At 35.9% G+C, this 144179-nt stretch overlaps 7 protein-coding genes, 1 non-coding gene and 4 pseudogenes across 8 annotated transcripts in view; 4 read left to right on the forward strand and 8 right to left on the reverse strand.

Moving 5' to 3' along the window:
- Nucleotides 1–704, forward strand: part of LOC109558753 (olfactory receptor 6C3-like) — a 936-nt gene extending 232 nt beyond the window's left edge. Inside the window, exon 1 of the mRNA XM_019960085.2 lies at nucleotides 1–704. This exon is cut by the window's left edge and continues 232 nt beyond it. Coding sequence (XP_019815644.2) covers nucleotides 1–704 — 704 coding nt within the window.
- A 22166-nt stretch (nucleotides 705–22870) lies between these two features.
- LOC109558446 (olfactory receptor 6C3-like) lies at nucleotides 22871–23815 on the forward strand. Its single transcript, XM_070788761.1, has one exon. It carries the CDS (start codon nucleotides 22871–22873, stop codon nucleotides 23813–23815), a length of 945 nt encoding a protein of 314 aa, XP_070644862.1.
- A 5498-nt stretch (nucleotides 23816–29313) lies between these two features.
- LOC109558754 (olfactory receptor 6C1-like) lies at nucleotides 29314–30252 on the reverse strand. The gene has a single exon (XM_070788720.1). The coding sequence runs from the start codon at nucleotides 30250–30252 to the stop codon at nucleotides 29314–29316; it is 939 nt and encodes a 312-aa protein (XP_070644821.1).
- Nucleotides 30253–53194: 22942 nt separating this feature from the next.
- Nucleotides 53195–54139, forward strand: LOC109558447 (olfactory receptor 6C3-like). The gene has a single exon (XM_019959857.2). The coding sequence runs from the start codon at nucleotides 53195–53197 to the stop codon at nucleotides 54137–54139; it is 945 nt and encodes a 314-aa protein (XP_019815416.1).
- Nucleotides 54140–71241: 17102 nt separating this feature from the next.
- Nucleotides 71242–71314, reverse strand: TRNAS-GGA (transfer RNA serine (anticodon GGA)). Its single transcript has one exon. It is a non-coding gene; the product is annotated as a tRNA-Ser (tRNA).
- A 2285-nt stretch (nucleotides 71315–73599) lies between these two features.
- LOC109558755 (olfactory receptor 6C3-like) lies at nucleotides 73600–74475 on the forward strand. Its single transcript, XM_019960086.2, has one exon. The coding sequence runs from the start codon at nucleotides 73600–73602 to the stop codon at nucleotides 74473–74475; it is 876 nt and encodes a 291-aa protein (XP_019815645.2).
- Nucleotides 74476–77774: 3299 nt separating this feature from the next.
- On the reverse strand, nucleotides 77775–78737 carry LOC109558448 (olfactory receptor 6C1-like; annotated as a pseudogene).
- Nucleotides 78738–85211: 6474 nt separating this feature from the next.
- On the reverse strand, nucleotides 85212–85321 carry LOC139183378 (U2 spliceosomal RNA; annotated as a pseudogene).
- Nucleotides 85322–89709: 4388 nt separating this feature from the next.
- LOC109558764 (olfactory receptor 6C3) lies at nucleotides 89710–90646 on the reverse strand. The gene is given in 2 exon segments (XM_019960092.2): nucleotides 89710–90534; nucleotides 90536–90646. Coding segments are annotated over 2 exon segments (936 nt in total).
- Nucleotides 90647–97379: 6733 nt separating this feature from the next.
- LOC139182996 (olfactory receptor 6C1-like) lies at nucleotides 97380–98461 on the reverse strand. The gene has a single exon (XM_070788722.1). The coding sequence runs from the start codon at nucleotides 98459–98461 to the stop codon at nucleotides 97523–97525; it is 939 nt and encodes a 312-aa protein (XP_070644823.1). The 3' UTR covers nucleotides 97380–97522.
- Nucleotides 98462–121573: 23112 nt separating this feature from the next.
- Nucleotides 121574–122518, reverse strand: LOC109558758 (olfactory receptor 6C1-like; annotated as a pseudogene).
- A 9730-nt stretch (nucleotides 122519–132248) lies between these two features.
- Nucleotides 132249–133187, reverse strand: LOC109558759 (olfactory receptor 6C3-like; annotated as a pseudogene).
- Between the last annotated feature and the right edge of the window lie 10992 nt (nucleotides 133188–144179).

A 144179-nucleotide genomic window follows, 5' to 3' on the forward strand; every position in this document is an offset into this window, starting at 1 on the left:
TTCTGGGGGCAATTATCACCAGGGACAAGACTATTTCTTACAACAATTGTGCAGCCCAACTATTTTTCTCTATTTTCATGGGGGTGACTGAATTTTACATTCTAACTGCCATGTCCTATGACCGCTATGTTGCCATCTGCAAGCCCCTGCATTACACAACCATCATGAGCAGGAAACTCTGCAGCCTGCTTGTGCTCTGCGCATGGCTCAGTGGGTTTCTGACCATTTTCCCACCCCTTATGCTTCTCCTCCAGCTGGATTACTGTGCTTCCAATGTCATTGATCACTTTTTGTGTGACTATTTTCCCCTTTTACAATTGTCTTGTTCAGATACATGGCTCCTAGAAGTAATGGGTTTTTACTTTGCTTTGGTTAGTTTGCTGTTCACTTTGGCATTGGTGATTTTGTCTTATATGTACATTGTCAAGACTATTTTGAGAATCCCATCTGCCAGTCAGAGAAAAAAGGCCTTCTCCACTTGTTCCTCTCACATGATTGTCATCTTCATCTCCTATGGAAGCTGTATATTCATGTATGCTAATCCCTCGGCCAAAGAAAAGGCATCATTGACAAAAGGGGTAGCTATTCTCAATACCTCTGTGGCCCCCATGCTGAACCCCTTCATCTACACCTTGAGAAACCAGCAAGTAAAACAAGCTTTCAAAGACATGGTCTATAAAGCAGTGTTTTGTGCTAATAAATGATTTTTTGGGGGGTCAAAAACACTTTAAAGAACAATTAGGTTAAATTTTTAAATTTCTAAATATCTGTATAACTCTGCTTGCAGTTTATATCCTTTTACCAGGCCACATGACTGCTAATATATACTTTTTCAGTCTATTTCTTCCATTTCTCCAGCCATTGTTTATTGACATTTAAAGTATAGTAAAAGTTAAATATCCTATAGCATATTCTAGAATAGAATTGTATTTCTTTAAGACATACTTTAGAGCATGAAGTTAAAAACAGTTTTAATCCTGTAAATATTAGTCCCTAAAATGATCATATGATATCACATTGTACTTTAAATGCAAAGTTTCAAAATTAGTGTGTAATATCTTATTTATTTTCACAATGAACACTGATAATTTCTTAACATTAAAGAATCTACCTGTTATATATTATAATACAGTAAATTCATTCCAAAAATATCATATGTAGTAGTGCATTGCACTTTAAATGTAGTTCTTTATACTTTGTGAAATTAAGTGCATATTTTCAAGATAAATATTTATCAAGATATTACGTATTAATTATAGAATTTCTTTGTTCTGTATCATTTTAAAAAATGCTGATATTTAAAAATTCAAAAAATCAAGTAAAACTAAAATACTTCCACTTTATTGAGATCATTGATTGCATTTATGACAGTTATTCTAAATTTTTTGTCAGATATTTACTTACCTCCATTTTTTTAGGGTCTATGTTTTGAGATTTATTTTGTCTGGTTGATTGGGGTACTTTTCTGTTTGTTTTATGTTCCTTTTAATTGTGTTGTTATCTACACATTTGACAAAACCTGCCAGGGTCCAGCCCCGGCTGATCCAGGGTATTTGAAGCGGGGACGGCTTCGGTGAGGATCAGGATACAATACCTTTAATTAGATATTAATTAAAGATGTAAAGAGTAATAGAATGAGGATAGCTCAGTAGGAAAATTCAGTGGAGAAAAGAGGCTGAATAGCTTGGTTTATGCGGGATGCCAATAAAACTTCAAGACAAGAAGTTTGCACCACTTACATAGGCCGCAGGCGTCCTTCCGTTCTCCCGAAGGAGAGGAGACACTGAGGCCTCCCCGGTCGGATCTTAGAAGCCCAGGCATAATTAGTAAGCATGGCGGGTTCCGCGCTCAGATGGAGACTCAGCCAGAGTGAGAGAGAGAGTGACATGGGGAGACCAGTATTTCGAGAAACTGATCCCAATTCTTTATTTTCCATGGTCTACTTTTATACACTGAGATGTTATGCAAAAGTCACGTGGGGTCAGCAGTCCTGACTTTTATCAAAGTCAGGTGCTTCATACAAATGTATACAGAGGTCTTAGGGGTGTTACATCATCTTCTGGCCAGGGGGCCTGCTGACAATTTATGACCCTCTCCTGTGACAGCGGTCAGTCAACCAGGACACTTATTTCTCCACGGGTGATTATTCTTAAAACAGACGCCACCCAAATAAAGTTACATTCCTATAGGGTGAGGGTGTAGTGGGTTTTAGTTAAGGAAAGAATTTACTTAGCCTAAGGTCTAACGTGATTAATATCAAAGGTTAATACTTATTTCTTCTATATATTCATCAATGTGTGTAAGGGTGGGGATATGGAGACTTAGCAACAAACATTGGCTCAACAAATGAAAAACCCTTCACCAATACAATTTCTAATCAGTCCACTATACTTAATACTCATAGTTTTCTAACTTTTCTAAGGAACCTGTTTTTAGAAGGTTTAAAGCATCTCGTGCCTCTCATGGTTGGGAGGCTGTGAGCAATCACATGTGGCTGGACGAGCCTGTCAGGCAGGCCAGAGAACCTTCAGAGGAGTTTGTAGGTTAAAACACTCTTGTCATGCCCAGGAGTTTTTATTAACTGGAGCTCTAAGTTAACTCCTTCTCTGAAAGAGGTGGCAGGGGACAGCCCCCCGTAAAGTCAGAGGTGTAGGTGAGAGCACAAAGTAGTAAAGTAGGCAGACTCTGGTTATGGGGGAAGATGCTCGAGGATTTCCAGGGGGACTCCTAAGGCTCGATCCCACCTTTGTGTATGTTGAGCCTCCTTCCTCATGACCTTTGCCATGGGTGGAGTACCTCACTCTGGCCCCCAACAAAAACCACCACCTTTACAGGGGAATCCATCACCATTCAGTCCACCTAGAGATTCTGAGGGGTCTTTTAAATATTTTCTGAGGCTGTGTCTTTTCAGATTTGTGTGTGAAGATTCCTAACTAGAAGATTTTATCTATTTTTTTTTTTTTTTTTTTGCATGCAGCCGATAGTCTCTTGCTCCCTCTGTTTCTGTTTGCTGTAACTCAGCTCCTTGAAGCGACAGCACATCACCCAGCCCTTTTTTGACTTCAGTAGCCCTTAGGCATTTATAGTATGTCAGGTCCCATAGAGGCCCCAATAAAAACTACACAGACACTAGTGCTTCCCTAGTCCCCGAAAAGCCGAGATGCCGGATATATGCTCCACACTATTCTTTTTCCCCTCAGTGAGGGAGAGTCATTGAGTTGCACTGGCCTCAGTCTGATACAGGTGGGTCTTCTGGACATAAAATTTTCCAAAGAATCCACTTATATTGTCATAAAACATGTTTTAATTAAGTTACATCCTTCTAAATTATTTGAATCTCAATTTATAGCCTAGTATGTGATCAGAGTTTTTGTAAGCATTTCTCATACACCTGAGAATTATACGTAATGGTAGTTGAATGCATTGTTCTATTTGAGTCAGCTAGTATATACAAGTTCATTAATCACATGATTTAAATCTGTACTCTTACTCTTTCCACCATTACTGAGTTACTTAAAATTTCCAAAACAACTGTGGAGCAGTTTCTTTCTGTTCATAGTCATGCCATGTTTTAATTTATTTTTTTAATTTTTAATATAAATTTATTTAATTAATTAATTTATTTATTTTATTTTTAAACTTTACAATATTGTATTAGTTTTGCCAAATATCGAAATGAATCCACCACAGGTATACATGAGTTCCCCATTCTTAACCCTCCTCCCTCTTCCGTCCCCATACCAGCCCTCTGGGTCATCCCAGTGCACCAGCCCCAAGCATCCAGTATCGTGCATCAAACCTGGACTGGCAACTCGTTTCATACATGATACTATACACGTTTCAATGCCATTCTCCCAAATAATCCTACCCTCTTCCTCTCCCACAGAGTCCATAAGACTGTTCTGTACATCAGTGTCTCTTTTGCTGTCTCCTACACAGGGTTATTGTTACCATCTTTCTAAATTCCATATATATGCGTTAGTATACTGTATTTATGTTTTTCCTTCTGGCTTACTTCACTCTGTATAATAGGCTCCAGTTTCATACACCTCATTAGAACTGATTCAAATGTATTCTTTTTAATGGCTGAGTAATACTCCATTGTGTATATGTACCACAGCTTTCTTATCCATTCATCTGCTGATGGACATCCAGGTTGCTTCCATGTCCTGGCTATTATAAAGTGCTGCAATGAACATTGGGGTACACAATGTTCTCTTTCAATTCTGGTTTCCTTAGTCTGTATGCCCAGCAGTGGGATTGCTGGATCATAAGGCAGTTCTATTTCCAGTTTTTTAAGGAATCTCCACACTGTTCTCTATAGTGGCTGTACTAGTTTGCATTCCCACCAACAGTGCAAGAGGGTTCCCTTTTCTCCACACCCTCTCCAGCATTTATTGTTTGTAGACTTTTGGATCACAGCCATTCTGACTGGCATGAAATGGTACCTCAGAGTGGTTTGGATTTGCATTTCTCTGATAATGAGTGATGTTGAACATCTTTTCATATGTTTGTTAGCCATCTATATGTCTTCTTTGGAGAAATATCTATTTAGTTCTTTGGCCCATTTTTTTATTGGGTCATTTATTTTTCTGGAATTGAGTTGTAGGAGTTGCTTGTATATTTTTGAGATTAGTTGTTTGTCAGTTGCTTCATTTGCTATTATTTTCTCCCATTCTGAAGGCTGCCTTTTCACCCTGCTAATAATTTCCTTTGTTGTGCAGAAGGTTTTAAGTTTAATTAGGTCCCATTTGTTTATTTTTGCTTTTATTTCCAATGTTCTGGGAGGTGGGTCATAGAGGATCCTGCTGTGATGTATGTTGGAGAGTGTTTTGCCTATGTTCTCCTCTAGGAGTTTTATAGTTTCTGGTCTTATGTTTAGATCTTTAATCCATTTTGAGTTTATTTTTGTGTATGGTGTTAGAAAGTGTTCTAGTTTCATTCTTTTACAAGTGGTTGACCAGATTTCCCAGCACCACTTGTTAAAGAGACTGTCTTTAATCCATTGTATATTCTTGCCTCATTTGTCAAAGATAAGGTGTCCATATGTGTGTGGATTTATCTCTGGGCTTCCTATTTTGTTCCATTGATCTATATTTCTGTCTTTGTGCCAGTACCATACTGTCTTGATAACTGTGGCTTTCTAGTAGAGCCTGAAGTCAGGCAGGTTGATTCCTCCAGTTCCATTCTTCTTTCTCAAGATAGCTTTGGCTATCCAAGATTTTTTGTATTTCCACAAATTGTGAAATTATTTGTTCTAGCTCTGTGAAGAATACCGTTGGTAGTTTGATAGGGATTGCATTGAATCTATAAATTGCTTTGGGTAGTATACTCATTTTCACTATATTGATTCTTCAAATCCATGAACATGGTATATTTCTCCAACTATTAGTGTCCTCTTTGATTTCTTTCACCAGTGTTTTATAGTTTTCTATATATAGATCTTTAGGTAGATATATTCCTAAGTATTTTATTCTTTTCGTTGCAATGGTGAATGGAATTATTTCCTTAATTTCTCTTTCTCTTTTCTCATTATTTGTGTATAGGAATGCAAGGGATTTCTGTGTGTTGATTTTATATCCTGCAACTTTACTATAATCACTGATTAGTTCTAGTAGTTTTCTGGTGGAGTCTTTAGGGTTTTCTATGTAGAGGATCATGTCATCTGCAAATAGTGAGAGTTTTACTTCTTCTTTTCCAACTTGGATTCATTTTATTTCTTTTTCTGCTCTGATTTCTGTGGCCCAAACTTCCAAAACTATGTTGAATAGTAATGGTGAAAGTGGGCACCCTTGTCTTGTTCCTGACTTTACATCACAAGCATGGAAATTGAAACTGTAATCAAAAATCTTCCAGCAAACAAAAGCCCAGGTCCAGATGGCTTCACAGCTGAATTCTTCCAAAACTTTAGAGAAGAGCTAACACCTATCCTGCTCAAACTCTTCCAGAAAATTGTAGAGGAAGGTAAACTTCCAAACTCATTCTATGAGGCCACCATCACCTTAATACCAAAACCTGACAAAGATCCCACAAAAAAAGAAAACTACAGGTCAATACCACTGATGAACATAGAAGCAAAAATCCTTAACAGAATTCTAGCAATCAGAATCCAAAAACACATTAAAAAGATCATACACCATGACCAAGTGGGCTTTATCCCAGGGATGCAATGATTCTTCAATATCCGCAAATCAATCAATGAAATTTATTTATTTTAATTGGAGGCTAATTACTTTACAATATTTTATTGGTTTTGCCATACATCAACATGCTTTTATTTTTTAAAATATTAACACTGTATATTTATGAAGACCCAAATTTGGGATCGTTATATATTCTGGGACATAATTGTTTATCATTATGAAAAACCACCAATTCCTCTCTATCTGAAGCACACTTTTCTTCTTTAATGTCAGCATTATCAGCATTTAAAAAATATATATATGTATACTAATTAAATAATTTTCTATTAAAAAAAACAAAAACAAAAAACAAACAAACAAAAAAAAATATATATATATTAAATATTACTTTTATGGCATATTTTGTGCCTATCAATCATTTACTTTTGAGAGTATATTAGCATATTGTGTAGAACATCCAAAACCAGGTACATATTTTTATGTATTTGTCAGCTAGTTATTAGGTTTTCCCAATAAGGGCATAAATATGGATAGCGGAAGAGGATGTAATCCACCAGAAATTTATTTTAAAGAAGTCTAAGTCATCTCTTCGTAAATTTTACTTTTGCCTTCTGGACCTGTTCAAGTGTGATCTCCCAAGTACTCTTTCCCTTTAATGATAGACTGTTGTAAATGACCTAGTTTATCAATCAGAAGGTCCAGTAATACTCAGTTCATTATGGAAAGCTCAAATCTAATGGTGAATTGAGGTCCTGTGTTTGGGCCTTAGTCTCTACTAGGACCCAGTAGAAAGCCAGGGAGTATTGTCCCAAAGGAGCATGTTTATCTGTAAACATGTTTATCTGCATGTTTCATAATCACAGTTTGTGTTATGAATGTTTACTTGTGACGAAGACTTAAAGAATTCCATTTGTCATTGATTGTTCAAGTAACATTGGAATTTCTTGATCATTTGGCCCATGCAAAAAGGGCATAATACTAAATTTCACATGGAAAAGCAAACATGATAATTAGGAAATCTTGAGAAACAAGAGTGATAGGAGAGGACTAACCACACAAATATTAAGATATGACCTCAAGCTTCTATAACAAAAACATGTACTCAGGTAAGAAAATAGAGATAAATGGAGAAAAAAAATGACAGACACATTTCTGAGTATACCTAATTGCATAAACTTTTGAAATATTCGTATTGTTCACATAATCCAAAGATAAAATTAAGCAGGGAAAACACTAAAATTAAACACACATCACTGAGCATAATGTTAAAACACATTGCTAACCATGTAGGGTTTTTAAATTTTACCTTTCAAATTCAAAGATAATTTTTTCAAATATTTTGACAATTCACAACCAGTAGGATGGGAACTGCAGAGATAAATTGAACTTTATTTAGTATATTTGTTTTTATAATAGTGTAACAATTCAGAAACTATTCCGTTTTAAACTGAATAATTGATAGGCTAACAGATTTACATTGGAGCCTAGTTTCTCATGGCAGAGAAAGATCCAATGTTGTATAAGAGAAGTTGAAAAATCCTGTTATTGGATTAGAATAAAATTGTCAGTGTAATGCTATTATTTTTTATGTATTTCCTTTCTCCATTTCATGAAAGTTCCAAGGAGTCATGATAGCTCAATAGCAAAACCCCACAAAGCATCCAGATGCATGGTTCTAAGCATCATTTCTTGCTAAAAATAGTTTCTGAGAACTGGAGAAATGGTTGATTACAGGACTAAATATTTGAAGGATATGATGAGCTAGAGTATCTTATTGTTACAGAAAGGGTAGAAGCATGTCAACAAAGGACTCACTTAGAAGGAGTACTCTATATCAGGACATTTGATCCCTGCAATAAATAATTATATAAATAGATAATAACACATTAAGTAGAAAACACTTCAAAATAAATTAATAAATTGTTAATAGGATTAGAGAAAAGAGTGTTGTTCTTTATGGTAAAATCCCAACTAATAGATGTAAAAGAACTGATAGATTTAGAAAAATAAATATTGTGTTAATATTAATGGTACTCTATTATATATTTCCACTATCTAGATTAGAGAACAACTAATACTGAATTATTATAATAGATAAGAGTTTGTTAAGGAATATGATATTTATACAATCTCAAAGTATTCCTGCATTGCACAGAATATCACTGTGCAATGAGGGGAAAGTACCTTTACAGTGGAGAACTTTATAGTAGAGAAACTAGCTAACCAGTAAGAAATACTAACATTGATAATATAAGCTAAGTCGCTTCAGTCGTGTCCAACTCTGTGCGACTCCATAGACGGCAGCCCACCAGGCTTCTCTTTCCCTGGGATTCTCCAGGCAAGAATACTGGAGTGGGTTGCCATTTCCTTATCAAGCTGACATCAAATATCTCTTAACATGATGTATTGAGATGTTTCAGTCCTACTGACTATTTGCCTATCCCTGTACAACTGATTGGAGAAGGCAATGGCACCCTACTCCAGTACTCTTGCCTGGAAAATCCCATGAATGGAGGAGCCTAGTGGGCTGCAGTCCATGGAGTCGCGAAGAGTCGGACACGACTGAATGACTTCACTTTCACTTTTCACTTTCATGCATTGGAGAAGGAAATGGCAACCCACTCCAGTGTTCTTGCCTGGAGAATCCCAGGGACAGGGGAGCCAGGTGGGTTGCCGTCTCTGGGGTCGCACAGAGTGAACACGACTGAAGCGACTTAGCAGCAGCAACAGTACAACTGATACAGTCTTAGTTATGGTGGCTTTATCTGGTAGAATAATTATCCTGGTTTCCTCGCCTTCTTTTTAGGATTGCCTCAGCAGTATTGTCTTTCAGTTTTTATTGAATTTGTGTGCCATGAAGAAAGGTACACATAAAATACATGTGTAACACACCTAATTATGAAAAAAAAATGTGCACACATGTAACCAACAGGAAGAGTGAAAATTCTTATCAGACACCCAGAAACTCTAATCAGCCTACCTGTACTCATTTGGAATATTTTCTTTGAAAGCCTTATCATTTGGGACCGATACTGGTTTTTAAATAAACACTTCTGTGGTCAGAATGTTTTCAATTCTTTGACATTTTTTTTTAATTGAAGCATAATTACTTTACAATGTTGTGGTGGTTTCTGTCATACAGCAATGTGGATCAGTCAGAATTATATATATATCTCCTTCCTCTTGAGCGTCTTTTTCCCTGCTCCATCCCACCCCGTTAGGTTGTCACAGAGTCCCAGGCTGGGCTCCCTGTGTTATATAGCAACTCCCCACTAGTTATCTAATATATATATTATATATATATTAGATATATAGATATAGATATAGATATATGTATATATATATATATACACATACATACTACTTTCTCAATTTTTCCTAGCCTCTACTTCCCTTGCTTTGTCACAATTCCATTCTCTATGTCTTCATCTCCATTTCTTCTCTGTAAAAAGATTAATCAGTCCTGTTTTTCTAGATTTCATATGTATGCATTAATATAGGATATTTGGTTTTCTCTTTCTGACTTACTTCACTCTGTATTATAGACTCTAGATTCATCCACCTCACAACTGACTGGAACTTGTTCCTTTTTATGAATTCTTGGCTTGTTATGAACCAGTTTATAATCCAGCATATGGCTGTGCGTGTGTGCTCAGATGTGGCTGACTCTTTGTGACCCTGTGGACTATAGCCTGACGGGCTCCTCTGTCCATGTGCTTAGTCACTTCAGTCATGTCCTACTGTTTTTGAATCCATGGACTGTAGCCCATCATGGGGATTCTCCAGGCAAGAATACTGGAGTGCGTTGCCATGCTCTACTCTAGAGTCCCCTGTCCATGGGAGTGTCCAAACAAAAAATTTTAAAGTATTTTTAGCCTAGTTCCTATAAGTAAAATGGAGATTTTAAAAGAATTCTATGGAAAACACACACAGTGGCATATAGTAAGAAATTCTTTTATTTTTAAAATACATTTATTTATTTTAATTGGAGGTAAATTACTTTACAATATTGTATTGGGATGGTTGTACCCCCAGAGGGATGGTACGGGGAGGGAGGTGGGGGGGTTCAGGAATGGGAACACGTGTATACCCGTTGCAAATTCATGTTGATGTAAGAAATTCTTTTAAAAAGAGTTATCTATTTTATTGTTGTTTCAAAGATCTCCCAAGTTAGATCAGAATGGCATAACACTCTCAGAAATAAATTCCAGTGTAATCCATGAATAATTCTCTTTTCTTTCAGCTCTTTTGTTTCTGTTTTCTCCAGAAAGTTACTCAGAAGAAGAAAAAAGTGAGTAACTACATGGAAATAAGAGAGTTTATCCTCCTGGGACTGTCCTCCTGGGACTGACCCACAAGTTCACGTTGTGATCATTGTCTTTCTGCTCATCACCTACATGCTCAGCATCACTGGGAACCTGACCTAAATTATCATCCTGACCCTGCTGGATGCCCACCTCTAAACCCCCATGTGTTTCTTCCTCAGAATTTCTCCATATTAGAAGTGTCATTCACAGCTGTCACTATATCCACCATTATTATAGGGGATAAAACCATTTCTCTTAATGACTGTATGGCTCAGTTATTTTTCTTTTTTCATTCTCTTGGGAGTCACTGAGTTTTATCTTCTGACTACCATGTCCTATTACCATTACATTGCCATCTGAAAACTGCTGCATTACATGACCATCATGAATCATAGAGTCTGCACACTGCTTGTCTTGACTTCTTGGCTAGCTTCATTCTTTATCACATTTCCATTACTCATGTTCTCCCTACAGCTTGATTATTGCAAGTCCAATGCTATTGAACATTATGCATGTAATTTTTCCCCCCTTTTAAACTTTCTTGTCCAGACATCAAATTCCTATAGATAATGGTGTTTTCTTATGTTGTGTTTACTCTGATATTCACTTTGGCATTATAATTCTGTCCTACACATATATCATCAGAACAATTTTGAGGATCCCGTCTACCACTCAGAGGACAAAGGCCTTTTCAACGTGTTCGTCCCACATGATCGCCGTCTCCATCTCTTTTGGCAGCTGCATTTTCATGTACATGAATCCATCAGCAAAGGACAGGGTCTCTTCGAGCAACGGATAGCTGTGCTAAATACCTCTGTAGCCCCCATGCTAAATCCATTTATCTATACTTTAAGGAATTAGCAAGTTAAGCAAGCCTTCATGGATATGGCAAGGAAGAATGTACTTTTCTCAAGGAAAAAATAAAAGTCTTATTTATTAGAAGCATAAATTAGAGGCGTAATGAAATGCAATTAAATAAAACTCAGAGCTTTTCAAATCTATTAATATTCATATTGTCTCCATGGAGTTATTTTTCATTACTCATACTCTCATTGACAGCAGCTTTGCAAGCATACTGTATACATTTTTTGTTTCTATTCATATTCCCATCCTTCTCTCATGCACTTCCCTACTTTTGGGCTCAGCTTTTCATTCTGTGCTTCCCAGTTGTCACCAGGGGTAAAGAATCCACCTTCAATGCAGAAGACACAAGAGACACATGTTCGATCCTCGGGTGGGAAGGATCCTATGGAGTAAGAAATGGCAGAACACTCCAGTATTCTTGCCTGGAAAATTCTGTGAACAGGGGATCCTGATGGGCTATGCTCCATGATGTCACAAAGATCTGGCATGATTGTGCAACTGCATGCATGTGTTATACCCTGTAACTATGAAACTGCCATTCCCTTCTTTGAAACTTTTAAAATTCCATTTCTTCCACAATATTTTCTGGGAAATTAAATTCAGACAGAAAGAGGCAGAGCAAGAATGCACAAGAGAGATTTCTTTCTAGAAATTCAGGAAACAGTAAATCATGCTAAACACTATTTTTAGTTTACTATACAAGACCATGAGCATAATCTGACCATCTTATTAGAGTATTACATATATTATTCTCTCCATACTATGGTCTACTTAGTAATTGCATAAAAAACAGCACAACTAAAAAATTAATGGAATTATAGTTTCTTAAGAAACCAAAAAACTTTTCTCATAAACCATCTTAAAATCTTCTCTGCCATATAATTTATCAATTTGAGAACAATTATGAGTATATACTTTCAAGAAAACTGTGAAGTTATCCCTCTTTTGGGGAACTCTTTAACACATATGACATAACAATTTCTAATAAAACTCTGAAGAATTAGATACTATTGGAAACTATATATGACTAGATTTGTTATAGTCAGTTGTATATTTAAATTAATGCTTGATGTCAAGCTGTTTTTTTTAATAATCAATAGCTGACACTTTTTACACCTTTCTCATATTAATGGTTATTTTGAGTTAATACTGTACACATATAATTCATTCAATTACCTAATTAAATGACAATTAATAGGGATAAAGATGCTAACATAGGCAAAATTTTACAGTATATAAATTTTAGCTTTTATTTTGTTAAAAATTTGTATATTTACTCTGTTTTAAGCATTATAATGCAGCATTGCATTTGAAAATGTATTGATTAGAATTTAGAAGATGATTATAGAAGATCTTGGTCTCTGGTACTAAAGAAATGTTTTTTTGTTTTTTTTTTTTTTGCTTTTCCATGAAGCCAAAATTTCAAACAATATGAATGTTACACAAACTCATCTTATATTTTATAATGATTTTTCTAGAAAGACTGTAATTGTAATTCATTGAGCCAAATTCTTCCTGATATGCAGATACTGTACTCAGTTAAGAGATTCAGAGCCATACTTTGCTGAAAAAGAAAACAACTTTTTTTTTTTTAATTTTATTTTATTTTTAAACTTTACATAATTGTATTAGTTTTGCCAAATATCAAAATGAATCCGCCACAGGCATACATGTGTTCCCCATCCTGAACCCTCCTCCCTCCTCCCTCCCCACACCATCCCTCTGGGTCGTCCCAGTGCACCAGCCCCAAGCATCCAGTATCGCGCATCGAACCTGGACTGGCAACTCGTTTCTTACATGATATTCTACATGTTTCAATGTCACTCTCCCAAATCTTCCCACCCTCTCCCTCTCCCAGAGAGTCCATAAGACTGTTCTATACATCAGTGTCTCTTTTGCTGTCTCGTACACCAGGTTATTGTTACCATCTTTCTAAATTCCATATATATGCGTTAGTATACTGTATTTATGTTTTTCCTTCTGGCTTACTTCACTCTGTATAATAGGCTCCAGTTTCATACACCTCATTAGAACTGATTCAAATGTATTCTTTTTAATGGCTGAGTAATACTCCATTGTGTATATGTACCATGGCTTTCTTATCCATTCATCTGCTGATGGGCATCTAGGTTGCTTCCATGTCCTGGCTATTATAAACAGTGCTGTGATGAATATTGGGGTACACGTGTCTCTTTCCCTTCTGGGTTCCTCAGTGTATATTCCCAGCAGTGGGATTGCTGGATCATAAGGCAGTTCTATTTCCAGTTTTTTAAGGAATCTCCACACTGTTCTCCATAGTGGCTGTACTATTTTGCATTCCCACCAACAGTGTAAGAGGGTTCCCTTTTCTCCACACCCTCTCCAGCATTTATTATTTGTAGACTAGATTATTGTACCCAGCAAGGATTTCATTCAAGTATGAAGGAGAAATCAAAAGCTTTTCAGACAAGCAAAAGCTGAGAGAATTCTGCACCACCAAACCAGCTCTTCAACAAATACTAAAAGATATTCTCTAGACAGGAAACACAAAAACGGTGTATAAATTCAAACCCAAAACAATAAAGTAAATGGCAACGGGATCATACTTATCAGTAATTACCTTAAACTTAAATGGGTTGAATGCCCCAACCAAAAGACAAAGACTGGCTGAATGGATACAAAAACAAGACCCCTACATATGTTGTCTACAAGAGACCCACCTCAAAACAAGGGACACATACAGACTGAAAGTGAAGGGCTGGAAAAAGGTTTTCCATGCACACAGAGACGAAAAGAAAGCAGGAGTAGCAATACTCATATCAGATAAAGTAGACTTTAAAACAAAGGCTGTGAAAAGAGACAAAGAAGGTCACTACATAATGATCAAAGGATCAATCCAAGAAGAAGATATAACAATTATAAATACATATGCACCCAACACGGGAGCACCACAGTACGTAAGACAAATGCTAACAAGTATGAAAGGAGAAATTAACAATAACACAATAATAGTGGGAGACTTTAATACCCCACTTACACCTATGGATAGATCAACTAAACAGAAAATTAACAAGGAAACACAAACTTTAAACGATACAATAGACCAGTTAGACCTAATTGATATCTAGAGGACATTTCATCCCAAAACAATGAATTTCACCTTTTTCTCAAGTGCACATGGAACCTTCTCCAGGATAGATCACATCCTGGGCCATAAAGCTAGCCTTGGTAAATTCAAAAAAATAGAAATCATCCCAAGCATTTTTTCTGACCACAATGCAGTAAGATTAGATCTCAATTACAGGAGAAAAACTATTAAAAATTCCAACATATGGAGGCTGAACAACACACTGCTGAATAACCAACAAATCACAGAAGAAATCAAAAAAGAAACCAAAATTTGCATAGAAACGAATGAAAATGAAAACACAACAACCCAAAACCTGTGGGACACTGTAAAAGCAGTCCTAAGGGGAAAGTTCATAGCAATACAGGCACACCTTAAGTAACAAGAAAAAAGAAATAAAAAACCTAACTCTACACCTAAAGCAACTAGAAAAGGAAGAAATGAAGAACCCCAGGGTTAGTAGAAGGAAAGAAATCTTAAAAATTATAGCAAAAATAAATGCAAAAGAAACAAAAGAGACCATAGCAAAAATCAACAAAACCAAAAGCTGGTTCTTTGAAAGGATAAATAAAATTGACAAACCATTAGCCAGACTCATCAAGAAACAAAGGGAGAAAAATCAAATCAACAAAATTAGAAACGAAAATGGAGAGATCACAACAGACAACACAGAAATACAAAGGATCATAAGAGACTACCATCAGCAATTATATGCCAATAAAATGGACAACGTGGAAGAAATGGACAAATTCTTAGAAAAGTACAACTTTCCAAAACTCGACCAGGAAGAAATAGAAAATCTTAACAGACCCATCACAAGCATGGAAATTGAAACTGTAATCAAAAGTCTTCCAGCAAACAAAAGCCCTGGTCCAGACGGCTTCACAGCTGAATTCTACCAAAAATTTAGAGAAGAGCTGACACCTATCCTGCTCAAACTCTTCCAAAAAATTGCAGAGGAAGGTAAACTTCCAAACTCATTCTATGAGGCCACCATCACCCTAATACCAAAACCTGACAAAGATGCCACAAAAAAAGAAAACTACAGGCCAATATCACTGATGAACATAGATGCAAGAATCCTTAACAAAATTCTAGCAATCAGAATCCAACAACACATTAAAAAGATCATACACCATGATCAAGTGGGCTTTATCCCAGGGATGCAAGGATTCTTCAATATCCGCAAATCAATCAATGTAATACACCACATTAACAAATTGAAAAATAAAAACCATATGATTATCTCAATAGATGCAGAGAAAGCCTTTGACAAAATCCCACATCCGTTTATGATAAAAACTCTCCAGAAAGCAGGAATAGAAGGAACATACCTCAACATAATAAAAGCTATATATGACAAACCTACAGCAAACATTATCCTCAATGGTGAAAAATTGAAAGCATTTCCTCTAAAGTCAGGAAGAAAACAACTTTAAACAATACTAAAGAGTTTTCCAGTTTGGAAAGAGTCATGGAGCTACTATTTCCTACCTTCTTGTTGAAACAATAATTTCTACTGTTAATTGGAAATATTTGAAAATACTGAAGCTTAGAATTGATTGATGATATGGGTTCTTGATATCTGAATAAAAATATACCATAAATTAGCTAGTTGTATTTCTAAGAATTAAAAGAACTGTAAAATTATTACAAAAGATATGAAGGAGTTTATGCTGATATCAGATAATGTGACTGTTTATATAATTCTACACAAACTCTTTAGTGGTTACTATAAAGATTTCAGTCAGTACAAGCGTTTTAATTATCAGTATCAGAAGTCAACAGAATTTGTGTATAAAGGGCACTATATTAATAATTTGGAATTTGCAGACCATAATGTCCTTGATGAAATTACTCAACTCTTCCCCCTCTGTAATACAAGTGAAGCTATAAACAATGTGTGAATGAAAGTGCTCAGGTGTGTCCAATTAAACTTTTAGCACAAAGAGGGGGTGGACCAACTGTTGCCCATGGACCACAGTTTGCACACCTCTGTTTTAGACTTTTCCATAAACGTTGGCTAGTATAGTATTTCTTATTTAATATAAGGTAATTTGACTACAATTTGAAAATTCAATAAAGATATAAGTATTTTAAATTTAATAGCAAAATTATTTATTTTTTAATTTATTGTTAAGAAGGTAAATAAGCACAATCTTAAAAAGTATTTTCAGAAAAAAGATGAGGAAAACATTTCATATTCATTTTTGGACATTTATAATGTTCATAATATCAAAAGGTTAAGTGAGAAATAAAGTCACGAGCAATTTGACTCATAAATTAAGGAGATAATGCACCCAAATAAATTATCAAATTAGCATTTCATTTTATATGTGGTCTTATCTCAAAGAAAATTTATCTTTAGAAAATTTATTTGTGAAATTTGCCTCATTAAAAGAGTAAAAATGAAAACAAAAATTGAAAAAGAAAATCACATATCCTCTGATAAAATTCAATGTCCATTTATGATTTTTTAAAGTCTCTTAGTAAAATAGAATAGAACATTATTTCTGTAGCATAAGTAACCTGACTAGATCATCACAACTAGATACACTACAAGCTCCTTGTCTGGCTCCAGTTTAAACAAGTCAACAAAAAATGATGTTTTGAGACAACTGGGTATCTAGGAGTATGTTCCCAGTGGCTCAGTGGTAAAGAATCCTCCTGCCAATGCATAAGACTCAGGAGACATGGATTCAGTCTCTGGGTTAGGAAGATCCCCTCAAAGAGGAAACAGCAACCTCCTCCAGTGTTCTTGCCTGGGAAATCCCCTGAACAGAGGAGCCTGGTGGGCTAGAGTCCATGGGGTCTCAAAGAGTCAAATACAACTGAGCAAGTGAGCATGAACAAGCACAAGTGTGTGTAAGGTGATAAATGATACCAAAGACATTTTGCTAAGTTCTGGTTTAAAATACAACAAAATATTTAAAAGTTTTTCAAAACACAAGTAAAGCAATATAAAATAGCCTTCATATTTATTGAATCTGCTTGATCTGTACTTGAAACTATTTCTCTAGTTCTCTATCCTAGTGTGTACTTGAAAGTATTCAAAATTTAAAGTTTACAGCAAACATCATTTTTAATGTTTTAGATAGTAGCTGTAGTCTTGGTAAAATCAGTTATAAGATGTGAAGGACCACTATAACTGTTTTTATTCAATACTCTCCTGGAAATTCTATCCAGGAAACTATTTCAACAAAAATTGAAAAATATCAGAAATGAGAAAACAAAACAAACAACCCAAATCATTATTTTCAAGTAACGTGATTTTCCTTCTAGGACCTTATTGTATTTACACTACATGCTTCTTAAAATGGAAAGTCTCCTCTCCCAGATAATCACATGGTTACCACCCATCCCTCCTTCAGATCTCTGTCCAAATATCACCTCAATAAAATCTACCCCTTTGACACTATTTAAAATTATACTAGCCCCCCCACTTCCAAGGCATTTCAGTTTTCTATTTCAAAATAATTATTAGCATATGAAATACTATATAGTTTACTAATTAATTCCATTCATGCTTACTGTCTACATTCTCTCACATTCCTCACCCCATGAAAGCAGTGATCTTTGTCCACTTTGTAGATGAACTGGTTCACTCCCAACAGTGGTGTACTGGAGCCTGTCTGGACCACATCACAGGACCCAGCTGTGCACTGGTAGCTTGAAATCTGCCACAGTGAGAGATTTGCCTTTATATTTGAAGGGCCTGGCAACCCACTCCAGGATTCTTGCCTGGAGAATTCAATGGACAGAAGAGTCGGGTGGGCCACAGTCCGTGGGATTGCAAAGAGTAGGACACAACTGAGTGACTAATATTTTTTTACCCAAATTTTTTTACCCAAAGTGATTCTTTTCATATTTTGTTTCTCAAATTATTTAACAACCAGTTTTTAAGATTTTATTGAGTACCAGAGATTGATTATACACCAAAATGATTTCAATGTATTTATTCATTCAGAAATATTCATTGAGTATCCACCACATGACTGACAGATGTTCTAAATGAGAGAATAGTAAATGTTTAACAACTGTCTCTCAGGTGAGGGACTGTTTTGTCATGTTTGCCAATTTCTATGATGCAAAGTCAAAATTCAATGGAAATAATCACAGTAATTCTCCTGAGGAAAAGTCCAGAATTTCTGAGGAAAAAGTGTGGACTCTTTAAATACAATAATAAAGAGTCAAAACTAAATCAGAATTTTGCAGACTCAATATCATGTGTTGTTTATGAAGTTGCCTCATTTACCTCAGTCATTTTGGTGAAAGAAATCAAAGAGGACACTAATAGATGGAGAAATATACCATGTTCATGGATTGGAAGAATCAATATAGTGAAAATGAGTATACTACCCAAAGCAATTTATAGATTCAACGCAATCCCTATCAAGCTACCAACAGTATTCTTCACAGAGCTGGAACAAATAATTTCACAATTTGTATGGAAAAACAAAAAACCTCGAATAGCCAAAGCGATCTTGAGAAAGAAGAATGGAACTGGAGGAATCAACCTACCTGACTTCAGGCTCTACTACAAAGCCACAGTTATCAAGACAGTATGGTACTGGCACAAAGACAGATATATAGATCAATGGAATAAAATAGAAAGCCCAGAGATAAATCCACGCACATATGGACACCTTATCTTTGACAAAGGAGGCAAGAATATACAATGGATTAAAGACAATCTCTTTAACAAGTGGTGCTGGGAAATCTGGTCAACCACGTGTAAAAGAATGAAACTAGACCACTTTCTAACACCATACACAAAAATAAACTCAAAATGGATTAAAGATCTAAACGTAAGACCAGAAACTATAAAACTCCTAGAGGAGAACATAGGCAAAACACTCTCTGACATACATCACAGCAGGATCCTCTATGACCCACCTCCCAGAATATTGGAAATAAAAGCAAAAATAAACAAATGGGACCTAATTAACCTTAAAAGCTTCTGCACATCAAAGGAAACTATTAGCAAGGTGAAAAGACAGCCTTCAGAATGGGAGAAAATAGTAGCAAATGAAGCAACTGACAAACAACTCATCTCAATTTCTTTTTTAAAATAATTTTACTTATTCATTTATTTTTGGCTGCACCAGCTTTCTCTAGTTGAGACAGGTGGGGGCTACTTCCACTCACATTGTGTGAGATCCTCATTGCTGTGGCTTCTCTCCATGTGGAGCAAAGGCTGTAGGTAGCAGGAGTTTCAGTAGTTGCAGCATATGTACTCAGTAATTGTGGTTTCTAGGCTCTAGAGCACAGGCTCAATATTTGTGGCACACTGTCTTAGTTGCTCCATGGCATGTGGGACCTTCCCACATCAGGGATCGAACCCACGTCTCCAGCATTGGCAAGTGGATTCTTTACCACTGAACCACCAGGGAAGCCCAAACATTTTCTTATTCATACTTACAAAACCGATTCACCTGTGTCTTTTAATAATGCATCATTAGCCCTCTGTTTACTTAACACAATCCTCTGAGAAAACAGGAAAGACAAGATAAATCCAATTCCGTATGTATGACTTACATGGAGAAGAAATTTCTAAATCTCTTTTTCTCAAAGCAGCATTTGTAGGAAAATATAATAGTCTCTGAAGCCTAAGAAAAATACTACTCAAATTGCATGGATATATAATCACAGAATTAGAAAATAATCATTTAAAATCTGTGCATTAATACAAAGAAATGTTTTAATAAGTAGTGTTTTAATTATATGAAAAGGGGCAAATACAAGAAGTGTTTTATTAACCCACCCAGTGCAACCGAGTGTTTTACACAGAGATTGTATAAGAGACAAATAGCAATTATGTGTTGTGGTGAAATGTGCCCCAAATTTTGCAGTATCAGGAATGAAGGCTGTTGTGGTCAAATAGTACCAGTTGAACCACAATGAGAATATAATCCTTGAGAGCCATTGCAGAGTTAAGTCACCATATTTGTTTACAGAGTACTATAGAAATCAAATAACTTGCTAACTCACTTCATCAACTCTGAAATTATACAATCATTGAAGTGACAGACCATACAATTTGAGACTAAATCATCAAGAAAAACCAGGAGGTAAGTAAAATTTGTTATTATTTAGGTTAATGCATATTACTACATCTCAATTATGTGTTTTATTTGTATATGGGTTTGTGAATTTAGGAAATTTTTGTTATTAAAGATTAAATGGTGGTTACTAACAAGAAAACTATTCATGGAGTCCTAAAGAAGCAGCATAGCAGTAAGTCTTTAGTTGTTCATTAATTTTTCTTAAGTTGAATGGTTTTCTCTTATAGGAATAAAACTATAAAAATGACATCCCCTATTTAAAGGAATAGCTGCTTCCCAGTAAAGGTTTTGACCATCTACTTATTCTTTTGATAAAGTAAAATTGTAAAACAAAAGAAAACAAGTGTGCATTGTATGAACTAAACTGTGTCTAGGCAATTATTTCTTTTGGTAGCAGAAGTTACCCTTTCTTGTGCTTTTAGTCTTTTATAAGGAAAGGAAGAAGGGATTGCATCAACCAAAGCCTTAAAAAGGTAATTTGGGAGAGAGTGCCAACAAAATATTCCCATGGGTAAACACCCGTATTCTAATGTGAGATATTACTATGTTGTGTGGTTGTTGCTCAGGTGGTTAGTCGTGTCTGACTCTTTGTGACCCATGAACTGCAGCATGCCAGTGTTCGCTATTCTTCACTGTCTCCCGGAGTTTGCTCAAACTCATGTCTACTGAGTCAATGATGCTATGAAGGTATCTCATCTTCTGTTTTCGCCTTCTCCTCAGCCCTCAATCTTTCCCTGCATCAGGGTCTTTTAAAGTGAGTCAGCTCTTCCCATCAGGTGGCCAAATTATTAGAGCTTCAGTCTTTCCAGTGAATATTCAGGGTTAATTTCCTTTAGGATTGACTGATTTCATCTCCTTGCTATCCGGGACTAAAGAGTCTTCTCTAGCACCACAGTTCAACGAAATCGATTCTTTGGCTCTAAGCCTTCTTTATGGTCCAACTCTCACATCCGTACATGACTACTGGAAAACCACAGCTTTGACTGCTTAGACCTTTGCCCACAAAGTGATGTTTCTGCTTTTTAATACACTGTCTAGGTTCATAATAGCTTTTCTTCCAAGGAGCAAGCACCTTTTAATCTCATGGCTGCAGTTACCATCTGCAGTGCTTTTAGAACCCAAGAAAAGAAAATCTGCCAGTTTCCATTTTTTTCCCCTTCTACTTGCCATGAAGTGATGGGACCAGATGTCATGGTCTTAGTTTTTTGGATGTTGAGTTTTAAGCCAGGTTTTTCACTGACCTCTTTCACCTTCATCAAGAGACTATTTATTCCTCTTCACTTTCTGCCATTAATGTGGTATTATCTGCATAATGGAGGAAATTGATATTTCTCCCAGCAATCTTTATTCCAGCCTGTGATTCATCCAGCCTGGCATTTTGCATGATGCATTCTGCATGTAAGTTAAATAAGCAGGGTGATAATCTTCCCTGCTGGCTTAGATGATAAAGTTTGTCTGCAATGCTGGAGATGCAGGTTTGATCCCTGGGTTGGGAAGATCCTCTAGATTCTCTGGAGAAGAAAATGGCAACCCACTCCAGTATTCTTGCCTAGAAAATCCCGTGGACAGATGAGTCTGGTGGGTTACAATCCACGTGGTTGCAAAGAGTCAGACACGACTGAGCAACTAAAATACACACACACTAACCAGCATGTGATAATATACAGCCTTGAAATACTCCTTTCCCAGTTTTGAAACAGTCCATTGTTCCATGTCCAGTCCTTACTGTTGCTTCTTGTCCTGCATATACATTTCTCAGGAGGCAGGTTAGATTGTCTGGTATTCCCCATCTCTTGAAGTATTTTCCACTGTTTTACTATGTTGACTAGTCCTTTAAACTAGTGAAAGTCACTTAAACAAAGTAGGCCTTAGTTATGCAAAAAATAAAATGTGGAAGTAGGCATACATAAACTGTGTATGCTTTTAAACTCTCTATTTAGATTAAAATGCAAACTATACTTGTTTTTATAATACTGAGGAAAGCAGAAAAATCATTAAAATATTTCTGTCTGTTTTACAAAGGAAGCTAAATATTTAAAAGAATAACTTGAAACAACTAAAAATTATTAGAGAAAAAAGCCTTATATAAGTGTTATCATATGAGTTTTATTTTATCCATAGTCTATATTAATGTATTTTTGAAGAAAAAATAATATTGAGCTTCAGTTAATATTCCTTACTAGAATTAAAAGTTGAATGGAAATTGGAGAGAGTTCTGTAGGTGAACATGTTTTTAAATTTCATTAAAAAAAATAAATTTCATTCATTATCATCATGAAGGGTACTTTTAAAAGCTTTGTATTCTATCCTCAAATGTATTTTGATTTTTTATTTCTTATAGGAGACACATCCATTTTCTTTTTGAATGGGGGGAAAGGATCAACAATGAAAAACCACACAAGACCCACAGAATTCATTCTTCTGGGGCTATCAGATGACCCAGAGCTTCAGATTGTGATTTTTCTCTTTTTAATAATCACATATATATTAAGTGTCACTGGGAATTTGACCATCATCATTCTCACCTTGGTGGACTCCCATCTACAGACACCTATGTATTTTTTCCTCAGGAACTTCTCTATATTAGAAATCTCCTTTACAACTGTCTGTATTCCTAGATTTCTGGGCACAATTATCACCAGGAACAAAACGATTTCATATAATGATTGTACAGCTCAGCTGTTTTTCTTCATTTTCTTGGGTATCACTGAGTTTTATCTTCTAACTGCCATGTCCTATGATCGCTATGTAGCTATCTGCAAACCCCTGCATTACACAACCATCATGAACAACAGAGTCTGTGTACTGCTTGTCTTTTGTGCTTGGCTGGCAGGGTTCTTAAACATCTTCCCACCTGTTATTCTTTTTCTCCAGTTAGATTACTGTGGTTCTAATATCATTGATCATTTTACTTGTGACTATTTCCCTCTCTTGCAACTATCCTGCTCAGACACATGGCTCCTTGAAGTGATTGGTTTTTACTCTGCAATAGTGATTCTGCTTTTTACTTTGGCATTAATAATTCTATCCTACATGTTCATCATCAAGACAATTCTGAGACTGCCTTCTGCCAGTCAGAGAAAAAAGGCATTTTCTACATGCTCCTCTCACATCATTGTCATTTCCATCTCTTATGGAAGCTGTATATTCATGTATGCCAACCCATCAGCAAAAGAAAAGGCATCCTTTAACAAAGGAGTTGCTATTATAAATACTTCTATTCCTCCTATGATGAATCCATATATATATTCATTGAGGAACCAGCAAGTGAAGCAAGCCTTCAAGGAGACCATCCAAAAGGTTATCTTTTTCTCCAGTAAATGCAAGTGATTGTATCATTAGAAGAATAAAGTTCTCATTAATACTTTCTATTACTCATAATCTGTCAAAAACTCTTTCATTACAGTTGTATGATTCCTTTTCATTTATTTCCACATTCAAATTTCCCCACACCCAAACCAATAAACTGGTTAAAGCTGACTATTGTTTCAGAATATTCTGTAATTTTTTTTATTCAAATATACTTGAATGAAGTAAAAAAAAAAAAAAAAAAAACACAGGTAAATGTTAAAATTTTGAGTAGAAACTTTATTTTTGAAGATGCACAGGCATTTAGTTTGATTAAAAGAGTGTGAGGGTTGATGTGGACTTCTGAAATTTTCATTTTACCAGGTAATAGAAATGACATTATTAGGAAATTTTATTCTATTTGGAATTTTCAGGAAATCAAACAATGGCAATCAACAGAGTGCTGGAAATACAATATAAATATCTATTCAAATATTTTTAAAAGATTAGAAATTCAAGTATATTGAAATCTTTTTACTATTAATAATACTTTTATGATAATAAGGAGAAAGAGAAGAGGAAAGTTGAGATTAATTTTTGTCAGCAATTACTATATTACAGACCTATTCTAATTATTCTCTTTATATTGGCTCATTGAATCTTTCCAACAACTTTATGTCATTGTTCAGTCACTCATTCATGTCTGACTCTGTATTCCCATGGACTGCAGAACACTAGGCTTCCCTGTCCTTCACTATCTTCCTGAGTTTGCTCAAACTGATGTCAATGATCTGGCGATGCCATCCAACCATCTCATCCTCTGTTGCCCCCTTCTCCTCCTGCCCTCAATTTTTCCCAGCACTATGGTCTTTTCCAGTGAGTTGGCTCTCTGAATCAGGTGGCCAAAGTTTTGGAGCTTGAACTTCAGCATCAGTCCTTCCAATGAATATTCAGAGTTGATTTCCTGTAGGATTGACTGGTTTGATCTTGTAGTCCAAAGGACACTCCAGAGTCTTCTCTAGCAGCACAGTCTAAAAGCATCAATTCTTGGGTGCTCAACCTTCTTTATGGTCCAACTCTCACACTCATACATAACTACTAGAAAAAAATAGCTTTCACTATATGGATCTTTGTTTGCAAAGTTATATCTCTGCTTTTTAATATACTATCTAGGTTCATCATAGCTTTTCTTAAACAACTTTCTGAAGTAACTGTAAATGTTTTTCTCTTGAAGAAATATTTACCTTGTTTTTCATTTGGAAATGTTTTATATGATTATTCTTATTTCACAGCCATGATGAAAAGGTAAAATCTGAAATTAAATTTAATTGGCAATAGAGAAGGATAAGAAAGAAAAGGGATCCAGATTGGAAAAGAAGAAGTAAAACTTTCATTGGAGACAGCATGATATTGTACAAAGAAAACCCTAAAAATACTATCAGAAAATGACTAGAGTTAATCAATGAGTTTATTAAGGTTGCAGAATACAAAATCAATACACAGAAATCCCTTGAATTCCTATACACTAGCAATAAAAATCCAAAAGAGAAATTAAGGAATCAACCACATTCACCAAGGCAACAAAAAGAACAAAATATCTAGAAATAAATGCACAAAAGAGCTGTATAGAGGAAACAATAAGACACTGATGAAAGAAATCAAAGATGACGTAAACACATGGAGAGATATACCAATTCTTGAATTGGAAGAATCAATGTATCAAAATCACAGTTCTAAAAAACACATGTATCCTAATGTTCATTGCAGCACAATTCACAATAACCAGGACATGGAAGCAACCTTGATGTCCCCTGACAGACGAATGGATAAAGAAGTTGTGTTAAGCACATGCACAGAGAAGGTTGTCAAAGGGTCACAAAGACTTGGCCTCTACAGAGCACACATGCACAACCATATGCTGGGTTATAAACTGGTTCATAAACCAAGCATCCACATAAAGGAACAAATTCAAGTCAGTTGTAGTGAGGTACATGAATCTAGAGCCTGTTATACAGAGTGAAGTAAGTCAGAAACAGAACAACAAATGTTGTATATTAATGCATACATATACGTTCAGTTCAAACACTCAGTCATATCTAACACTTTGAGACCCCATGGACTGCACTACACCAGGCCTCCCTGCCCATCACCATCTCAATGAACATTAAGTCGGTGATGCCATCCAACCATCGCATTCTCAGTCATCTGCTTCTCCTCCTGCCTTCAATCTTTCCCAGCATGAGGGTCTTTTCATATGAGTCAGTTCTTTGTATCAGATGATCAAAGTATTGCAGTTTCAGCCTCAGCATCAGTTCTTCCAATGAATATTCAAGATTGATTTCCTTTAGGATGGACTGGTTGGGTCTCCTTGTAGTCCAAGGGACTCTCAAGAGTCTTCTTCAACACCACAGTTCAAAGGCATCAATTTTTTGGCACTCAGTTTTCTTTATACTCCAACTCTCACATCCATACATGACTACTGGAAAAACCATAGATTTGACTAAATAGACATTTGTTGACAAAGTAATGTCTCTGCTTTTTAATATGCTGTGTAGTTTGGTCATAACTTTTCTTCCAAGGAATTAGTGTCTTTTAATTTCATGGTTGTGGTCACCATCTGCAGTAATTTTGGAGCCCCCCAAAATGATATCCATCACTGTTTCCATTGTTTCCCCATCTATTTGCCATGAAGTGATGGGACCAGATGCCATGATCTTATTTTTCTAAATGTGGAGATTTAAGCCAACATTTTCACTCTCCTCTTTCACTTTCATCAAGAGTCCTCTTTGTTTTCTGCCATACGGGTGGTGTCATCTGCATATCTGAGGTTATTGATATATCTCCTGGCAATCTTGATTCCAGCTTGTGCTTTATCCAGCCCAGAGTTTCTCATGATGTACTCTACATATAAGTTAAATAAGCAGGGTGACAATATACATCCTTGACATACTCCTTTCCCTATTTAGAATCAGTCTGCTGCTCCATGTCTGGTTCTAACTGTTGCTTCCTGACCTGCATACAAATTTCTCAAGAGGCAGATCAGGTGGTCTTGTATTCCCATTTCTTTAAGAATTTTCCACAGTTTGTTGTGATCTACACAGTCAAAAGCTTTGGCATAGTCAATAAAGCAGAAGTAGATGCTTTTCTGGGACTATCTTACTTTTTCCGTGATCCAGTGGATGTTGGCAATTTGATCTCTGGTTCCTCTGCCTTCTCTAAATCCACCGTGAACATCTGGAAGTTCATGGTTCATGTACCGTTGAAGCTTGGCTAGGAGGATTTTGAGCATGTGAGATGAGCACAGCTGTGTGGTAGTTTGAGCATTCTTTGGCATTGCCCTTCTTTGGGATTGGAATGAAAACTGACCATTTCCATTCCTGTGGCCACTGCTGAGTTTTCCAAATTTGCTGGCATATTGAGTGGAGCACTTTCACAGTATCATCTTTTAGGATTTGGAAGAGCTCAACTGGAATTCCATCACCTCCACTAGTTTTGTTCATAGTGATGCTTCCTAGGGCCCACTTGATTTTGCATTCCAGGATGTCTGGCTCCAGGTGAGTGATCACACCATCGTGATTATCTGGGTCATAAAGATCTTTTGTATACAGTTCTTTTGTGTATTCTTGCCACCTCTTCTTATTATCTTCTGTTTCTTTTAGATCCATACCATTTCTGTATTTTATTGTCCCCATCTTTGCAGGAAATGTTCCCTTGGTATCTTTAATTTTCTTGAAGAGATTTTCAGTCTTTCCCATTCTAGTGTTTTCCTCTACCTCTTTGCATTGATCACTGAGGGAGGTTTTCTTTTTGTTCTTTACTATTCTTTGTAACTCTGCATTCAAATGGGTATATCTTTCCTTTTTTCCTTCGCATTTTGTGTCTGTACTTTTCTCAGTTGTTTGTAAGGCCTCCTCAGACAACCATTTTGCCTTTTTGCATTTCTTTTTCTTGGAGATTGTCTTGATCACTGCCTGCTGTAGAATGTCATAAGTCTCTGTCCATAGTTCTTCAGTCATTCTGTCTATTAGATCTAATCCTTTGAATCTATTTGTCACTTTCACTGTATAATTGCAAGGGATTTGATTTAGGTCATATCTGAATGGTCTAGTGATTTTCCCTAATTTCTTTAATTTAAGTCTGAATTTGTCAATAAGGAGTTCATGATCTGAGTTACAGTCAGCTCCTGATCTTGTTTTTGCTGACTGTATAGAACTTCTTCATTTTTGGCTGCATAGAATATAATCAATCTGATTTCGGTATTGACCATCTGCTAACATCTATGTGTAGAGTCTTCTGTTGTGTTGTTGGAATAGGGTGTTTCTTATGACCACTGTGTTTTCTTTGCAACTCTATTAGCCTTTGTCCTGCACTATTCTGTACTCTAAGGCCAAATTTGCCTATTACTCCAGGTATTTCGTGGAGTCCTCTATGATGAAAAGGACATCTTTTTGGATGTTAGTTCTAGAAGTTATGGAACTGTTCAACTTCAGCTTTTTCAGCATTACTGGTCAGGGCATAGATGTGAATTACTCTGATATTGAATGGCTTGCCTTGGAAATGAACAGAGATCATTCTGTCATTTTTGAGATTGCATCCAAGTACTGAATTTTGGACTCTTTTGCTGACTATCAGGGCTACTTCATTTCTTTTAAGGGATTCTTGTCCACAGTAGTAGATACAATGGTCATCTGAGTTAAATTCACCCATTCCAGTCCATTTTAGTTTGCTGATGCTAAAATGTTGATGTTCAATATGGAATCTAGAAAAATGGTACTGGTGAACCTATTTCCAGGGCAGCAATAGGGACATGACATAGAAAACAGACTTGTGAGCATAGTGGCAGTGTGGGTTGGGAGAAGGCAGGATGAATTGAGAGAATAGCATTGAAACTTATACATTACATATGTAAAATAGGTAGCAATGAGAGGTTGCTGTATAACACAGGGAACTTAACCCAGGGCTCTGTGACAATGTAGAGGGGCAGGCTGGGGTAGGAGGCAGAAGTGAAGTCAAGAAGGAGGAGACATATGGATACTTATGACTGAATCATGTTAATGCATGCAAGAAACCAAGACAACATTGTTAAACAATTATCCTCCAATTAAAAAAAATTGAAAAAATAGTGCGTAAAATAATTTAATATTCCCTAAATTTCTAGAAAGAATATTTCTTGGTGAAATCAAAACACAGTTCTCTCTCATGTGCTGCTTCTCTGCCTCTTTCTGTCTGCTCTTAATTTTATAAGAAATATTGTGAAAACAAGGACTTAAAAAATGTTTCAAAAAGGGAAATTAAGCCAGTCCAAGGCTACAAAGTGGAATGATAAGCCCAAGGGAAGGGAAATACATGAGAGAATGATGGGAATTAGAATGGGAATAATGTATATACTATCTTTGGTAAGATGCTGGCAATAAAAGTATGAGCAGTGAAAAACACTTCTAGGGAAATTATGTGAAAATTAATAGATTTTGAAAAGCCCTGATTTTTATTTGATTGCTCTTTGTTATGCCTCTAATTTATAAAGCAGGACTTTTATTTTTTCATTTCCTTGAGAAAAGTAGAATCTTCCTGGCAATGTCCATGAAGGCTTGCTTGACTTGTAGATTCCTTAGGGTATAAATAAAAGGGTTCAGCATGGGGGCTACTGAGGTGTTTAGCACAGCCACTCCCTTGCTCAAAGACACCCTGTCCTTTGCTGATGGATTCATATACATGAAAATGCAGCTGCCATAAGAGATGGAGATGACAATCATGTGGGAAGAACACGTGGAAAAGGCCTTTGTCCTCTGAGTGGTAGAAGGGATCCTCAAAATTGTTCTGATGATATACGTATAGGAAAGAATTATTAATGTCAAAGTGAACATTAGGGTAAACACAGCAGAGGAAAAGCCCATCATCTCTAGTAATTTAGTGTTTGAACATGAAAGGTGTAATAAGGGGAAATAATCACAAGTAAAATGATCGATAGCATTGGACTTACAGTAATCAAGCTGTATGAACAGCATGAGTGATGGGAATATAATTAAGAATGAAGCCAACCAAGAAGCCAAGACAAGCAGGGCGCAGACTTTATGATTCATGATGGTCATGTAATGCAGCGGTTTGCAGATGGCAATGTAGCGGTCATACGACATGGCAGCCAGAAGGTAAAACTCAGTGACTCCCAAGAGAATGAAAAAAAATAACTGAGCCATACAATCATTAAAAGGGATAGTTTTATCTCCTGTAATGATGGTGGTCAGGAACTTTGGTATAGTGACAGTTGTGAATGACACCTCTAATATAGAGAAACTCCTGAGGAAGAAATACATGGGGGTCTGGAGGTGGGCATCCAGCAGGGTCAGGATGATAATGGTCAGGTTCCCAGTGATGCTGAGCATGTAGGTGATGAGCAGAAAGACAAAGATCACAACCTGAACTTGTGGGTCATCTGACAGTCCCAGGAGGATAAACTCTCTTATTTCTGTGTAATTTCTCATTATCTTCTTTTCAATAACCTTCAGAGTAAAACACAAAGAAGCTCAAAGAAAAGGGAAGTATCCATGGATAGGACTGGAATTTATTTCTGGAAGGGCTATGCCATATTAATTTAACTTGGGAGAATTTATTTTTTAAGACTTTTTTTTTGTACCATATGCTAGTGTGTGTATTTATCATAGAATATTTCTTTTGAAATCCCTATTTTATTTATCTGTATGAGGTTAAAAATATATAGTTTTCATTTTATCCTATTCACATACTCTAAGTAAGAGGAGTAGGAATTTTAACCTAGGCTTTTCTAAGTGTTTGAAATACTGGAATAGAAATGCTACTTGTTGACTCTATTAAATCCTTCCCTAAATGACTTCTTTCCCGTTGGGAAGCTCCTCATCTTTTCTTCAAACTCAGTAAAACTCTATTATTTCCTAATCTTTTATCTGATTTCTTGTATTAGTATTTGCTAGTTAATATAGAAAATCCAAAAATGTCAGGAGAAAGATTGCTCGAATGGGACTGTCTCCCAAATGAACATCACTGGAGTTAAATCTTCAACAATATGAAAGACTTCTAAGTTCTCACTCTGACTCACATTCACTTTCCTAACTTCCAAGTCCTTATCTGAATCACATCTAATGGACTCATTGTTGTGACCTCCTCAAGCATTGGAGCAGGGGTTTCTGAACTCTGCAATCTAATGCCTGATGATCTGATATGACGAGGATGAAATAATAATAGATATACAGTGCAAAATACACATAATGAGCTTGAGCCATCCTGTAACTACCCCCCACCCAGGTCCATGGAAAAATTGTCATCTACTAAATTGATCCCCTGGTCACAAAAAGTTAGGGAACTTCTGTAGAGTCCAGAGTACAGAGGAGGCAGAGTGGATTTTTCATAGACTGGATCTGTGTCATTGGCTAAGGAGACCAAATTGTATGAATATCTAATACCAAACATAAAGCAATACCTTCCAGAGAACATTTTTTCTTCAAAATTTCTCCCTTCTAAATGTTATTATTATTCTCTATATGTGTGTGTATTCTGCTTTCTAGTCTATGTTGTATTTTTATATTTTCCTTTTTTATACATTCATGTTCACTTAGTTAAAGCTATACTCTGTCAGTATATTGGTATAATTCATTAAATAGCAATGAAAGCCTTCTATTTTGTCTTCCTGTTTAGCAATAATAATAATAACAATCCATTTACTTAAAACAAACAAACAAACAAAGAATTCCCTCAATAAATTGATCCAGTTCTTTTCAATATCACTCATGCTGTGAATTCAAATTGAGTGGTAAAGTTAATTCCAGTATCAGGAGAGATCTTTATGCAATAGAATATTTAATTTAAAGATATAAGTTTATTGATTTGTTGTATGTGCATGCTTAGTCACTCAGTTGTCCAGCTCTTTGCAAACCTATGGACTATATCCCATAGGTCAGGCTCTTATATTCATAGGATTCTCCAGGCAAGAATACTGGAGTTGGTAGCCATTCCCTTCTCCAGGGGATTTTTTGACTAAGGGATCGAACTAGGGTCTCCTGCATTGCATTTGAGCCACCAGGGAAGCCCTTTTTAGTATGTATGGCATCATTACTCAGTTTCATCTCTCAGTCTTGTCTATTTGTGACCCCATGGACTGCAGCAGTCCAGGCCTCCCTGTCCATCACCAACTCCCAGAGTCCATCCAAACCTACATCTATCAAGTCAGTGATGCCATCCAACCATATCATCCTTTGTTGTCCCCTTCTCCTCCTGCCTTCAATCTTTCCCAGCACCAGGGTCTTTTCCAATTTGCCAGTTCTTTGCATCAGGTGTCCAAATTATTGGAGCTTCAGCTTCAGCATCAGTCTTTCCAATTAATATTCAGGACTGATTTCATTTGCAATTGATTGATTTGATCTCCTTGCAGTCCAAGGGACTCTCAGGAGTCTTTTCCAACACCACAGTTCAAAAGCATTAATTCTTCAGGGCTCAACTTTCTTTATGGTCCAACTCTTATATCCACACCTGACTACTGGAAAGACTGTAACTTTGACTAGACTGACCTTTGTCAGCTAAGCAATGTCTCTCTCTTTTTTTTTTTTTAATATACTGTCTAGTCTGCATCATAATATTGTGAAAGTTCTCAGTGTTTATCTCTCTTATAAGCCTGAGCCCTCTTTTCACTCACTTTCCTGTATAGGAAAAATATAGCTACTGTCGATTCAGGGAAAATTCCAACTGAGATGAACAGTGGCCAATTCTACTGGGAAATCATGTGATGTTTAGGAGAAAATGAATATATTCTTTTGCTAATCCTCAAGGACCAGAAGAAAACAATGTTAAGAGCACTTACAAAAACAACAGGCTTTACGTTTTTTGTAGACAAATTCATGGCAACTCAAGTATTTTATAGATACTTTCTAAGGCAAATGTAAAAGTCCTTGTTCTCAATTAACAACAATTGTCTGGAATTAACAGCTGTGTATAATTCAGATCAGTAAACCATTTCTGGAATGTGAAGTGTCAGCCATTCCTGGGATGTTTTTGGTAAAGCAATGAAGAATATATCCAAGTCTATAAGACATCATTTTAAACTTTCCTTCCTTAGGACTTTCCCACATTTTCCCTGCTATTCCCTTAGAATTTAGGATAACAAGCTTCATATTCTTTTCTGTCCCTTTCTTTTTAAATTCTAATGTCTTAGATATTTCATTGTTGAATCAGGCTTGTGGTTCATTTAAAGTGAAAATTAACATATTCAATAAACTATTGCTTGCTGGAGGAAGCAGGGATAATTGAGATTGGCCCATATACACTATTGATCATTGCTCACTATTGCTCATCTCAGTTGCATCCAACTCTTTGTGGTCCTTTGGACTGTAGCCTGCCAGGCTCCTCTGTCCATGAAATTTTTCAGGAAAGAAATACAGGAGTGGGTTGCCATTTCCTCCTCCAGGCAATCTTCCTGACCCAGGGATTGAATCTGTGTCTCCTGCATTGCAGGCAGATTCTTTACCCACTGAGCCATTGAGAAAACCGCGTGCTATTGTTGCGTAGAGTTCTTTGTGCTATATAGTATGCTTCATTAGTTATCTAGTTTATGCATAATTGATACTACTTATAACATAATATTGTAAAACAACTATATCCAATAAAAAGGAAAACAAAAAAGGAAAAAGCTTGACATTGCTTCAAGCAAGATAACGGAAATGGTTTTCAGGAGACCTCTGTCATTCTTTAGTAGATTGTAAGGATGACTTCTTGCAAAAAGAGCACTAGAATTCCTCAAATTCTCCAATTTAAAAGAAGCAACAGTATTGATGTATCTATTAAAAACAGATTATTTTCCTTATTTTATGCAAATTGTGAGAAGTGGGTGGGACACTCCCTAAATTCCACAATATAATTGGAAACATAAATTAGCTTCCAGCATTCTCTATGTGTATTGTATTTTCTCTTCTTAACATTAAGATTTCTAGGAAATCACAAGTAATGCTGTGAATACATATATCCTCAAGGCAACTTACAGCTTCAGATTTACTGTGCAGTTTTCCAATTATCTCTCTTGTCCTTTCACTTGTTAATCATTTTTTTTTTGGTGTTAGATTTATAAACTAGGCTATTGTGTCATAGAAGAGAATAGATCCTGGTGGCTCAGATGGTAAGAAATCTGCCCGCAATGCGGGAGATCTGGGATCAGCCTTGGGTCTAGAAGATCCCCTGGGGAAGGAAATGGCAATCCACGCCAATATTCTTGCTTGGAGAATTCCATGGACAGAGGAGCCTGGTGGGCTACAATCCATGGGGTCGCAAAGAGTTGGACAGGACTGAGGGACTTTCACTTCACTTCACTTCACTTGATATGTTGGAAAATAGTTTGGTTTTATAACAGCTCTAATTTTTTTTAAATGATTAATTCCTCTCCTGACTGTGTTTACCATGACATCAAATATTGTGGAAGACCTTCATCACAATTGCATGAAGGAAAAAAAAAAAAAAAAAAAAAAACACCAGAAACTGAGAAGAATAAATTAAGATTATTTTCAGATTATTAATCAGAGCTGTTTTTATTTCTCTCCTGATTGTTTCAGTTTGAAAACTATATATACACTTGAAGATAAAATTTAGCTTAAAAAGCAGTATAAATACTTATAATAAAATGGCATCAGGAATTATCCTTACCCTTATCTGTCAGAGAGCAGACCGAATGATAACCACAATCACAGAAAATTAATCAAAGTGATCACATGGACCACAGCCTTGTGTAACTCAAAGAAACTATGAACCATGCTGAGCAGGGCCACCCAAGATGGACTGGTCACGTTGGAGAATCCTGACAAAATGTTGTCCACTGGAGAAGGGAATGGTAAACCACTTCAGAACTCTTGCCTTGAGAACCCCATGAACAGTATGAAAAGGCAAAAAGATAGGCCACTGAAAGGAACTCACCAGGTCGGTAGGGGCCCAATATGCTACTGGAGATCAGTGGAGAAATAACTCCAGAAAGAATGAGAGGAGCCAAAGCGAAAACAACACCCAATTGTGGATGTGACTGGTGATGGAAGTAAAGTCTGATGCTGTAAAGAACAATATTGCATAGGAACCTGGAATATTAGGTCCTTGAATCAAGGTAAATTAGAAGTGTTCAAACAGGAGATGGCAAGAGTGAATATCATTTTAGGAATCAGTGAACTAAAATGTATTGGAACGGTCAAATTTAATTCAGATGACCATTGTATCTACTATAGTGGGAAAGAATCCCTTAGAAAAAATGAAGTAGCCCTTATAGTCAACACAGGATTCTAAAATGGAGTACTTGGATGAAATCTCAAAAACAACAGAATGATCTCTGTTCTTTTCCAGAGAAACTATTCAATATCACAGTAATCCAAGCCTATGCCCCAATCACTAAAGCAGAAGAATCTAAAGTTGAACAGTTCTGTGAAGACCTACAAGACCTTCTAGAACGAAAACCCCCAAAAGATGTCCTTTTCATCATAGGGGATTGGAATGGAAAAGTAGGAAGTCAAGAGATACCTAAACTAACAGGCGAGTTTAGACTTGGAGTACAAAATGAAGCAGGAAAAGGATAACAGAGTTTTGCCAAAAGAACGCAAGGGTCATAGCAAACATCCTCTTTCAACAAGACAAGAGAACTTTCTACACATGGACATCACCAGATGGTCACTACTAAAATCAGATTGATTATATTCTTTGCAGCCAAACATGGAGAAGCTCTATACAGTCCACAAAAATAAGACTGGGAGCTGACTGTGGCTCAGGTCATGAACTCCTTATTGCCAAATTCAGACTTAAATTGAAGAAAGTGGGGGATATCACTAGATCGTTCAGTTATGACCTAAATCAACTTCCTTACAATTATACAACAGAAGTGACATATAGATTCGAAGGATTAGATCTGATAGACAAAATGACTGAAGAACTATGGATGGAGGTTCATGATATTCTACAGGAGGCAGTGATCAAGACCATCTCCAAGAAAAAGAAATGCAAAAGGCAAAATGGTTGTCTGAGGAGGCATACAAATAGCTGAGAAAAGAAGAGAAGCAAAAGGCAAAGGAGATAAGGAAAGATATACCCATTTGAAAGCAGAGTTTCAAAGAATGGCAGGGAGAGATAAGAAAGCCTTCCTCAGTGATAAATCCAATAAGTTGAGGAAAACAATAGAATGGGAAAGACTAGAGCTATCTTCAAGAAAATTAGAGATACCAAGGAACATTTCATGCAAAGATGGTCACAATAAAGGACAGAAATGGTATGGATCTAACAGAAGCAGAAGATATTAAGAAGAGCTGGCAAGAATACACAAAAGAACTATACAAAAAAAAGATCTTAATGACCCAGATAACCACGATGGTGTGGTCACTCACCTAAAGCCAGATATCCTGGAGTCTGAAGTCAGGTTAGCCTCAGGAAGCATCACTATGAACAAAGCTAGAGGAGGTGATGGAATTCCAGTTGAACTCTTTCAAATCCTAAAAGATGACACTGTGAAAGTGCTGCACTCAGTATGCCAGCAAATTTGGAAAACTCAGCAGTGGCCACAGGACTGGAAATGGTCAGTTTTCATTAAATCCCAAAGAAAGGCAATGCCAAAGAATGCTCAAACTACCACACAATTGCCCTCATCTCACATGCTAGCAAAGTAACACACAAAATCCTCCAAGTTAGGCTTCAACAGTACATGAACCATGAATTTCCAGATGTTCAAGGTGGATTTAGAGAAGGCAGACGAACCAGAGATCAAATTGCCAACATCCGCTGGATCATTGAAAAAGCAAGAGAGTCCCAGAAAAACATCTACTTCTGCTTTATTGACTATGCCAAAGCTTTTGACTGTGTAGATCACAATAAAGTGTGGAAAATTCTTCAAGAGATGGGAATACCAGACCACCTTACCTGCCCCTTGAGAAATGCATGCAGTTCAAGTAGCAACAGTTAGAACCAGACATGGAACAACAGACTGGTTCCAAACAGGAAAAGGAGTACATCAAGGCTGTACACTATCACTGCTTATTTAATTTATATGCAGATTGCATCATCCAAAATACTGGGCTGGATGAAGCACAAACTGGAATCAGGATTGCCAGGAGAAATATCAATAACCTCAGATATGCAGATGACACCACCCTTATGGCAGAAAACAAAGAAGAACTAACAAGCTTCTTTATGAAAGTGAAAGAGGAGAGTGAAAAAGCTGGCTTAAAACTCAACACTCAAAAGAGCAAAGATCAAGGCATCCAGTCCTATCACTTCATGGCAAATAGATGGGGAAACAATGGAAACAGTGACAGACTTTATTTTGGGGGGCTCAGAAATCACTGCAGATGGTGACTGCCACCATGAAATTAAAAGATGCTTACTCCTTGGAAGAAAAGCTATGACCATCCTAGATGGCATATTAAAAAGCAGAGACATTATTTTCCCAACAATGTCTGTCTAGTCAAAGCTATGGTTTTTCATAGTTATGTACAAATGTGAGAATTGGACTATAAAGAAAGCTGAGCACTGAAGAATCGATGCTTTTGAACCGTGATGTGGGGAAGACTGTTGAGTATCTTGGACTGCAAGGAGATCCAACCAGTCCATCCTAAATGAAATCAGTCCTGAATATTCATTGGAAGGACTGATACTGAAGCTGAAGCTCCAGTACTTTGGCCACCTCATATGAATAACTGACTCATTGGGAAGGATCCTGATGCTTTGAAAGATTGAAGATAGGAAGAGAAGGGGAAAACAGCATGAAATCGTTGGATGACATCACCAACTCAATGGACATTAGGTTGAGCAAGCTCCGTGAGTTGGTGATGGACAGGAAGCGTAGCATGCTGTAGTCCATGGGGTCCCAGAGAATCAGACATGATTGAGTAACTGAACTGATCAGGAGTTAATTTATAATGTGTGAGATTATTGGGGCTTTGCATTCCAAGGAAAATTTGTTAAAAATATAACCCTTCCTGAATTTTTGGTTTGGATTCTGTGCTTACCCCCTTCCCCCACTGTGAAAATTTGGACAATGCTTCATTGAGTTATTGTGAGGGCTTATTTAATTTACAAGTAAAATTAAATTATATACAATTTTAAAGCTTTTACTCACATAAATATTGTTCTCTTCATTATTCCTAAAAATAAAATCAGTTATCACATTTGAGAAAGATGGTGTCACTATAAAAAAATAGTAACTATTTATGAAGAACCTCATTTAAGGGACAATGCTGCAGTTGATGTACTTACCTCATTTACTTATTATAATAACACTATGTTAAGTTTGGAGAAACTGACACTAAGAGGTTAAATAATATGAACAAAATCATACAGCTAGTTAATGGTCAAATTAGAATTCTAAACTCTTTTTGTCTGAAACAGAAGCTTGTGTTACTTTGCAAACCTTTATTCAGTAAGGAAGACCAAACTCAGAGAATAATTTTCTGAAAACTAATGAAAAAATATATTCCAATGACAATCAGGAAATGTAAACATGTTCATTTTTCATAATCCTTGACATACATCAGAAAGAAATGCAACTCCAATTATTCATCTGAACCTGATAAAAAGCTGAGCTAAAAACTAATAAATCAGTGCTTAGAAAAGATTCATTGCCTTTTACTCCACAATCTTACCTCTCCTTGTCATACAATGCATCACATCAGCCAGTTGAAATTACAAATAATATATTGGAAACTGTTTCAGTTTTCCTTTAAGCAATGCAGCACTTCTAGAGAGTTATTTTTTCTCAATACATTTGAAATTATTTTATTTCTATAGTTACTATAGAAAATATTTGGATGCATTTTCCATTTAACCATGAGAGCAAAAATAGTGAAGGAAAGCATATATGGAGTTAATGTGGTCCTTTATGGACATGATTTCCATGTGGAATTTAACCTGCATGAGACAAGTGTTGCTTTATCCACTACATATGCCCAAGGCTCATTGGAAATACTCCAGTGAATCAAATGTACCAACCAAGGCGAAGAGGAAAATACACTGAGGATTATAAACATGTTATCAACATTTGTACCACTACTGAAACAGAAAACTTGCCAGACAATGTCCATAGGGATAAAAAAACATAAGAAATAGGCCAGAGGCATATGCAATATTTTGCATAGTATCTATGTGAAGATATCTAAATGTGCAAAAGTTATGGAAGTGGTTTCCTGAATTTCCTAAATCAGTATTTCTCTGAAAAGCATTTTTTTGCTAGCTGGCTAAAATACTAAGATGAATGAATCTCATATGTAAACATTACAACTTCCTTTCTTTTTTTTTTTTTTTTTCAACTTCCTTTCTTATATAATAAAATGTCTCCATAAAGTAGCTCCCAAATCTATTAAGTATAAAATGAATTATTCAAAACATGAAATTGAGAACAATAAAATAAGAATGATCTAGAAGATGGTGCTAAGTGAATTCCCATAAAGTGACATGAAAAACTTTGAAAAAATGTTCATTAAAATTGTCAGTCTTTTCCAAGAATCTTCTTAGATTATTTATTTTATTTTATTTTATTGTTTAACTTTACAATGTTGTATTAGTTTTGCCATATATCAACACGAATCCGCCACAGGTATACACGTGTTCTGGGACAGGTTGTTGAGAAAGATCTATTATCCAAGTGTTCCTTTTTATCCAATTGTTAAACTGGGTCCCAGGAATTAAAGAAAGCATAAAATCTAGGAATTTTACAAGATTTTATAATTCAGATTCCTTTTAATCTAATATTAGAAGTGACAAAAATAATCTATTGACTGAATCACTGTTATTCATTCCACAAATATTTTTTGCAGACCTGCTATCTTTAGATACTATACAAAAACAGGGACACAATGGAATCAAAGTAGAAATGTTTCCCACCTTCACTCAGTTTACCAAGGAATCTCCAAACACAAATCTGAGGAGACACATCCTTAGAAAAGATCTGAGAGGCTCCCAGAAACTCTAGATGGACCGAATGATTACGGTTTCCCCTAAACAAATCCATCCTCAGGGAGAGGTGACTGTTTTGCCAAATGTGTAGATAACAACCAATTTACAAGGGACATGAAGAAAGAGAAAATAACCCAATCAAATAAAATTAATTTAGAAAAGTAGACCCTAAAAATTGGAGGTTTGTGAACACTTCACCAGGAATGAAAAATAATTGTCATAAATATGATCACTAAGTTCAGGAAAGTGGTAGTGATTTAGTTTTATTGCATTTACTCTGAATTATTTGAATATAAACATTTTTCAAAAGTGATAGAGAATATATGAATTCTATGACTAGCACATAATATGGTAAACATTTACCTTGAAAATAGCTACTGAACTTTACAAAATAAAAAGCTCTACATTTAAAGTACATTTTATCTCTTTGGACTTTTATCTCTTTAGTGCCTTATCATTGTTAATATATAAATTCTTAAACCATAGGAAATTTTCAATGTTCAGCCTGAAAATACACTGGAAATTACACACTCATTTTGAAACTCTACATTTGAAGTACGATGCAGCATTATAGGATCCTTTCAGGAACTGATTAACAGAATTAAAACTATTCACATCGTGCTATGTCTTAAAGAAATAAGTTTCATTTCCAGAAAATTCTGCATAAGAAATAACATTTTCTATAATTTTAAATGCCAATAACAATGCACTGGAGAAACTTGGGCATTGAAGTGAAAGAAACCTTGGGAAATTATTATATTAACTATTATGTGGCCTGTTAAGAGACTATAAACAGCAAGCATAGCTATACAGATATTTAGGAATTTCAGGACTTAATCTAATTTCTATTTAAAGTGGCCTTCATTTTTTACCAAAATCTCACTTATTGGCAGGAAACATTGCTTTATAGACCATGTCTTTGAAGGCTTGTTTCACTTGCTGGTTTCTCAGGGTGTAGATGAAGGGGTTCAGCATGGGGGCCACAGAGGTATTGAGAATAGCTACTCCTTTTGTCAATGATGCCTTTTCTTTGGCTGAGGGATTAGCATACATGAATATACAGCTTCCATAGGAGATGGAAATGACAATCACGTGAAAGGAACAAGTAGAGAAGGCCTTTTTTCTCTGACTAGCAGATGAAATTCTCTAAAGTCCTAATAATGTGGTAGCATTTATACTTCTACAAGTATCAGAGCTTCAACTTGCACACAGACTTCAGGAGGATATCTTGTGTCTTTATAGACCTGGCGCCTCTTTTTAAAATAGTCCTTTGCCTGGGTGGGCTGTTTATCTGCTTGAGCACCGAAGTTTCTTTTTTCTAGATTTGGTAAAGGAATTATGAACAACAGCATTAATTCTCCTGTAATAAATTGAAAGGAATTGGACCCTAATAGTACTCTTGCCTGGAAAATCCCATGGACGGAGGAGCCTCAGAGGCTGCAGTCCATGGGGTCGCTACAAGTTGGACACAACTGAACAACTTCACTTTTACTTTTCACTTTCATGCATTGGAGAAGGAAATGGCAACCTACTCCAGTGTTCTTGTCTGGAGAATCCCAGGGACGGGGGAGACTGGTGGGCTGCCGTCTCTGGGGTCACACAGAGTTGGACACGACTGAAGTGATGCAGCAGCAGCAGCAGCAGCAGCAGGACAAAATCACTAATGCCAAGGTGAATAGCAAACTAACAAAAACAAAGTAAAAATCCCATTACCTCTAGAAGTCATGTATCTGAACAAGACAATTGCAGAAGGGGGAAACAGTCACACACAAAATGATCAATGTGAACAAGACAATTGTAAAAGGGGAAAACAGTCACACAAAAAGTGATCAAAAAGTTATTACTATGCTTCTATTGGAAGCACAGTAATCCAGATGGAGGAAAAGCATAAGGCATTGGAAGATGGTCAGAAACCTGCCCAGCCAAGCACAGAGCACAAGCCCGCTGCAGAATTTCCTGCTCACAGTGGTTGTGTAATGCATGGACTTGCAGATGGCAACGTAGTGGTCATAGGCATGGAGGTTAGAATGTGAAATTCAGTCACCCCCATGAAAATAGAGAAAAATAGTTAGGCTGCACAATTGTAAGAAATAGTCTTGTCCCTAGTAATGATTGCCCCCATAAATCTGGGGATACACACAGTAGTAAAGGAGATTTCTAAGAAAGAGAAGTTTAGGAGGAAGAAATACACTGGTCTCTGGAGATGGGAGTCCACTCAGGTTAGGGTGATAATAGGTTTCCAGTAACAATACATATGTGATAAATAAAAAAAGGAAAATCACAATCTGAAGGTCAGGATCATCAGAAAGGCATAGGAGGACAAACTCGGTTATCACTGTGTGGTTCATTTATCTGTCTCTTTTTCTCCTTTTTCCTTCTTATAAATATATTTAGGTGCAAAGTGTATTAAAGGGAAAAGATGAAAAATTTAATTCATTGCAATCAATATCATTAACATGAATACAATTCTAAAACATTCTCTATATTCATGCCAATGTTATTTTCTTTTGATTATTTTCTTTGCATTGTACCTTAAAACATTTGAGTCCTGCTTTATTTTCTAGCACTCATTCTAAATCGAGCAGGAGATGTTAGGAAATTTTCACACAATAAGTGGTATTATTCAGTGACTATACATTAAACCAATTCTTGGCTTTGTCCAATTTATTCAAATAATTGCATTTTTTAAGAAATAATCATATAAATACATTTTTCTGTGATGTATTTGTTAGAGGATATCATAACTTGAAAGTGTTTCCTAGATGGCTCAGTGGTAAAGAATCCATCTGCCAAGCAGGACACATGGGTTCAATTTCTAGGTCGAGAAGATCCTCTGGAAAAAGAAATGGAAAACCACTCCAGTATTTTTGCCTGGAAAATCATGGACAGAGGAACCTGGCGGGCAACAGTCCATGGTTGCAAAGAGTGGACATAACTGAAGTGACTTAGAACACATAGTGCTTTGTCTCATTTTAATTTGCATTTCACTGATGACTTTATGGGGACTGGAATGCAAAAGTAGGAAGTCAAGAAACACCTGGAGTAACAGGCAAATTTGGCCTTGGAATATGGAATAGGCAGGGCAAAGACTAATAGAGTTTTGCCAAGAAAATTCACTGGTCATAACAAACACCCTCTTCCAACAGCACAAGAGAAGATGCTACACATGGACATCACCAGATGGTCAACACCGAAATCAGATTGATTATATTCTTTGCAGCCAAAGATGGAGAAGCTCTATACAGTCAGCAAAAACAAGACCAGAAGCTGACTGTGGCTCAGGCCATGAACTCCTTATTGCCAAATTCAGACTGAAACTGAAGAAAGTAGGGAAAACCACAAGACCATTCAGGTATGACCTAAACCAAATCCCTTATGATTATACAGTGGAAGTGAGAAATAGATTTAAGGGCCTAGATCTGATAGATAGAGTGCCTGATGAACTATGGAATGAGGTTCGTGACACTTCGTACAGGAGACAGGGATCAAGACCATCCCCATGGAAAATAAATGCAAAAAAGCAAAATGGCTGTCTGGAGAGGCCTTACAAATAGCTGTGAAAAGAAGAGAAGCGAAAAGCAAAGGAGAAAAGGAAAAATATAAACATCTGAATGCAGAGTTCCAAAGAAAAGCAAGAAGAGATAAGAAAGCCTTCTTCAGCGATCAGTGCAATAAATAAAGGAAAACAACAGAATGGGAAAGACTAGGGATCTCTTCAGGAAAATCAGAGATACCAAAGGAACATTTCATGCAAAGATGGGCTCGATAAAGGATAGAAATGGTATGGATGTAACAGAAACAGAAGATATTAAGAAGAGATGGCAAGAATACACAGAAGAACTGTACAAAAAAGATCTTCACGACCCAGATAATCATGATGGTGTGATCACTGACCTAGAGCCAGACATCCTGGAATGTGAAGTCAAGTGGGCCTTAGAAAGCATCACTACGAATAAAGCTAGTGGAGGTGATGGAATTCCAGTTGAGCTATTCCAAATCCTGAAAGATGATGCTGTGAAAGTGCTACACTCAGTATGCCAGCAAATTTGGAAAACTCAGCAGTGGCCACAGGACTGGAAAAGGTCAGTTTTCATTCCAATCCCAAAGAAAGGCAATGTCAAAGAATGTTCAAACTACAACACAATTGCACTCATCTCACACGCTAGTAAAGTAATGCTCAAAATTCTCCAAGCCAGGCTTCAGCAATATGTGAACCGTGAACTTCCTGATGTTCAAGCTGGTTTTGAAAAGGCAGAGGAACCAGAGATCAAATTGCCAACATCTGCTGGATCATCAAAAAAGCAAGACAGTTCCAGAAAAACATCTATTTCTGCTTGATTGACTATGCCAAAGCCTTTGACTGTGTGGATCACAATAAACTGTGGAAAATTCTGAAAGAGATGGGAATACCAGACCACCTGATCTGCCTCTTGAGAAATTTGTATACAGGTCAGGAAGCAACAGTTAGAACTGGACATGGAACAACAGACTGCTTCCAAATAGGAAAAGGAGTTCGTCAAGGCTGTATATTGTCACCCTGTTTATTTAACTTATATGCAGAGTACATCATGAGAAACGCTGGACTGGAAGAAACACAAGCTGGAATCAAGATTGCCGGTAGAAATATCAATATCCTCAGATATGCAGAGGACATCACCCTTATAGCAGAAAGTGAAGAAGAGTTAATGATCCTCTTGATGAAAGTGAAAGAGGAGAGTGAAAAAGTTGGATTACAGCTCAACACTCAGAAAAGTAACATCATGACATCTGGTCCCATCAGTTCATGGCAAATAGATGGGGAAACAGTGGAAACACTGGCTGACTTTATTTTTCTTGATTCCACTGCAGATGGTGCAGAAAATCACTGCAGATGGTGACTGCAGCCATGACTCCAAAATCACTGCAGTTGGTGATTGCAGCCATGATTCCAAAATCACTGCAAATGGTGAGTGCAGCCATGAAATTAAAATCCATCAGTAAGTTTCCTTCCAGAAAATTACTCCTTGGAAGGAAAGTTATGACCAATCTAGACAGCATATTATAAAGCAGAGACATTACTTTGCCAACAAAGGACTGTCTAGTCAAGGCTATGATTTTTCCAGTGGTCATGTATGGATGTGAGAGTTGGACTATAAAGAAAGCTGAGCACAGAAGAATTGATGCTTTTCAACTGGTGTTGCAAAAGACTCTTGAGAGTCCCTTGGACTGCAAGGAGATTCAACCAGTCCATCCTAAAGGAGATCAGTCCTAGGTATTCATTGAAAGGACTGATGCTGAGGCTGAAACTCCAATACTTTGGTGACCTGATATGAAGAGCTCACTCATTTGAACAGACCCTGATGCTGGGAAAGATTGAGGGCAGGAGGAAAAGGGGACAACAGAGGATGAGATGGTTGGATGGCATCACCGACTTGATGGACATGGGTTTGGGTGAACTCCGGGAGTTGGTGATGGACAGGGAGGCCTGGAGCGGTTCATGAGGTCGCAAAGAGCCAGACACGACTGAGCAACTGAACTGAACTGAACTGATACATATGTCATTAGAACAATTTTCACGATCCCTTCTACCACTGATAGGTCAAAGGCCTCTCCACATGTTCTTCCCACATGATTGTCATCTCTATCTCTTATGCCAGCTGCATTTTCATGTACATGAATCCATCAGCGAAGGACAGTGGTCTTTGAGCATGGGAGTAGCTACGCAAAATATCTCAATTGCCCCCATGCTAAACCCATTCATCTATATCCTAGGAATCAGCAAGTCAAGAGAGCCTTCATGGACATGGCAAGGAAGAATGTACTTTTCTCAAAGAAATGAAAAAATAAAAGTTATATTTCATAAATTAGAGGCATAATGAAATGCAATTAAATAAAACTCAGAACTTTTCAAAATCTATAATTTTCATATTGTCTCCAGAGTTATTTTTCATTACTCATAATTTCATTGACAGCAGCTTTGCAAGCATATTGTATACATTTTTTTTTCTATTCGAATTCCCATCCTTCTCTCATTCACTTACCTTCCTTTGGACTCAGCTTTTCATTCTGTGCTTCCTGGTTGGTGCCAGGGGTTAAGAGTCCACCTGCCAATGCAGGAGACTCAAGAGAAACAGGTTTGATCCCTGGGTGGGGAAGACACTTTGGAGTAGGAGATGGAAGCACACTCCAGTATTCTTGCCTGGAACATTCTATGAACAGAGGATCCTGATGGGCGACAGCCAATGTTGTCACAAAGACCTGGCATGACTGTGCAGCTGCACACATGTGTTCCACTCTGTAACTATGAAACTGCCATTTCCTTCTTTGAAACTTTTAAAATTCCATTTCTTCCACAATATTTTTTTGGGAAATTGAATTCAGACATAAAGAGGCAGAGCAAGAATGCACAAGAGAGATTTCTTTCTAGAAATTCAGGAAACAGTAAATCATGCTAAACACTATTTTTAATTTACTATACAAGACCATGAGCATAATCTGAACATCTTATTAGAGTATTACATATATTATTCTCTCCCTACAATGGCCTACTTTGGAATTACGTGAAAAACAGCAAAATTAATGGAATTATAGTTTCTCGAGAAATCAAAAATCTTTTATTACCCAACTTAAAATCTTCTCTGCCATGTAATTTACCAATTTGAGAACAATTATGAATATATACTTTCAAGAAAACTGTGAAATTGTCCCTCTTTTGGGGAACACTTTAAGTAACACATAACAATTTCTAATAAAAACCTGAAGAATTAAATATTATTGGAAACCATATATGACTACATTTGCTATAATCAGTTTTATATTAATTTAATGCTTGAAATTAAGCTGTTTTTTTAATTAATCAATAGTTGACAGTTTTTACAACTTTCTTATATTAGTGGTTCTTTTGAGTTAATATCATACAAATATAAAGCATTCAATTACCTAATTAAATGACAGTCTTAATGAATAGGGATAAAGATGCTGACATTGGCAAAATTTTACTGTATATAAATTTGAAATTTTCTTTTGTTAAAAATTTGTATGTTCACTCTGCTTTAAGCATTATAAGGATTAGAATTTAGAAGATGATTATCCAAGATCATGCAACTCTGGCACTGTTTTTTTTTTTTTTTTGCTTTTCCATGAAGACAAAATTTTAAATAATACTGAATGTTACCCAAACTCATCTTACATTTTCCAACCTTTTTTCTAGAAAGACTGTAATTGTAATTCATTGAGCCAAATTATTCATGATATCATACACTGTACTCAGTTGAAAGTTTAGATCCATAATTGCTGAAAAACAAAGAAAACAACTTTAAACATTACTAAAGAGTTTTCCAGTTTGGAAAGGGTCATGAAGCTACTATCTCCTACCTTCTTGTTGAATTAATAATTTCTACAGTTAATTGGAAATATTTGAAAATACTGAAGTTTAGAGTTGATTGATGATGTGGGTTCTTGATACCTGAATAAAAATATACCATAAACTGACAAGTTATAGTTCCAGGAATTAAAAGAACTCTAAATTTTATTATAAAAGATATAAAGGAGTTTATGCTGATATCAAATAATGTGGCTCTCTAACTCTACACAAACTCTTTAGTGGTTATTATAAAGTTTTCAATCAGTGAAAACACTTTAATTATCAGTATCAGAAGTCAACACCATTTGTGCCTAAATGGCACTATATTAATAATGTAATATATTATTGTCCCTCTTTTGGGGAACTGATGAAATTACTCAGTTCTCCCCCTCTGTCATACAAATACAGCTATAAACCATATGTGAATGAAAGGGCTCAGGTGTGCCCAATTAAACTTTTAACACAAATAAGTGGTGGGCCAACTGTGACACATGAACAACAGTTTTTCCATAAACATTGGCTAGTATATTATTTCTTATTTAATATAAGTTAATTTGGCTAAAATTTGAAAATTCAATAAAAGATATAAGATTTTCAAATTTAACAGCAAATGTCTTTTATTTATTTATTTATTGTTAAGGTGAATGAGTATATCTTATAAAATATTTATAGAAGAAAAGATGAGACAAACATTTCTAACTCATTTTTGGACATTTATATTGTTTTTGATATAAAAAGATTAAGTGAGAAAGTCACCAGCATTTGACTCATAAATAAGGAGATAATGTACTAAAAGAAATGATCAAAACTAGTATTTCATGTTACATTTGGCCTTATCCCAAAGATAATTATCTTTAGAGAATTTACTTGTGGAATTTGCCTCATCAAAAGAATAAAAATGAAAAACAAAAGTTGAAATTAAAATCATATATGTGATGATAAAATGAAGTGAGCATTCATGATTTTTTAAAGTCTCTTAGTAAAATAGAATAGAACATTATTTCAATAGCATAAGTAACCTGACTAGATCATCACAACTAGATATGCTACATGCTCCTTGTTTGGCTCCAATTTGAACAAGTCAACAAAAAATGATGTTTTGAGACAATTGGGTATCTAGGAGAATGTTCTCAGTGGCTCAGTGGCAAAGAATCCTCCTGCCAATGCAGAAGACTCAGGAGATATGGGTTTAGTCCCTGGGTCAAGAAGATCTCCTAGAGGAGGAAATAGCAACCTCCTCCTGTGTTTTTGCCTGGGACATCCCATAAACAGAGGAGCCTGGTGGGCTAGAGTCCGTGGGGTCACAAAGAATCAGACACAACTGAGCAAGTGAGCATGAACATGTGCAAGTGTGTGCAAGGTGATAAATGATACCAAAGACATTTTGCTAATTTAGCTAGCTTGGAAACTGCATCAGGATTAAGATACACATATTAGGAATTCATACTGAAAATATACAGGTAAGAAAAGTTTGCTATATAAGTTCTAGTTTAAAATACAACAAACTATTTCAAAGCTTTTCAAAAAACAGATAAAGCAATATAAAATAGCCTTCATATTTATTGAATCTGCTTGATCTGTACTTGAAACTATTTCTCCAGTTCTCTATCCTAGTGTATACTTGAAAATATTCATAATTTAAAGTTTATAGCAAATGTCATTTTTAATGTTTTAAATAGTAGCTGTAGTCTTGGTAAACTCGGTTAAAAGATGTGAAGGACCACTGTAACTGATTCATTCAATACTCTGCTGGAGATTCTATCCAGGAAATTAGTTCAACGAAAATTGAAAAATATCAGAAATGAGAAAACAAAATAAACAACCCAAATCATTTTTTGCAATTAACATGATTTTCCTTCTAGGACCTTATAGTATTTACCCTAAATGTTTCTTAAACTGGAAAGTCTCACTCTCTCAGATAATCACATGGTTAGCACCCATCCCTCCTTCAGATCTCTGACCAAATATCACCTCAATAAAATCTACCCCACTGACACTATTTAAATTATACTAGCTCCCCACTTTCAAGGCATTTCAGTTTTCTCTTCCTTTTCAAAACACTTACTATTATTACATTCATGCATATTGTCTCCATTCTCTCCCATCCCTCACCCCATGAAAGTAGGGATCTTTGTCCACTTTGTAGATGAACTGGTTCACTCCCAGCAGTGGTGTGCTGGAGCCTGTCTGGACCACATCATGGGACCCAATTGTGCACAGGTTCTTGAAATCTGCCCCGGTAAGAGACTTTGCCTTTGTATCTGAAGGGACTGGCAACCCACTCCAGGATTCTTGCCTGGAGAATTCCATGGACAGAGGAGCCTGGTGGGTTAGAGTCCATGGGGTTTCAAAGAGTCAGACACGACTGAGCAACTAACATTTTTTTTATCGAATAGTGATTCTTTTCATATTTTGTTTCTTAAATTCTTTAACAGTTTTTAAGATTTTATTGAGTACTGGAGATTGATTGTACACTAAAATTATTTCAAATATTTATTCACTCATAAATATTTATTGAGTATCCACCACATGACAGACAGATGTTCTGAATCAGAGAATAGTAAATGTTTAACAACTGCCTCTCAGAGGTGAAGTTGAGGGGCTGATTTGTTGAGTTTGTCAGTTTCTAAATCTAAATCAAATTTTTGCACACTCAATATGATATGTTGTTTATGAAGTTACCTCATTTAGCTCAGTCATTTTGGTTTTTGACACTTTCTTTTTTAAAATAATTTTACTTATTTATTTTTGGCTGCACTGGCTTTCTCTAGTTGAGACAGTTGGGGGCTACTCTCTACTTATGGTGTATGAGCTTCTCATTGCGGTGGCTTCTCTTCATGTGGAGCACAGGCTGTAGGTGGTAAGGGCTTCAATAGTTGCAGCATGTTGACTCGGTAATTGTGGTTCCTGAGCTCTAGGGCATAGGCTCAGATTTTGTGGCAAACTGTCTTAGTTGCTCCGTGGCTTGAGGAATCTTCCCACTTCAGGGATCACAGCCGCGTCTCTAGCATTGGCAAGTGGATGCTTTACCACTGAGCTACTAGGAAGCATAAGCACTTTCTTAATAATCCTCATAAAACTGATTCACCTGTGTCTTTTAATAATGCCTCATCAGCCCTCTGTTTACTTAACAAATTACCCTGAGAAAACAGGAAAGACAAGGTAAATCCAATTCCCTGTGTATGACATACATGGAGAAGAAATTTCTAAATCTCTTTTTCTAAAAGCAGCATTTATAGGAAAATATAACAATCTCTGAAGCCTAAGGAAAATATTACTTAAATTGCATGGATAAATAATCAGAGAATTACAAAATAGTCATTTAAAGTCTGTGCATTAATATAAAGAAAATGTTTTAATAAGTAGTGCTTTTATTATGTGAAAAGGTGTAAGAAATATTTAACTAGTCCACCCAAGTGCAACTTAGTTTGTACACAGAGCTTGGATAAGAGACAAGAATCAATTATGAGTCACAGTATAATGAAATGCGCCCCAATTTTGCAATATCAGGAATGAAGGATACTGTGGGTCAAATATTACCAGTAAAACCACTGTGAGAATATAATCCTTGAGAGCAATAACACAGTGAAGTCACCATTTTTGTTTTGAGAGTACAATTGAAACCAAATAAATTGCTAACTCAGCTCACCAACTCTGAAATTATATAATTATTGAAGTGATCAGACCATAAAATTTGAGACTAAATCATCAAGAAAAACCAGGAAGCAAGTACAATTTGTTATTATTCAGGTTAATGCATATTATTACATCTCATTCATGTGTTTTAGAGTAGTATTTGCATATGAGTTTGTGAATTTAGGAAATTTTTTTTTATTGAAGAGTAAATGGTGGTTTACTAACAAGAATGCTATTCATGGAGTCCTAAAGAAGCAGCATAGTGAGTTGTTCATTAATTTATCCTAAGTTAAATAGTTTTTGTTTATAGAAATAAAACTATAAAAATGACATTCCTTATTTAAAGGAATATCTGCTTCCCAGTAAAGGTTTTGTCTATCTACTTATTCATTTGCTAATGCAAACTTGTAAAACAAAAGAAAATAAGTGTGCATTGTATGAACTAAACTGAGTATGAGCAATTATTTAATTTGGTAACAGAAGTTACACTTTCTTGTGCTTTGGATTTTTATCAGAAAAGGAAAAAAATAAGGCATTGCATCAACCAAACCTTTATGAAAGTAAATTAGGAGAGAGTGCCACCAAAATACTCCCATGGGTAAATACCTATATTCTAAAGTGAGATATTACTATGCTGTGTTATTGTTGCTCAGATGGTTAGTTGTGTCTGACTCTTTCCAACCCCATGAACTGCAGCATGCAGTCTTCCCTGTCCCTCACTATTTCCTGGAGTTTGCTCAAACTCACGTCCACTGAATCTATGATGCCGTGAAGGTGTCTCATCTTCTTTTGTCCCCTTCACCTCAGCCCTCAATCTTTCCCAGCATCAGGGTTTTTTTTCCAGTGAGTCAGCTCTTCCAATGAATATTCAGAACTGATTTCATTTAGGATTGACTGGTTTGATCTTCTTGTAGCCCAAGGGGCTCTCAGGAGTATTCTTCAACACCACAGTTCAAAAGCATTAATTTTTCGGCACTCAGCTTTCTTTATAGTCCAACTCTCACATCCACACATGATTACTAGAAAAACCAAAGCTTTGACTAGATGGACTTTTGTTGGCAAAATAATGTCTCTGCTTTTTAAAATGCTCTCGAGATTGGTCATAGCTTTTCTTCCAAGAAGCAAGCGTCTTTTAATTTCATGACTACAGTCACCATCTGCAGTGATTTTAGAGCCCCCCCCCCCAAATACAGTCTGTCACTTTCCACTGTTTCCCCATCTATTTGCCATGGAGTGAAGGGACTGGTAGCCATGATCTTAGTTTTCTGAATCGTGTGCTTTCAGCCAACTTTTTCACTCTCCTCCTCTTTCACTTTCGTCAAGAAGCTCTTTAGTTCTTCTTCGCTTTCTGCCATAAGCGTGGTGTCATCTGCATATCTGAGGTTATTGGTATTTCTACCCACAATCTTGATTCCAGCTTTTGCTTCATCCAGCCCAGCATTTTGCATGATGTACTCTGCATATAAGTTAAATAAGCAGGGTGACAATAGGCAGCCTTGTGGTACTCCTTCCCCGATTTAGAACCATTCTTTTGTTCCATGTACAGTTCTAATTGTTGCTTCTTGACCTGCATACAGATTTCTCAGGAAGCAGGTCAGGTGGTCTGGTATTCCCATCTCTTTAAGAATTTTCCATAGTTCGTTGTGATCCAAATGGACTGTGGGTACAGTCCATGGGGTTGTAAAAAGTCAGAAACGACTGAGCAACTAACACACACACGCAAACATGCAAGGTGATAATATACAGCCTTGAAGTACTCCTTTCCGAGTTTTGAAACAGTCCATTGTTCTGTTTGACCAGTCCTAACTGCTGTTTCTTGACCTGCATATAGGTTTCTCAGGAGGCAGGTTAGATTGTCTGGTATTCACATCTCTAATAATAATAATAAAGAAATGATAAATGGTCAAAAAAATAAAATGAATTATAAAAAATAAATAAATGAATAAAAATTTTAAAAAAAAGGAATTTCCTATAGTTTCCTACGTTCACTAGTCATTTAAACTAGTGAAACTCACCTAAACAAAGTGGGCCTCAGTTATACAAAATATAAAATGTGGAAGTAGGCATACATAAAGTCTGTATGCATTCAAACTCTATTTAGCTTATCTGCAAACTATACTGGTTTATATAATAATGAGGAAAGGAGGAGAATCAATTTAAATATTTCTGTTGTTTTTACAAAGGAAGCTAAATATTTTTAAAAATACCTTGAACAAATTAAAAATTATTAGAAAAAATAACCCTATTTGTGTTATCATAAGAATTTTATTTTATCCATAGTATATGATAATGTATTTTTGAAGAAGAAATAATGATTTTGAACTTCAGATAATATTCCTCACTAGAATGAAAAGTTGAATAGAAATTGGAGAGAGTGCTGTAGGTGAATTTTGAATTTCATTCATTATCGTCATGAAGGATACTTTAAAAGCTTTGTATTCTATCCTCAAATGTATTTTGATTTTTTATTTCTTATAGGAAACACATCCATTTTCATTTTGAATGGGAGGAAAGGATCAACAATGAAAAACCACACAAGACCCACAGAATTCATTCTTCTGGGGCTATCAGATGACCCAGAGCTTCAGATTGTGATTTTTCTCTTTTTAATCATCACATATATATTAAGTGTCACTGGAAATTTGACCATCATCATTCTCACCTTGGTGGACTCCCATCTACAGACACCTATGTATTTTTTCCTCAGGAACTTCTCTATATTAGAAATCTCCTTTACAACTGTCTGTATTCCTAGATTTCTGGGCACAATTATCACCAGGAACAAAACGATTTCATACAATGATTGTACAGCTCAGCTGTTTTTCTTCATTTTCTTGGGTATCACTGAATTTTATCTTCTAACTGCCATGTCCTATGATCGCTATGTAGCTATCTGCAAACCCCTGCATTACACAACCATCATGAACAACAGAGTCTGTGTATTGCTTGTCTTTTGTGCTTGGCTGGCAGGGTTCTTAAACATCTTCCCACCAGTTATTCTTTTTCTCCAGTTAGATTACTGTAGTTCTAATATCATTGATCACTTTGCTTGTGACTATTTCCCCCTATTGAAACTATCCTGCTCAGACACATGGCTCCTTGAAGTGATTGGTTTTTACTCTGCAATAGAGATTCTGCTTTTTACTTTGGCATTAATAATTCTATCCTACATGTTCATCATCAAGACAATTCTGAGACTGCCTTCTGCCAGTCAGAGAAAAAAGGCATTTTCTACATGCTCCTCTCACATCATTGTCATTTCCATCTCTTATGGAAGCTGTATATTCATGTATACCAACCCATCAGCAAAGGAAAAGGCATCCTTGAACAAAGGAGCATCTATTCTGAATGCTTCTGTTCCTCCTATGATGAATCCATTTATATATTCACTGAGGAATCAGCAAGTGAAACAAGCCTTCAAGGAGACCATCCAAAAGGTTATCTTTTTCTCCAGTAAATGCAAGTGATTACATCATTAAAAGAGTAAAGTTCTTGTCAATGTTTTCTATTATTCATAATCTGCCCAAACTCTTTCAGTACAGTTGTATGAGTCCTTTTCATCTGTTCCAATGTTAAAAAATTCCCCACACTGAACCTAATTAACTGATAAAGTTGAATATTGCTTCAGAATTTTCTATAAATTTTCTATTCAAATATATTTGGATGAAGTAAAGAACACAGGTTGTTGTTACAATTTTATAGGCCATTTACTTTGATGAAAAGAATGTCAGAATTGATGTGGATTTCTGAAATTTTCATTTTACCATGTAATAGAAATGATATCATTCAGTTCAGTTCAGTTGAGTCGCTTAGTTGTGACCAACTCTTTGTGACCCCATGAATCGCAGCACGCCAGGCCTCCCTGTCCATCACCAACTCCCAGAGTTCACTCAGACTCACATCCATTGAGTCAGTGAAGCCATCCAGCCATCTCATCCTGTGTGGTTCCCTTCTCCTCTTGCCCCCAATCCCTCACCGCATCAGAGTCTTTTCCAATGAGTCAACTCTTCTCATGAGGTGGCCAAAGCACTGGAGTTTCAGTTTAACATCATTCCTTTCAAAGAAATCCCAGGGCTGATCTCCTTCAGAATGGAATGGTTGGATCTCCTTGCAGTCCAAGGGACTCTCAAGAGTCTTCTCCAACATCACAGTTCAAAAGCATCAATTCTTTGGTGCTCAGCCTTCTTCACAGTCCAACTCTCACATCCATACATGACCAGAGGAAAAACCATAGCCTTGACTAGACGGACCTTTTTTGGCAAAGTAATGTCTCTGCTTTTGAATATGCTATCTAGGTTGGTCATAACTTTCCTTCCAAGGAGTGTCACCATCTGCACTGATTTTGGAGCCCCCCAAAAAAGAGTCTGACAGTGTTTCCACTGTTTCCCCATCTATTTCCCATGAAGTGATGGGACCAGATGCCATGATCTTCGTTTTCTGAATGTTGAGCTTTAAGCCAACTTTTTCATTCTCCACTTTCACTTTCATCAAGAGGCTTTTTAGCTCCTCTTTACTTTCTGCCCTAAGGGTGGTGTCATCTGCATATCTGAGGTTTTTTATATTTCTCCCGGCAATCTTGATTCCAGCTTGTGTTTCCTCCAGTCCAACGTTTCTCATGATGTACTCTGCATATAAGTTAAATAAGCAAGGTGGCAATATACAGCCTTGACATACTCCTTTAATGATATCATTAGGAAATTTTTATTCTATTTGAAATTTTCATGAAATCAAAATGACACTCACTAGAGGGTTGGAATAAAGTATAACTATCTACTTAAATATTTTTAAAGTTTAGAAACTGAAGTATATTTTAACTCTTTATACTATTATAATACTTTTATAATAATGAGGAGAAAGAAGGAAGAGAAGGGTAGAGTTAATATTTTTTCAGCAATTACTATATTCCAGGCCTATTCTAATTATTTTCTTCATATTGGCTCATTGAATCTTGTGAACAACTTTATTTCATTTTCAGCCACTCATTCATATCCAACTCTTTGTTCTCTCATGGACTGCAGTACACGAGGCTCCCCTATCCTTCACTAGCTCCCTGAGTTTGCTCAAACTCATGTTCATGATCTAGTAATGCCATCCAACCATCTCATCCTCTGTTGTGCCCTTCCCATCCTGGCCTCAATTTTTCCCAGCATCAGGGTCTTTTCCAGTGAATGTGCTCTTCACATAAGCTGGCCAAAATATTGGCTCTTCAGCTTCAGCATCAGTCCTTCCAATGAATATTCAGAGTTGATTTCCTGTAGGACTGACTGGTTTGATCTTGCAGTCCAAAGGACTCTCCAGAATATTCTCTAGCAGCATAGTCTAAAAGCATCAATTCTTGTGTGCTCAGCCTTCTTTATTGTCCAACTCTCACATCCCTACATGATTACTGAAAACCCATAGCTTTGACTATATGGATCATTGTTGGCAAAGTGATGTTTCTGCTTTTTAATACACTGTCTAGGTTCATCAAAGTTTTTCTTAAACAACTTTCTGAGGTAACTGTTATTGATTTTCTCTTGAAGACATTTTTACATTATCTTTTCTTCTGGAAATGTTTCATGTGACTGTTCTTATTTCACAGACATGATGAAAAGGTAAAATTGGAGTTAACTTTAATTGGCAATAGAGAAGAACAAGAAAGAAAAGAGATACAGATTGGAAAAGAAGAAGTAAAAGTTTCATTGGAGACAGCATGATACTCTACAAAGAAAACCCTAAAAATACTACTAGAAAATGACTAGATTAATCAGTTAATTTAGTAAGGTTCCAGGATACAAAACCAATACACAGAAATTCATTGAATTCCAATACACTAGCAGCAAAAATCTGAAAGAGAAAATAAAGAATCAACTCCATTCACCAAGGCAACATTAACAATAAAATATCTAGGAATAAATGCACAAAAAGCTGTATAAAGAAAACTATAAGACATTGATGAAAGAAGTCAAAGATGACATAAACAGATGGAGAGACATACCAATTCTTGAATTGCAAGAATCCGTGGCGGATTCATGTTGATGCATGGCAAAACCAATACAATATTGTAAAGTTAAAAAAATATATTTTTAAATTTAATTTTATTTTTTTACTTTACAATATTGTATTGGTTTTGCCATATATCAACATGAATCTGCCACAGACATACATGTGTTCCCCATCCTGAACACTCCTCCCTCCTCCCTCCCCATATAAATATTTTGCTTGAAAAAAAAATTCAAAAAAAATTAAATAAATAAAATTAAAAAAAATAATCAATGTAAAAAAATATAAAGCCCAGAGATAAACCCAAGCACTTTTGAGCACCTTATCTTCAAAAAAGGAGGCAAGAATATGCAACAGAGGAAAGACAGCCTCTTCAATAAGTGGTGCAGGGAAAACTGGACAGCTATGTGAAAAGAATAAAATTAGAACACTTCCTAACACCATTCACAAAGATAAACTCAAAACTGATTAAAGACCTCCACCTCCTTATGTTGGAAATAAAAACATGTAGGACCTAATTAAACTTAAAAGCCTTTGCGCAGCAAGGAAATCATAAACAAGATGACAAGACAACCTTCAGAATGGGAGAAAATATTTGCAAATGAAGCAACTGACAAAGGATTAATCTCTAAAATATACCAGCAACTCAAGTTGTTCAATAACAAAAGAACAAGTCATTAATACAATAGGCAGAAGACCTAAATAGATGGCTATTTTTCCAAAGAGATAAAGATGGCTAATAAACACATGAAAAAATACTCAACTTCACTTGTCAAAATTACAATGAGGTAAAACCTCACATCGGTCAAGATGACCATCATCAAAGAAATGCTGGAGAAGATGTGAAGAAATGGGAATCCTCTTGCACAGTTGGTGGGAATGTGAATTTATAGAGCCACTATGAAGGATAATATGGTGATTTCTTTAAAAAATAGGAATAAAACTTCCATATGACCCAGCAATCTCACTACCGGGCATATATTCAGAAAATCACAATTCTAAGGCACAGGTACCCCAGTGTTCACTGCAGCACTATTCACAATAGCCAGGACATGGGAACAACCTTGATGTCCATTGACAGGTGAATGGATAAAGAAGTTATGGCAAGCACATGGACAGAGGAGGCTGTCAGGCTATAGTCCATAGTGTCGCAAAGATTTGGCTGTGACTGAGCACACATGCACAACCATAAGCTGGGTTATAAACTGGTTCATAACAAGCCAAGCATCCACATAAAGGAACAAACTGGAATCAAATATAGTGAGGTAGATAAACCTAGAGCCTGTTATAGAGTGAAATAAATAAGAAAGAGAAAAACAAATATTGTATATTAACACATATATATGGAATCTAGAAAAACGGTACCGATGAACCTACTTTCAGGGCAACAGTTAGAGACACAGATGTAGAGAACAGACCTGTGTACATAGCAGGGTGGGGTTTGGGAGAGGGTGGGGCAATTGAGAGACTAGCATTGAAACTCCTTAAAATATGTAAAACAGATAGCCAATGAGAAGTTGCGGTACAGCACAGTGACCTTAACTGCAGCCTCTATGACAACCTAGAGATGTGGGCTGGGATAGGAGGTGGGAGTGAAGCCAAAAAGGAGGGAACATATGTATACTTATAACAGACTCATGTTAACATATGGCAGAAACCAACACAACATTGCAAAGCAATTATCCAACAATTAAAAAAATTCAAAAATATTATTCAGCATGATTTAATATTTCCTGAATTTTTAGAAAGAGTGTTTCCTCTTTAAATCAAAACACAGGTCTCTCTCAGGTGCTGCTGCTCTGCCTTTTACTGTCTGTCCTTAATTTTCTAAGAAATATCACGAAAACATGGAATTAAAAAACATTTCAAAGAGGGAAATGAGGTTAGTTCCAAGGTTGAGTGGAATGATGAGCCTGAAGGAAAGGCAGTGCATGAGAGAATGATGGGAATTTTAATGGCAAAAAATGTATATACTGTTTGGTGGTTCAGTTCAGTCATTCACTCATGTTCAACTCTGCGACCCCATGGACTGCAACATGCCAGGCTTCCCGATCTATCAGCAACCCCTGGAGCTTGCTAAAACTCATGTGCATTGAGTCAGTGATGCCATCCAACCATCTCATCCTCTGTCGTTCCCTTCTCCTCCTGCCTTCACTCTTTTCCAGCATCAGGGTCTTTTCCAGTTAGTCAGTTCTTTGCATCAGGTGGCCAAAATATTGGAGCTTCAGCGTCAGAATTAGCCCTTCCAATGAATATTCAGGATTGATTTTCTTTGGGATTGACTGGTTTGATCTCATTGCAGCCCAGGAGACTCTCAAGAGTCTTCTCCAACACCACAGTTCAAGAGTATCAATTCTTTGGTGCTCAGTATTCTTTATGGACCAACTCTCACATCCATACATGACTACTGAACAAAACTGTAGCTTTAATTAGATGCATCTGTGTTGACAAAGTAATGTCTGCTTTTTAATATACTGTCTAGTTTGGTCTTTTCTTCCACATTGCAAGTGTCTTTTAGTTTCATGCCTGCAGTCACCATCTGCAATGATTTTGGAGCCCAAGAAATTAGTTTGTCACTGTTTCCACTGTTTCCCCATCTATTTGCCATGAAGTGGTGGAACCAGATGCCATGATCTTTGTTTTTTAAATGCTGAGTTTCAAGCCAGCTTTTTCACTCTCTTCTTTCACTTTCATCAGGAAGCTCTTTAGTTCCTCTTCACTTTCTGCCCAAAGGATTGTGTCATCTGCTTATCTAAGTTATTGATATTTCTCTCAGCAATCTTGATTCCAGCTTGTCCTTCATCTAGCCTGGAATTTCGAATGATATATGCTACATAGAAGTTAAATGAGCAGGGTGACAATATACAGGCTTAGTGTACTCCTTTCCCAATTTGGTACCAGTCCATTGTTCCATGTCCGGTTCTAACTGCTGCTTCTGGAACGGTATACAGATTTCTCAGGATGTAGGTAAGGTGATCTGGTATTTACTTCTCTTTAAGAATTTTCAACAGTCTGTTGTGATCTACACAGTCAAAGGCTTTGACATAGTCAATAAAGCAGAAGTAGATGTTTTTTCTGGAACTTTCTTAAATTTTCCATGGTCCAACAGATGTTGGCAATTTGATCTCTTGTTCCTCAACTTTTTCTAAATCCAGTTCTAACATCTGGAAGTTCTCGGTTAACGTACTGTTGAAGCCTTGGAGAATTTTTTTTTTTAATTTTATTATTATTATCATTATTATTATTTTTACTTTACAATATTGTATTGGTTTTGCCATACATCAACATGCATCCACCAAGGATGTACACGTGTTCCCCATCCTGAACTCCCCTCCCACCTCCCTCCCCATACCATCCCTCTGGGTCATCCCTGTGCACCAGCCCCAAGCTTCCTGTATCCTGCATCGAACCTGAACTGGTGATTCATTTCTTATATGATATTATACATGTTTAAATGCCATTCTCCCAAATCATCCCCCCCACTCCCACAGAGCCCAAAGGACTGTTCTATACACCTGTGTCTCTTTTGCTGTCTCGCATACAGTGTTGTCATTAATTTGACCATTACTTTGCTAGAGTGTGAGATAAGTGCAATTGTGCGGTAGTTTGAACATTCTTCATGGTGGAGGGTTCTGACAAAGCATGGTTCACTGGAGAAGGGAATGGAAACCACCTCAGTACTCTTGTCTTGAGAATCGCAGGAACACTATGAAAATGCAAAAAGATATGACACTGAAAGATGAACTGCCCTGGTCGGTAGGTGCCCAGTATGCTACTGGACAAGAGTGGAGAAATAACTACAGAAAGAATGAAGAAATGGAGCCAAAGTGAAAACAATGCCCAGTTTGGATGTGACTGGTAATGTAACTAAAGTCTGATGCTGTAAAGAACAATATTGCATAGGAACCTGGAATGTTAGGTCCATGAATTAAGGTAAATCAGTTCAGTTCAGTTCAGTTCAGTCGCTCAGTCATGTCCGACTCTTTGCGACCCTATGAAAAGGTAAATCAAAAGTGGTCAAATAGGAGATGGCAAGAGTGAACATCAACATTTTAGAATCAGGGGACTAAAATGGACTGGAATGGGTAAATTTAACTCAGAGGACTTTTATATCTACTACTGTGGGTAAGAAGTAGAAGAAATGGAGTAGCCCTCATAGTCAACAAAAGAGTCTGAAATGCAGTACTTGGGTGCAATCTCAAAAGCGACAGAATGAACTCTGTTTGTTTCCAAGGCAAACCATTCAATATCACAGTAATCCAAGTCTATGCCCTGACCAGTAATGCTGAAGAAGCTGGAGTTGAACGGCTCTATAAAGCCTACAAGACCTTCTAGAACTAACACCCAAAAAAGATGCCATTTTCATCATTGGGGACTGGAACACAAAAGTAGGAAGTCAAGAAATACCTGGAATAATAGGCAAATTTGGAATACAGAATGACGTAGGGTAAAGACTAATATAGTTTTGCCAAGAGAACACACTGGTCATAGCAAACAGCCTCTTCCAACAACACAAGAGAAGACTCTACACATGGACATCTCCAGATGGTCAATACTGAAATCAGGTTGATTATATTCTTTGCAGCTGAAGATGGGGAAGCTCTATGGAGTCAGCAAAAACAAGACTGGGAGCTGACTATGGCTCAAATCATGAGCTCCTTACTGCCAAATTCAGATTTAAATGAAGAAAGTAAGGGAAATCACTAGACCATTCAGGTATGACCTAAATCAAATCCTTTATGATTAGGCAGTGGGAGTGACAAATAGATTTAAGGGAATAGATCTGATAGAGTGCCTGAAGAACTATGGATGGAGGTTTGTGACATTCTGCAGGAGGCAGTGACCAAGATCATCCTCAAGGAAAAGAAACGCAAAAAGGCAAAAATGGCTGTCTGAGGAGGTCTTAAAAATAGCTGAGAAAAGTAGAGAAGTGAAAGGCAAAGGAGAAAAGGAAAGATATATCCATTGGAATGTAGAGTTCCCAAGAATAGCAAGCAGAGGTAAGAAAGCCTTCCTCAGTGAACAATGCTAGGAAATTGAGCAAAACAATAGAATGGGAAAGACTAGATATCTCTTCAAGAAAGTTAGAGACGCCAAGAGAACATTTCATGCAAAGATGGGAACAATAAAGTACAGAAATGGTATGGACCTAATAGAAGCAGAAGATATTAAGAAGAGCTGTCAAGAATACACAAAAGAACTATATTAAAAAGATCTTAATGACTTAGATAACCCTGACGGTGTGATCATTCACCTAGAGCCAGACATCTTGGAGTCTGGAGTCAGGTTAGCCTTAGGAAGCATCACTATGAACAAAACTAGTGGAGGTGATGGAAATCCAGTTGAATTCTTTCAATTCCAAAAAGATGATGCTGTTAAAATGCTGAACTCAATATGTCAGTTTTCATTCCAATCCCAAAGAAAGGCAATGCCAAAGAATGTTCAAACTATTGCAAAACTGTACTCATATTTGGTAAGATGCAGGAAATAAAAGTATGAGCACTGAAAAATACTTGCAGGGAGACTATGTGAAAATTAATAGACTTTGAAACCTTGGTTTTTATTTGATTGCTCATTGTTACACCTCTAATTTATAAAACAAGATGTTTATTTTTTCATTTCCTTGAGAAGAGAACAGTCTTCCTGGCCATGTCCATGAAGGCTCACTTGACTTTCAGATTCCCTAGGGTATATATAAAGGGGCTCAGCATGGGGATTACTGAGGTGTTTAGCATAGCCACTCCCTTGCCAAAGACTCCCTGTCCTTTGCTGATGGATTCATGTACATGAAAATGTAGCTGCCATAAGAGATGGAGATGACAATTTGTGGGAATAACACGTGGAAAAGGCCCTTGTCCTCTGAGTGGTGGAAGAGATCCTCAAAATTGTTCTGATGATATATGGATAGGACAGAATTATTAATACCAAAGTGAACATTAGGTTAAACACAGCAATGGGAAAGCCCATCATCTCTAGCAATTTGGTGTCTGAACAAGAAATGTGTGAAAGGGGAAATAATCACAAGTAAAATGATCAATAGCATAATCAAGTTGTCTGAACAGCATGAGTGATGAGAAAATGATTAAGGATGAAGTCAACCAAGAAGCCAAGACAAGTCGTGTGAAGAGTCTATTATTCATGATGGTCATGTGCTGCAGCTATTTGCAGATGGCAATGTAATGGTCAGAAGACTTGGCAGCCAGTAGGCAAAACTCAATGACTCGTAAGAGAATGGAAAAAAAAAAAAAGAGTCATACAATCAGTAAAAGAAAAGGTTTTCTCTCCTGTAGTAATGGTGATAAGGAATTTGGGTACAGTGACAGTTGTGGATGACACCTCTAATATGGAGAAATTTCTGAGGAAGAAATACATCAGGGTCTGTAGATGAGCATCCATCAGGGTTAGGGTGATTAATGGTCAGGTTTCCAGTGATACTGAGCATGTAGGTGGTGAGTAGAAAGATACAGCTCACAGCGTGAAATTGTGGGTGATCTGACAGTTCCAGAAGGATAAACTCTCTTATTTCTATGTAGTTTCTCCTTTTCATCTTCCTTTGAGTATCCTTCAGGGTAAAACGCAAAGAGACTAAAAGAAAAGCAAACTATTCACAGATAGCACTGGAATTTATTTCTGAAAGGGCTATGCTATACTAATTTAACTTGGGAGATCTTTGAAACAACTTATCTTTAAAGTTTTTTTTTAACATATGCCAGTGTGTGTTTTTCATAGAATATTTCTTTTATTCTTTTTTCATTTTTTTCTTATTTTATTTTATTTTTATTTTTATTTTACTCTACAATATTGTATTGGTTTTGCCATACATCAACATGCATCCGCCATGGGTGTACACGTATTCCCCATCCTGAACCCCCCTCCCACCTCCCTCCCCATACCATTCCTCTGGGTCACCCAGTGCACCAGCCCCAAGCTTCCTGTATCCTGCATCGAACCTAGACTGGCCATATGACCCAGCAATCCCACTGCTGGGCATACACACCGAGGAAACCAGAATTGAAAGAGACAAGTGTACCCCAATGTTCATCACAGCACTCTTTATAATATTCAGGACATGGAAGCAACCTAGATGTCCATCAGCAGATAAATGGATAAGAATGCTGTGGTACATATACATAATGGAGTATTACTCAGCTATTAAAAAGAGTACATTTGAATCAGTTCTAATGAGGTGGATGAAACTGGAGCCTATTATACAGAATGAAGTAAGCCAGAAAGAAAAACACCAATACAGTATACTAATGTATATATATGGTATTTATAAAGATGATAATGACAACCTTGTATGTGAGACAGCAAAAGAGACACAGAATATTTCTTTTAAAATAACTATTTCACTGATTGAAATGAGGTTAAAAATATGCTTAAAATTTTTATTCAAATCACATACTTTAAATGTGAAGAGCAGGAATTTTAACCTAGGCTTTTCTATGTATATGAAATACTGGAATAGAAATGCTATCTATTGATCTTTTAAATCCTTTCCTAAAATATGTCTTTCCCAATGGGAAACGCCTCATCTTTTCTTCAAATTCAGTTAGATTGCATTATTTCCTAATCTATTACCTGATTTCTTATATTATTATTTTGCTAGTTAATTTAGAAAATCCAAATACGTCAGGGAAAAGGTCACTCAAATGGGTCCATCTCCCAAATGAAAGTCCTTGGAATTAAATCTTCAACAATATGAAAGACTTCTAAGTTCTCACTCTGACTCACACCCACCTTCCTAACTTCTGACTCCTTATCTGAATCACACCTGATGGATTCACTATTGTGACCATCTCAAGTATTGGAGCCAGGGTTTATGAACTCTGAAATCTAATGCCTGATGATTTGATGTGACAAAGATGTAATAATAATAGAAATAAAGTGCACAATATGCAAAATGAGTTTGAACCATCCTGTAACTAGCCTCCACCCAGGTCCTTGGAAAAGTTGTCATCTGCTAAACTGATCCCTGGTACAAAAAGTTGGGGAACTTGTGTACAGACTCCAGAGTACAGAGGAGGCAGAGTGGATTTTTCATAGACTGCATCTGTGTCATTGGCTAAGGAAACTAAGTTGTATGAATATATAAAATCAAACAAACATTATCTTTCAGAGAATATTTTTTTCTTCAAAATCTCTGCCATCTAAATATTACTCTCTCTATATGTGTGTATATACTTTTTTTTTCTTTTTTAAATTAAATTCATTTATTTTAATTAGAGGCTAATTACTTTACAATATTGTACTGGTTTTGCCATACATCAACATGCATCCACCACAGCTGTACATGTGTTCCCAATCCTGAACCCCCCTCCCACCTCCCTCCTGATACCATCCCTCTGGATCATCCCAGTGCACCAGCCCCAAGCTTCCCGTATCCTGTATTGAACCAGGACTGGTGATTTGTTTCTTATATGATATTATACATGTTTCAATGCCATTCTCCCAAATCATCCCCACCCTCCAACAGAGTCCAAGAGACTGTTCTATACATCTGTGTCTCTTTTGCTGTCTCCCATACAGGGTTATCGTTACCATCTTTCTAAATTCCATATATATGCGTTAGTATACTATATTGGTGTTTTTCTTTCTGGCTTACTTCACTCTGTATAATCGGCTCCAGTTTCATGTATATTCTGCTTTCTATCCTATGTTGTATTTTTATATTTTCCTTTTTTCTACATTGATATTCACTTAGTAAAATCTCTATTTTGTCAGTATATTGGTATAATTCTTAAGTAGCAATGAAAGACTTTTACTTTGTCTTGCTGTTTAACAGTAACAAAAATAACAATGCATTTATTTTAAAAGGTCAATAAATTGACCCAGTTATTTTCAAGATCACTCATTCTGTGAATTCTCTTTGAATGGTAAAATTTACATTTCGATATCAGGAGAGAACTTTCTGCAATAGAATATTTAATTTCAAGATATAGGTTTATTGATTTGTTGTATGTGCATGCTTAGTTGCTCAGTTCTGTCCAGCTCTTTGCAAACCTATGGACTATATCCCATCAGGCTCCTCTATTCATGAGATTCTCCAGGCAAGAATACTGGAGTGAGTAGCCATTCCCTTCTCCAGGGGATCTTCCTGACCAAGGGATCTAACTGGGTCTCCTCCATTGCCAGCAGATTCTTTACCATTTGAGCCACCAGGGAAGCCTTTTTTTTTTTTTAGTATGTAATGCATCATAATATTGTGAAAATTCTCAGTGTTTTTTTTTTCTTCTACAAGCCTGAGCCTTTTCATTCACTTTACTGTATAAGAAAACTATAGCTACCCTCGATTTAGGGAAAATTCCAACTGAGATGAATGGTGGCCAATTCTACTGGGAAATCATGTGATGTTTAGGAGAAAATGAGTATATCCTTTTGCTAATCCTCAAAGATAAGAGGAAAACAATATCTTGAAACTTACAAAAACAGCAGGCTTTACATTGTCTGTAGACAAATTCATGGCAAATCAATATTTGATAAATATTCATTAATGCAAGTGTAAAAGTCATTGTTCTCAATTAACAACAATCTTCTCTAATTAACTGCTGTACATAACTCTGATCATAAACCATTTCAGAATGTGAAGTGTCAACCATTCTTGGGATGTTTTTGATAAAGCAATGAAGAATATACCCAAGTCTTTAAGACCTCATTTCAGACTTAACCTTCCTTAGGACTTATCCACACTTTTCCTGCTATTCCCATGAAATTTAGAATAACAAGCTTCATATTCCTTTCTCTCCCTTAAGATTTCTAATGTCTTATATATCTCATGTTGAATCAGGCTTGTGGTTCATTTAGGGTGAAAATTAACCTATCCAATAAACTACTGCTTGCCAGAGGAAGCGGGGGATGGGGGTGGTGTGTGATTGGGACTGGCATATATACATTGTTGATCATTATTCTTTATTGTTCATTTCAGTCGCATCCAATTCTTTGTGTTCCTTTGGACTGTAGCCTGCTAAACTCTGTCCATGAGATTTTTCAGGTAAGAAATACCGGATTGGGTTGCCATTTTCTCCTCCAGGCAATCTTCCTGACCCATGGATTGAATCTGTGTCTCCTGTGTCTCCTGCACTGCAGGCAGATTCTTTATCTACTGGGCCATTGGGGAAGCCATACACTATTGTTGACTAATTATTATAAATTGCTAACAAATCTAATTATTTTCACATAGTATCTCTAGAGTTGTTTTTCATTTCTCATACTTTTATTGCTAGCTCTTGCCAAGGATATTAGATACATTTTTTTCCACATTCCCATCCTTCTCTCATACACTTCCCTTCCTTCAGGCTAGTCCTTCCACTCTATAACCATGAACTGACGTCATAATTCTTCTTTGAAATGTTTTTTTAATTCCACGTTTTTGGACAATGTTTCTTAAAAAATTAAAGACAGAAGAGGCAGAGCGAGAGCACTCAAGAGAGACCTGTGTTTTATGATTTCACCAGAAAACATTCTTTCTAGAATTTCAGGAAATATTAAATCATGTAAAGCACTATTTTTAATTTACTCTACAATGGCCATATGCATAATCTGTTCATCTCATTAGACTATTACATATACTCTCCTCTGCATATTGTGGCCTACCTAGTAGTTACGTGAAAACAATACAACTAAGAACATAATGTAATTATATTTTCTGAGAACTCAAAAACTTTCCTCTTTACTCAGCTTAAATCTTCTGTGCCATATAATTTATCAATATGAATATATACATTTAGCAAAACTGTGAAATAACCCCCTTTTTGGAAATATTTAACTAACATATATGCTGTAACAATTCTTAAAGAAAGGTTGAAGAATGAATATTACCAGATACCATATATGACTACATTTTTTTGTGGCCAGTTGTATATTTAAATAAATGATTGATGTTATGCTGATCTTTTCAATAATTAATAGCTAAGAGTTTCTGTAACTTCCTCATATTTGTGGCTATTTTGAGGCAATATCTTACAGATACAATTCATTCAATAATCTGCTTAAATGACAAACCTAATTAGTAGGGATAATGAAGCTCACATTGGCAAAGTTAATTGAGGCTAAATAAAAATTGTAAGTTCACTGTATTTTAGGCACTAAAATTGCATTACTTTGGAAAATGTATTGATTAAAATTTATAAAATGTTCATACAAGATTATGCTATTCTGACATTGCTATTTTATTTTATTTTTTAATTTTTTCCATGAAGTCAAAACTTGGAATAATAATGAGGGATACTCAACCTCATCTACATTTTTAAAACATTTATCCAGAAAGAGTGTAATTGTAATTCACGGAGCCAAATTCTTCCTGATATTCATGTACTATCATCAATTGAGAGACAGAAGTCCAAAATTTACTGAAAAACAAATAAAAAACTTATTAAAAATACTGAGGTGATTTTGACTTTGTAGGAAAGTTGTGGAATTACTGTTTCCTCCCCTCATGCTGAAACATTTATGATTTCCTAGCTTAATTGGAAATATTTGAATATACTGAAGTTTAGACTTGATTGATGATTGTGAGTTCTTGATACCATAAACTGTAGTCTGGGAATTAAAAGAACTGTAAATGAATTACAAAAGAGGAGTTTATGCTGATATTATCAGATAATGGAGCTCTCCACATAACTCTTACAAACTCCTAGTGGTCAATATAAATGTTTGCAATCTGCATGTAAACATTGATTATCAATATCAGAGGTAAACACAAGTTTTCTGTAAAAGGGCAATATATCAATAATTTAGAATTTGCAGACCATAGTGTCCCCGTTGAAACTATTCAACTCTCCATCTTTGTAATACGAATGCTGCTATAAGCATTGTGTGAATGGAAGGGCTCAGCCATGTCCAATAAAACTTTTTGTTTTTTCTTTGTAATGCTATGTTACATTATCTTTTTTTTTTTTATTTTACAATATTTTATTGGTTTTGCCATACACTGACATGGATCCACCATGGGTGTACATGTGTTCCCCATCCTAAACCCCCCTCCCACCTCCCTCCCCACACCATCTCTCTGGGTCACCCCAGTGCAACAGCCCCGAGCACCCTGTATCATGCATTGAATCTGGACTGGTGATTCGTTTCACATATGATAATATACATGTTTCAATGCCATTCTCCCAAACAATCCCACCCTCGCCCTCTCCCTCAGAGTCCAAAAGACTGTTCTATACATCTGTGTTTCTTTTGCTGTCTCGCATACAGGGTTATCATTACCATCTTTCTAAATTCCATATATATGAGTTAGTATACTGTATTGGTGTTTTTCTTTCTGGCTTACTTCACTCTGTATAATAGGCTCCAGTTTCATTCACCTCATTAGAACTGATTCAAATGCATTCTTCTTAATGCCTGAGTAATATTCCATTGTGTATATGTACCACAGCTTTCTTTAACAAAAATAGGAACTGGGCCAAATTTGGCCCATAAACCTTAGTTCACTCACCCCTGTTTTAGACTTTTCCATAAACATTAACCCATATGCTATTTTCTTTGTTTAATATGGGCTAACTTGATTGAAATGTGAAAATTCAATAATAGATGTAAGTTTTAATTTTAACTCCAGCTCTTTTTATTATGAAGGTAAATTAGCATAATCTTATAAATTATTTCCAGAGGAAAAGATGAGACAAGCATTTCTAACTCAGTTTTGGAGATTTTTATTCTTGATATCAAAACATAATGTAAGAAATTAAATATCATCAACAATTTCAACCCTAAAGTAAAAGATAAAGTACTAAAATTATCAAAACTAGCATTTCATGTTACATATGATTTTATCCCAAAGGTAATTTATCTGTAGAAAGCTTATTTGTGGAATCCATTACATTAAAGGATTAAAGATGAAAATCAAAGGTTGAAAAAAGAAAATCACAAAATCACATATCCTTGAACAAAATGCAATGACCAGTCATGATTCTTAACAGTCTCTTAGTAAAATACAACAGAATATTTTTTTCTCGGTAGCATAAATAACCTGATGAGATCATCACAACTAGATATGCTATATGTTCCTTGTTTAACTCAATTTGAACAAGTTAAGGCAAAATGATATTTTGGGACAACTGGGTACCTCTGAGTATTGCAAGATGATAATAATACCAAAGACCTTTGGTTAATTTTACTAGCTTGAAAATTGCATCATGGTTAAGCAAAAATCAAACATGTATTTTAGGAATTCATACTGAAAATATACAGGGATGAAAAAGTACTCTCTTTCAGTTCTTGTTTAATACATATTAATAAAATTCTTTAAAGTTTTAAAAAGATAGTTAATGCAAATATTTTAAAAGCCCTCATATTTATTCAGTCTGCTTGATCTGTAGATGAAACTTATTTCTCCAGTTCTCTATCTTAGTGTATATTTGATAATATTCATAAGTTAAGAATGATAGCTAACAATTTTAATGTTTTAAACAGTAGCCAAGTCTTGATAAAATCGGTTATTAAATGAGAACTATCACCATAACTCCTTTCATTTAGTACTCTGTTGGAAGGTCTATCCAGGGAACTATCATAAGAAAACTAAATATATGTAAAAGTATTGGAAAGGAAGAAACAAATGTGTCATTCATTGCAAATAACACAATTTTCCTCCTAGTGCCTTAGTGTCTTACACTAAATATTTCTTTTACTGGAAAGTCTCCTTTCCCAGATGTTTGCATGGTTAGCACCCTCCACTCCTTTAGGTCTCTGTTCAAATGTCACCTCAATGACAAACATCCACCCCAATGACATTTTTAATATTACAGTATCTCCCTACTTCCAAGATTTTTCAATTTTCTCTTCTTTTACAAACTACTCATTAACATATGATATACCATATATATAGTTTACTAGTCAATTATGTTCAGGTTTATTGTCTGTATTCCCTTACATCCTTCACTCCATGAAAGCGGGGACCTTTATCTACTTTGTAGATGAACTGATGCACTCCCAGCAGTGGTGTGCTGGAGCTTGCCTGGACCACATCCTGGGAGCCAATGGTTGCCAGTCTGTTCTCACCTCTGAGCTCAGTAAGGGTACACTGATAGCTTGAAATCTACCATGGTGAGAGACTTCACCTTTATTTGTGTATCCAACTAGTGATTCTTTAATATTTTCTTTCTCAAATTCTTTACCAATAATACATGTTGCAATCAGTTGTTAAGGTTCTGTTGACTAACAGGGATTGACTCTGCACATAAATTATTTAAATATGTTTATTTATTTTACATTTATTGAATATCCACTGCATGGCTGACAGATGTTCTAAATGAGAAGGACTATCGATTTCTGGTAAATGTTTAAAAACTGCCTCTCTGGAGTTGTACAAATACAAATCTATTTGTAGAGACTCATTGTTTCTATGATCCAAACTCAAAATTCAAGGGATATAAGCACACTAACTCTCTTAAGGGTAAATCCAGAATTTCTGGGAGAAAAAAGTATATTCCTAAAACATAATCATACAAGTGAAGTGAATGAAGTGAAGTCACTTAGTCGTGTCCAACTCTTTGCTACCCCATGGACTGTAGCCTACCAGGCTCCTCCCTCCATGGGATTCTCCAAGCAAGAATACTGGAGTGGGTTGGCATTTCCTTCTCCAGGGGATCTTCCTGACCCAGGGATCGAACCCGGGTCTCCTGCATTCCAGGCAGATGCTTTAACCTCTGAGCCACCAGGGAAGCCCCAATCATACAAGAGTCAAATCTAAATTAAATTTTCATGCACTCAATATCACATGCTGTTTCTGAAGTTGCCTCATGTATCTCAGTCATTTTGCCTTTTTACATTTTTGTATCCATATTTACAAAACTGACTCACATGTATCTTTAATGATGCCTCATTGGCACTCTCTTTGCTTAAATTCCCCTGGGCTAACATGAGACAGATAAAATAAATCCAGTTCCATGTGTATGACATACATAGAGAAGAACATTCTTATTTTTTGTTTTTCAAAGTAGAATTTGTAGAATATGTTAGGCTCTGAAGCCTAAGGAAAATGTTACTTAAATTGTATAGATAGATTATCATAGAATTACAAAATATTCATTTAAAATCTTTGCATTAGTACAAAGAAAATGTCTTAGTCAGTAGTGTTTCATATTATATGAAAAGGATCAAGTGTAAGAAGTACTTTATGAGTCTGCCCAGGTGTAATTAAGTTTTTACACAGAGCTTGGGTAACAGACAAAGAGCAACTATGCATTGCATTATAATGAAAATATTCCTCAAATTTTGCAGCAGCAGGAATGAAGGATATTGTGGGTCAAATATTACCAGTCTAACCATAATGAGAACCATAAACCTTGAGAGCCATGACAAAGTTAAATCACCATACTTGATTTGACAGTACAAAAGAAACCAAATAAGTTGCCAACTCAATTCACCACCTCTGAATTTATCTAAATATGGAAGTAATCAGACTTTAAAATTTGAGACTAAATCATCAAGAAGAACCAGGGAGTAAGTATCTTTGTTATTTTCCAGTATAATAATATGATTCTTCTCATTAAAATGTTTTAAAATAGTATTTGTTTATGGGTTTGTGAATTCAAAACCTTTTTGATATTAAAATGTGATTATTTACTAACAAGAAGACTATTCATAGAGTCCTAAAGAACCAGCACAGCAATAAGTCTAGGGCTTTTCATTAACTTTTCTTAAGTTAAATGGTTTTCTGTTACAGAAATGAAATGACATTCTCTAGGTAAAGGAATCGGAGAAGGTAATGGCACCCCACTCCAGTACTCTTGCTTGGAAAATCCCACGGACAGAGGAGCCTGTTAGGCTACAATCCAAGGCGTTGCTAAGAGTCGGACACGACTGAGCACTTCACTTTCACTTTTCACTTTCATGCATTGGAGAAGGAAATGGCAACCCACTCCACTGTTGTTGCCTGGAGAATCCCAGGGATGGGGGAGCCTGGTGGGCTGCCGTCTATGGGGTCGCACAGAGTCGGACACGACTGAAGTGACTTAGCATAGCATAGCATGTAAAGGAATATTTGCTTCCCAGTAAAAGTTTTGACCATCTACTTGGTCACTTTCTAAAACAATATTGTAAAACAAAAGAAAACTGATGTGCTCATTGCATGAACTAAATTATTTTTACACAATATTTATTTTAGTAGCAGAAGTTACACTCTCTTGTCCTTCCAGCCTTTTATCAGAAATAGAAAACAATGATGTGGGAAAGGGTTGCATCAACCAAACCCATAAAAAAGCAGAGAACACCAAAAAAATATTCCCATGGAAAACACATATTCTAAAGTGAGATATTTACTATGTACATGAGTCATTTAAACTTGTGAAAGTTCCTAAACAAGTGGGCCTCAGTTTTTCAAAATATAAATGTGGAAGAGGGCTATATAGCCTCTGTAAGATTATAAACTCTGTATTTAGATTATCTACAAAGCATACTGGTTTTTATAATACTGAGGAAAGGAGAAGAATAAATTAAATATTATCATATTATCACCAAAGAAGCTAAATATTTTAAAGAATAATTTGAAGTCTTAATAAAGAAAATAGTAGAAGAAATGTCCCAGTTTAAATGTTAACACGTAACTTTTATTTCATCCATGGCCTGTGAGAGTGTATTTTTGAAGATGAGAGCTCAATATTTAACTTCAGATAATATTCATTACTTGAATGAAAGGTTGAAAGGAAACTGGAGAAGTTACTGTATGGGAAGAGAGGTTTTCAATGTCAAACACTACTTCATGATGGAAGCTTTAAAACATTTGTATTCTATCCGCAAATATCTTTTAACGTTTTTTATGTCCTATAGGGAGAGCATATTGGAGAAGGAAATGGCAACCCACTCAAGTACTCTTGCTTGGAAAATTTGATTGGACAGAGGAGCCTGGTAGGCTATAGTCCACTGGGTTGCAAAGTGTCAGACATGACTGAGCAAATTCAGGGAGAGCATACGTTTTCTGTTCTAATGAGGGAGAAAATAATCAGAAATGAAAACCCACGCAAGATGCACAGAATTCATTCTTCTGGAGCTATCAGATGACCCAGAGCTTCAGACTGTGATTTTTCTCTTTTTAATCATCACATATATATTAAGTGTCACTGGAAATATGACCATCATCATTCTCACCTTGGTGGACTCCCATCTACAGACACCTATGTATTTTTTCCTCAGGAACTTATCTATATTTACAACTGTCTGTATTTCTAGATTTATGGGCAAAATTATCACCAGGGACAAAGCAATTTCATACAACAATTGTACAACTCAGCTGTTTTTCTTCATTTTCTTGGGTATCACTGAATTTTATCTTCTAACTGCCATGTCCTATGATCACTATGTAGCTATCTGTAAACCCCTGCATTACATAACCATCATGAACAACAGAGTCTGTGTATTGCTTGTCTTTTGTGCTTGGCTGGCAGGGTTCTTAAACATCTTCCCACCTGTTATTCTTTTTCTCCAGTTAGATTACTGTGGTTCTAATATCATTGATCACTTTGCTTGTGACTATTTCCCTCTCTTGCAACTATCATGCTCAGACACATGGCTCCTTGAAGTGATTGGTTTTTACTCTGCAATAGAGATTCTGCTTTTTACTTTGGCATTAATAATTCTATCCTACATGTTCATCATCAAGACAATTCTGAGACTGCCTTCTGCCAGTCAGAGAAAAAAGGCTTTTTCTGCATGCTCCTCTCACATGATTGTCATTTTCATCTCTTATGGAAGCTGTATATTTGTGTATATCAACCCTTCAGCAAAAGAAAAGACATCCTTGATGAAAGGAGTAGCAATTCTGGATACTTCTGTTGCTCCTATGATGAATCTGTTTATATATACACTGAGGAACCAGCAAGTGTAGCAAGCCTTTAAGGATACCATCCAAAAGTTTATCTTTTTCTCCAGTAAATGCAACTAACTGTAGCATTAAAAAATAAAGTTCTGGTCAACTATTTCTTCATTCATATTCTCTCAAAACTCTTTCAGTACAGTTATATGATTCCTTTTTATTTATTCCTATTCTGAACTTCCCCACACATTGCACCAGATAAATTGAATAAAGCTGAATATTGCTTCAGAATTTTCTGTAAATTGTTTTTTATTCATATGTATTTGATGAAGTATAAAATGTTACAACATAAGCCATTTTGTTTGAGAAAAAGAATCTCAGGAATAATGTGGATTTCTGAAAACTTCAGTCTTCAGTTCAGTTTAGTAACTCAGTCGTGTCTGACTCTTTGCGACCCCATGAACTGCAGCATGCCAGGTTTCCCTGTCCATCACCAACTCCAGGAGTTCACTCAAACCCATGTCCATTGAGTTGGTGATGCCATCCAGCCATCTTATCCTCTGTCGTCCCCTTCTCCTCCCACCTTCCTTCCTTCCCAGCATCAAGGTTTCTTCAAATGAGTCAGTTCTTCACATTAGGTGGCCAAAGTATTAGAGTTTCAGCTTTAACATCAGTCCTTCCAATGAAGATTCAGGAATGATTTCCTTTAGGATGGACTATTTGGATCACTTTGCTGTCCAAGGAACTCTCAAGAGTCTTCTCCAACACAACATTTCAAAAGCATCAGTTCTTAAGCACTCAGCTTTCTTTATAGTCCAACTCTCACATCCATACATGACTACTGGAAAAACCATAGCTTTGACTAGATGGACCTATTAGTCATACTACCTTATTTTAAATAAGAAATAAAATATGGGTCAATGGTTAGTAAAATTCTAAGAGAGGAGGTTGGTGGACAATCCATTGCTCACTGGGAAATTTGACCCACCACCTATTTTTGTTAAAAGTTTTATTGAACACACCTGAGCCCTTTCATTTACATGTTCATAGCTGCATCAAAAATAAAGACAGGAAGAACCGAGTAATTGAATCAGGGACACTATGCCTACAAACCCTAAATTATTAATGTATTACCCTTTTACAGAAAAAGTCTGTGTTGATCCCTGCTATTGATAATCAAAATGATTATACTGATAGCAAACATTTAAACTAAACACTAAAGAGTTTGTATAGAATGATGTAGAGAGCTGCATTATCTGAAAATATCAGCGTAGGCTCCTATATAAATTTTGTAAAATTTTTACAGATCTTTTAATTCCCAGAACTAACCTATCTACTATTTATGGTATATTTTTATTGAGTGAATAAGAACTCACAACCCTCAATCAAGTCTAAACTTCAGTATTTTCACATGCTTCCAATCAAGCTTAGAAATTATAAATGTTTCAGCATGAGGGAAGGAGAAAGTAATGGTATGACTTCCCTACAATGTGGAAATCTCAGTATTATTTTTGTAAGTTGTTTTTCTTGTGTTTCATCAAATGATAGATCTAAGACTCTCAACTGAGTTTGGTATGTGAATATCAGGAAAAGCTTGCCTATGAGTTATGTTTACAGTCTTTGTATAATAATGGTTTAAAAGTGAGGGATGTGTTCCCTATCCTGAACACATGTACACCTGTGGAGGATTCATGTTGATATATGGCAAAACCAATACTATATTGTAAAGTTAAAAAAAAAAAAACAAAAAAAAACAAATGAGGGATGAGTTTGAGTACCTTTCATCATTATATAAATTTTTGACTTCAGGGAAAACAGAAACGAAAAAAGTGTTCAGGGCCAGAATTGCATGATTTTGTATGATTATTCATATATATTCTAATCAGTACAATTTCCAATATGATAATGCTTAAATAAGCATTTTTAACAAAAACCCTCAAGTTTATATATGGTAAAACTTTGCTCTTGTTACCTTCTTTACTCCTATTGATTAGGCATATCACTTAAAGAGGCAATTAAAAGAATTGTATGTACAAGCTATTATCTCAGAATAGTCACAAATATGAGAAAGTTATAACACACCTTAGCTACTGATTATCAAAAGATCAGCTTAATATCAAGCTTTTATTTAAATATACAACTGACCACAGTAAATGCGGTCATCTTTGGTATCAAGTAATATTTATTTTGTCAGCTACAAATTGGCACTTGCCATGAGTGCTTGCCATCTGCCTCTACAAGGGTTAAATCATGTGCTGTGCAGCTACTGATGTTCAACACCGCCTGAAGGAGTTCCGTGTGGAAAGCAGGAGTGAGGCACTTTGTGCTCTGGGAAAACTGGCAGGACAGGTCTTCAGATAGTTAAACAGCCTCAGGAGCTGATTTTATGAGCCCAATTCTTGTATCTCCTCATATCAACAAAAACACTAAAATTCTTCATGGTGACGATTGTTTCTCATAACTAGCAGACTTTTCATGAGACGAGCAGAAACTTTCTACAAAAAGAAATGTGCTTGAATACATATACTCCCTTTTTGCCAAATCACATATATATTGTCCTTCCCCTATACCTCTTTAGATCTGTTTCTCACAGATATCTGAGGTCTGTCTCCTGGATTGCAATCCTCATATTGCCCCAATAAAATTTAACTTGCAACTCTCATGTTGTGTATTGTTTTTAATTGATAATTTCTTCAGGCATTTTAAAAGAATTATTATGATACATATGTTAATTTTAGAGTTCCCCAAAAAGTGGAGGCTATTTCATAGTTTTCCCTAATAGCTTTCATAGTTTGCTTCATTATAATAGTCTTTGAGTTGATAAATTATACAGCACAGAAAATGTTAAACTCACTAATGAGAAAAGTTATTTGATTTCTCAAGAAAGTGTAATTACATCATTCTTTTAAGTTGTACTGTTTTTCATGTAGTTACTAAATTGGCCACAATATGAAAAGGAGAGTATATGCAATGTTCTAATGAGACTGTCAGATTATGTTTATTGTCCTTGTGTGGTAATAAAAAATAAGGTTAAACATGATACAATATTTACTCAATTACTGAAAAGAGTAATTCTGGTGAAATCACAAAATGCTATTCTCTCTTGCATTTTGAAATTTCACCAGAAGAAAAGTGCATGAGAGAAGGTTTGCAATCTGAATGGAAAAAAATGTGTACGTATATATGTACACATATGAAGAGTTCAAATTTAAATGGCAAAAATAAAATACACATATGCAAATATCCTTAGTAAACTGCTGACAATAAAAATATAAATGATGAAAATGAATCTAGGGAGGCTGTGTGGATATTAATAAATTTTGAAAAACCTGGATTTTAATTTAATTGCTCTTCACTCATATGCATCTAATTTATGAAACAGGGACTTTTATATTTTCATTTCCTTGAGAAAACATAGTCTTCCTTGCCATGTCCATGAAGGCTCTCTTGACTTGCTGATTCCTAAGAGTGTAGATAAAAGAGTTCAGCATGGGTGCTACTGAGGTATTTAGCACAGCTATTCCCTTGCTCAAAGAGACCCTGTCTTTTGCAGATGGATTCACACACATGAAAATGCAGCTGCCATAGAGATGGAGATGACAATCATGTGGGACGAACACGTGGAAAAGGTCTTTGTCCTCTGAGTGGTAGAAGGGATCCTCAAAATTGTTCTGATGACATATGTGTAGGACAGAATGATTAATGCTAAAGTGAACAATAGAATAAACACAGCACAGGAAAACCCCAGTATCTCTAGGAATTTGGTGTCTGAACAAGAAAGGTATAATAAAGGCAAATAATCACAAGTAAAATGGTTGATAACATTGGACTTACAGTAATCAAGCTGTATGAAGAACATGAGTAATGGGAATATAATTAAGAATGAAGTCAGCCAAGAGGCCAAGACAAGCAGCGTGCAGACTCTGTGATTCATGATGGTCAAGTAATGCAGCAGTTTGCAGATAGCAATGTAGCAGTCATAGGACATGGCAACCAGAAGGTAAAACTCAGTGACTCCCAAGAAAATGAAAAAAAAATAACTGAGTCATACAATCATTAAAAGAGATAGTTTTATCTCCCGTAATAATGGTGGCCAAGAACTTGCAAATAGTGACAGTTGTGAATGAAACTTCCAATATGGAGAAACTCCTGAGGAAGAAATACATGGGGGTCTGGAGGTGGATATCCAGCAGGGTCAGGGTGATAATGGTCAAGTTCCCAGTGATGCTGAGCATGTAGGTGATGAGCAGAAAGACAAAGTTCACAACCTGAAGTTGTGGGTCGTCCGACAGTCCCAGGAGGATAAATTCTCTTATTTCTGTGTTGTTTCTCATTTTACTTCTCCTTTTAAGTAACCTTCAGGAGAAAACACAAAGGGAAGACACAGAAAAGGGGATTATCCATGTATAACAATGGGATTTGTCTCTGAAAGTAAACTTACTATGCCATGCTAACATAATTCAGGAGATTTTTAAAAACAAGGTAAAAAAAAATAGGTAACTTACTTTAAAGTAAGTTTTTACCATATGCCAGTATGTGTGTTTCACATAGAATATTTCTTTATCAAATCCCTGTTTTACAGGTTTCAGTCAGAGTAGAAATAATTTTAAAAAATCTCATCCAAATCACATACCTGAATTGAAAAAGGAGGGATTATCACCTAGATCTTTCTAAAACCTAGGAAATACAGTAAAATAAATGCTACCTGTTGACTTGTAAAATGCCCCACCCCCCACTCTTGGAGGATTCCCTCCTGTTGGGAAAGACTTCGTCTTTTTTCAAGCCCCATAAAATCATCCTATCCTAGTTTGTGTCAGCTGGTTCCTTGTATTGTTATTCTCTACTGTAATATAGAAAACCTAAGTGTGTCAGGAAAAAGTCACCCAGTGGATATGTCTCCAAAATAAAAGTCATTGGAATGAAATCTTTAATAACATGACAGATTTCTAAGTTTCCACTCAGACTCATATTAACTTCCCAACCTCATACTCCTCTTCTGAGGCCCCAGATAATGGAATAAAGGAATGCAGATAATGGATTTGCTTCAGCAGTCTTCTCAGATATTAGACAGTCAAGAGAGGAGGCAGAGTGGACATTTGGTAGATTGCATCTGTGTTATGAGTTAAGGAAACCAAAATGTGTTGTTCAGTCTCCAAATCGTGTCCGACTCGTTGTGACCCCATGGACTGCAGCACGCCAGACTTCCCTGTCCCTCACTATCTCCCAGAGTTTGCTCAAGTTCATGTCTATTGCATTGGTGATGTCATCCATGCCATCATGCCATGGTGATGCCATTCCTCTGACATCCTCTTCTCCTTCTGTCCTCAATCTTTCCCAGCATCATAGTCTTTTCCAATGACTCAGCTCTTGGCATCAACTGGCCAAATTATTGAAGCTTTCAGTAGATAGCAGCAATGGAGCTGCTCTGCTACATCAGTCAGCTCAGTTCAGTTCCGTTGCTCAGGCCTGTCCGACTCTTTGCAACCCCATGAATCGCAGCATGCCAGGCCTCCCTGTCCATCACCAACTCCTGGAGTTCACCCAAACTCAAGTCCATCGAGTCGGTGATGCCATCCAGCCATCTCATCCTTTGTTGTCCCCTTCTTCTCCTGCCCCCATTCCCTCCCAGCATCAGAAAACCACAGCCTTGACTAGACGGAACTAGTGTCAATCAACTTTGTTGATTCCTATGCAGCTCTGCTACATAGGAAATCCCAAACGAGAATTAGGTCATCTATGAATGGTTTAGCACCAGGTTCCCTACAAATTGGGGCACCGTGATGGGTGAAGGAATGACTACCTTTCTGGCTGCACCCAGTCCCAGGATGAAGGGCTCTCTGCACCTGACCCTGGTCCCAAAGAACAGGGTGGCGCTCCCTTAGGGACCCCGGGGAGTCCTGCCAGGAGGGATGTTAAGGGACCAGCTATCCAACGCCAATCAAGGCTCCTGTGATGCTAACATATCATTCTGCATGGGCAGGACTCTCACTTAGAGGTGTTCAGTCATAATCCCACAGATGGTTGCTTCGCTCCATTGGCTCTTCAGCTAAGCTCTCAACCAAAGTATATGAATATCTGAAAACAAACATTACCTTCCAGAGAATATTTTTTCTTCAAAATTTATTCCATCTAAATGTTACTAGTATTTTCTGTCCGTTTCTGTTTCTCAGAAGTGTCCAACACTTTGCAGCCCCATTGACTGTAGCCCACCAGGCTCCTGTGCTGATAGAACTTTCCAGGCAAGAATACTGGAGTGCAGGTGCCATCTTCTACTTCAGGGGATCTTCCCCATCCAAGTATTGAACCCAAGTCTCTTGCAAATCTTGCATTGGCAAACAGATTATTTACCAACTGTGCTACCTGGGAAGTATCTACATTAATCTTCCCTTAATAGAATCTCTATTTTGTCAGTGTATTAGTATAAACATGAAATAGCAATGAAAACTTTTGTCATTCGAATTAACAGTAATAATAATGAATTTATGTTAAAAGGAAGCTGAGTTCTCTCAATAAATTCAGGCAACCCAGAATTTGATACATATTTACAAATATAAAAGTCATTGTTCTCAGTTAACAAAAACCATCTGTAATTAACAACTGTGTCTAAGAGTCATACATGACTGAGCGACTGAACTGAACTGAACTGAACTGATGACTCTGATGTGTAAACCACTTCTGGAATGTGAGGTGTTAATTATTCCTGGGATGGTTTTGGTAAAGTAATGAAGAATATATGCAAATTTCTAAGACATCATTTCCGAGTTTTTTTTTTTTTTTCCTTACAACTCATTCAAACTTTTTTTCCCTTAGTCCCATGGAACTTAGGATAACAAGTTACATATTCCTTTCTGTCCCTTCCTTTGTAATGAATTCTAGTGTCTTGGATAAGGGGTTCCCAGGTGGCACTGGTGGTAAAGTACACGCCTGCCAATTCAGGAGACATAAGAGATGTGGGTTCCATCTTTAGGTTGGGAAGATGCCCTGGAGGAGGGCATGGCAATCCACTCCAGTATTCAGCCTGGAGAATCCCCATGTACAAAGGAGCCTGGCAGGCTATAGTCCATAGAGTCTCAAAGAGTCAGACACGACTGAAGTGACTTAGCAACAGTGTCTTTGATCTCATTGTCGAAACAGGCATGTGGCTCATTGAAAGTGAAAATTAACCTATATGATAAACAAATGCTGGCCATTGTGTTAAATAAGATAATTGGAAGTGATTTTCAGGACACACGTGCTATTCCATAGTAAAGTATAAGCATGGCTTCTTTGAGAAAACATCACTAGCATTCCCCAAATTCACCAATTTAAAAAAGTGACGATATTTAAATGTTTATTAAAGATTACATTCCTTATTTTATATAAATTGTGGGACATGAGTGGGAAGCTCTCTAAATTCCACAATATGATTGGAAACAAATTAGCTTCTCACATTCTCTATGTGTACTGAATTTTCTCTTCATAAGTTTAAGACTCCTAAGGAAATCGTAAGTAATTCTATGAACACATATATCCTCAAGGCAGTTTGCACTCTTATGCATACGACATAGTATTCCACTTCTTTATCTTTTCCTTTCGCTTGAGGATCTTTTTCTTGGTGTTAGGTTTATAAGCTAGAATAACTTGTCACAGAAGAAAACAGAATATTTATTAAATTTGATATCTTGGGTAATTTTTTCTAGAATGATTCATTCCACTCCTGATTGTGTTTGCTGACATCTAATACCATGGAAAAACATCATCATGACTGTAAGGGAAAAAAATAAAAACTACTCATAAGAGTCAATTTAGATTATTTTCAGAATATTACTTTATGACTGCCTTTGCTAGTCCGACAATTAGTTCAGAGTCCTGTTTCTCTCAGTCCTCTAATTAAAAAAAAAAAAAAAGTCCTTGTTTCTTTCTGAATGGAAAAGGGAAATCAAATCAAAGCACCAATAAGTATGAATAGGAATAATGAAGGGAAAACTGTAAAGACCTAAGTCACTCTCAAAATCTGTATAATTTCCTAGAAATGTTGCTTCTCCCCTAATTGTCTCAGTTTTAACTATTATCTATGTCTGAAGATAATTTTTAAATTAAAAAGGAAATACATTCTTATAAAAATATGGCATCAGGACTTAACTTTAGTTAAAAACATATGAGACTATTAGGGATTTGTATTCCAAGAGAAATTATTAAAAATACAACTCTCTGAGTTATAGGTTTCTTTTCCAACTTGAACATGACTATAATATTTCAAGGAATTATTATGAGGGCTAATTTAATTAAAAGAAAAGTGAAATTATATAAAAATTTTAAAGCATGCATTCCCAGAGTAAATACTATTTTTATTATTATTCCTAAAAGTAAAATCAATTATTACCTTTGAGGAAGATGATCCCAATATAAAAATTAATAACCATTTTTGAGGAAACTCGTTTGAGAGACAATGCTAAGATTTATGCAGTTATCGAACACCTCAGATATGCAGATGACACCACCCTTAGGGCAGAAAGTGAAGAGGAACTCAAAAGCCTCTTAATGAAAGTGAAAATGGAGAGTGAAAAAGTTGGCTTAAAGCTCAACATTCAGAAAACAAAGATCATGGAATCCGGTCCCATCACGTCATGGGAAATAGATGGGGAAACAGTGGAAACAGTGTCAGACTTTATTTTTCTGGGCTCCAAAATCACTGCAGATGGTGACTGCAGCCATGAAATTAAAAGATGATTACTCCTTGGAATGAAAGTTATGACCAACGTAGATAGCATATTCAAAAGCAGAGACATTACTTTGCCAACAAAGTCTATGGTTTTTCCTGTGGTCATGTATGGATGTGAGAGTTGGACTGTGAAGAAGGCTGAGCACCGAAGAATTGATGCTTTTGAACTGTGGTGTTGGAGAAGACTCTTGAGAGTCCCTTGGACTGCAAGGAGATCCAACCAGTCCATTCTGAAGGAGATCAGCCCTGGGATTTCTTTGGAAGGAATGATGCTAAAGCTGAAACTCCAGTACTTTGGCCACCTCATGCAAAGAGTTGACTCACTGGAAAAGACTCTGATGCTGGGAGGGATTGGGGGCAAGAGGAGAAGGAGACGACAGAAGATGAGATGGCTGGATGGCATCACTGACTCGATGGACGTGAGTCTGAGTGAACTCCAGGAGTTGGTGATGGACAGGGAGGCCTGGCGTGCTGCGATTCATGGGGTCACAGAGTCGGACACGACTGAGAGACTGATCTAATCTGATCTGATCTGAATAGACTCATTGCAATAGCTTTGTGTAATGTTTGAATAACCTAACAATGAGAGGCTAAATATTAAACAAAATCATATAGCTAGTAAGTGGTCAAATTGGTATTCTAAATTCTTTCTGCTTGAACCGAAGCATGTGTTATTTATCAAACATATATTCAATGAGGAGGACCAAACTCAAAGAGTAATTTTCTAACAATGAGTAAATAATTAATAAGAGAAACAGAAAGTATTAATGTGCTCATTCTTCATAACCCTTGATATTTACAGAAAGGAAAGGCAACTCCAAATTATTCATCTCCATGTAATGAAAAGTTAAGCTAAGAATGTATATATCAATGCTAAGAAAAAGTTATCATTGGCTTTTACTTTACAGTCTTACCTCTTTTTGTACAAATGCATCACTTCAGGTGACTGAAGCTATTTTAAAAACCTGGTCACTATTTCAATTTTAGGATAAGATATCAAACATTTCTAAGAATGCTCTATCTCAACACATTTGGAATTACCTTATTTCTATAGATAAATTTCCTTGATACATGTTACATGGAAGCCATGGGAGCAAACACAGTGAAGGGAAGCAAGATATGGAGTTACTGTGGTCCTTTCTGGATGTGATTTCTATATGAATTTTAACCTGCATGAGGCAAATGTTGCTTTATCCACCATATAGCCAAGGCTCATGGGAAATACTCCAGTGAATCAAATGTGACAACAGGGCCAAGAGGAAATACACTAAGGATTATAAACATATTATCAACATTTATATCACTACTGAAACAGAAAACTTTGCAGATAATATCCAAACAGATATAAAAGCATGAGAACTAAGCCAGAAGCAAATGGATTATTTTGCTTACTATCTATGTGAAGATATCTAAATGTACAGGATTTTGGAAGGGATTTCCTGAATATCCTAAATCACCATTTCTCTGAAGAATAGACCTTTTCCCCCTTGCTGACTAAAATACTGTGGTGAATGGATCTTATGAGTAAACATTACATTTTCCTTTCTTATGTTATAAAATGTCTCTATAAAGTTGGCCTCTGTGCTACTAAATAAAAAAAAAAATTAAAAATCAAATAGAGCACAATAAAAACAAGAATGAGAAAAAATATCATACTCAGTGAATTCCAATGAAATTTGTGAGAAATTTTGGATTAAATACACTTTAAACTGTTCAAACTATTCAAAAAACTTTTCAGGTTATTTTTCCATAATAGTGATACTAATCATTGAGAAAGATCTACCAGAGGTCCTGTTTTCATCTGATTGATTGTCACTGTTCCAGTAATTACTGAAAGCATAAAATCTATTTTATAAGAATTTACAACTCAAATTCCTTTTAATCTAATTTTAGAAAGGACAGAAAATTAAAGAAACCTCATCTATTGACTCAATCACTATTATTCATTCAACAAACATTCATTGAGATTCTTCTAGCTTTAGGTACTATAGGAGCACTAGGGACAATACAGGATCAAAACAGATATGACCCAAACTTTAATCAGCTTACCAAGGAATCTCCAAACGCAAATATAGAAGATACTGTCGTGGTCTGTACACAGGTTGGAAAAGAATTTCCAGACATATAGAATGAGAGGGAAATAAAGTTTATTAGGGTGGGAGATGCTGATAAGAAGAGATACTACACTTGATCTTAGCCAAAAGCCTGAGAAGCAATAGACTTAGGGACATGGGGAGAGGGGAGGAGAGGGTGAGAAGTATGGAAAGAGTAACATGGAAACTTACATTACCATATGTAAAATAGATAGTCAAGGGGAATTTGCTGTATGGCTCAGGAAATTCAAACAGGGGCTCTGCATCAACACGGGTGGGATTGGGAGGGAGTTTAGAGGGAGGTTCAAAAGGGAGGGGATATATGTATAGCTATGGCTGATTCATGTTGAGCTTTGACAGAAAAGAGCAACATTTTGTAAAGCAATTAATTACCCTTCAATAAAAGAATAAATAAATTTTTTTAAAAAAGAAAGAAAAAAGAATGAGAGACGCTGTTAGAACACTGAGCCAGCTCAAGGGAGAACCAACGTTGAACAGTCCTTAGTCCACTTTTATACCCAGGATACAAGTACAAGGAATGGGATAGGTGTCTTGCGGGTCACTTGCTGATTGAATGAGGCATGCATACTGGGTAGGGAAGAGTAAGGCAAATACCTTCCTTGTGTGAGGTAGGAGGTGAGACAGGTTATACTGCTCAGGAGGACCTGAAATCCGTTAATAGTTATGACATGGGGGAAGGGAAGGACCATATGTGTCTGCTTTTTCTGTTCCTGCATTCCAAGACCCTCCTTGGTTTTATCTGCTTTTTAGTCCCTGGGTCACCACATTCCTCCCTTCCTTTATTTTTAGGGCCAATTCTTTGGTCCCTGTTGATAGCCTGTTCATGTCTAACTATCTACCTATTTCCTTTCTTAGGCATTTGGGAACTGAGTCTCAGGAGAAGAGGAATGATGGCCACTCTGGCTTCTTCAGGCTGTACAGGGGTGTCATGGGGCTCTGGGTTCCCTTTGCCTGCTTCCTTGTCGGGGTGCATTTATGGAGGGAGATGAGAGTCCATGGAATGATAAGGTGATTTCTTTCAGCATTGTCTTTGGGTTGGTCAGAGGATATTCTTGTTGTACTACCACTTGGATATTTGTTGTATTCTAGAAGAAACAAACTTAACAAAAAAGTTAAAGGTACATGGCCCAAAGATTAGAAGAAGTAGGAAAGCTGCTCAGGGGCTAGCCAGGAGAACCAGGGCCAGACATTGGTTCGTGACATTAGTGTTTCTCTAGGTACAAGACGATGCAAGAATTTGGGCTCATAAAATCTTTACCTGAAAACATCTGACTATCTGAAGGCCAGTTCTTCTGGGCTTTTCCCAGAGCACAGAGTGCCTTATTTCTGATCTCCATCCTGAGCTCCTTTTAAGGGGTGTTGAAGGTCAGCAGCTTGCAGTGGTCATGATGTAATCTTTGTAGAGGCAGCTGGCAAGTGCCAACTCCCAGTCAGCAGGGTCCACATATTTGACCATGCTTTGGGTGCACTTCATGCCCATTGTGCCCCGCAGTGCTGGGAAGGCTCATTCCAGGTCCGGGGAAGATTTCATTGATTGGCCACTCAGGGTGCTGTTATCGGACCAGGTCTTGTGACCAGCAAAAGTCTCTGGACCATACCTGTCTTACTAGCCTCTTGGTCCAGGAATATAGTCCCTCTTGTTGCTTCTTCCCATATCTAGAGTTACATTATTACAATCATTGATCTTATGGAACTGCTTATCAGCATTTTATCACAGGCTCAGTCACACATTTACTAACATAAGAAACAATCTTCTGATACAGGAGACATAGAAAATAGTACAGTTAACAGCTGTTAATAAAGTCACAAGCAAGAATTTAAGTCAAGAACTTTCATTAGGTAAGCCCAGCATACCCTGGGTCATCTGACTTGGTTAAATGACTATAGACAGGTGTGACTCTCCTCGTTGAACATCGAAAGGTTGTCTATTGAGATAAGCTTAAGAAACAAACTTAGAGTGTCCTTTTTAATAACTTAATTAAACCTTTATCAATATAACATAACAGTAAGGAACTATCTCAGAAGTGAGTCGTAGTAAACACAGACCTTAATTAACAAAATTAGAACTTAATATTACGTGAAATACATTTTTTTTTTTTTTGTCATTGTGAGGGCATTAACCCTGTTGCCAGGGAAGGCTTTAACCTATCAAATAAAAATGAGGTTTGTCAGGGAGCCTGAAAAATCCAAGCTGCCATCTTGGATTTCCCATAGCCCTGACTCTTTGATATACAGCTATTGTTAACCCATTTTTAATTCTCTGATTTAGGAGTAGACTATTGCCATGTTTTAAGGACATCAAATAGCAAAAGTCTAACAGTGAAGGGTTATTTCTTATAGAAGCAGAATAAGCTTTTATATGTACCATAATCTTTAATAATTCTTACCAAAGTAACAAAAGATTTAAAAAACAAATAAAATACTTAAAGGCAAAGAAATTCATAATCTGTTATTGAAAGCTTCAATCTAAGAAAACTTTGTTCTCTTAACATAGAGAATTGGCTAAATTCCAGCCTGTTACCAGTTTACCAGATAACAAACAAACAAAAGTTTTTATTGGTTAATGTTAGAAAAGTCTTTTCCATAAATCTTGAAATAGCTGTATTCTTGCAAAGGCATCACAGTGAAACCATAGAAGGCATGTTAAAAATCTGATTAAATTGCAATTGACAAAGTAGCCTGGCCATTGCTGTGATATGTAACACTAATATGATAACTAGAATTATAATTGAGCACATTTTTATCAGGGCATATCAGATCTATACGAATTCCACATAATTTTAGGATATATATATATATATTAGTAAGTCAACCATATTGTATGACCTGAGACGATTTATCATCCCTTCAACAATATTTCCCATGTAACCTAACATGTCTAATGAACCCAGGTGGTTTAATGGCTCTTTGGGTTGTCTCAGGGGCCCTCTGAAGCATCCCAAAGTCATGCTCATAAAATATGTGGGATGCCCCCAAATCTCTTGGTGGACTTGATCATGATGAAGTCCTGAATAAATCCAACTCCAAAATACTGGAATAGCAGTTGAACCGCCACTTGGTGTAGGTAAAAACACCAAGTTACAAGGGAAAAGAAGAAACAGAAAATAACCCAATCAAATAAAATAAACCTCAAAAATTTAACCTTAAACAAATGGAGGTTTTTAAACATTTGACAAAGACCTCAAAATAACCGTCATAAATATTATCACTAAAATCAGGAAAGTGGCAGTGTTTTAGTTTTATTGAATTTATTCTGAATTATTTGAATGAATTTTTTTCCAAAATAATAGAGAACATGTGAATTATATACAAATTACATGATATCGTGATCAATATTTACCTTCAAAACATGTATTGAATTTCACAAAATAAATATCTTGACATTAAAAGTCTGATGCATGAGTACATACCTCTTTGGATTGAATTTAGCGTATGCCGATTAAAAAAATATAGTCACAACCTGAAAGAAGAGAGCTATTTTATTTGATGGGAATGTTTAGGACTCTGAGCCCAGGAAACAGCACCTCAGTAGCTCTGAGAAAACTGTTTCAAGAAGACAGGAGAGGGAGTCAGACTATATACAAGTTCGCAACAAAGAGAGCAGGCAGTCTGAACACCAAAGATCAGGTATCAAATTAAGGAATTTAACATTCTAGGTATGGGAAGATGCAAGCCTCTAGGTCCACTGAATTAATTCTTTTCATAAACACCTCAGCTGCTACTGCTACTGCTAAGTTGATTCAGTCGTGTCCGACTCTGTGCGACCCCATAGATGGCAGCCCACCAGGCTCCCCTATCCCTGGGATTCTCCAGGCAGGAACACTGGAGTGGGTTGCCATTTCCTTCTCAGCTATCTGGGGCCATATCTGGTTCCCTTGTTCATCTTAAAGAGTTGCAAGTGGCTACTTCTTGCATCACCCCCAGGTACTCAGCAATCACCATGAGGGAATGAGACTCTACTGATTCTCAGTTTTGGGAGCTCTCATTCACATTTGGAGACCAGAAATTGCTGATGGCTGTGACGTTTCTTGTTTGTTGATATGACAGGAGATATTTTCACTTCACACATAATATCACACAGAATATATAGGTTCTTTAAACCATAGGAAATATTAATGTTCATCTTGAAAATACACAGGAAATTACACACTCATTTTGAAACTCTGTATTTGAAGTACAAGGTGGTATAATAGGATCTTTTCAGGGACTGATGAAGAGAATTAAAACCATCTTTCACATTGTGCTATGTCTTAAAGAAATGCATTTCATTTTTACAAAAGTTCTGCATTAGAAATAACCTTATTATATTTTTAAATGTCAAAAAATAATACACTGGAGAAACAGGAATGGAAGTAGAAGCAGCAGACTGGAAAAATAATATATTAACTGTCAGGTGGCATGTTAAGAGACTATAAAGACCAACCATAGTTATACAGACTTTAAGGGACTTCAGGAATTAGCCAAACTGCCCTTTAGAGTTGACCAAAAAAATCATTTATTGGCAGAAAGGACTGCTTTATAGACCATGTCTTTGAAGGCTTGTTTCACTTGCTGGTTTCTCAGGGTGTAGATGAAGGGGTTCAGCATGGGGGCCACAGAGGTATTGAGAATAGCTACTCCTTTTGTCAATGACGCCATTTCTTTGGCCGAGGGATTAGCATACATGAATATACAGCTTCCATAGGAGATGGAGATGACAATCATGTGAGAGGAACAAGTGGAGAAGGCCTTTTTTCTCTGACTGGCAGATGGGATTCTCAGAATAGTCCTGATAATGTACATATATGACAAAATCACTAAGGCCAAAGTGAATAGCAAGGTAACCAAAGCAAAGTAAAAACCAATTATTTCTAGGAACCATGTATCTGAACCAGACAATTGTAAAAGGGGGAAATAGTCACATGCAAAGTGATCAACGACATTGGAAGCACAGTAATCCAGCTGGAGGAGAAGCATAAGGGGTGGGAAAATGGTCAGAAACCCACCGAGCCAAGCACAGAGCACAAGCAGGCTGCAGAGTTTCCTGCTCATGATGGTTGTGTAATGCAGGGGCTTGCAGATGGCAACATAGCGGTCATAGGACATGGCGGTCAGAATGTAAAATTCAGTCACCCCCATGAAAATAAAGAAAAATAGTTGGGCTGCACAATTGTTGTAAGAAATAGTCTTGTCTTTGGTAATAATTGCCCCCAGAAATCTAGGGATGCACACAGTAGTAAAGGAGATTTCTAAGAAAGAGAAGTTTCAGAGGAAGAAATACATTGGTGTCTGGAGATGGGAGTCCACCCAGGTTAGGGTGATGATGGTCAGGTTTCCAAGTGACACTTAATACATATGTGATTAATAAAAAGAGGAAAATCACAATCTGAAGCTCAGGATCATCAGAAAGGCCTAGAAGGACAAACTCTGTGATCACTGTGTGGTTCATTTCTTTCTCTTTTTCCCTTCCTTTTTCTTCTTTTAAATATATTTAGATAGAAAGTGTATTAAAGGAATAGATGAAAAATATAATTCATGATGAACAATATCATCATCATTTCTAAAGCATTCTATCTAATCATGCCAATATTGTTTTCGTTTAATACCTTATTTACAATTTTTCTTAAAATGTATTTGTGGGTCATGTTTTATATAATAGTTCTCTTATTCTAAATCTAACAGGAGAAGTTAGGAAATCTTTATATGAGTCATATTACTCAGAGATGATAAATGAATTTGATACTTTTTGCTTTGTCTAGTTTATGCAAGTCCTTGCAGTTTTGTTGGGATAATCCTATAAAACATACATCATTTTTTGTCAGGTATCAGAAAACACTGCCATCTAAAAGAGAAGTGGATGATCTTAATTCCATCATAAGATATAGATGAAACTTAAAAGAATAAAGTAACAACACCTTTTATGAAACAAGAAATCAATTCACGATTTTCTTAGCAAATAAAATAAACTTTAAAATATTTAATGATTAATAATTTAATTACCAGCTTTATTTTTATATTGGGGTTTTGGAATGTAATTATCAACATGAATAGGCTATAGGTATTAGATATTATTTACAAGAAAATATAATTATTTTATATATTAAATATCATTCACTTAATGGTTTATCTGATAATTCCTTTGAAATCATTAATGTTTGACATTCTCTAAGATTTTCTATGCATATATGTATAGAAACTTTATATATATACAAGACTGTGTATATTTTTGAGCTTAAAAGAATATGCAGTATTTATCAATTTTTTATTTTGCATTGAAGCACGAACTGAAAAATAACTACTTGCCTCAGATAGTAGCAGCTCTATTACCCAGACTTCAGCCCAGTACATTTTCCATTTGAACATCGTTGCTTCTCAGCTATTAAACTTTATGAACAACTGTTTTATTCCCTTGGAGTTCGACCCCACATTTATCTTTTACATGAGGTGACTAATCCAAAAGGATATTCCAGAAATGTAGAGGAAAACCTCTCCTATTAATCCAAAGCCATTCAGCTGATTCCCAGCTCCACTGGATGTTTCTATCATTCTGCGTATCTGGTTTGCTAAAATCATAATAGCTTCCTTATCTTATTTTAGACATTCACATTTCTGCTGTGAATAATAGAAGATAAATCATCACTACTCTGCCAGACACTAGTAAACATCACACGAATCAAATTTGATTATTTTTTATCTATTTTATGATGATTCATGAAAAATAAAAATGGAATATCAAAACTTTAAGAAGATATGGAACTTCTATCATCCTCTTCAATAACGTTGGTCTAGAAGTTTAAGGGAGCAATATTTAAAGTGAGAACTGCAAGTGACATGGCAACGTGGGGTATTATGAGTGTAGAGTCTTAAACTAGGATCTGGCATTTAGTTGCACTAAATGCTCAAATATTCAAGTTTAGCTGTTGTGACTTATGAAGAGAGACCTGTGTTGATCTCCTGGGAACAAAGGCCAGGCAACAGCTGTGCTATGACATGGAACGTCAGGGGTTTCTGGAATCTACCATTGGTGTTCTCAGAGCCTCCTGACTCTCTTCTATAGTGAATCTCTCTTGGGAATGTTTATGTTCATCCCACAGAAGAGTTCAATGGGGACTTCTACAAAATAATACTTTTTTCATTTATCACAATTATTTACTATTTTTGACTAATAAAATAGATGTGAAATCTTACAAAAATAGCACTCAGTCGACTTTAGTTTTAGTCATATTCTTGGCACATGAAAGTTTTCTACATATACACTTCATTACTTATCCTTAGACTTCATTATTGTTGGAGCTTCAAGGTTCTTTCATAATTCTAAGTTATATAAGAATTTTATTAAATATTAAGAGTAACAAGGAAAAAATAACATACAAGGGAACTTCCATCAGGTTATCCACTGACTTTTTAACAGAAACTCTACAAGCCAGAAGGGAATGGCATGATATATTTAAAGTGATGAAAAGAGAAGAACCTACAATCAAGAATACTCTACCCAGCAAGCCTCATTCAGACTTGATGGAGAAATAAAAAGCTTTCCAGATAAGCAAAAATTGAAAGAATTCAGCACCACCAAACCAGTTTTACAACAAATGCTAAAGGAACTTCTCTAAGCAGGAAACAAGACAAGGAAAAGACCTAAAAAAATAAACCCAAAACAATTAAGAAAATAATAATAGGATGATACATATTGATAATCACCTTAAATGTAAATGAGTCAAATGCATCAACCAAAAGACGTAGACTGACTGGGTGGATGAAAACCTGTGCATATATGTACTTCCAAATACTATATCTCTCTGCTTAACCTCCCAAACAATATGGAATTATTTTATATTATTAGGTTAATCATGTTCCCATTACAGCTTGCAATTGCACTGATCTTTAAATGCTCTCTGGCTAATGATTGTGAAAATTGAAAAACATCTTTTACTATTGTGATTATGTAACTATTACTCCTTAATATCATTGTATCATGATTGGTCAACAATAGAATTCTATATCATCAACACTAACATTTAATAGGAAAACCTATAGTCACCTTTTAAAATAAAGATGCATATCTGAAATATCTTGGAATTTTTTGAAAAATACAAATGCCCGGGTATTGCTTTTTTCCTCCAAAGCTCCAGATACGATTCTAAGGAGCAGCCATGTTTAAGAAGAACTGGACCACAGGATGATCTTTTACTTTTATTTAGTTGGTTTCACTTTTTCTATTTCATATTCAGTGTTCCCATCTCATTTAGCTTTTGTTTTCAGATTTCTCCATCTCTTCTACTTTTTTTTTATGTCCTTTTCTCAAGCTTTTATCAAGCATAGTAGAACAGTTTTCATATACATATATATATATAAATAGTATTTGTAGGGTATATATATATACATATACATATAAATTAATAAATTTAGAAATTCATAAATTTTCTAAGATATATGAATTTTTTCCTAAATAAAAAAATTTGACATTTTGACTCAACTTGACTTCATATTAATAAAATGTTATATTTCTAATTATAAAAATTAGAAATTCATAAATTTTCTAAGATATATATACATATGTATATATATATCTTAGAAAATTTATGAATTTTTTCCTAAATAAAAAATTTGACATTTTGACTCAACTTGACTTCATATTAATAAAATGCTATATTTCTAATTATAAAAATATATATACAACAAGCAACAAAGTTTTATTATATCACATAGGGAACTATAAACAATATCGTGTAATAACCCATAATGGAAAATAATTTGAAAAATAATATATGTGTATATGTGTAACTGAATTACCTGGCTATGTACCTGAAACACTGTAAGTCAACTATACTTCAATAAAGTATATATGCTAAGAAATTTTAAAAAAGAAATGGAGCTTTATGGTACTCAAGGATGAGATTCTGCAAAGTATTTTAAGGTCACTATAGAAAAGTATTCTACACTATAAAGTCTTTTAAGCATATAAAAGACTATGTAAATAATCAATAACACGTCACAGACCATAACAATGTTTACTGAGCTTAAAAAAAAAATTAGAAACTCATATATATATATATATAAATTCTTTACATTATTAATAGTACTTCTAATAATAATGAGGAGGAGAAAAAGAAAGAGGAGGGTAGAGATAATTTTTTTTCAGCAATGACTATAGTCTGGGATGACCCAGAGGGATGGTATGGGGAGGGAGGTGGGAGGGGGGTTCAGGATTGGGAACACGTGTACACCCATGGCGGATTCATGTTGACGTATGGCAAAACCAATACAATATTGTAAAGTAACTAGCCACTAATTAAAATTAAAAAAAAAAAAAAAAAACTATAGTCCAGACCTAAATCCCAGGGACAGGGGAGCCTGGCGGGCTGCCGTCTATGGGGTCGCACAGAGTCAGACACGACTGAAGTGACTTAGCAGCAGCCTCAGCAGCAGCAGACCTATTTTAATTGTTTTCTTCATATTGCCTCTTCGAATCCTGCCAACAACTTTATGAGGTACCCGTAAATGTTATTCTCTTGCCGAAACATTTGTCTTATCTTTTTCTCTGAAAATATTTTATAAGATTGTTGCCCAATTGGTCAAAGTTTATGGGAAATTTTAAGACAGCAAGTGGATAGACTATCTATAGCCTATTGGGCAAATTTGGCTCATGAACTATTTTTATTAAAAGCTTTATTAGACATGCTTTAGCTCTTTCATTTACATGTTGTTCATAGCTGCATCCACACTACAGAGAGGGACAGTTAGTTACCTCAAGGACTTATGGTCTACAAATTCTAAATTATTAATATATGACCCTTTTATAGAAAAAGTATATCTTGACTGGTGATATTGATAATCAAAATGCTCATACAGTTTGCAAACATTTATACTAACCACTAAGGAATTTGCATAGTGTTATGTAGAGAGCTGTATTATCTGATAATATCAACATAAACTCTCTCATATCTTTTGCAATAATTTTACAGTTCTTTTAATTACCAGAACTACACCTATCTACAGTCTATGGTATATATTTTTTTTGAGTTATTAAGAAGTCACAGTTATCAATCAAGTCTAACTTCAGTATTTTCACATGTTTCCAATTAAGCTTAGAAATTATAAATGTCCAGCATGAGGGGAGGAAAAAGTAACTGCATGACTTCCCTACAGTGTGGAAATCGCCTCAGTATGGTTTATGTTATTTTCTGTGTGTTTCAGCAAATGATGTATCTAAGACTCTCAACTGAGTATTGTACAAGAATATCAAAACTTAGTTCAATGAATTATGATTACAGTCTTTCTATAATAATGGTTTAAAAGTGTAGGATGAGTTTGAGCACTCTCCATTATTATTTCAGTTTTTGACTTCATGGAAAACAGAAAAAAATGTTCAGGGCTAAAATTGTATGATCTTGTACAATTGTTCATATAAATTCTAATCAGTACATTTTCCATATGATATCATATTCTACTGCTTAAAATAAGCATTTTTAACAAGACAATCTCAGTTTAGTGTATATTAAAACTTTGGTACTGTTAGTTTCTCTAATACTGATTAGGCATATCACTTAAAGAGACAATTAAAAGAATTGTATGTATAAGCTATTATCTCAAAATAGCCACAGACATGAGAAAGTTATTAAAAAAAAACTTAGTTATTGATTATCAAAAGACCAGCTTAACATCAAGCATTTACTTAAATATACAACTGACCATGGCAAATGTAGTCATATTTGGTATCCAGCAACTACAAATTGGCAATTGGCATGGGTACTTGCCATATAACCTCTAAAAGGATTAAATCATGTGCTGCTGCAACTGCTGACCTTCAACACTCTCTGAAGGAGTAAGGGTAGAGAGAAGAAATGAGGCACCCTCTGCTCCAGGAAAACTGCCAAGACAAGTCTTCAGATAGTTAGATACACTCAGGAGCTGATTTTATGAGCCCAATTCTTGTATCTCCTCATATCTAGAAAAGCACTAAAATTCTTGATGGTGCAAATTGTTTCTCATGACTGGCAGAAGCTTCATAAGACCAGCAGAAATTCTAAAATAAATGTGTGCTTAATTGTATATCAAAATCACATATACACTATCTTTCCCCCGTACCTCTTTGGAACAGTTTCTCAGAGCTATTTGAGGCACTGTCTCCTGGGTTGCTCATATTGCCCACCTAAAAACTTAACACACAGCTCTCGTTTTTAAGTTGCCAGTTTCTTCAGGTTTCTTAAAAGAATAGTTATTGTATATATGTTAATATTGGCATTTCCCCAAAGCAGGGTCTGCATCATAATTTTCCCTAAGCAACTATTTATTATAATAGTTTTTTGAATTGAAGAATAATACAGTGATGTTTGAATGGCATCATCGACTCAATGGATATGAGTTTGAACAAATTCCAGGAGAGAGTAAGGAACAGGGAAACCTGGGTGCAGTCTTCTGCACCCGGGGAGTCTGCAGTCCATGGGGTCACAAAGAGTTGGACATGACAGAGTGACTGAACAACAGCACAGAAAATGTTAAACTCCATAATGGGAAACATTTTTTGATTTCTCAAGAAAATGTAATTACATTTTTCTTTTAGTTGTATTGTTTTTCACATAGTTACAAAGTAGGCCACAGTATGAAAAGGAAGGTGTGTGCAAGATTCTAATAAGACTGTCGGATTATGTTTATAGTCTCTGTGTAGTAAATTAAAAATAAGATTAAATATGATTTAATATGCATTTAATTTCTAGAAAACCTGATTTCTGGTGAGATTGTAAAACACTATTCTCTCTTGTGAGCACCTGTTCTGCCTCTTTCTGATTTTAATTTTCTAAAAATTAGTGTGAAATAATGAAATTAATTTATATTAAAAAAAGACCTAATTTCTCTATTACCATAAAAACAATGTTTCAAAGAAGAAAATAAAATCACTCCCATAGTTACCAACTAGAAAAACCAGCCCTAAAGGAAGAAAAGTACTTAAGAGAAGGATTGCAAATTTAATGGGAAAAAAACTGTATACTGTATAAGCATATATTTGTGTATATGATGTGTGTGTGTATATATATATATATATATATATATGAAGAATTCAAGTTTGAATGGCAAAAAGAAAATATACATATGCAAATATCCTTGATAAACTGCTGGCAATAAAAATATGAATGATTAAAAATGAATCTGTAAAGTTTAAAAATAAAATAAAATAAAAATAAATAAATAAAGTCCCTCTAGCGGTGAAAAAAAAAAAAATGAATCTAGGGAGGCTGTGTGGATATTAAGAGATTTTGAGATTCCTAGATTTTCATTTAATTGCTTTTCATTCATATGGGTCTAATTCATAAAACAGGACTTTTATTTTTCATTTACTTGAGAAAAATATAGTCTTCCTTGCTGTGTCCATGAAGGCTCGCTTGACTTGCTGATTCCTTAGGGTATAGATAAAGGGGTTCAGCATGGGAGCTATGGAGGTGTTTAGCACAGCCACTCCCTTGCTTGAAGACACCCTGTCCTTTGCTGATGGATTCATATACATGAAAATGCAGCTGCCATAAGAGATGGAGATGACAATCATGTGGGAAGAACAGGTGGAAAAGGCCTTTGTCCTCTGAGTGGTAGAAGGGATCCTCAAAATTGTTCTGATGATATACGTGTAGGACAGAATTATTAATGCTAAAGTGAACAAGAGAATAAACACAGCACAGGAAAACCCTACTATCTCTAGAAATTTGGTGTCTGAACAAGAAAGGTATAATAAGGGGAAATAATCACAACTAAAATGGTCAATAACATTGGACTTACAGTAATCAAGCTGTAGGAAGAGCATTACTAATGGGAATATGATTAAGAATGAAGCCAGCCAAGAGGCCAAGACAAGCAGTGTGCAGACTTTGTGATTCATGATGGTCAAGTAATGCAGCGGTTTGCAGATGGCAATGTAACGGTCATAGGACATGGCAGCCAGAAGATAAAACTCAGTGACTCCCAAGAAAATGAAAAAAAATAACTGAGCCATACAATCATTAAAAGGGATGGTTTTATCTCCTGTAATAATGGTGGCCAAGAACCTGGGTATACTGACAGTTGTGAATGAAACTTCTAATAAGGAGAAATTCCTGAGGAAGAAATACATGGGGGTTTGGAGGTGGGCATCCAGCAGGGTCAGGATGATAATGGTCAGGTTCCCAGTGATGCTGAGCATGTAGGTGATGAGCAGAAAGATAAAGCTCACAACCTGAAGTTGTGGGTCATCTGACAGTCCCAGGAGGATAAACTCTGTTATTTCTGTGTAGTTTCTCATTTTTTCTCCTTCTTTTGAGTAACCTTCAGGAGAAAACACAAACAGAAGACACAGAAAAGGGGATTATCCAAGTGTAGCACTGGGATTTGGCTCTGAAAGGAAGCCTACTATGCCCTGCTAACATAATTCAGGAGATTGTTTAAAAGTTAATGAAATAGATAACTTGTTTTGAAGTAAGTTTCTACTACATGTCAGATTTGTGATTCACAAAGAATGTTACTTTATAAAATCCCTAGTTTACAAATTGGCATCAGGCTAAAAATATTTTTAAAAATCTTATAAAAACAATATATCCTTCACATGAGAAGCAAGGATTATAATCTATGTTTTTCTCAAACCTAGGAAATACAGGAGGAGAGAAGCTACCTCTTGACCCTTTAAAAGTGTCTCCACAGGATCCCCTCCTATTGGGGTACTGTCTTTTCTTCAACCTCAGTAAATCGTCCTGTCCTAATATATGTCACCTAGTTTCTCGTATAATGATTGTTTCCTAGTGTAATATAGAAAAGCCAAATGTGTCAGGAAAAAGGCCATTCAGTGCATATGTTTCCAAAAGGAAAATCATGGAAGATGAATCTTGAGCTACATGCCATATTTCTTAAGTTTTGAGTCAGACTCACACTCACCTTCTCAACCTCCTACTCATCTGAAGCCCCAGATAATGGAATAAAGGAATCCAGGTCATGTATCTGTTTTGGTGGTCTTCTCAGATATTAGATACTCAAGAGTAGAAAGGAGGCAGAGTGGCCATTAAGTATATTGGATCTGTGGCATGAGCTAAGGAAACCAAAGTATGTCAATATCTAAAATAAAACATTACCTTCTGGAGAACATTTTCTTTTTCATCCAAACCTCTCTATCTACATACTATTAGCATTCTCTCTCTATCTATATGTGTATATTCTGATTTTTACATTATATTTTTATTTTATCTACATTAATATTCCCTTAATAGAAGTTCTATTTTGTCAGGCTACTAGTATAGTCCATGAAAGAGCAATGAAGTCTTTATTTTGTCATCATAACTAACAGTAGCAGAAATCATTTAAACAGTTAATTTCAATATCTGCCTCATTAACTACAGTAAAGTCTTTTACTGTGGAAAATTCTTAAAGAGATGGGAATACCAGACCACCTTACCTGTCTGCTGAGAGACCTGTATGCAGGTCAAGAGGCAACAGTTAGAACCAGACATGGAACAATGGACTGGTTCCAAATTGGGAAAGGCTGTATTTTGTCACCCTGCTTATTTCAATTTTATGCAGAGTGAAGTGAAGTAGCTCAGTTGTGCCCAACTCTTTGAGACCCCATGGTCTGTAGCCCACCAGGCTCCTCCCTCCATGGGATTCTCCAGGCAAGAATACTGGAGTGGGTTGGCATTTCCTTCTCCATGGGATCTTTCAGACCCAGGGATCGAACCCAGGTCTCCCACATTGCAGGCAGACGCTTTAACCTCTGAGCCACCAGGGAAGCCCCAGAGTACATCATGTGAAATGCCAGGCTGGATGATGTACAAACTGGAATCAAGATTGCCCAGAAAAATATCAACAGCCTCAAATATGATACCACTCTAATGGCAGAAAGTGAAGAGTAACTAAAGAGCCTCTGGGTGAGGATGAAAGAAGAGAGTGAAAAATCTAGTTTAAAATTCAACATTTAAGAAACTAAGATTATGGCATCCAGTCCCATCAGTTCATGGCAAATAGAAATGGAAAAAGTGGAAGCAGTGACAGATTTTTCTTTCTTGGGCTCCAAAATCACTAAGGACAATGACTGCAGCCATGAAATAAAAAAGATGCTTGCTCCTCGGAAGACTATGACAATCTTAGAAAACATATTTAAAAGCAGAGATATAATTTTACCAAAAAGGTCCATATCGTCAAACTATAGGTTTTTCAGTAGTCATGTATGATTGTGAGGGTTGGACCATAATGAAAGCTGAATGCCCAGGAACTGATGCTTTCAAATGATGGTGCTGGAGAAGACTTCTGAGAGACCCTCGGACTGCAAAGAGATCAAACCAGTCAATCCTAAAGGAAATCAACCATGAATATTCAATGGAGGGACTGTTGGTGACTGAAGCAGCAATACTTTGGCCACCTAATGTGAAGAGCCAACTCATTGGAAAATACTCTGATGCTGGAAAAGATTGAAAGCAAAAGGAGAATGGGGTGGCAGAGGGTGAAATGGTTAGTTAGATACAATCACTGACTCAATGCACATGAATCTGAACAATCTCTAGGAAATAGTGAAGGACAGGGAAGCCTAACATGCTGCAGTCAATGGGGTGGCAAAAAGCTGGACATGACTTAGTGACTGAATAACAACAATAACAAATTTCAATATCATTCATTTTTGAATTCTTATTGACTTGTAGCTTTTACATTCTAGTGTCAGGAGAGAAGTTTTTGCAATGGAATACTTAATTTCAAGTTGTGGGTTTGTTGATTTGTAGCATGTAATTTATTGTAACGTTGTGAAAATTTTCACTTTTTTTTTGTTTGTTTGTTTTCTCTACAAACCTGATCTTTCTTTTCATTTACTCCTCTGTATAGCAGAAAGTGGAGCTGCTGCTGATTTAGGGAAAATTCCAACTGAGGTCAATGGTGGCCAGCGCACTGGGAAAAAATGTGATGTTCACATTAAAATGAACCTATCCTTTTGCTAATCCTCAATGACTAGAGAAAAACGTTTAAGAGCACTTATAAGAAAAGCAAGCCTTACAAGCATAATTCCTGTAGGCAAATTTATGGCAACTCAAGTATTTGATAGATATTTAAAATTTGAAAGTCGTTGTTCTCAGTGAACAATCCTCTGCAACTAACAGCTATTTATGACTCTAATCTGTAAATCATTTCTAGGATGTGAAGTGTCAACCATTCCTGGGATGTTTTTGGTAATGTAATAAAAAATATATCCAAGTCTCTAAGTCATCATTTCATACTTTCCTTACTAATGGCTCATTCACGTTTCTTCTAGTCCCAAGGATCTTAGGATAGCAAGCTTCATGTTCCTTTATGTCTCTTTCTTTTTAATGAATTCTAGTGTCTTGGATAGCTCAGTGTCAAATTAGACTTGTGGATCTTTGAAAATGAAAATCAACCTATATAAAGCAAATACTTGCCATCGAGTTAAATAAAATTTGGGGTTAAATAAAATAACTGGAAATGATTTTTAGGACATATCTGCTATTTCACAGTAAATTGTAAGAATGGCTTCTTTGAGAAAAGATCACCAGCATTCCCTAAATGCTACAATTTGAAAAAGCAACAATATGTAAATGTCTATTAAGGATTGAATGATTGTTTTCCTTATTTTATCTAAATTGTGAGACATGGGTGGGAAGCTCCATAAATTCTACAATATAATTGGAAACATAAATTAGCTTCTCACATTCTCTATATGTACTGATTTTACTATTTAAGACTCCTAAGAAGTCATAAGTAATGCTATGAACAAATATAAACTCAAGAGGGTTTGCACCATCAGTATTAATAAAGGTGCATATGTGCTCAGTCATGTCCAACTCTTTGCAACCCTATGAACTGTAGCCCTCCAGGCCCCTCTGTCCATGGGATTTCCCAGGCAAGAATACTGGAGTGAGTTGCCGTTTCCTCCTCCAGGGGATCTTTCCAACCCCAGGATCAATAACCTGGGTCTCTTGAATCTTCTGCACTGGCAGGTTGATTCTTTATCACTGAGCTACGTGGGAAGCTCTGGCATTATTATGCAGAATTCCAATTATCTGTCTTTCCCTATTAATTAAGGATCTTTTTATTGGTGTTAGGTTTATAAGTTAGGATAATTTGTCATAGAAGAGCAGAATATTGGTTAAATTTTATATCTTGGGTAATAGTTTGGATTTATAACAACCCTAATTTTTTTTTCTAGAATGATTTGTTTCACTGCTGACTGTGCTTGCTGACATCTAACCATGTAATGACTTCATTATGACTGTATTAAAAAATTCATGAGTCAATTTAGATTATTTTCAGATTATTACCTTAAAACTATTTTTGAATAGTCCTACAGTTAGTTCAGAATTCTGTTTCTCTGACTCCTCTGAAAAAAGGCAAGTTACTTTTTCTTAATGGAAAAGGGGAGTCAAATCAAATTAGTCAGATCAACACACAAACCCATGTGATTAGGAATAATGAAGGAAAAAAATGTAATCACCTATATCACTTTTAGGATCTGTGGGTTTCCATAGAGATATTCTGCTGCTGCTGCTAAGTCGCTTCAGTCATGTCCAACTCTGTGCGACCCTGCTGGGGTCCAGCCCCGGCTGATCCAGGGAGTTCGAAGCGGGGATGGCGTCGGCGAGGATCAGGATACAATAGCTTCAATTAGATATTAATTATAGATATAAAGAGTGATAGAATGAGGATAGCTCAGCAGGAAAATTCAGTGGAGAAAAGAGGCTGAGTAGCTTGGTTTACGCGGGAAGCCAATAAAATGTCAAGACAAGAAGCTTGCACCACTTACGTAGGCTCCAGGCATCCTTCCGTTCTCCCGAAGGAGAGGAGACACTGAGGCCTCCCCAGTCGGATCTTAGAAGCCCAGGCATAATTAGTAAGCATGGTGGGCTCTGCGCTCCAGATGGAGACTCAGCCAGAGTTTGAGAGAGAGAGAGACATGGGGAGACCAGTCTTTCGAGAAACTGATCCCAATTCTTTATTTTCCATGGTCTACTTTTATACACTGAGATGTTATCCAAAAGTCATGTGGGGTCAGCAGTCCTGACTTTTATTAAAGTCAGGTGTTTCATACAAATGTATACAGAGGTCTTAGGGGTGTTACATCATCTTCTGGCCTGCTGACAATTTATGACAATTTATGACCCTCTCCTTGTGACAGCGGTCAGTCAACCAGGACACTTATTTCTCCAGGGGTGATTATTCTTAAAACAGACGCCGCTCAGATAAAGTTATATTCCTATAGGGTGAGGGTATAGTGGGTTTTAGTTAAGGAAATAATTTACTTCACCTAAGGTCTAACGTGATTTATATCAAAGGTTAATACTTATTTCTTCTATATATTCATTAATGTGTGTAAGGGCAGGGGATGTGGAGACTTAGCAACAAACATTGGCTCAACAAATGAAAAACCCTTCACCAATACAATTTCTAATCAGCCCACTATACTTATACTAATGGTTTTCTAACTTTTCTAAGGAACCTGTTTTTAGAAGGTTTAAAGCATCTCGTGCCTCTCATGGTTGGGAGGCTGTGAGTAATCACATGTGGCCGGACAAGCCTGTCAGGCAGGCTAGAGAACCTTCAGATGAGTTTGTAGGTTAAAACACTCCTATCATGCCCAGGAATTATTATTAACTGTAGCTCTAAGTTAACTCCTTCTCCGAAAGAGGTGGTGGGGGACAGCCGCCCGTAAAGTCAGAGGTGTAGGTGAGAGCACAAAGTAGTAAAGTAGGCAGGCTCTGGTTATGGGGGTAGATGCTTGAGGATTTCCAGGGGGACTCCTGAGGCTCGATCCCGCCTTTGCATATGTCGAGTCTCCTTCCTCATGACCTTTGCCACGGGCAGAGTGCCTCCTGCCGGCTCCCCACACGACCCCATAGACGGTAGCCTACCAGGCTCCTCCATCCATGGGATTTTCCAGGCAAGAGTACTGGAGTGGGGTGCCATTGCCTTCTCTGTAGAGATATTCTATTTCTCCCTAAATATCTGTTTGTTAACTAGTATCTGTATTTGAAGATAATCTTTAACCTAAAAAGGAAAAGAAATTCTTATAAAATATAGCATTAGGTCTTAATTTAAATTATTTTGTGTGGAATTATTCGGGATTTGCATCCCAAGAGATCTGGATTAAAAAAAACAACTCTCTCTGAGTTATATGTTTTTTTCTTCCCCACAGTGAAAATGAGGATAATATTGCATAGAATTATTGTGATGGCTAATGATTAAAAGTAAAATTAAATTATATAAAATTTTAAAGCATGTATTCCCACACAGTAAATCCTGTTCTCTTTATTATTCCTACAAATAAAATCAATTATTACATTTGAGGAAGATGGTCCCACTATAAAACAATAGCAACCATTTTGGAGGAAACTTACTTGAGAGCCAGTGCTGTTTATGTACTTATCTCATAGATCTCACTGATTCATTGCAATAACCTTATGTTACCTTTGAAGAAACTGACAATGAGAGATTAATTATTGTAAACAAAAGCATACAGCTAGTTAAAGGTCAAATTGGAATTCTGTACTATTTCCTCCTGAAACTGAAGCATGTGATACTTATCCGACATATATTCAATGAGGAGGACCAAACTCAGAGTAATTTTCTGAAAATTAATAAATTAGTATGACAAACAGGAAACATAAACAGACTCATTTTTCAGAATCCTTGATATATACAGGAAGGCATGGCAACCCTAAATTATTCATTATTTATTTCACCTGATGAAATGCTTAGCTAAGGATTAATAAATCAGTGCTAAGGAAAGGAAAGTTTGCATTGGCTTTTACTTTACAATCTTACCTCTATTTCTACAAATGCATCACATTAAGTGGCAGAAACTATTAAAAAATATTGGTAACTACTTCAAGTTTAGGTTAAGATATTTAGCATTTGTAAAAATACTCTATCTCAACACACTTGCAATTATCTTCTTTCTGTAGCTACTTTTCTTTGGTGCATTATGCTTTGTAGCCATGCACGGGAGAAAAAAATGGTGAAGGGTAGTAAGATATCATTACTGTGGTTCTTTATGGACATGATTTTTATATGGATTTTTAACCTGCATGAACCACATGCAGTTTTATAACAACATATGCCCATGGCTCATGGGAAGTACTCCTGTGAATCAAATGTGCCAGCAGAGCCAAGAGGAAAATACTCTAAGGATTATACATATGTTATTAATATTTGTACCACTATTGAATTAGAAAACTTGGTGGACAATGTCCAAAAAGATAGATAAGCATGAAAAGTAGGGCAGAAACATATGGAAGATGTGCAAAATTTTTGGAAGAGGTTTTCTGAATTTGGTACATCAGGATTTCCCTAAAGTATAAACATTTCTTGACCTTGCTGACTGAAATTTTGGGATGAATGAATCTTATGTTTAAACACTACATTTCCTTTCTTGTGTAATAAAATCTCCCCATAAAGTGGCTCACTAAGCTATTAAGTATAAAATAAATTATTCAAAAGTTTAATAGAGAACAATGAAAAAAAGAATGAGATACAATATCATGCCCATGAAATTCCCATAGAAGGCATGAGAGAAGTTAGATTAAATAAATTTTAAACTCTTAAATATATTCCAAGAATTTTCACAGGTCATTTTCCCTTAATAATGGTGCTAATTGTTGAGAAGTATCTACTATCCAGAGGCCTCTTTTCATTTGATTGGTGGGCTGGGTTCTGGTAATTAATGAAAGCATGAAGTGAAGTGAAGTCACTCAGTCGTGTCCGACTCTTTGTGACCCGATAGACTGTAGCATAAAACCTAGGAAATCTGCAAAAATTTGCAATTCAGATTCCTTTAATCTAATTTTAGAAATGACAAAAAAAACTCCACATCTGTTGACTCAATCGTTGTTATTCATTCAACAAACATTGAGAATTTGCTGTCTTAGATACTATATGACACTGTAGATACAATAGAATCAAAATAGATATGAACCCACCTTTTCTCAGCTTTCTGAGGAATCTCAAAACACAAATCTGAGGATAGACATCCTCAGAAAAGTTTGGAGAGGCCCCCAGAGTCTCTAGGTGGACTAAGTAGTGATGGTTTTCCCTGAACAAATCCAGCTTTAAAAGACTGGGAGAAGTGGCTGTTTTAGCAAATGTGTACATAACAACATCAATTTACAAGGGACATAAAGAAAAGAAAATGATGCAAATAAAATGAATCTCAAAAAGTAGACCCTAAATAAATGTAGGTTTATGAACGCTTGACAAAGAATTCAAAGTAATTGTCATAGATATGAGTATTAAGTTCTGGAAAGTGGCAGTGTTTTAGTTATATTACATTTATTTTTAATTATTTGATTATAAATATAATTTACTATGTATTTTTATGGAATTCACATATAAATGCTATAAAAATACATAATATCATAATCAATATTTACCTTCTATATATATATATTGAATTTCACGAAATAAAACCTCTACTTTAAAAGTGCAATTCACGAGTACATATTATCTCTTTGTTTGTTTTTTTTTTCCATATTATTTCTTTGGACTGGATTTCATGTATTATTACACAGAATATATAGCTTCTTTACACCATAGGAGTCTATCAGTGTTCACCTTGAAAATACATAGGAAATTACATACTCATTGTGAAACTTACGGTCTGATACTTCATAGGATCCTTTCAGGGACTGATAACAGAATTAAAATGATCTTTTCACAGTGTGCTTTGTCTTAAAGAAATGCATTTCAACCTACAAAAATTCTGTAGGAGGAATAACTTTATATATTTTGAAATGTTGATAAGCGATGCACTGGAAAAACTTAGCTTGGAAGTGAAAGTAACAGATTGGGAAATATATTAACTGTCATGTGGCAGATTAACAGGCTATAAAGAGCAAAGGTAGTTATTAATGAATAGATGGTTAGGAATTTCAGGATTTAACCTCATTGTTCTTTAAAGTGTCCTTTATTTTTGACCAAAAACAATTGTATTGGCAGAAAACACTGCTTTATAGACCATGTCTCTGAAGGCTTGTTTCACTTGCTGGTTTCTCAGGGTGTAGATGAAGGGGTTCAGCAAGGAGGCCACAGAGGTATTGAGAATAGCTACCCCTTTAGTCAATGATGTCTTTTCTTTGGGGAGGGACTAGCATACATGAATATGCAGCTTCTATCAGAGATGGAGATGACAATCAGGTGAGAAGAACAAGTAGAGAAGGCCTTTTTTCTATGACTGGCAGATGGAATTCTCTGATAATATATGTATATTATCATCCTGATAATGTATGTATAGGACAAAATCACTAATGCCAAGGTGAATAGCAAACTAACCAAAGCAAAGTAAAAACCCATTACTTCTAGAAGCCATGTATCTGAACAAGACAATTGTAAAAGGGGGAAATAGTCACACAAAAAGTGATCAATGTCATTGGAAGCACATTAATCTAGCTGGAGGAGAAGCATAAGGGGCGAGAAAATGGTCGGAAACCCGCCCAGCCATGCACAGAACACCAGCAGGTGGCAGAGTTTCTTGCTCATGATGGTTCTATAATGCAGGGGCTTGCAACATATGACAATGGCAGTTAGAATGTAAAATTCAGTCACCCCCTGCCCCCGCCATGAAAATAAAGAAAAATAGTTGGGTTGCACAATTGTAAGAAATAGTCTTGCCCCCGGAAATCTAGGGTTGTACACAGTAGTAAAGGAGATTTCTGAGAAAGAAATTTCGGAGGAAGAAATACATGGGCATCTGGAGATGGGAGTCCACCCAGGTTAGGGTGGTGTAGTCAGGTTTCCAGTGACACTTAATACATATGTGATAAATAAAAAAAGAAAATCACAATCTGAAAGTCAGGATCATCAGAAAGGCCTAGGAAGACAAACTCTGTGTATGGTTCATTTTTCTCTCTTTTTTTCTGTTTTTTTTTTTTTTTTTTAAATATACTTAGGTGGAAAGTACATTAAAGTGAATAGATGAAAGGTATAATTCATTGTGACCAAAATCATCATCATTAATGCAGTTCTAAAACTTTCTCTATAGTTCATCTCAATGGTATTTTATTTTGATTATCTTATTTGCATTATTACTTAAGATATATTTGTGAATCTGCTTTACATACTAATTCTCTGATTTTAAATCTGGCAGATGATAGGAAATCTTCATGCAATAAGTTGCATTATAGAGAGACGATAAGTGAAATAAATCAATGCTTTTTTGCTTTGTCCAATTAAATCATTGTAGTTTTGTTGGAATAATCCTATAAAATATACGTTTTTCTTTTTTTCTGTCATGTATTCATTAGAAGATACTACCACCTAAAACAGAAATGGATGATCTCACTTCCTTCACAAGATCAAAATGAAACATAAAAAGCTAAAGCAACAACCCAATACTTTTATGATATAAGAAATTAATGATTTACTTAGCAAATAAAATAAATGTTTTATGATGAAATAACTACTAATTTTATTTTATTAGTATTTATGAATGTAATTATCAAGATAATATGAGAACATTGTATATATGTTACTTATGTATTTACAATAAATAGAATAAAAACCCTAATTATTTTATTAATAGAGGACATATTCACTTATTCAATGATTTGTCTTATAATTCCATTGAAGTCATTAATATTTGGCATCTACTATGATTTGCTAGGAATGTACATATGGAAACAGTTTTATGTTTTAGCTCAAAATGATATGCAGTATTTACATACTTTTCATTTTGCAGTGAAGCACAAATTGAAAAGTAACTCCCTGCCTCAGATCTTAGCAGCTCTGTTACCCATACTGCAGCCCAGTGCATTTTCTGCTTGAATATCATTGTCTCTTAGCTATTAAGCTTTATGAAAAAAGATTTTACTCCCTTGTAGTTCTGCTCCACATTTTTCATGTGCATGAGATGACTGATTCAAAGGGATATTCCAGATATGTATAGCAAAGCCTCTCCTATGCATTCACACGTCTTCAGTTACTTCCCAGCTCTGCTGCATATATCTTTCTCTGTATTTGGTTTGCTAAAAATTGTGAAAACTCCCTTCTCCTTATTTCATATATTCATACTTCTGCTATGAATAATAGAATGCCAAATCATTGCTTCTCTGCTAGACACTGTCAAATGTCACACTAATCAAATTGGATTTTTTCTCTGTTTTATGATGATTTATGAGAATAAAAATGTTCAGAAACCTTAAGAAGATGTAGAAATATACTATCCTCTTCAGTAACATAGGTCTAGTAGTTTAAGGGAGAAATATTTACAGAAAGAATTGCAAGGGATATGGCAACATTTAGTTTTACAAGTATAGATTCTGATGTCTCTAGGACTAGGATCTGGGGTCCCTCTGGTTGCACTGAAAGCCAAATACTCAAATCTAGTTGTTTTGACCTATGAAGAAAGACATGTGTTGATCTCCTAGGAACAAAGCAAAGTCCAGGCTACATCTGTGTTATGCTGTGGACCATAGGGGATTTTTGGAAGGCACCCTTGGTGTTCTCAGTAACCTCCTGACTCTCCTCTATAGCAATCTCCCTTGAGAATGGTTAGGTTCATCCCACAGAAGACCTCAATGATAACGTCTACAACACAATCACTTTCATTAATCACAATTATTAATTTCATGAGTAATAAAATAGATGTAAAATCTTACAAAATAACACTCTTAATCTACTTTATTTTTAATCTTGATATAAGAAAATGTTCTACATATACATTTTTTTGCTTATCCTTTGACTTTATTATTTTTGGAACTTCACAAAACAAGATTATTTCACATTTCTAGGTTGTATAATAACTATTACAATGCACATAATGCCCTCACAGTTTTTAAAATTGCTGTTACATGGATTAACTGAGTCCTCACTATTGATAGCAATATTTAATTGCAGTGTCAACTTTTTCCATATTATTGTTCATCTTGGCCTTTGCATGTCTTTATCATGTCTATGACATACTAATGAGAAATATCACAAAATACAATCTTTTGTTTCTTTCAGGTTCTAGTCAGTGAATTATTGTTCCTTATTTCCTTTGTTGTCGGTAGCTGCATTAGGTATTACTGACAAAAGGGAGGCACGGCTCCCAATCCCTCTCCTTGTCCGGCAGGCACAGACGTGGGATGAAGGAGTTAGGCCTTGTGATTCTGACTTGTTCTTTACTTTCTTCGGTTGACTTGGCTGGAAAGAATGTTAAGGTGCTTGAGAGAAGCATGAGAAAGCACAAAGCCTTCTGCAGTTGTGCCCAGAAAATAATCTATAAAATAACCATTGACATTTGTTCAAGGATCTTTACAAAGAATGTCCCAGGATGAGCACATAGGCCGCACCTTGAGGTCATGGAAAGGATTGTTTTCTGAGACCTGTTTGTGAGGGAAATATTTATGGCAAAAGAAGTTTGCTGAGTTTAGGCTTTAGGAATAATTAAGAATAGCTAGAAGCCTTTTATTCTTTTTCTACAGAAAACAAAGATCATGGCATCTGGTCCCATCACTTCATGGGAAATAGATGGGGAAACAGTGGAAACAGTGTCAGACTTTATTTTTTGGGGCTCCAAAATCACTGCAGATGGTGACTGCAGCCATAAATTAAAAGACGCTTATTCCTTGGAAGAAAAGTTATGACCAACCTAGATAGCATATTCAAAAGCAGAGACATTACTTTGCCAACAAGGTCTGTCTAGTCAAGGCTATGGTTTTTCCAGTAGTCATGGATGGATGTGAGAGTTGGACTGTGAAGAAAGCTGAGCACCGAAGAATTGATGCTTTTGAATTGTGGTGTTGGAGAAGACTCTTGAGAGTCCCTTGCACTGCAAGGAGATCGAATCAGTCCATTCTGAAAGAGATCAGCCCTGGGATTTCTTTGGAAGGAATGATGCTGAAGCTGAAACTCAGGTACTTTGGCCACCTCATGCGAAGCATTGAGTCATTGGAAGACTCTGATGCTGTGAGGGATTGGGGGCAGGAGGAGAAGGGGACGACAGAGGATGAGATGGCTGGATGGCATCACTGACTCTATGGACGTGAGTCTGAGTGAACTCTAGGAGTTGGTGATGGACAGGGAGGCCTGGTGTCCTGCAATTCATGGGGTCGCAAAGAGCGACTGAGCAACTGAACTGAGAAGACTTTTTAGAAGATAGTTATCTTAAGATGCTAGGGGCAAACAGGATTTAGAAAGATAAGAAATAAACTGAGAAATGTGCATGAGTTACAATGTAATCACAAATTAAATATAGGACACATAAGAGAAAGTAGATAATAGATAGTGGAGGGGATTCTGAGAGAATCCCTGAAGCAGGAACTCTGTTTGAAGGACAACAATGATTTCTGGAGACAGTAAATCTGGGTGGGGGAAACTGAAAATGTCAAACCTCTGACCTAATGCTTTTGTCAAAGTATAAAAAAGAACCTGAATCTTGAAATAAACATGTAGTTCCATACTATGAGTAAGAGACTACATCATCGTTCACAGGCACCGCTCACCCATTCAGGCTGATTCCCTGGCTGCCGGAGCTGGACTCTGGCACTTTGTTGTTGTTTTTATTTTTCCCCAATACTTTGATAGTGAAAATTATATGTAATCAGCTAATAATATGCCATGCATTGTTATATAATTATTAATATATAAATAACACATATCATATAATAGCTACTTTATATTAAATACATTTATATATTTCAATGAAATAATTTTATTTAACATAAAGAATACAATAATGAATTCATATAATAATATAATAATAGAGTCACTAATGCAGAACTAGATCACTGCTAGGGGGAAGTCTGCATGAGAATTATTTACTGGAAGAGAGGCATTAGGAAAGAGAACAAAGAAAAATAGAAGAAAATGGCAGCATAACTCGTATCTGTGCCAGGACATGTACTCTTTTTATTTAACTCAGTAAAGGAGCATTTTGGCAGATGTCTCTCTATATCACAAGGATTGATACCTTTGTCCACTTCATCTTTTTTTCAACACTATTGACATATAACATTGTGTAAGTTTAAAATGCACATGTTGATTTTATACATGTATATATTGTGAAATGATTATCACAGTATGTTAGTAAACATATCTATCACTCACATAGTTCTTATTTACTTTTTTGGTGGTGACAGCATTTAAGATTACTCTCAGGAATTTTCAGTTGTATAACAGTATTCTGATATCAGCTTTGTGGCGATAACAATATGATGAATGTGTTTACCCTAAGAGCCCTATTAACAAGCAACAAGGAACTCTATATTATTCATGAAGGACACATGCACGGTAGTGTTTCACTAGATTAAACCCTCAGCCTCATGATAAAGGCTTAATCTAGGTTTAGATCTGGGGATTTTTTTTTTTTTCTTTTGCAGTGATACTCCAGCAATATGCTGAATTGATTTTTTTTTTTTTTCCATCCTTAGTATCCATTGTTGATCAGTGGCTGGAGTCCTTATTTTTTGTGGTACAAAATGGCTCTATTATTTTTAATCTGCATTCCAATAAGAATTTTGTGCCATAATATTGCTAATACTTTATACATTCTTTCTGTTTCTTGGCAGTCAGTGATGATAGTTTGAAGTCATCTGTCTTTATTGATTAATTTTAACACTATAAAATTAAGCAAACACAAGTTTTTGGTTTGTTGTGTCTTTTTCAAATCAGTCTCTTATATTGGCTATTATAGCTCACAACCTCATGCAAGTTACACAGCTTTTCTGAGCATCAATTTACATACTTGTAAAAATAAGAAAATAGTGTCTCATCTGCTAATTAGTTTTGAAGTTTAAATAATTATTTTTTTAAATTTGTGAAAACAAATATTTAGACAATCACCATTACTCATACTACCTGGAGTTTTATAGGAATACTATAAATAATATATATTTTTTGTAGAGAGCATTTATAGTTTTAGTTCATATGCTCAACTAGGTATGTCAATTTATCCCTGGAATGAAGAATTGCTCAATATATGAAAATCAATCAATGTGAGACACTACTTTAACAGAACAAAGGATAAAAATCACACGAGTATCTCAATATACGTAGAAAAAGCATTTCACAAAATTAAAAAACCTTTCAAGATAAAAGCTCTCAACAAATTAGTAATAGAAGTTATGTTTACACAATAAAGAGCATATATGAAAAGCCCACAGCTAATATTATTTGTTGTTGTTATTCAGTTGCTAAGTTGTGTCCAACTCTATGTGACCCCATGGAATGTAGCATTCCAGGATCCTGTCCTTCACCATCTTCCAGAGTTCACTCTAATTTATGTCCATTGAGCTGGTGATGCTATCTGACTATCTCATTCCTTTGCTGCCTCCTTCTACTTTGGACTTCAAGCTTTCCCAGCATCAGGGTCTTTTCCAATGAGTCATCTCTTAGTATTAGGTGGCCAAAGTATTGGAGCTTCAGCTTCAGCATCAGTACTTCCAGTGAATATTGAGGGTTCATTTTCTTTAGGATTGACTGGTTTGATCTCCCTGTAGTACAAGGGACTCTTAAGAATCTTCTCCAGCATCACATTTCAAAAGCACCAGTTTTCTGGTGATCAGTCTTTATGGTCTAACTCTCACATCCATACGTGACTACTGGGAAGACCATAGCTTTGACTATACAGACCTTAGTTGGCAAAATGATGTCTCTGCTTTTTAATACACTGAGTTTGTCATAGCTTTTCTTCCAAGGAACAGGTGTCTTTTATTTTCATGGCTGCAGTCACCATACACAGCCAAAAATATTTTTTTTTTCCAAAAATAATTTGGAGCCCAAGAAAATAAAATCTGTCACTGTTTCTACTTTTTTTCCCATCTATTTGCCATGAAGTGATGGTACTGGATGCCATGCTGTTAGCTTTTGGAATGTTGAGTTTTATACCAGCTTTTTCACTCTCCTTTTTCACCCTCATCAAAAAGATGAAACATTATACTCAAATTAAAAAAAATGAAAAGTTTTTTATTTTCTAAAATTAGAAACAAGCAAGGGGGGCCTTATACTCAATATAGTACAGAAAGTACTAGTCAGAATAATTGGACAAAATTGATCAATCAATAAACCAGTCATCTCTATTTGCAGGTGACATGATTTATATTAGAAAACTCTACACACTTTGTAAAAAAGTTTTAAAGTTGCAGAACATAGAATCAACATTAAGGCAACCCACTCCAGTATTCTTGCCTGGGAAATCCCGTGGACAAAGGAGCCTTATGGGCTTCGGTCCATGGGATTGCAAAAAAAAAAAAAAAAAAAAAGAATGTAAGTTGCATTTTTATACTGTTAATAAGCTTTCTGAAAAAGAAATTAAGTAAAAAATGAAAATTGCAGTAGTACTGAAAGGAATAAGACACTTAGGAATAAACTTAACTAAATAGGTTGGAAATATATACACTGAAAAATGCAAAACTTTCATGAAACTAAAGACATAAACACATGGGAAAACATTCAGTACTCATGGATGAGGAAACTTATGTATATGTCCTGCTCCCCAACAAAATCGACAGATTCAGTGCAGTCCTGTCAAATACCAATGGCAACATTTTTTTACAGAAACAGAAAAAAAAATTCTAAAATTTATAAGGAATCACAAAAGACCATGAATAGCCAAATAAATCTTGAGAATAAAAGCTAAAGCTGGCTTCCAAATTTCAAAATATATTGAAAGCTATGATAATTAAATTGATGGAGTACTAGCATAACAATAGCCATCTTAATCATCACACAGCATGGGGATCCCAGAAAATACTCAGGTACATACAGTCAAATGATCTTTGAAAAGGGCACCAAAAGCCCATAGAGGGGAAAAGATAGTCTTTTCAAAGAATAATTATGGAAAAACTGGGCATCTACATGCAAAAGAAGGAAATTCTACTCTTACTTTACACTGTACATAAAATCAACTCAAAACAGATTACAGCTTAAACATCAGACATAAAGTTTTAAAATTCTTTAGAAGAAATTGTAATGGAAAAGCTGCATGATATTGGACTGGGCAATGATTTAATGGATATGATCCCAGGAGCATAAGCAACAAAAGTAGATGGAACAGTCGGATTACATCAAAATAAAAAGCACTTTCACCACCAAAGAAAGAGTTGACAAACAGCAGAGTGAAGAGACAACCTATAGGATAGAAGGGAATATTACAAACACTGTATCCGACAAGGGATTAATGTTTAAAATATGTACGAAAGTCTTACAACTCAGTAGAACAAAACCAGGACAAACCCCCAAAACCTAATAACTTAATTAATAAAAGGACCGAAGACTCAAGTGTACATTTTCCCAAAGAAGATATACAGGTATAAGGAGATAAATGGCCAACAGATATATGCTAGATGTTTCATGTCACTAATGTTAAGAGAAAGGAAGATCAAAAGGACAATGTTAACTCACCTCACACCTGTCAGGATGGCTGTTATCAAGTTGATAAAAGACAAGTGTTGATGACCGTGTGAAAAATGTAGAATCCTGATAGATTGTCGGTGGGAATGCACGTTGTGCAGCCTCTATGAGAAACTCTATGAGAAACAGTAGAGATTTCCTTCAAAAATTAAAAATAGAACTATGTTATCTAGCAACCCCATTTCCAGATATGCATCTGAAATAATTGAAATCAGGGTATCTAAGTGATAGCATTGTCATGTTCCCTGCTGCAGTATTCACAATTGTTAAGATATGGAAACAAACCCAAAGGTCTAGGGAAGGATGAATGGATACAGAAAATACAGTGATGCATTTAGTGGGATAGTATTGGACTATTATTCAATCTTAAAAAGGTAACAATATCTCAATATATAGAACAGCATGGATGAAGTGTGAGGGCCTTACGCTAAGTATAATAAGCCAGTCATAAATGTTAAAAACTAAACGAATTCACTTAGGTGATAAACCTAAAATTCTCAAACTCATAGATTCAGATAGTGGAATGGTGGTTACTAGTGGGTAGAGGGAGAGGGAAATGTGGATATTGCTAATCAATTGACATAAAGTTTGTTAGAGTTAACAACACTGTATTGTGTCCTTAAATTTTTAAGTGGATAAATCTCATATTAAGAGTTCTTATCACCTCAAAAGTATAATCTGTATATATCTGTAGTGGTTAGATATGCAGGATAATGTTAATAAACATTATAATAATTTATTGACAGCTAATTATGTTATATGCTTTACAAATTCATTTTCATTCCTATCAGTTAAGTTCAGTTAACTCGCTCAGTCGTGTCCGACTCTTTGGGACCCCATGAATAGCAGCACGGCAGGCCTCCCTGTCCATCACCAACTCCTGGAGTTCACTCAGACTCACTGTCCATCGAGTCAGTGATGGCATTCAGCCATCTCATCCTCTGTCGTCCCCTTCTCCTTCTGCCCCCAATCCCTCACCGCATCAGAGTCTTTTCCAATGAGTCAACTCTTCGCATGAGGTGGCCAAAGTACCGGAGTTTCAGCTTTAGCATCATTCCTTCCAAAGAAATCCCAGGGCTGATTTCGTTCAGAGTGGACTAGTTGGATCTCCTTGCAGTCCAATGGACTCTCAAGAGTTCTCCAGCACCACATTTCAAAAGCATCAATTCTTTGGCACTCAGCTTTCTTCACAGTCCAACTCTCACATCCATACATGACCACTGGAAAAACCATAGTCTTCACTAGATGGACCTTTGTTGTCAAAGTAATGCCTCTGCTTTTGAATATGCTATCTAGGTTGGTCATAACTTTTCTACCAAGGAGTAAGGTCTTTTAATTTCATGGCTGCATTTCTATAGTAAGTTATATATATCTGGCTCCCCTGAACTTACACCTGACTTACTGATGGGGAAATATATGCTTAGAGGTTATAGAAACCTTAAGTTTGTCATATATTCACCTTATTTAATATACAAATTGTATTGGAGATAGGATAGAAAGAAATGGAGAACCCACTCTTAAATTCCCTTTAATATTTGAATCCCCTTCAATTTTCCATCACTCCCATCCTCACCCCTCCCTTTTTAAAAAAAAGAGAACTTGTGGTATATCTCTCAAGTGTGAGTATCTCTAATGATTATTAAGAATGTTGCACCACTAATTAGGTTTGTATTTTCTATTACTAAAATGCTGAGTTTTCCAAATTTGCTGGCATACCGAGTGCAGCACTTTCACAGCATCATCTTTCAGGATTTGGAATAGCTCAACTGGAATCCATCACCTCCACTAGCTTTGTTCGTAGTGGTGCTTTCTAAGGCCCACTTGATTTCACATTCCAGGATGTCTGGCTCTAGGTCAGTGATACACCATCATGATTATCTGGGTCGTGAAAATCTTTTTTGTACAGTTTTCCTGTGTATTCTTGCCATCTTTTCGTAATATCTTCTGCTTCTATTAGGTCCATACCATTTCTGACCTTTATCGAGCCCATCTTTGCATGAAATGTTCCTTTGGTATCTCTGATTTTCTTGAAGAGATCTCCAGTCTTTCCATTCCGTTGTTTTCCTCTATTTCTTTGCGTTGATCGCTGAGGAAGGCTTTCTTATTTCTTCTTGCTATTCTTTGGAACTCTGCATTCAGATGTTTATATCTTTCTTTTTCTCCTTTGCTTTTTGCTTCTCTTCTTTTCACAACTATTTGTAAGGCCTCCCCAGACTGCTATTTTGGTTTTTTTTTTTGCATTTCTTTTCCATGGAGATGGTCTTGATCCCTGTCTCCTGTACAATGTCACAAACCTTATTCCATGAAAACTGGAAAAAGTCAGTTTTCATTCCAATCCCAAAGAAAGGAAATGCCAAAGAATGCTCAAAATACCACACAATTGCACTCATCTCACACGCTAGTAAAGTAATGCTCAAAATTCTCCAAGCTAGGCTTCAGCAATATGTGAACCGTGAACTTCCTGATGTTCAAGCTGGTTTTAGAAAAGGCAGAGGAACCAGAGATCAAATTGCCAACATCCTCTGGACCATGGAAAAAGCAAGAGAGTTCCAGAAAAACATCTATTTCTGCTTTCTTGACTATGCCAAAGCCTTTGACTGTGTGGATCACAATAAACTGTGGAAAATTCTGAAAGAGATGGGAATACTAGACCACCTGACCTGCCTCTTGAGAAATTTGTATACAGGTCAGGAAGCAACAGTTAGAACTGGACATCGGACAACAGACTGGTTCCAAATAGGAAAAGGATTACGTCAAGGCTGTATATTGTCACCCTGCTTATTTAACTTATATGCAGAGTAGATCATGAGAAATGCTGGGCTGGGAGAAACACAAGCTAGAATCAAGATTGCCAGGAGAAATATCAGTAATCTCAGATACGCAGATGACACCACCCTTATGGCAGAAAGTGAAGAGGAACTAAAAAGCCTCTTGATGAAGGTGAAAGTGGAGAGTGAAAAAGTTGGCTTAAAGCTCAACATTCAGAAAACGAAGATCATGGCATCTGGTCCCATCAGTTCATGGGAAATAGATGGGGAAACAGTGGAAACAGTGTCAGACTTTATTTTTTGGGGCTCCAAAATCACTGCAGATGGTGGCTGCAGCCATGAAATTAAAAGACTCTTACTCCTTGGAAGGAAAGTTATGACCAACCTAGATAGCATATTGAAAAGCAGAGACATTACTTTGCCAACAAAGGTTTGTTTAGTCAAGGCTGTGGTTTTTCCTGTGGTCATGTATGGATATGAGAGTTGGACTGTGAAGAAGGCTGAGCGCCGAAGAATTGATGCTTTTGAACTGTGGCGTTGGAGAAGACTCTTGAGAGTCCCTTGGACTGCAAGGAGATCCAAACAGTCCATTCTGAAGGAAATCAGCCCTGGGATTTCTTTGGAAGGAATGATGCTAAAGCTGAAACTCCAGTGCTTTGGCCACCTCATGCAAAGAGTTGACTCATTGGAAGACTCTGATGCTGGGAGGGATTGGGGGCAGGCGGAGAAGGGGACGACAGAGGATGAGATGGCTTGATGGCATCACTGACTCGATGGACATGAGTCTGAGTGAACTCCGGGAGTTGGTGATGGACAGGGAGGCCTGGCTGTGCTGCGATTCATGGCAAAGGGTCGAAAAGAGTCAGACAGGACTGAGTGACTGATTTGATCTGATATGATTACTAAAATGTGGTTTATGTAAATGAGGAGCTTTTTTTGGTATCTGTAATCACTTCACCTACACACATACACCCACCTTTCCAAAGACTTTAGGCACCTATTAAAGCCTCAATAAGTGGAGAGTATTTTAGTACATGAAATCCTAATTTTCTATAAAAAGGGGATACTTTGCTTTGTTATCAAGATTTTAGCTTCTACAAAACAAGTGATTTTGTTATAAAAATAGTTTAAGGTATAAATAAACAAATAGATATTTTAGGGATTAAATAATTTAGATATATGCCCTGTTTCAAACTAGTCCTGAACTTGGGAAGGAGCTCTGTATATATTTCAGCTAGATCAGAAAATGGAGCTTACTTTCTGTGAAATTGGAGAAAGTGAAGTTAATCCTACATATCTAAAATGGTTATTTCTTCACCATATTCTACTACATATATATGTGTCTACTGATGTCTGTTGGGTTACTATGGGATTTGGAATAAATAGTTATCTAGCACTATAGTTACAAAAGTAAATAATGTTAAAAGTCTATGGTTTTAATTAATGAAGAAATTATTCTCTTCAGTTCAGTTCAGTCACTCAGTTGTGTCGGACTATTTGTGACCCCATGGACTGCAGCATGCCAGGCCTGGTCCACCACCAACTCCCGGAGATTACTCAAACTCATGTCCATTGAGTCGGTGATGCCATCCAACCATTTCATCCTGTCATCCCCTTCTCGTTTCACCTTCAATCTTTCCCAGCATCAGGGATTTTCAAATGAGTCAGCTCTTCGCATCAGGTGGCCAAAGTATTGGAGTTTCAGTTTCAGCATCAGTCCTTTCAATGAACATTCAAGACTGATTTCTTTTAGGATGGACTAGCTGGATCTCTTTGCAGTCCAAGGAACTCTCAAGAGTCTTCTCCAACACCACAGTTCAAAAGCATCAATTCTTCAGGCCTTAGCTTTCTTTTTAGTCCAACTCTCACATCCATACATGACTACTGGAAAAACCATAACTTTGACTAGACGGACCTTTTTTGGCAAAGTAATGTCTCTGCTTTTGAATATGCCATCTAGGTTGGTCATAACTTTCCTTCCAAGGAGTAAGCGTCTTTTAATTTCATGGCTGCAGTCATTATCTGCAGTGATTTTGGAGCCCCCAAAAATAAAGTCAGGCACTGTTTCCACTGTTTCTCCATCTATTTCCCATGAAGTGATGGGACCAGATGCCATGATCTTTGTTTTCTGAATGTTGAGATTTAAGCCAACTTTTTCACTCTTCTCTTTCACTTTTATCAAGAGGCTCTTTAGTTCTTCTTCACTTTCTACCGTAAGGGTGGTAAAGATATCATTAGGACATACCTTATTAACGTGTGCCATAAATAATCTGTCTTTAAATGAAAATATTCACGTTTTTCAATAAACTATACAGCATTTAAAAACATTTCCCAAGATAAATAGTGAAGGGACTTCCCTGAGGCTCTAGTGGCTAAGAATCCATCCGCCAATCAGGAGACACAAGTACAATCCCTGGGACAGGAAGATCCCACATACCATGGAGCAGCTACATCCCTCTGCCACAACTAATGAGCCATTACTCTAGAGCCTACCAGCTACAACTACTGATGCCATGCACCACAGTTATGGAAGTCTGCATGCCCAGAGCCCTTGCTCCACAACAATGAAGCTACTGCAATAAGAAACCCTGCACTGCAATAAAGAGTAGCTCCATCTTGCCTCAACAAGAGAAAGCCCACGAGTAGCAATGAAGATTCAGTGCAGTCAAAAAATAAATAATAAACAGATAAATTCTTTAAAAACTATAAAATGGTAAAAAGAGTTTCTGTCAAATATACTGTAAATGAAATTCATAAGATTATATTTCCTGTGTTTAATAAACTAAATATTACATCCAAACTCAAAACAGTAATTTATATTAAACAATTTTTAATTTAAGAAGTTGCAACTAACAAAATGTTCATAAGAATGGGAGTCAGAAAGATATAAGAAAAGTTGTTTAAATTGAATGAAAAATATATAAACAAATATGATTTTTTTTTAGTTATCAACATTTATTTATTTATTTTTTATTTTTAAAATTAAAAAAATTTCAGGTATACATGTGCTCCCCATCCTGAACCCTCCTCCCTCCCCCCTCCCTATACCATCCCCCTGGGCCATCCCAGCACACCAGCCCCAAGCATCCAGCATCGTGCACTGAACCTGGACTGGCATCTCGTTTCATACATGACATTTCACATGATTTTAAACTTCTAGGAATAAAAAGAATAAACACGGTTGACAGGAAAGCCATTGTGTTTTGAATAAGTTATTAAAATTATTGATTATATATTTTTTAATGTTGCTCTGCAAAATGTCTCTAATTTATTATAGCACATCATTTCATTTGCTTCTGAAAAATAGTCTTTCTTGCCATGTCCTTGAAGGCTTGTTTGACTTGCTGATTCCGTAGACTGTAAATGAAGGGGTTCAGCATGGGGGCTACTGAGGTGTTTAGCAGAGCCACTCCCTTGCTCAAAGACACCCTGTCCTGTGCTGAGGGTTTAATGTACATAAAAAAGCAGCTGCCATAGAGATGGAGATGACAATCATGTGGGAAGAACATGTGGAAAAAGGCCTTTGTCCTCTGACTAGTAGAAGAAATTCTTAAAATTGTTCTGATGATGTATGTATAGGACAGAATTATCAATGCCAAAGTGAACATTAGAGTAAACACAGCACAGGAAAACCCCATCTTTTCAAGAAAGTTTGTCTCTGAACAAGACAGTTGAAGCAAAGGAAAATAATCACAGGTAAAATGGTCAATAATATTAGACCTACAGGAATCAAGGTTTAAGAGCAACATGAGTGCAGGGGATATGATTAAGAATGAAACTAGCCAGGAAGAGAAGACAAGCAGTGTGCAGACTCTGTGATTCATGATGGTCATGTAATGCAGGGGTTTGCAGATGGCAATGTAATGGTCGTAGGACATGGCAGACAGAAGGTAAAACTCAGTGACTCCCAAGAGAATGAGAAAAAATAACTGAGCAATGCAATCATTAAAAGAAATGGTTTAATCTCCTGTAACAATGATGGCCAGGAACTTGGGTATACTGAGACTTGGGTATAATGACACTTCTAAGATGGAGAAATTTCTGAGGAAGAAATACATGGGGGTTTGGAGGTGGGCATCCAGCAGGGTCAGGGTGATAATGGTCAGGTTCCTAGTGATGCTGAACATGTAGGTGATGACCAGAAAGACAATGCTCACAACCTGAAGTTGTGGGTCATCTGACAGTCCTAGGAGGATAAACTCTATTGTTTCTGTATGGTTTCTCATTCTTCAGTTGCTTGTTTGTTTTTCTCCTTCCAGGAGACCTATAAGAGAAAGCACAAGGAAAACACTAGAAGAGAGGATTACCAAATATCTTAGTGTAGACATCGGATTTGATGAAATTAGTATGTCATTTCACCTTCAGGGGAAATTTAAGGCAAATTGATAATGACATTGATCCTTAAGTTTCCTCTGTTTAATAAGTAAAACACTCTTTGATTAAAGGAAGTTTAAAACTGTAAATATCACAAAGCTTATAGGGCATTTGTTATAAGAATTTGTTCCTACACTTTTCTGACACCAAATACTACCTATGGACTTTCAGAAACATACCCATCAGGTTTCATGAGAATTATCTTTGTGCTAATATTCCAATGCCTACACAGTTTTCCTCCTGTGTAACTTAAAAGCTTAATTATATTAAGAATCTTTAAAATGGAAAAGATAAATAGGATCTAATTAAAATTAAAATCTTCTGCACAACAAAGGAAACTATAAGCAAGGTGAAAAGACAGCCTTCAGAATGGGAGAAAATAACAGCCAATGAAGCAACTGACAAACAACTAATCTCAAAAATATACAAGCAATTTCAACAGCTCAATTCCAGAAAAATAAATGACCCAATCAAAAAATGGGCCAAAGAACTAAATAGACATTTCTCCAAAGAAGATATACAGATGGCTAACAAATACATGAAAAGATGTTCAACATCACTCATTATCAGAGAAATGCAAATCAAAACCACAGTGAGGTACATTTCACACCAGTCAGAATGGCTGTGATCCAAAAGTCTACAAGCAATAAATGCTGGAGAGGGTGTGGAGAAAAGGGAACCCTCTTACACTGTTGGTGGGAATGCAAACTAGTACAGCCACTATGGAAAACAGTGTGGAGATTCCTTAAAAAACTGTAAATAGAACTGCCTTATGACCCAGCAATCCCACTGCTGGGCATACACACTGAGGAAACCAGAAGGGAAAGAGACACATGTACCCCAATGTTCATCACAACACTGTTTATAATAGCCAGGACATGGAAGCAATTTAGATGTCCATTGGCAGATGAATGGATAAGAAAGCTGTGGTACATATACTCAATGGAGTATTACTCAGCCATTAAAAAGAATACATTTGAATCAGTTCTAATGAGGTGGATGAAACTGGAGCCTATTATACAGAGTGAAGTAAGCCAGAAAGAAAAACACCAATACAGTATACTAACGCATATATACGAAGAAGGCAATGGCACCCCACTCCAGTACTCTTGCCTGGAAAATCCCATGGACGGAGGAGCCTGGTAGGCTCCTGTCCATAGGGTCACTAAGAATCAGGCACAACTGAGCGACTTCACTTTCACTTTTCACTTTCATGCACTGGAGAAGGAAATGGCAACACACTTCAGTATCCTTGCCTGGAGAATTCCAGGGACAGAGGAGCCTAGTGGGCTGCTGTCTGTGGGGTTGCACTGAGTCAGACATGACTGAAGCAACTTAGCAGCAGTAGCAGCAGCAACGCATATATATGGAATTTAGAAAGATGGTAATGACAACCCGATATGCAAGACAGCAAAAGAAATACAGATGTATAGAACAGTCTTTTGAACTCTGTGGGAGAAGGAGGGGGGATGATTTGGGAGAATGGCATTAAAACATGTATAATATTATATAAGAAATGAATCGCCAGTCCAGGTTTGATGTAGGATACAGGAAGCTTGGGGCTGGTGCACTGGGATGACGCAGAGGGATGGTATGGGGAGGGAGGTGGGAGGGGGGTTCAGGATGGGGAACACATGTACACCCATGGCAGAGGCATGTTGATGTATGGCAAAACCAATACAATATTGTAAAGTGAAAATAATATTAAATAAAAAATTAAAATGAAATAAAATGGAAAAGATGTTGCAATTTTTAAATAACAAATGACTGTTTTGTCCTTGGCTTCTCTGGTGGCTCAGAGGTAAAGTATCTGCCTGTGATGATCAAACCTGCAGGTTTGATCCCTGGGTTGGAAGGATCCCTGGAGAAGAAAATGGCAATCCACTCCAGGATTCTTGCCTGGGAATGAACAGAGGAGCCTGGAATGCTCAGTCCACAGGGTTGCAAAGGGGTTTAACACAACTTAGTGACTAAACAACAACAGAACAGCAGATCAAGTTTTGTTAACACTGAGTTTTTTCGTTTTTTTAAGATTTTTATATGTGAATCATTTTAAAAATATTTGTTTTAAAAGATTTTAAAATCTTTGAATTTGTTAGAGTATTTTTTTTTCTGTTGAGGTTTTTTTTGGCCATGATGCATGTGGGATCCGAGATTCCTCATCAGGAATCCAAACAGCACCCTCTTCATTGGAAGGCAAAGTCTTAACCACTGGACCACCAAAGAAGTCTTTCAGGTTTTTCAACTCTTACTATCTCACTGGAAGTCAGAAATGCTAAAGTCACTGCCACTGGCAACTGCAGGTTTTAGAGATAGAGGGGAAAATGAGATAGTCAATCATGTAAGCTTAAGGTCGATATCATCTTAATCCCTCGCAACAATTTATAATATTACAGCATAACTATGTGTCATCATTATGGACTTTATTCTCATACAACCTATTTCCCTTTATATTTGAAATATTACTTTTATGTTATTATTATGATGATGATTAATAAGTAAGACAATTGCCCTTCAAGAAAGTAAATGTTAATAATATGTTTACTTGTATATGTTTTGGAAATATTGAGTTTTAATTTTTCTTTTTTGGGGGGTAAAATTTAAATAATATTACAGAAGAGTGAGGATATGTAGGTTTTAATCCAATTCACTTACTAGGTCTGAAAGCCACTCAGACCCTTCATGCCCATCTATAAATACACACTATTTTGATCATTAAATGAGCAAATACATGTGAAGCATTTTGAAAAATGCTTATCATTTAATAAAACCCCTATAAGGCTTTGTTCAATAGAGAAAACATTCCCTAACCACTGAGCTGAAAACATTCGGAATTTAGATGTTGTGTTATGTAAAAACTTACATCTAAGATAAGTAGTAGTGCATAGATTTAGCACCAAGAGAGCCACATAAGAACAATAGCAACAACAGCAATGAAAATAGAGTAGAACCGTGTGACTGTAAAGTACCCAACAGGCATTCTAGGAAAGTGAATCTTATCCTCATTCTTCCACTTTGAGTACATGATCACTTCTCCCAACACAGTGTATCTGCCTTCTCTACCCATCATTGCTCCCCTACTTTCCACAAACAATCCACTGTCTCATCTTCAGCTAGGATTTGATCACCACATTTGAGGCATGTTAGATATTTGCCAAGACATCAACATTGCTACCAATAGCCACTTTATTTCTCTGCTCCTCATTAATATTAGTAACCTTTCTGAGAAAGACTGTGAAGCTTGTATTAAATAAAATATATATATATATGACTAGCATAGAGGATAGAATATTTGAATCATTTTCAAATCACCTTCTTCCTTATTCCTGAACAGATGTAATACTCATGGTATGAGTTTTGTAGGAATTTATAGTAATCCTTTCAAACCCACCTTACATAGTACAGAATCTCCTGTGAACTCCTCTCTAGTCTGTGTAGCTCAAAGTCTTACCTTCAAAGCTATGGCAACATGATCCAGTGCCTAGTATAGTGAGAGTAGATTTAAGATAAGCACTTACCTATGTAAGTAATTACTTCTGAATTTTTTGTTGAATTTCATACTGCCAGTAAGTGCAATGCTCTTTTAAGCAAAATTCTAGACTATATTTCATGTCAGTTCTATCTTTATTTATAAGGTATATTTTCCTACTTTACCTACTTTTCAGGATGCATTATCTGCTTAAATACCCTTTATTGAGTAAATTTATAACAAAGAATATGTAAAGGAAGCTAAATTTTTGATATATAATTTAAAAAATTGTAAACTATCATTTCAAAATCAATGTCCTTAATTTCTTTACAATTCATTCTTTTAATGAACTCTACTCCTGCTCAGTAACATCACTCTTCCTTCATCAGGATTTGCCTTTCATTGAAAGCACTAGTTTTTCATAACACTTTGAACTCACAAAATACATTCTCATAAACTGACAAATTTTGGTTTCAATTTCAAGATTGAAATTTCTGCAATAACCTACAGGCATTGGAGAGTCAGGTTTCCTTTTAATTATATTATTACTGTTATATGATGAACTATGTGTCATTGCACTGTATTTTTAAGCCTATTTCAATTTCATTACGTATTCATTTTCCTCTTCAGTTTCCTCATAATTTTAATTATTTGATGAATTATAATATCAGGATTTACACTTTTTGCTGCTGACTAAATTCGTGACAGAATGTAAGAAGAGCTGTGAAGAAAGATATTAATAGACATTAGAAGATTTCATATGAACATTACTGGTAACGGACACTAACATAGCCAGTCTTCTAGGGCCAGAGAAAACAGGCTGAAGCAAACTCTAGGAAGAGACGATTTAATATCAGAAATTTGGGAGTGGCATATGAAACTTTGTATGTAAAAAAATTATGAAAATTCAATGGATTTTATTCATCTAACATCAAGTAAGCATGATAAAAAATTATCAGCATTCATTCCTTCACTCATCAGGCTTTTGAAAGAAACACATTTCAGTGTTTAACAGGGTATATATGATTCCAAGAGATTTAAACCACCCCAAGGATGTATTCACGCAGAATATGAAGAATATCTCCAAGCATTTAACTCATGTTTTCAGCTTTTATTTCTGAATGCAAGTCCATATTTCCCTCTGGAAGAATGCAGTTTAGGTTACTAAGTTTTGTATTTCTTTCCACTCATTTCATAAAAATCAATTCTTACTTGTTTTCTGAGAATCCTTGAGACAGATTCTTTGAGCTATTAAAAATTAAGATCAGCAATATTATTTCTAATTTGTTAATAAGATGACTGCAAATCATCTTCAAAATGTCATTCTGAAAACATTCCTATGTCCTGCCCTTCCTAAACCCCTATTATCATGTTAACATTGACAATGAAACTGTAGATAAATTTAGGATTTCTTTGATACCCAAGTTGAAAAAGAGACCCCCATATTAATGAATACATTCTTTTTAAAAGAATAAAAGATATTCCTTTGAGAGACTGAGATAGGCATCTTTGATTGGTTCCATTTTATTTCTGGTGTGTTTTGCTGTGGTTGTTTTTAAAAATGTTTTTGTACACTGGGAGGAAAAATCTCTTAGTAATGCAATGACTTTGAAGGTATAGTTTGTACAACTTTTACTGTATCTACTAATTCTCTCTTCTTCAGGTAAACTTCATTGCAGGTCATTAGAAAACGTTGACAAATCATACCAGAAAAGCAATGTACTTCATTCATTGCATCATTATTTCTTTGTACTTTGTGAGTTTAAAGGGTGTTTTAGGGTTTAGGTTAATGCAGTAAGAAAAGGGAAGTTGTTTAATTAAATGTCATATGTAACATTTAGTTTGGCTTCATATTATCTTGGACACTGCTCAATCATTCTGAACTTTGGGCCATGACACTAGGATCCTTTAAGAATTGTCACATCTTGAATGACGCAAAGACTCCTCAGGAGAACCAGTCAAGGGTTGGAAGGAGTGTTTCATTAGATACATTTTTTTTCCACAATTATTTAGAGGACTACTTCCTTGAAGAAATCTGATTAATTTACATTTCTTTATTTCAATAGGGATAGGCAGGCTCAATTCTCAGCATACTTACCAGTGTTCACAGAGACAACACAAGGGGAAAAAGAGATAATATTCACATTTAATAAAAAGTCCAGAAATAGTAACATTTATATCTTTGAAGGTTTGTGGTGGATATCAATTCATAACCTCACACTTTCAGTTCATTTGTTAGTGATCTATAATTTAAATAATGAAGGGAAAGTAAATTTAAAAATTATTATTATTATAATTATTATGTTAAAATTATTAACATGCTATTAATTCCTTAGTTATAGCATTCTAGGGTAAATTACTATCACACAAAAAATAGGGACATTGCAGTAAGAAAAACATGAATTAAAAATACAAATGGACCATTTATGGATGTATGACTCTGGATGAGCTATTTAATATTTTAAGCTTCAGTTTTCTGTGTTTAAAATGGAGTTGAAGTTTCAAAAGTATTTCTTAGAAATAATTGCAATAACATAAATGAAATTATTCTAAAATCATGTGGCACTTAATATATGTTAAGAAGACTAATTTTCTTTATTTTTATTTACTTTAATTTTCTTTTGATTGTAATTAATTCTCAACTCTGGGAGGGATAATCATAGCAATTATGTTTTAGAAAAAGTATCACTTTTTTCAGTGAAATAATAACTTTTGTATTTTTACTTCACTTAACTCTTATAACATACCTATGAATCTTTAATTTTTATTGCCAAATAAATAACTAGGCTAAGTTAGGTTCTGTCCTTTGATGTTTTATACAGCTAGCAAAGAATATACCAGAAATTAAAGTCTACTCTCTTAAAAAAATTACTGCAAAGCCTATATTCAGTTAGAAACAAACAACAGAAATAATAATTACCTGCCTTTATTTAATAGCGAGGGCTTCCCTGGTGGCTCAGTGGTAAAATATCTACCTGCCAATTCAAGAGACACTGGTTTGATCCCTGGGTCGGGAAGATCCCCTGGAGAAGGAAATGGAAACCCACTCCAGTATTCTTGCCTGGGAATTCTATGGACAGAGGAGTGGGCTATATAGTCCTTAGGGTCACAAAGAGTTGGACATAACTGAGTGACTAACACTACCACTTCCACAGCACAGTGAATCAGTTATACATATGCATACATCCACTCTTTTTTAGATTCTTTTTCCATACAGGTATTACAGAGGATTGAGTACAGTCGCCTGCTCTGCATAGCAAGCTCTTATCCTATTTAATTTGTTCAGGTGATAAGTAATAAATCACTGATAAAATTTGAGAGACTTTCACTGCTATCTATTTGCCAGACTTACCCCTGATTTTTGTACAAGTTCGATAACATTCGAGTGGCTGCAATATAAACATATTAGCAACTACCATGGTTGTAATCCATTTCTTCAAAAAACATTTCTTCTCATTGCACAAATTTGCTTTCTATTGTGAATGTTTTTGTCTTAAATTTCTCTTTTATTCAGAGAGGATATGTTTATTTGACAATAGAGAATGAGAAAAAGTAAATATATGCAAGATAAAAAAAATATAAGGTGTTTAAAAACCCTCTGGAATCGTTTCTGCATAGATTTTAAGTAGCACAAGTTACTGAATGTTTTATCTATTCTCTCTCATACAGGCTAAAGGGAACTAATTCTGCTAATCAAAATTGCCAGAACAAAAATGTGCACAAAACACGAAGGAATACAAAACATAAAACACATTAGTATTGGGATTAGAAAAGAAAGCTTGAGAACAGTATCCAATGAGACCCAAACAAACAAAAAAACAACACTAAGTGTGAAGCCTTTTCCCTTGACATCATTTTTAGACAGATATTAGCAACCAATTATCGTAATTCCTAGTACAGATTTCTACAAAATATTCCATGTCTTTTTTTTTAAGTGGTAATCTACCACATTTAACTAACTACATTCATTGACTCCATTATTTTTAATCTGTCTTCCAGTAAAAACTTTTGTCACCATTATACTGCTATACATTAAAAGTATAATAGTTCATACTTTTTTCCTACTCCTTCTCTTGCTCAGCACAACAGAGATTGAAGAGTATCTTGTTTTGATTAAAGCTTTAATCTGTATGCCAAGCATAACTTTAGGAGTTAGTATCTTGGATAAGTAGACTATAATTATATTAATGTAAACATTCAGTCAGAGAAGGCAATGGCACCCCACTCCAATACCTTTGCCTAGAAAATCCCATGGACGGAGGAGTCTGGTAGGCTGCAGTCCATGGGGTCACTAGAGTCGGACACACCTGAGCGACTTCACTTTCACTTTTCAGTTTCACGCATTGGAGAAGGAAACGGCAACCCACTCCAGTGTTCTTGCCTGGAGAATCCCAGGAACGGGAAGCCTGGTGGGCTGCCGTCTATGGGGTCGCACAGAGTCGGACAGGACTGAAGCCACGCAGCAGCAAACACACACAAATAATATGATGGGGGTGAAAGGCAATAGAATCATTCAGGTCCTTAGTAAATATTGTGTGAAATTTATATATCCTTACAGAGTTTCAAATAAGTATATAATCACACATATAAACACTTTTTGTTTGCTTTTATAAATTGAGCTATCATACTGGTTATATTGGAGAAGGCGAGGGCAACTCACTCCAGTATTCTTGCCTGGGAAACCGCATCGACAGAGGAGCGTAGGGAGGCTATAGTCTATGGGGTCACACAGAGTCAGACATGACTAAACAGCTGCAGCAGCATTGACTAATTAGGCAAATCACTCAGCCAAATCACTCAAATTTTCTGAGCATCTATTTACACATTTGTGTATGAGATGCTGCTGCTGCTGCTGCTGCTGCTGCTAAGTCACTTCAGTCGTGTCCAACTCTGTGCGACCCCATAGACGGCAGCCCACCAGGCTCCCCCGTTCCTGGGATTCTCTAGGCAAGAACACTGGAGTGGGTTGCCATTTCCTTCTCCAATGCACGAAAGTGAAAAGTGAAAGTGAAGCCGCCCAGTCGTGTCCGACTCTTAGCGACCCCATGGACTGCAGCCTAACGGGCTCCTCCATCCACGGGATTTTCCAGGTAAGAGTACCGGAGTGGGGTGCCATTGCCTTCTCCGTGTATATGAGATAATCATGACTAATTTGTCATACAGCATGTCCAAAGGCTCAATGGTAAAGAATCCGTCTGCCAGTGAGGAGATGCAGGAGACTTGAGTTCAATCCCTGGGTCAGGAAGGTCCCCTGGAGGAGGAAATGGCAACCCACTCCTGTATTCTTGCCTGGGAAATCCCAGGGACAGAGGAGCCTGGTGGGCTACAGTCCATGGGTTGCAAAAAGTCAGACACTGAGCAAACGTGCAATTTGCCATTTACCTGTAAGATTACATAAGATATGAAACAGAACATACTTAATTCAACATACATAATGAAATAAACGCTCTCTATAGAAGGAATATTATTCAAGAAATTCCTGTTAAATTTTCAGGTGGCATTAGAGTCATGGTAGCTAACTATTCCTTTTTAAGAATTTATAAAAATAATGTAGATACATAAAGAGAGTATATAAAATAAACATAACACATGCCTTCAGCATAACTAAGAATTATGAGATCTTATGAACTTCTAGTTATCTGAAAGTAGGAAAATAAATATCCAAGTACATCAGATGAGTGGAAAGAACTGGACAGATATTGCAGACAGTGTGCAAAAAATATGGCTGTTGATTATTTATTTCATATTCCACAACTTTAAGAAATTGCTATATTAGTACCAAATGATAAAATTTAAGAGTAAGCTGATTAAAACAATGTTTACTCCTTTAGAAATTACCATATTAAATATTTTTATTCAATATGAGATTTTTTATTATTCAGAATAATGGATAAAATAATTTATGTTCTAAAGCTACTGGTTTTCTATCTGGAATTGTAAGTCCGTGATTATATGGAAGCTATAGATAGTTTGAAAGGAAGACACAGCATAGTCAATTTCATTAAAAAGGAAGTTTGAGCTAATGAGCTCAGCAGTGCAGATGATACCTGTGAGATGGAGCTAGGTGGACACTGTAGAAGTTAAATTGCATTCATTCATGTTAATACACACTTTCATTTATTTCTAGAAAGTATCACTTTATGAACCAAGTTTTTCAGAGCTTGTTTTACTTGCTCAATTCCTCAAGGTATAAATAAAAGGATTTAACATGGGGGCAATTGAAGTGATGAGAATAGTTACTCCTTTGGTCAATGAAGCTCTTTCTTTTGCTGAAGGCTTGACATACATGAATATACAGCTTCCATAAGAAATGGAAATGAAAATCATGTGAGAGGAACATGTGGAGAAAGCCTTTTTCCTCTGAGTAGTCGATGGTATTCTCAAAATGGTGGTAATAATGCACACGTAGGATAGAATCACTAATTCCAATGTGAAGAGCAGAGTCACAAAAGCAAAGTAAAAGCCAATCATCTCTAAAAGCCACGTATCTGAGCATGAGAGTTGCAAAATGGGGAAGTAATCACAGGAGAAGTGATCAGTTATGTTGGAAGCACAGAAATCTAGCTGAAGGATAAGCATGAGTGGTGGAAAAATGGTAAGAAACCCCCCGAGCCATGAACTAAAGACCAGCAAAGTGCAGATTTTCTTGTTCATGATGGTGGGTAATGGAGAGGCTTGCAGATGGCAACATATCGATCATAAGACATGGCAGTGAGAAGGAAAAACTCAGACACACCCATGAAGATGAAGAAAAATAACTGAGCCAAGCAATTGTTATAGGAAATAGTCTTGACTTTAGTAATGATTGCCCCAAAAAACCTGGGGATAGAAACACTGGTGAACGTAATCTCTAAGAAGGAGAAATTCCGGAGGAAATAATACATTGGCGTCTTTAGATGACAGTCTGTTAAAGTGAGGATGATGATGGTTAGGTTTCCAACAACACTCAATACATAAGCCAGAAATAAAAAGATAAAAATGACAACCTGAAGCTCTGGGTTGTCTGATATGCCCAAGAGGACGAATTCTGTAAGCATTGTGTAGTTTCTCATACTGATTTTATTGTCTTTAAGCCAAATCTGTTGGTATAAAACAAAACAAAGAGTAAGTGAATAGTAAATGAATTGAAGATTTATATATTGGAATTATTAGCTCTCATTAAAGGAAGCACTGGACCTTTTTCCCTGTAAGAATTTTTGCAATATCCACTCACTCCTACTAAAGCAAAATACTTTACACATTGTCTATTAAAGGGAAAAAATGTATTTACAGGTCTATGTTAAAAGTCCCCACATTAGTGATTTGACATAAAACCTCTACATTGGACTAAATTTTCTATGTGAGCAAATATCTTTTAATTACATTTTCTACAACCATATTTACTAGCCAACTCTGTAGTTTAAATATTAAGACATTAGTTTCTAGTTTCCAGGATACTGTGCTTATAGGATTGAAATATCTAATTTTGTGTTATGGTTCTGATACTATGTACAAACTTTATGGGCTTAGGAGGTTTCAGTGGCAACTGATGACCCAATGACAATTCCTGAGCTTAATAATAGCTATGATTTTTTCTTTCTTAGTATATACTTCTTCAATATGCCCAAAATAAATAAATGTGTTTACAATCACATATACATGGAAATAGAATTGCCTTGCTTATAAATAAGAACAAATTTCTAATTTAAAAGAAAGAAATAAGAAATTAGCGATATTGACTAATACCACATAGAGCTATATCAATATTGCATTTCTATGACATACTGATCCTTTTATATCATTTTTACATCTCTTTACATTTACAGTCATCTCATTTTTAAAATTTTGCTGTATTTACTCCTTTTACACTTATGTGTCTGAGGACAGGACAGAACACAAGAGGGAGCCTTCTGATGCCAAAATATCCCATTAACTTCTTTCTAGGAGGCTAAGTCATTAGAATAAATACATTTATGTTTAAGATTTACTGTCTAGTAACCAAAATTGTTCAAAAGTAATCTATATAATTTTTATTTATCTTGATCACTCTTTATTCTTAGCAACCAGAATTGTATTTCTGTGTAAGCTTTTATTAATATTTATTTTATTTTATAGCATGAATAAGAACAGTCAATGGAGAAAGCAATGGCAACCCACTCCAGTACTCTTGCCTGGAAAATCCCATGGACGGAGGAGCCTGTTAGGCTGCAGTCCATGGGGTCGATAAGAGTCGGACACGACTGAGGGATTTCACTTTCACTTTTCACTTTCATGCATTGGAGGAGGAAATGGCAACCCACTCCAGTGTTCTTGCCTGGAGAATCCCAGGGATGGCGGGGCCTGGTAGGTTGCCCGTCTATGGGGTCACACAGAATCGGACATGACTGAAGTGCCTTAGCAGCAGCAGCCCGAGCAGAACAGTCAACAGGTGGTACGTATCAAAGCTTGTATAGTGCCTTCTTTTTTCTCTTTAAGTCCTTCCTAACAATCAGCATTTTCTTCCTTTAAGAATAAACATATTTTGTTATACATATTAGCAAAATTGGCAGATTAAAAGGCAGAAACTACTGCTATGTTTTGAACAATGATTGAAATGTTAAAATATAAAACAAGTAATAGTAAATGTGTTAAAGCGATTTATTCTGACAAAATAAACTTTTGGATGGAAAAAGGGTGAAATGCACATTTAAAAATTGGGAACGCTCTTACTTTATGATACATCTAATGATTCCAGTCAGAAATATAATCCCAGATTTTCTTTATGTACTTAAAATATGAGATGTAATGCATTCATATTATACCTTAGGAGATTTTTTGGTCATTATCTCATCCTTGTCTCCATTATATAAAAGTATCTTACATAGAGAAAACACAGGCTTGATTTCATGGATATTTTCTATAAACTCTATGAAATATTTGTGTTTCATTTCTTTCATCTTGCCATATAAAGGTAAACATTTTCCTGACTGAAACTTTAAGAAATCACTCTTGTAATCCTGAGAGTTCTTGAAGGAAAAGTTCAAGAAACACTGCTTAATGACTGGAAGGTAAAACATTTCAAAGGTCCCTGGATAAGATGAAGATTGACTATTACCAAAAGATTAAATGATTTTACCTTCTTTGGTTACTGCTTAAATCTCTGAAACCAGAGGGATGACAGAAAGGGTGTAAGAAGAGATAATTCAAGAGATGTAGTGATGTCATGATATACACTTTTCCAGAAGCTAATGAATAGAGCAGGATAAAAGCAAAAGTGTGCCAACCAGTTGGTTTTCCTTTGGTTGGACTTAAATTTCTCTAATAAGCACATGGCACTCAGTCCACACTTGGGAGATAATTTATCCTCAGTTCCTTTGGGGTGGATTGAATACGGGGCTGAGCTACACCACAGTGGACCCTTCACTAAGGGTAGTACCTAAGTTTCATTCATTTTCACATCTCCACCAGCACAAAGTAGAATGAATGAATAAATAAAGCATTTTAATATCTTTAAAAATAAGAAGAGTACTTGAAACTTTAGTATTTTTCATTCTAATAGTTACATATGCTTAATGTTAGGAGAATCAAGTATGAGAGAACTGGTATCAAATCAGCACATTGTGACTTATGGAATGACCCTTATGTTTCCAAATGAATTTTTGTTTGCCCTCAAAGCTCAAAATTATATAGTGTTATATTTTTGTATTGTGTTGTGCTACATATATTTCTAGATATTCAGCTATAAACATAGCCACATTCACACTCTCAGAGATACATTTTTTCCTTCTTAAATTAATGCAAATTTATTACAGAAAATATTTGGCAATTTTCCTTTATTTTCAGTTAATAATAGGTAATGGATATTATTCATTGTCAAATTATCTAGATAGAACTCATTATATATAATTGCATAGAACAACAGAGGAGACATAATTTCATTGGTAATTTCATTGTTGATTGAGATTTAGGGAATTAGTCTGCTAACAATTTCACATCATTGGTTATATTGCTGTCTATTTTTATGCACTTTTTTGCATACATAGAAGTATTGATGTAACATATATACTAAATTTTGATAGAAACTTCAAAATTTCTCTCCTACAGACAGGAATGAACTCTTTCAGTGCATCCTAATCAGTGCTAGATGCAGTCACAAATTTTATATAAGGATGAAAATGATGCCAAAATTAATTTAATAAAAATATCATAAAGATCGCATCCTGGTGCCTAGGTTTTGAGGTTAAAGAGAGCCAAGCCCTTTGTAAACTTTCCAACTTGATTTAACCTTTCTGAGGTTGCTCTACCCATAAAATGAGAATCCTAACAGGCCTCATTCATAGTATAATGCAAAGGTTAAAGTGATAATGTATAAATTAGCAGAATAGTCCCAACTCAGGGATCAAACCCAGGTCTCCCACATTGCAGAGAGATTCTTTACCAGCTGAGCCATCAGGGAAGCCCAAGAATACTGGAGTGGTAGCCTTCAGTGGTATTCAATGGATAGAATAGGGTAGCCTATCCATTATCCAACAGATCTTTCTGACCCAAGAATCAAACCGGGTTTTTCTGCATTGCAGGCAGATTCTTTACCAACTGAGCTACCAGGGAAGCTCTGCTGCTGCTGCTGCTGCTGCTGCTGCTAAGCTGCTTTAGTCGTGTCCGACTCTGTGTGACCCCATAGACGGCAGCCCACCAAGCTCCCCCGTCCCTGGGATTCTCCAGGCAAGAACACTGGAGTGGGTTGCCATTTCCTTCTCCAATGGATGAAAGTGAAAAGTGAAAGTGAAGTTGCTCAGTCGTGTCGGACTCTTAGTGACCCTGTGGACTGCAGCCCACCAGGTTCCTCCGTCCATGGGATTTTCCAGGCAAGAGTACTGGAGTGGGTGTCATTGCCTTCCCCACCAGAGAAGCTCTAGTGGTGTATAAATATTAATATTACTTAAAATTTCATATTCTGCAATTAATAGGTTGAACATTTTAATTTCTATTTCTCATCCATGAATGGTCTATTTTAACTTGTGTTCACTTTTCCTTGGCTTTGTTGTCTTTTTATTTATTAGTAGGATATATCTGTTATGAATAGTAACCCCCATTCATATCTGTGGCAGGATGTTTTCAGAGACGATCCTTCCTTTTTAACTTTTAATGGAGTGGTTCAACTATGAAAGTTGTACAGTCTGTCATGAATTCTTGGTGACCTATTCGCGGTACATCCTTTCATGTATTTCAAAATTCTATAAATATCTGCTTATATTCAACACTTCTATGACTTTGCTTTTTACATTTTTGTCTTTGGTCCACCCAGAATTTATTATTATATCAGATATGGATTTTTTTTTTTTTTGCTCTTTAAATGAATAACTAATTTCCCTGACATCAATAAGCTAGAGACAATATGAGAGTTTGGACAGTGAGTTGCTAAGAGCATCAATGTCCTGTTATCCCATTAGCAGATTCTGTCTATCTCATTGTTCTCATTAACAATATCTGTATGTCATCTTTCAGCTGAGAAAATAACTGACTCAACTGAAATATTGCCTTGCCTTGAGCAACTCATAATTCTCATATTCCAAAAAAAGGAGGTTTCTTTGACTTCAGTATAAAGAGTCTAATTTTAACAGAGTCAAAGTCCTGTAAGATTGGATCCCCTCTTTCCATTCAGACCTACTGCCTTACATCCACCTTCAGTTTTTCACTGGAGCACACTTGTGATTTTTGTTTATTTGTTTTAACAGTCTGATAATCTGCCTCTTGAAGTGGTTTCTTTGGGACTTCAATTCTCTTCTAGTCATCCGATAAATCTACTTTATTCTTTATGGCAGTATTCCCTGAATCTTTGATTTTCCCAAACTCTTACATGTTTCCATAATGCTTTGTACTTCATCTTTGCAGTAGTGATTATATTTTAATTGCTAACATGGTCTCATTCTTACTAGACTGTAAGTTTCACAGTATAAATGATAAGTCACATGTGTGGCTATTTAAATGAAAATATGAATTAGTTAAAAATACAAACTCAAATCCTCAGTTACATTAATTTCATTTCAAGTACTCCAAAGCCAAATGTGGCTAATGGCTAATATATTGAAATGGAACAGATTACAGAGCATTCCCATTAATGCAGATAGTTGTATTGAACAGTTATTTCTCTTTCTGTTACTCTTGAAATATTGCTTAAGTGCATGGCATCTTTCTGGAACCAAGGCCCTGTGTGACCTCTGCTCTGACCTTATCAAATTGTTCATCATTTCTTATAATTGTTAGGCATTCTTTTTCTTTCTCTCTCTCTCTCCCTCTCCCTCCCTCTCTCTCTCTCTCTCACACACACACAGACATACACACATACATGCACATATTTTTCTTTAAGGTTTTATCTAAATGTCATATATTCCTTGAAATCTTCCCTGGTTTGCAAAGCCAGGATTAGGTGCCCTCTGTTCTTTGCTTTCCTAAAACTTGCACACTTATCTTATTCTGTTGCAATTACTCATACATATATCTTTTGGCATTATAATGCTACATAATGTGGAGTAAATGGCCTTTGTTTAATTCATCTTTATACATCTTAAGCCAAGAAAAGAAATGCAACCAAACTTGATTTTTATAAATAAAAAAGTTAATGTATATAAAAGTTTGGATTATCCATATATATATATATTTATATATATAATCTACATATTACTGTGTATATAATATATATTACAGTATATATATTACTGTATTTTAACTACTAATCAAATTAGTAGTTATATATATTACTGTATTTTGGCTACTAATCATTTTTTTTCTTTTTAATTTAATTTTATTTTTTAACTTTACAATATTGTATTGGTTTTGCCATATATCAACATGCATCCACCACAGGTATACACGTGGCTACTAATCAAATTTTGTTAAGAACTCTTTCATCAATGTTTAATATAGATATTGAGCTGTAATTTCCTCTACAGAAAGGAATATATATATATATATATTAATGTATGTATTAATATGTATTACTGTATTGTTTTATATACAGTACAGTAATATATATTATATATATTACTGTGTTTTAACTACTAATCAAATTTTGTTAAGAAATCTTTCATCAGTGTTTAAGATAGTTACTGAGCTGTAGTTTCCTCTCCTTACAATGTATTTTTCTGGTTTCAGATTAGGATAATGCTAATAAAAAGTTGGTAATTTTTTTTATGTGGGGAAGATTTTTAACACCACCTTCACACACTTGAATAGATGTAAGGCTAGTCATGCCTTCTTCAGTGAGGTTTTAAGTTTGTGTCTTTCAAGAATAGGTTCATTTCATGTTATCATATTTACGATTATAATATTATTTGTAATTATTCCTTATTTCCTTTTAATGTCTGTGGGATCATGAATATACCTTTTACTTCATTATTGATATTAGTAGTTTGTGTCTTTTCTTTTTCCTTGGTTAGCCTTGGTAGATACTAATTAATTAATGTTTCAAAAAAAATAACTTCTGTTGCTGGTGCTATTAGTGTCATATCCAAAAAAAAATTATTGCCAAGAACAATATCAAGGAACTTTCTCCTATGTTGTCTCAGGGTTTCATAGCTCCAGGTCTTACATTTAGGCTTTCAATCAATTTTGAGTTAATTTTTGTTGAGTATTGTAAGATATGGGTCCACTTTCATTCTTTTAAATATTCAGTTCTCATAATTACATTTATTGAGGGTATATTTATACACGTTGAGTATCCTTGACTTCCTTATATAATATTATTTGACCACAGAGGCACTGGTTTATTTTGAAGCACTCAGTTCCATTACGTTAATCTACGTGCATGTTTTTATACCTGTAGCATACTGCTTTGATTCCTATAGCTTTGTAAAATAGTTTGACATTCAGAAATGTAATGTCCCCAGCTTTGTTTATTCTCTGGATTGTTGTGGATATTTAGGGCCTTTTGTATATCAATATGAATTCTATTTCTGAAAAAATACCATCAGGATCTTAATAAAGACTTTATTTAATCTATACGTGGCTTCAGGTAGTATGGACACTTAAAATACTAACTCTTATAATCCATGAACAGTATACTTATCCACATATTTGTGGCTTCTTCAATTTTTTTACAATGTCATATAATTATAGGTCTATAGATCTTTCACCTTCTTGGTTAAATTTATTCTCAAGTATTTTATTGTTTCTGTGTTGTTATAAGTGGAATTTAAATGTTACCTCTTTTTCAGATAGTATGTTGTTATCATATATAAGCACAACTGATTTTTGTATGTATATTTTTTATCTTGCAATTTTGCTGAATTTGTTGATTAACTCTTTAACAGTTTTCTTGGGTTTTCTATATATAATATCATATCTGCAAGCAGAAACATTTTTAATTCTTCTTTGATTTTGATGCCTTTTATTTCTTTTTCTTTCTTGATTGTTCTGGCCAGGACTACCAGTGTTGTGGTGAATAGGAGTGGTGAACAGGAACACCATTGTCTTGTTGCTAATCTTCAAAGAAAAGCTTTCAAACCTCCTCACTGTGTATGATGTTATGTAATTGTCATAAATGGCCTTTTTATGTTGAGATACATTCTTTTTTTTTTTTTTTCCTTTTTGAAGTATGTTCTTTCTGTATTCAGTTTGTTGAGATTTTGTTGTTTTTAAATTTTTCTTCATCTACTAGATGTTGGTATAATCAACATATACAACATTATATGAATTTAAAGTGGTGGCGGTGGTGTTCAGTCACTCAGTCATGTCTGACTTTTTGCAACCCCATGGACTGCAGCATGCCAGGCTTCCCTGTCCTTCACCAATACCCAGAGTTAGCTCAAACTCATGTCCATTGAGTTGGTGATGCCGTCCAACCATCTCATCCTCTGTTGTGCCCTTCTCCTCCTACGTTCAATCTTTCCCAGCATCACGGTCTTTTCTAATGAGTTGGTTCTTCACATGAGGTGGCCAAAGTATTTGAGTTTCAGCTTCATCATCAGTCCTTCCAATGAATATTCAAGACTGATTTCCTTTAGGATTGGCTGGCTTGATCTCCCTGCAGCCCAAGGGATTCTCAAGATTCTTCTCCAATACCACAGTTCACAAGCATCAGTTCTTCAGTGTTCAGCCTTCTTTATGGTCCAATTTGACTTACATACATGAAAAGATTACCACAATAAGTTTAAGGAAAATCCATCATTTCATATCAATTCTAGATTGAAGAAAAATTATTTTTCTTAATGGTAAACATTCTTAGGATTTACTATCTAAATAACATTAATATGAAATATACAGCAGTGCTAAATATAGCAAACATGCTATACATTACACCACTAGTAATTATTTAGACTTATAATTGGAAGTTTGTACCTTTGATCATCTTGGTCATCATACAAAGATAATGCATTATTATGGCTTGTATTCCAACCATGTACATTTCATCTTCATGACTCATTTATTCTGTAGTGGAATTTTGTACCTCTTCACCTGTTTCACCCATCCCATAACCCATTCCATCTTTTTTCTCTTTATCTATGACACTTATTTCTGTTGTGTTATATCTGTTCATTTGTAGTTTTTTCTATATGTCACATGTAATTCAAACCATATGTTACTTATTTTTCAGTTTCACATATATTTCACATATAACACTCTCTGGGTCCATTCACATTATCCCAAATGGAAAGATGTCATTCTTTTTTATGGATGAGTAATATTGTATTTATATTTTAATCTATTCATCTATTGATAGGAATTTGGATTGCTTCCACATTTTGACTATCATGAGTATAGTTGCAATGAAAATAGGGGTACATGCATCTTTTCAAAATACTGTTTTGCTTTCTTTTTTTTAATTTTATTTTTAAACTTTACATAATTGTATTAGTTTTGCCAAATATCAAAATGAATCCACCACAGGTATACATGTGTTCCCCATCCTGAACCCTCCTCCCTCCTCCCTCCCCATACCATCCCTCTGGGTCGTCCCATTGCTCTAGCCCCAAGCATCCAGTATCGTGCATCGATCCTGGACTGGCATCTCGTTTCATACATGATATTTTACATGTTTCAATGCCATTCTCCCAAATCTTCCCACGCTCTCCCTCTCCCACAGAGTCCATAAGACTGTTCTATACATCAGTGTCTCTTTTGCTGTCTCGTACACAGGGTGTTTTGCTTTCTTTAGGAAAAAATATAAGAAGTAAAATTGCTGGATCCTATGCAAGATTTATTTTTAATCCTTTTAAGAAGCTCCAAAATGTTTTCCATAGCGGCTGCACCAATTTACATTCCCAGCAACAGTGTAAAATATTCCCTTTTCTCCTTATCCTCACCAACACTTATTTTTCTTATCTTCTTAACGATCTTGACAGGTGTAGAAGATGTCTAATTGTGGTTGTGATTTGCATTTCCCTCATGATTAATGATACACAGCACATTTTCACGTGCTATTGACCTTCTTGGACAATGTCTACACAGGTCCTATGTCCACTATTAATTGTTTGTTTCTTTTTATGTTGAGATGTAAGAGTCTTGTATACTTTTGGATATTAATCTTTTATGAGATTATTGTTTGCAAATAGCTTTTTCCATTCGGTAGGCATTTTCTTCTTTTTGTTGATAGTTTCCTTCACTGTTCAAAATGATTTAGTTTGATGTGGTCCCATTTGTTTATTTTTGTTTTTGTTGCCCTTGCCTGAGAAGACATATCCTAAAAATTATTCCTAAGACCTATGTCAAAGACTGTACTGCCTAAGTTTTCTTCTAGTAGTATTAGGGTTTGGGGTCTTACATTCAAGTCCTCAGTTCATTTTGACTTTATTTTCACAAAAAGTGTGGTAAAGTAGTCCAGTTTGCATGTGGCCATCCAGTTTTCGCAACACCCATTCATTGCAGAGGCTGTCTTTTCCCCATTATATAATCTTGCCTCTTTTGTAAATTAAATGACCATGTAAACATGGGTTTATTCCTGTGCTCTCCATTCTGTTTCCTTGATTTTCTGTCTGTATCCTATGGTGCCAGACTGTACACTGGGGTAAATGAAGGAAAGAGGTATAATCTATAACTTCAATGATTTTATAGATTACTTAGTTTAGTAGCAGTATAAATAAATATTTAGAATTTAAGTTTCATATATAGATGTATACATTCCTTAGGCCCAGGTGAAGGATTTATCCTCTGCCTGAGGGTGTTATACCGGCTGATAATAGGAAAAACTACCAGAGTGATTACATAGAAGATTTTGTTCCTGATAAAATAATCACTTTTGAATATTTTTTTCAGCAAAAAGCCTACAACTTGGTGTTTTCATACATACAGTTTTTATTTTATTTTATTTTTAAAATTTACAATATTGTATTGGTTTTGCCAAATATTGAAATGCATCTACCACAGGTATACATGTGTTCCCCATCCTGAACCCTCCTCCCTCCTCCCTCCCCATACCATCCCTCTGGGTTGTCCCAGTGCACCAGCCCCAAGCATCCAGTATCGTGCATCGAACCTGGACTGGTGACTCGTTTCATATATGATATTATACATGTTTCAATGCCATTCTCCAAAATCATCCCGCCCTCTCCCTCTCCCACAGAGTCCAAAAGACTGTTCTATATATCAGTGTCTCTTTTGCTGTGTCGCATACAGGGTTATTGTTACCATCTTTCTAAATTCCATATATATGCGTTAGTATACTGAATTGGTGTTTTTCTTTCTGGCTTCCTTCACTCTGTATAATAGGGTCCAGTTTCATCCACCTCATTAGAAATGATTCAAATATATTCTTTTTAATGGCTGAGTAATACTCCATTGTGTATATGTACCACTGCTTTCTTATCCATTCATCTGCTGATGGGCATCTAGGTTGCTTCCATGTCCTGGCTATTATAAACAGTGCTGCAATGAACATTGGGGTACACGTGTCTCTTTCCCTTCTGGTTTCCTCAGTGTGTATGCCCAGCACTGGGATTGCTGGATCATAAGGCAGTTCTATTTCCAGTGTTTTAAGGAATCTCCACACACTGTTCTCCATAGTGGCTGTACTAGTTTGCATTCCCGTCAACAGTGTAAGAGGGTTCCCTTTTCTCCACACCCTCTCCAGCATTTATTACTTGTAGATTTTT

This window comes from Bos indicus, chromosome 5 (genome assembly GCF_029378745.1).
Source record: "Bos indicus isolate NIAB-ARS_2022 breed Sahiwal x Tharparkar chromosome 5, NIAB-ARS_B.indTharparkar_mat_pri_1.0, whole genome shotgun sequence".
NCBI lineage: Eukaryota > Metazoa > Chordata > Mammalia > Artiodactyla > Bovidae > Bos > Bos indicus.

What these genes read in the sequence shown, in the direction of transcription:
- LOC139182996 (XM_070788722.1), bottom strand. Translation starts at nt 98,461, where the DNA reads ATGAGAAACTACACAGAAATAACAGAGTTTATCCTCCTGGGACTGTCA.
- LOC109558446 (XM_070788761.1), top strand. Translation starts at nt 22,871, where the DNA reads ATGAAAAACCACACAAGACCCACAGAATTCATTCTTCTGGGGCTATCA.
- LOC109558447 (XM_019959857.2), top strand. Translation starts at nt 53,195, where the DNA reads ATGAAAAACCACACAAGACCCACAGAATTCATTCTTCTGGGGCTATCA.
- LOC109558755 (XM_019960086.2), top strand. Translation starts at nt 73,600, where the DNA reads ATGAAAACCCACGCAAGATGCACAGAATTCATTCTTCTGGAGCTATCA.
- LOC109558754 (XM_070788720.1), bottom strand. Translation starts at nt 30,252, where the DNA reads ATGAGAAATTACACAGAAATAAGAGAGTTTATCCTCCTGGGACTGTCA.